At 36.7% G+C, this 131,455-nt stretch overlaps 1 protein-coding gene and 1 pseudogene across 1 annotated transcript; both read right to left on the bottom strand.

Annotated features, from left to right (window-relative positions):
* Positions 1–26,367: 26,367 nt before the first annotated feature.
* On the bottom strand, positions 26,368–104,404 carry ADAM28 (ADAM metallopeptidase domain 28). Its single transcript, XM_013061835.2, has 24 exons — positions 104,201–104,404; positions 96,859–96,962; positions 90,215–90,291; positions 88,593–88,671; positions 86,867–86,943; positions 85,073–85,262; positions 82,220–82,291; positions 81,236–81,307; positions 76,497–76,666; positions 73,646–73,730; positions 65,971–66,101; positions 64,795–64,972; positions 63,154–63,243; positions 60,465–60,660; positions 54,658–54,760; positions 52,483–52,642; positions 51,692–51,772; positions 51,308–51,386; positions 32,028–32,136; positions 30,998–31,076; positions 30,152–30,217; positions 29,365–29,427; positions 28,455–28,517; positions 26,368–27,975 (listed from the first exon to the last, which is right to left on the bottom strand). Exons 1-24 carry the CDS (start codon positions 104,247–104,249, stop codon positions 27,955–27,957), a joined length of 2,394 nt encoding a protein of 797 aa, XP_012917289.1. The 5' UTR covers positions 104,250–104,404; the 3' UTR covers positions 26,368–27,954.
* A 16,409-nt stretch (positions 104,405–120,813) lies between these two features.
* On the bottom strand, positions 120,814–123,608 carry LOC101689171 (annotated as a pseudogene).
* Between the last annotated feature and the right edge of the window lie 7,847 nt (positions 123,609–131,455).

Raw genomic sequence — 131,455 nt, 5'->3', positions numbered from 1 at the left:
TATAATCAGCAAAGCAATTGAATCAGTAATCAAAAATCTCTCAACAAACTGAAGTCCAGGATGAGATGGCATCCCAGGGAAGTTCTATCAGACATTTAAAGAAGAGCTAATACCTATTCTTCTCAAACTGTTCCAAAAACTGTAAGTGGAAGGAAAACTACCAGACTCACTCTACAGGCTTGCATTACTTTATTCCAAAACCAGACAAAACCACACTAAGAAGAATTAGAAGTCATTATCTCTAGTGAACATGAATGCAAAAATTCTCAAGAAGATGCTAGAAAATCAAATACAACAGTACATTAAAGGAATTATTTATCATTATCAAGTGGGATTTATTCCTGGGATGCAGGGGTGGTTCAACATTCACAAAGCAATCAACATGATACACCACATTAATAAAAGAAAGGATAAGAACCTTATAGTCCCCTCAATAGATACAGAAAAATTACTTGAAAAAATACAGCATCCATTCTTTTTTTTTTTTTTAAGAATTTATTTATTTATTTGAGAGAGAGAGATCACAAGTAGGCAGAGAGAGAAGAGGAAGCAGACTCCCTGATGCGCAGAGAACCTGATGTGGGACTCGATCCCAGGATCCTGGGATCATGACCTGAGCTGAAGGTGGAGGCTTAACCCGCTGAGGCACCCAGGAATGCCTACAGCGTCCATTCTTGATAAAAACCCTCAACGAAGTAGGGATAGATGGAACATATTTCAACCTCATAAATGCCACGAATGAAAAACGCACAGCTAGTATCATTCATTCTCAGTAGAAAAAAACTGAGAACATTTCCCCTATGGTGAGAAACAAGATAGGGATGTTCATTATCACCACTGTTTTTGTAATGTAGTATGGGAAGTCCTAGCCTCAGCAATCAGGCAAAGAAAAGAAGTAGGAAACATTGAAACTGATAAGGAAAAAATCATCCTTTCTCTATTCTCAGATGACATGATACTCTATGTAGAAATCCCAAAAGACTCCACCAAAAAATTACTAAGTACTCATACATGAATTTAGCAAAGCTTCAGAATATAGAACTAGTGTAAGGAAATCTGTTACACTTCTATTCACCAATAATGAAGCAGCAGAAAGAGAAATCAAGGAATCAATCCCATTTACAATTGTACCAAAAGCCATAAGATACCTAGAGTAAGCCTAACAGAGAGGTAAAAGATCTGTACTCTGAAAACTACAGAACACTTATGAAAGAAATTGAAGAGGATGCAAAGAAATAGGAAAAAATTCTATGTTCATGTATTGGAAGAACAAATATTTTGAAATGTTTATACTACCCAACACAGCCTACACATTTTATGCAATCCCTATCAAATTAGCAACAGCATTTTTTGCAGAGTTGGAACAAAAAGTCCCGAAATTTTTGTGGAACAACAAAAGACCCCAAATAATGAAAGCAATCCCAAAAAAGAAAAGCAAAGATGAAGGACCTCAATGTACGAAAGGAATCCATCAAAATCCTTGAGGAGAACACGGGCAGCAACCTCTTCGACCTCTGCCGCAGCAATATCTTCCTAGGAACAACGCAAAAGGCAAGGGAAGCAAGGGAAAAAAATGAACTACTGGGATTTCATCAAGATCAAAAGCTTTTGCACAGCAAAGGAAACAGTTAACAAAATCAAAAGACAACTGACAGAATGGGAGAAGATATTTGCAAACGAAATATCAGATAAAGGACTAGTGTCCAGAATCTATAAAGAACTTAGCAAACTCAACACCCAAAGAACAAATAATCCAATCAAGAAATGGGCAGAAGACATGAACAGACATTTCTGTAAAGAAGACATCCAGATGGCGAACAGACACATGAAAAAGTGCTCCATATCACTCGGCATCAGGGAAATACAAATCAAAACCACAATGAGATATCACCTCACACCAGTCAGAATGGCTAAAATCAACAAGTCAGGAAATGACAGATGCTGGCGAGGATGCGGAGAAAGGGGAACCCTCCTACACTGTTGGTGGGAATGCAAGCTGGTGCAGCCACTCTGGAAAAACAGCATGGAGGTTCCTCAAAATGTTGAAAATAGAACTGCCCTATGACCCAGCAATTGCACTATTGGGTATTTACCCTAAAGATACAAACGTAGTGATCCAAAGGGACACATGCACCCGAATGTTTATAGCAGCAATGTCCACAATAGCCAAACTATGGAAAGAACCTAGATGTCCATCAACAGATGAATGGATCAAGAAGATGTGGTATATATACACAATGGAATACTATGCAGCCATCAAAAGAAATGAAATCTTGCCATTTGCAACAACATGGATGGAACTAGAGCGTATCATGCTTAGCGAAATAAGTCAAGCAGAGAAAGACAACTATCATATGATCTCCCTGATATGAGGAAGTGGTGATGCAACATGGGGGCTTAAGTGGGTAGAAGAAGAATAAATGAAACAAGATGGGATTGGGAGGGAGACAAACCATAAGTGACTCTTAATCTCACAAAACAAACTGAGGGTTGCCGGGGGGAGGGGGTTTGGGAGAAGGGGGTGGTATTATGGACATTGGGGAGGGTATGTGCTTTGGTGAGTGCTGTGAAGTGTGTAAACCTGGTGATTCACAGACCTGTACCCCTGGGGATAAAAATATATGTTTATAAAAAATAAAAAATAAAAAAAAAAATAAAAAAATAATAACACAATACCATGTAAATCCCCCCAAAAAAAAAAAAAAAAAATAAAAAAAAAATAAAAATGTTAAAAAAATGAAATTTATTTGCCAAAAAAAAAAAAAAAAAGAAAAGAAAAGTGGGTGGCATCACAATTCTGGACTTCAAAATACATTATAAAGCTGTAGTCATCAAGACAATATGGTAATGCCACAAAAACAGACACATAGATCAATGGAACAGAATACAAAACCCAGAAATGGGTGTGCAACAATATGGTCAACTAATCTTCAACAAAGCAGGAAAGAATATCCAATGGGAAAAAACACAGTCCCTTCAAAACATGGTGTTGGGAAAACTGGACAACATGCAGAAAAATGACAGTGGACCACTTTCTTACACTGTACACAAAAATAAACTCAAAATGGATGAAAGACCTAAATGTGAGACCGGAAACTATCAAAATCCTAGAGGAGAACATAGGCTGAAACCTCTTTTACCTTGGCCGTATCAAATTCTTACTAGACACATCACTGGAGGAAACAGAAACAAACACAAAAATGAACTATTAGGGCTTCATTAAGATAAAAAGATTCTGTACAGGAAAGGAAACAATCAACAAAACTAAAAGGCAGCTTACAGAATGGGAGAAGATATTTGCAAATGACATATCTGATGAAGGATTAGTATTCACAATCTATAAAGAACTTAACAAACTCGACATTCAAAAAACAAATAATCTAGTTAAGAAATGGACAGAAAACATGAATAGACATTTTTCCAGAGAAGAGATCCAGATGGCTGACAGATGTATGAAAAGATGCTCAACGTCGCTAATCACCAAAGAAATACAAATCAAAACCATGATGAGATAACAAGACACACCTGCCTGAATGGCTGAAATTAACAACACAAGAAACAACTAATTTTGGCAAGGGTGCAGAGAAAGGGGAACCCTCTTGCACAGTTGATTGAATGCAAACTGGTTCAGCCATCATGAAAAACAGTACAGAGTTTCCTCAAAAAGTTAAAAATAGAAATACCCTATGATCCAGCAATTGCACTACTAGGTATTTACACAAATAATACAAAAATACATATTTAAAAGGGTCCATGCACCTCAATGTCATAGCATCATCATAAACAATTGCCAATCTATGGAGAGAGCCCAGGTGTCTATCAACTGATGCATGGATAAAGAAAAAGTGGTATAGATATACCATATAGGAATATTATTAAACCATCAAAAACAACGAAATCTTTTGATTTGTAATGATGTGGATGGAGCTAGAGTGTATTATGCTAAGTGAAATTAGTCAGGCAATCAGTCAGTCGATATGATTTCATGAATATGTGGTATTTAGGAAACAAAACAGATGTGGGAAGGGGAATAAAGAGAGAAGGAGTGAGAGGGAAGCCAAGAGACACTTAATGATAGGGAACAAACTGAGGGTTATAGGAGGGAGGTGGGTGGGGGGTGGGGGATAAGAGATGGGCATTCAGGAGGGCAGTTGTTATCATGAGCACTGGTTGTTATATGTAAGTGATAAATTACTTAGTTCTACTCCTGAAACCAATATTACACTATATATCAATAACTAAAATTTAAACAAAAAGTTGGAAGGAAAAAAAAAAAAACAAGAGAATGGGCATTCTGGTGAGAGAAAACCATGTGAGCACCACCATGGAAATGTAGAAAAACACAATACATTTGTAGAACTATAACATGTTCTCCATGACTTTAATATAATGTTAAAAGTCATGGTTAAATGACATAAAACTTATGATATATGCAGGGTCAAGTTATGTAGAGACAAATGCTAGAGACCTTAACGAAGAAGGCACACCTCTGAGAAATATTTATCTCATGAAATTGTCAGAGTTGCTAACTGATTGGATGTAGCAGCTGAGGGAGATAGAGAAATCTGGAATGAGTTCTAAGGTGCAGCTGGAGAAACTGTATGAATCTTATAGATGGCATCTTCCAATTTGGTCAGTTGATGGGAGTTGCATTTTAGTTAATCCTCCTAAAATCAAAAAAAAAAAAAAAAATCAGGAGATATATTTAGGAGATATATCTCCTGATATATCCTTCAGAGGAACAGCTCCTTGAAGATAATAGATATTCAAACATGTTCATTGAACATATACACTATGAAAGAAGTTGTCAACTGAATTATCTGGTAGGGTTATAAATGATATTTATTAGATAGTTTAATTTCAGCCTATAAATTAAAACTGTGGAAATAACACTGAAGAAATTGTTTATTTGCCGCATCTGGAGGCAATGAGGAAGGACATATATGTGTACCCTTATGAACACAATATCCAAGGAATGACTAAACATAGGACTTAATTTATGATGATAAAACTAAGAAATAATGACCAACATCCTGACCACAGAGAATTTTGTTCCCATAAAACTTACAACTTAACATTTTGGAATTTTACATAATAAACCATATTTGATGATTGGGGACGTGTGTTTAAACAGTGCCTAACTAGAAATAAAAATAGTACAGCATCATGGATAAAAATTGCAATAATCCCTTAAAAAGTAAAGATTGTTTTATATATATATATATATATATATATATATATATATGAACTTTATTTGGCCATCATAATAGATCTAAGTAGTCAGTTCAAAGACTTTAATTCCCATTTTACAGATAAAGAGTTTAAATGACTTAAGTCAAATGATCTTCAGGATCTGCAATGTATTCCCTAAGTCACTGAGGTAGAAGAGGGTTTGGTATGAGAAATAAAATAATTCAAATATTTTATTGTGGGAGAAATATATGATGGCTTCAACTGTCTCAAAGAAGAAGCCTATTCTAAAAATATGAGAGGATAGGAATTAGGTACCAGGCAAGGGATGCTTCCAGTTTTGGTGGATGAGCATGTAGCAGACCAGTCCTCCACTAGTGATATCTTAATAAGCTAAAGAGGGAAAAATAAAAAAACCCACAAAACAAAGCAAACAAACAAACAAACAAAAAAACATCTACACTAAAAATATGAGAGGAAAAGTTTGAGGTGAGAGGAGAGGACTCAGAATAATTATGGAAAACAATAGAAGGAGAGTTAAGGACAGGTTAAAAGATTGGTTGGAAGGCACATATTGCTTGAAGCACTGGGTGTGGTGCATAAACAATGAATTTTGGAACACTGAAAAAAATAAAATTAAAAAAATTAATAAAAATAGCTAAGGTTACAAATTATAGAAATAATTAGATGTACAACAGCTTCATATTACAGAATGTGTTAGGTTTTCTAGTTTTCTGAAATGGAAGTAAAGTTTGTTACCATTACCATGCTATCTCATGATAAAGTCCAAGAACTATGATACTAGTATACTTTTTGTCTTAAAGTCCTAAAATTTCTAGAATTATAGCAGAATTTATCAATATGGAGATGTAGCATGGTGCATTACCAAAGGTAATTCTAAGGGTAGTAACATGTCAATTTCAAATCTCAGAGGTTACAAACATATTGTAGTTTATTTGAAATCCAATCAGCAACAAGGGGCTCTGCTCCACACAGCCATTCAGAGACACAAGATGAAGGGGGGGGGGTCTGCCATTTTCTATATTAAGTTGCAGTGTTACTACGGAAACCAACATCCTACTGGAAGAGGGAGGAAGAGAAACAGTGGAGAATTTATGGGGCCAAACTGGAAATGATAACATCACATCCTTGGAACTCCATTGGCCAAATTCAGTCACATGGACCCATGTAGCAGTAAGGGAGGCTGGGACAAGAATCTAGCTATAAGACCCAGACAAAAGGAAAATGGGTTTGAGGAAGAACTATGCTATGCAGCTTTTACGTGTTTGTTAGATCAAAAGTCATTAGATATCAAAGATGAGTAAGACCAAAAGGTGATAGCTGAGCAGCAATGAAGTCAAAAGAAATAGAAGTGAAAAAAGCAATAGTTTTAAAACCATCTTTGGTGAACTAGCAGTTTTCTCACTTATGAAATACATGGAGTATATGAAACATATCCTTGAAATAGGTGGAAGGTAACAAGGTCATTTCATAGACAGTGAGATTTCAGGTACTATACATGGTTAAGAGATTGAAGATGCCCGGTGAGTGCAGTGAACAAAGGTTTCTTGATATTTCAGTAAAAGGAGTGAGAGAGGGTTCAGGAGAATTTGCCCATTTATTCAACAAATATTTAGAATCTTTGTGCTCCAGGCTTTGTACAAGTTCTCGAGGGATGGGAAATTGACTAGTAGAATTGTGGAGAAAATTACTCGGAACATTAACTGGAGCAACACAAAAGGGGAGAATATAGAGTTGGGTATTATATGTATATATACACATGGAAATAATATACACATATAGTATATACACATAATATATACACAAATAGCATGCACACATACATATATACATATATAATAGATGCTATTCTATTTTCATCATATATATCTATTTAAATATGATTTCCCTGATATGAGGAAGTGGAGATGCAACATGCGGGGTTAAGGGGTAGGAGAAGAATAAATGAAACAAGATGGGATTGGGAGGGAGACAAACCATAAGTGACTCTTAATCTCACAAAACAAACTGAGGGTTGCTGGAGGGAGGGGGTGGGGTTATGGACATTGGGGAGGGTATATGCTATGGTGAGTGCTATGAAGTGTATAAATCTGGCGATTCACAGACCTGTACCCCTAGGGATAAAAATATACTATATGTTTATAAAAAAAATTTTTTTAAGTAAAAAAAATATGATCTATTAAAGGGTTTTGAGAATAGCTGAAGCAACAAGAACTAGAGTAGAGGTCCAGCATCCCAGAGAGAAAGGGACGACACAGAGGGGAGCTTGGCATTTCCCTCAACATTCTCCTCCAGGCACTTGGCAATTCTTAGGTTTCAACGGACTTTAAGAAGCTGAGCAGAGGTCTCAGTAGTTTCACAAGTACTAAAGGCAAAAATTGGAATTAAGTGTCCCCCAAGAAGGAGGGGAGTCTAATAAACTCCCAAGTATTATTTGGGACCTGTGTAAGAATGCCCTGTGTTAGGAGAAGCAAACAAAAAATACTTCAGCCTTTACAGAGATTGAAAACTAGCTTCTGATCAACTTAGTCCCAGATTGTTCAAAGATGATCTACTTTGATACTAACTACCTGCCAGAAGAAAAGGTGCAGTTTGATATGTCCACTCAGTGAAATACTAGACAGCAATGAAAGGGTACCATCCGCCACATGCAGATTCATGCAAAAGTATCACCAACATATTTTGAAAAAAAGTCAGGCTCTATGATTCTACTGAAATGCATTCCCAAACATGCAAAACTCAGCTATGCTTTTAGATATCATATAATGATTTCCTTTGGGAAGAAAGAAATTTGTAAGGACCTATGACTGAGTCTTCCAGAGTAATGTTAGTGTTACATTTCTTAATAAGGGATTATTAAGGGATATATGCCTTGAGTGTATTGGGGATAGTATTCTGTGGGATATATGCTTATGCATATTATACTGCTATAAAATTTTAAAGTATGTATTTAAAAATACACAAAAATATCAACAATTAAAACGGTTTGTTGGAAGCTTTCTTAAGTTTTTTTTTTTTAACTGTTACTGCTACAGTCTTATTTATACAATAAAAGCTGCATTTGAAAAATAGGCTGTTATGAAATCTGCATTCTTTAAAAAAAAAAAACATTTCTAGGAACCACTACACAATTTAGTCTGTTATGATAAAGGTTTTCACTAAAGTAAATTATTATAAGTATATGTCACTGGAAATTTGTGTACTTCATCTGGATTTATTCCTGGAAGGAACTTAATAATTTAACCTGTCCTTAAGATTAACATCTCTATAAAACAAATAATAACTACAAGAAAGAGTTATATTAAATTCTGTCAACATTTTCCATCTGTTGAAATTCTTATAAATCATTTTGTAACTGCAGTATAAGGAAATTAAATGTGTATTTTATTTTTCTTGGAAAAGCACTTTTAACCCTGAAGCAAGGTACTAAAAGACAAGAGAAAGAGTAAGAAAAAAAAAAGACTAAAAATTCTAGCAGCTCATAATAATATTTGAGATTTGAAATTTTATAAAATCTACTATACTATTTCCATAGATAGTAATTTTTTTTATTGGATACCATGGGATGAAAACTGGAATAATTACAATAATTGGTTTATAACACATTCTTATTAGCCCACACATAACACAATTAAAATAAATGAAGGTTAAGATTTAGTTAGTTAATTATTCATTTTTAATAATTTGTCAGTACTTGAAAAACCACTACCCAAAACAAAATCTACAACCTTTAGTAATAACCTGTATGTCACTAGTATCCAACTAATGGGCACATCTGCCATGCTGCCCAATCTAAATTGAGCTTTGTCTTGAATTCTGTGTTCGTCATTACTTACCTTTTCTTTTTGTAATAATCCTACTTATTTTCAAATGGTTCTATGTACATATTGTTATATAACAAACTACCCTAAAACCTTAATGATTTAAAACAGCCATAATAATAATAATAGTGGTGCCTGAGTGGCTCAGTGGATTAAAGCCTCTGCTTCCGGCTCGGGTCATGATCCCAGGATTCTGGGATCAAGCCCCACATTAGGCTCTCTCCTCCACGGGCAGCCTGCTTCCTCCTCTCTCTCTCTGCCTGCCTCTCTGCCTACTTGTGATCAGTGTCAAATAAATAAATAAAATCTTTTAAAAAAATAATAATAACAATAGCTATTAATAATAATAATAATAGTTATTATTATTATTATTGATTATTTCACACCACTCTGTAGGTTAAGAATTTAGACAGGGTACAGTTGGTCTCTATCCCTTGATGTCTCTGGAGTTTCTGCTGAACTAACTCAAATGGTTAGGGGCTGACCAGAAGTAATCAAGTAATATCTGCCTGTCTGCCTCTCTCTCTCTCTCTCTCATTAGTTTCGCCTCTTCACAGCATGGGAGACAGCGTGCGCAGACTTCTATCATGGTGGCTTAGAATTCCAGGGGGCCAGCCCAAAAGCTGTGAGTTCTCTTAAAGGCTAGGCCTACAAACTGCTTAACATCAGTCCATTGGCCAGGCCACCAAAATACAAGAGAAAGGGAAATAGGTCTCCCTCTTGATCGAAAGAGTGTATACAATTTTGTATCACTCTTACTGTGCTACACATTTCCACACATATTCTAGAATCATTTCAAAATTACAAAAGAACTCTAGGGATTTTATTGAAACTTTACAGATCAATTTTTGGATAACTGATATGTTTAAAATATTGTTTTCCTACCTAAGGTTTCATCTATCTCTTAATTTGTTTAGTAATTATTTTATTATATCTAAAAAATATACTTTTTTTCTGTAGACATTTCCCATATCTTTTGGATTCATTGCTAATTTCTTGGCACTGTTGTAAATTACCCTATTTTAAGTATTTTAGTTACTTTTTTCATTATTTCTTGCCTTTTCTAAATGTTTATGCAGTTGTTTCAGCAACATTATTATTTCTTTTTAATTTTATTTTGTTATGTTAGTCACCATAAAACACATCATTAGTTTTTGACAGCATTAAATATACTTTTAAAATCTGGCTTTGAATGATATTGTAATGAATTTTTTTTCATTTTCTCTTTGTTACTTTTTCATATCTGCCCTCTCTCTCCTCACTTTCCGGAATGCCAATGAAGTGGATGTGATTATTTTTCTCTTTTTGTTATACTCCCACAGGGACTGAGGTTCTACGTGTTAGTGTATTTTCTTAGGATTATTTTGCCTGAATAATTTCAATGATCTGTCTTCAAATGTATGGGCTCTTTCCTCTGTTTTCTTCATTCCACTCTTCCAAAGAGCTTCTGCTCTTCATCTTTTAGGATTTTTTTTCTTTTTTAATTTCAGTTACCATATTTTTCAGTTCTAAAATTGCCATTTGTTCCTTCTTTGTGTCTTCTATTTCTTTACTGGGACTTGCTTTTATTGCTGCGAATCTATTTTTGTTTGTTTGTTTATTTGTTTCCGGCTTGTTAATAATTGCTTGTTTATGCATTTTTTAAGATGTTATTTCTTTATTTGACAGACAGAGATCTCAAGTAGGCAGAGAGGCAGGCAGAGAGAGAGGAGGAAGCAGGCTTCCTGCCGAGCAGAGAGCCCGACGCAGGGCTCCATTCCAGGACCCTGGGATCACGACCCGAGCACCAGGCAGAGGCCCCTAACCCACTGAGCCACCCAGGTGCCCCTGTTTATACATCTTTATAATGACTGTTTTAAAACATTTGTCAGATAATTCTATAATCCCTGTCATCTTAATGCTGTCATCAATACTGTGGTTTGTTTTTATATGTTTTTTTTTTGGCTTGGGGGTTTTGTTTTGTTTTGTTTATTCAGCTCAAGATATCCCTCATTCTTGGTATGATAGGTGATTTCTTATTAAAACTTGGGCTTTGGGATATTTTTTTTGTTTGTTTGTTTGTTTCTTTTTTTTTTTATTGTGTTATGTTAGTCACCATAAAATACATCATTAGTTTTTGATGCAGTGTTCCAAGATTCATTGTTTATGTACCGGACCCAGTGCTCCATGCAATAGGTGCCCTCCATAATACCCACCACCAGGCTCACATAACCCCCAACTCTCCTCTCCTCGAAAACCCTGATTGTTTTTCAGAGTCCACAGTCTCTCATGGTTCACCTTATTCTCCAATTTGCCCCAATTCACTTTTCCTTTCCTTCTCCTTATGTCTTCCCTGTTATTCCTCATGTTGCACAATTGAGTGAAATCATATAATTGACTTTCTCTTCTATCATGGTGGCTTAGAATTCCAGGGGGCCAGCCCAAAAGTGCAGATTCATGCACTTTGAAGCAACATATTACTTAAGCTTTCTGTTTTAGCTGGCTTCTTCTGATACCACCCAGACAGTGGAAGGGGGACATTGCCTCATTACCTCCTAGCGCAGGCAGAAATCTACATTCTCTACTCAGTCTTCACTGACTCCTAAAAGTCAGCCTGTTTCACTGACACCTAAAGGTCCTAGAAGTTGTGTTTTCTTTCCACCATTCAGACTTTTATTGTATTTATTACATATATTCCATATAGAGTTTTTAGTTGTATTTCATGAGGGGAATTGGGGAAAGTACCTCCATTCCATTTTCCTGATTAAATTGCTTTTAAAAGTTTTTTTTTCTATTTTATATAAGCTATTGATTTTTTTTTTAAAGATTTTGTTTATTTATTTGACACAGAGAGAAAGCACAAGCAGGGGAAGCAGTGGGCAGAGGGAGAAGCAGGTTCCCTTGCTCAGCAGGGAGCTCCATGCTGGGCTCCATCTCAGGACCTGGGAAGGCCTGTTGAATTTTTTGAAATAATGTTTTTCTACTACTTTACTATTATCCTTTTAATAGTCCAATGATCTGCTGTGATGTCATTTCTCTCATTCCTAATATTGGCAATTTCTACTTTCTTGTTACACTTGATATATTTTGGTGAACTTTTATCATTTTAATTTTTCCTTTCAAATAATCAAATTATGGCTTTGTTAATTCCTTCATTGGTTTTCTATGTGTCACTTTATTTTTCCTTATATTTACAAATTTAAATTTAATTTATTTTTTAAATTTAAATCATTAATTTTTCATTATTCAAATAAATCACTGATTTCAAACTTCTAACATAAACATTGGAAGCTGTATATTTCCTAGTCCTGTCCAACAAATTTTTATCTCTTGTATTTATCTATCCTTCAGTTAAAAATATCTCCAAATTTCAAGGCTGCTTTCATTAATTCATGAGATTTTGAATTTTGCTCCTTAATTTCCAAATATTTCAAGCTTTCCAAGATATTAAATTTTTTAAAGATTTTATTTATTTATTTAAGAAAAAGAGTGAGAGCATGAGCAGAAGAGGCAGGCAGAGGGAGTGGGAGAAGCAGATTCCCTGCTGAGCATGGAGCTAGATGCAGGGTTAGATTCCAGGATCCTGAGATCATGCCCTAAGCTAAAGGCAGATGCTTAACTGAGCCATGCAGTTGCCCCAAGAGATCACATTTTAATGCAATTTTAATATGTTTCTGCTGTGTGCTGGGAAATATTTTGTAATATTTCAACCTTTTGAAATATATGAAACACATTGATTAGCATATTATCCACCTTGGTGAAAGATCCAAGTACTCTTAAAAATGATATCTTTTCTGTGGTTATGAACATAGTATTCTTTATTAATTAGGCCACACCAGCTGTCTTGTTGATAGTGTTGTTAAATCTTCTGTAACTATACTGTTAACCTTTTTCTTGGTTATTCTATCAATGACTGTGTATTTACCTATGTCTCCCTTAATGTATATCAGTCTCTGTTTCAAATTGTATTACTAGGTGTATAACATTTGAGATGATTATGTCTTCAGGATGAATATCCCTCTTTATTTCCAGCTGTATATCCCACTGTAAAAAAAATCAACTTTTCTCAGGTATTTATAGAGCCATGTTAACTTTTTAAATAAAGAGCATTTATGTAGTGTGTCTTTTTACATTTATTTTTATCTTTAAAGTAACATTTAACATACATTTTGAAGGATATAAACTGGATTTTTCAGAATCCTTCTGGAAAGTTTTCTCTATTTGATCTTTGCAATTTATGGATTTGCTTTTCAATTCATTCCTCATGGGGCGCCTGGTTGGCTCAGCTGGGTCCTGGGATCAAGCCCCGCATAGGGATCCCTGTTTAGGGGTGGTTGCTTCTCCCTCACCCTCAACTGCCACTCCCCATGCTTGTGTTATCTCTTTTTCTCTGTCAAATAAATAAATAAATAAATAAAATCTTAAAAAAAATGTTTTGTTCCTTAATACTATTCACCATATTTTATTTTATATTTCAGCTATCACATTTTTTAATACTTAGTATTTTCTTGGTTCCTTTTTTTTTTAATTCTATTTATTTATTTGACAGACAGAGATCACAAGTAGGCAGAGAGGCAGGCGGGGTGTTGGGGGGGTGGAACAGGCTCCCCGATGAGCAGAGAGCCCGATGTAGGGCCCGATCTCAGGACCCTGAGATCATGACCTGAGCCGAAGGCAGAGGCTTTAACCCAATGAGCCACCCAGATGCCCGGCTTGGTTCCTATTTTTAAACATTTCCTTGTTCTGGTTTCATATTTGGAATATCTTCCCTTATACCATGTGTTTATTTGTAACTATTAATATTATTATGTTTAGCCCCTCTTTTCTAATATTTCTGCCTAAGTTGGAAACTGTAATCCAGTATATTGGTTTTGTTTGGAAATATTTGTGTTCCCTAATGTGCTGTTTTTGGTCTCATTTTTACATGACACAATGGTTTACACTATTAAACAATGCGTATGGAGAAGGGCAGCGCTATGTTGTCAGCTGGAAAAAGTTAGGGGGTGGGGAGTTGATAAATATTCCACCAGGTGAGAAATGGAAGATACCAGAAAACCAGTCAGTTAGTCCCACCCACAGACAGCTCTCAGGTCACATCTTCACCTTTTGCCCCCAGAAAAGCTATATTAAAAGATAAACTTCTTAGATGCTGCTTCCTTTGTGGGTTTCAAGGGGAGAGCATGAAATAGCCACAGCCAGAGATTAGTCTCATTTCCCTGGCTTTACACTGTATAGGGGTTCTTTCTTGTCCTGATTTTATTCCTGAGGCCACCAGGACTAGTCCCATTTCCTGTAGTTATGCTGCCGACACTGTGTTCGAGAGACAAAGAGACAGAGAAGTAAAATAACACATTAAACATCTCTTTTGCCCTCTCACAGACTAACCAAATTGCCTCCTATTTGTTCCAAACAACAGCCCCACACTGAAGTGTAGAAGAGAACGCACCCCGACGTGCACATTCTCCAGGGGATCCTGCACATTTTCTGAAGTTCTTCTGGGACTAAGGAAAAAGACAGCTGTACCACATCAACAATTTGTTTGAAATCACTGGATTTTGTTTTAATGTAAGGAAGATATGCATGTATTCTTTTTTCACTAAATTTACTTGGAGTTAGATGATTCCATTGAATGGGTCCTTCAAAACCTCTTTTTAGAATAAAACCCATTTGTATCTGCCTAACTTCATTTCTTCCTTTTGGCTTTTCCATTTCATGTTTTAAGAAGAAAGCAGAGGTGTAAACCAAACCCTTCATGTGCTTTTCGTTGCAAGACATTGTTGTACAAAGTTGCTGATAGGGGGTTATCTGAAGTCATTGGAGTCAATGGGAAATTCACCATCTGAATTTAGAGGACTCAAATGGAAGTTCTACAGTGGTACTATCTCCAGTTGCAACAAAATAAAGAAATGCCTGGATCAGTTCAAAAGGCTACGTCTGGCAAATAACAGTATAAAAAGTGTTTAACATCATTTATCAGTCTGAGCTTCAAATTAAAACAGTGAGATACTACTACACCTATAGGAATAGCCGGAATGCTGATAGCACCAAATGTTGGCAAGGATGTGGAACAACAGGAACTCTCATTCACTGCTGGAAAAATGCTGGGAAAGCAAAATGGTACAGTCGCTTTGAAAGGAAGTGTGATATAACAGACTTTTAACATATCCAGCAATTGTACTCCTTGATACTTACCCAAAGGAATGAAAACTTATGTTCACACCAAAACCGGAACATGTTTATGTCAGTTTTATTCATAATTGTCAAAACTTCAAAGCAAACAAGATGTACTTTAGTGAGTGGATAGACAAACAAATTGGTACACATAGAAAATAGAATTTTATTTAGTGCTAAAAAGAAATGCATGATCAAGCATGAAAAGATATGGAAGATCCTTAAATGCATATTACCAAGTGAAAAAAAAGCCTATATGAGAAAGGTTATATACTGTGAGATTCCAACTACATGACATTCTGGGAAGGGGCTAACTTTGGAGACAGTAAAGGGATCAACGATTGCTGGGGTTGGGGAGGTGAGGACTGAATCCATGGTGCAAAGAGGATTTTTAGGCAGTGAAATACATTGTATGGTATATAATGGAGGGCACATGCCATTACACATTTGTCCAACCTAGAGAATAGGTGACACTAAGAGTGATCCCTAAGACAAACGTTGAACTTTGAGTGATAATGGTGCAAAAATGTAAGTTCATGAAGTATACAAATGTACCACTCTGGTGGGAGATAGTGCCAGTGGAGCGACTGGGCATGTGAATGGAGGCCATATTTGGGAAATCTCTGTACTTTCTGTACTCAAATGCTCTATGAACCTAAAACCACTGTAGAGAATACAAACTATATTAAAAAAAAAAAAAGTTTTGTATTCTCTGACCATGGGAATGGACCACAAAGAAACAAGGGAATGACGGGTATGCATTGCAGCTGAGCAGATTATCCCAAATGCTTTGTCTTCCCCTCTAATTGCGTGCATTTTCTTCTGTATAATTGATATCTTTATACAATTTTTTGGTTTTATATATAGACAGTTAAAAGAAAAAAGATAGTCTCAAGTCTAAATATTGCTTCATTGTAATTGATTATTTACAAGCTGATTTTTCTTTCTTTTCTTTTTTTCTTTTTTTAGGATTTTATTTATTTACTTGTTAGACTGAGAGAGAGAGAGACAGCGTAAGCGAGCACAGGCAGACAGAGCAGCAGGCAGAGGCAGAGGGAGAAGCAGGCTTCCTGCTAAGCTAGGAGCACGATGTGGGACTCGATCCCAGGACACTGGGATCATGACCTGAGCTGGAGGCAGCTGCTTAACCAACTGAGCCACCCAGGCATCCCACAGCTGATTTTTCAATATTGTCTTTAACTTTAGCTTCTAATACTTAACTTTGCTTTCCTTCTATTCCAGTGAAAGCCCAAAGGTTTTATCAAGAGCACCAATGAAATATCCTATGTTCAGAATTTAATTATAATACTTTGGATAAGAAGTTGAGATTACTGAAAAACATATTTTTAAAGTTTTTAGTCCAATTGCTTTTTATTATTCTTGACACTAATTTGCATGAAAAATCAAGATCAAGATTAATAATAGTCATAAGATATAGGTTGCAAAGAGTAGCTAAAATATTCCATTAAACATTTGGTTTTTAACCAGGAGCACACAGGAGTGTTTTTTAAAGCAACCCAGTGAATAGAAGATATTTGCCAATGATATAATATAAGGAGTTAAGATCCAAAATTAAAGAATTCATACAAGTCAATGAAAAACAAACTGTCCCATTAAAAAGTGGGCAGAGGACCTGAATGGACACTTAATTCAAACAAAACATACAGATGACCAACAGACTCATGAAAAGATGTTAAATATCACTGATCTGGGGATCAGGGTAACGCTGGCTTCATAAAAAGAATCTGGAAGTTTTTCTTCTGCTTCAATTTTTTGAAACAGCTTCAGGAGAATAGGTGTTACTTTTTTGAAAGTTTGGAGAATTCCCCAGGGAATCCGTCAGGTCTTGGGCTCTTGTTTTTTGAGAGGTTTTTGGTCACCGCTTCAATCTCGTTACTAGATATAGGACTATTCAGGTTGTCAGTTTCTTCCTGGTTCAATTTTGGGAGTTTATAGTTTTCCAGGAATGCATCCATTTCATCTAGGTTGCTTAACTTATTGGCATATAACTTTTGATAATAACTTCTGGTGATTGTTTCTATTTCCTTGGTGTTAGTTGTGATCTCTCCCTTTTCATTCATAATTTTATTAATTTGAAGCTTTCTCTCTTTTCTTTTGGATTGGTGTGGCCAATGGTTTATTGGTCTTATTGATTCTTTCAAAAAACCAGCTTCTAGTTTCATTGATATGTTCTACTGTATCTCCTCATGTGTCACGGTAATGGTTTCTCAATTCATGATGCACAGCTCACTTAAAAATAACTACTCCATTACCGTGACACATGATAAAGTTAGGGGGAAAAAAAGTGGGGCAGATGCCCTGATTTGAACATATGCATTGTTCCCTGCTGGGATTTGTTTCTTACTGGGTGTGACCAGAGCATGGATTAGGCCAAGGAGCCAAGGGTCTATGTATGTGAGATACCTTGGGAGTAGCAGCATGAGAGCCCAGGAGAAAGGCAGAGACATATCCCAGATTTAATCTGAGAGCAATACCGGCATGAAAACTTCTTTCAAGATTTCAGAGGCAGAAGAGCTGTACTCCTTCTGAACCACTGACTTTTATTTATTTGGTTGGTTGGCTTTGCTCTGTTTACATGGTTTTATTATCCTTCTAGACAGTAAATGTGTGCTTATTTTATGGACACTATAAATCTAGAATCAATCCTGTTTACTTCTCATTTATTTACTTTTTTGGTTGTTTGTAGTTTGGAACGAAGCTTGGAGCTCATACTTACCATAGTTTTATATTTCCCTGGCCTCATTTAACCAATGGCTTTACAACTTCTAGAACTTTCTTGCTTTTCTGTTTTCTGGTCTTTACTGTTTCTTTTTCTTTTGTTATATGTTTCTAAATCTCTTCAATTTGTATTTGCATACGTGTGTGTATATTTAATGAAAGGTGGTACATATAAACATATAAAGGGGCTCATAAAAAAAAAAACGCTTTATTTCAGTCTAGCCTCAATAAACCCGAGAATCATGACTTCATACATGCTATTGTTGAACCTCATGTCTCCCTACAATGCCTTTGTCCCCCTTTTCTTTTTTTTTTCTTCTTCTTTTTATTTTTTTTTAAGATTGTATTTACTTATTTGACAGAAAGAGAGATCAGAAGTAGGCAGAGAGGCAGGCAGAGAGAGAGGGAAGCAGGCTCCCCACTGAGCAGAGAGCCTGACGCTGGTCATGATCCCAGGACACTGAGATAATGACCTGAGCTGAAGGCAGAGGCTTAACCCATTGAGCCAACCAGGTGTCCCTCTTTTATAGTCTTGATAAACCACCTATAGTTTAAGATTTGAATGGCACCTCTTTGAGAAACTTCTTGTACCCTCCCTTGATAAGCATTTCCTCTGCTCCCTCGTGCTGGTGTTTTAGCAACACACCTCTATTTTGGCAATTACTTTATATTGGTATTTATTGATTTTAGTCTTTAAAAGCTGTGAGTCATTGGAGAGCAGGGAGTTTAATCTTTCCATTCCCAGTGGCAACACAGTAAATGAGGGGTTTGTATATGTTTGAATTAAAGAAAAAAAAGAAAGCAACCAGGTAAGTGTAGACAGTACAATGAATAAATCCAGAATTTTGGTGGAAGAACTTTGTTAAACAAAGACTTTTTGAGGACTTTCATTTTCTAGGCTCTATGGCAATGACTAGTCACAGGAACGGGGATGAAAATCCAAAGTGATTTTCAGAAGGAGTGGGCAGTCAGGGGGCCTATTTTTCTGACTATAACATTAGATAAATTTCCATTGGAAATACTGTATAAAAGAAATTGTCAACTATGCTCAAATAAATTATGATAAAAATAAATAGTAAACTAAAAACAAACAAAAATAAATTGTAGCTGGAAATAAAATGGAATTTCTATACTTATACTGTGATATTTAATGTGCCTCTTTGTGCAAAATAGTTTTTCTGCAAGCAGTGTGGTTTTGTAGAAGGAATTAAAAACTTGGATTCAGAATAGTTGGGTTTGAGTCCCTATTCCAACACTTACCAGATGTGTGAGGTAGAGAAAAATCACTTCTTTCATTTTTGTCTTGGTTTCTCATCTGTGAAATGAGGATGATGATTCTTCCCATGGATTTGTTATAAGGACTAAGTGAAAGTGAAGTCATGTATACACACTCACACACACACACACACACACACACACACATAAATCATATCGTGTGCTACAAATGTAAACTTTTATTATTATTCTATGATATTCTCATTTTAAAAAATCATCAAATGCCCAATCAGCTGTAACTCATAGTTTCTAATAAGTTTGTGGATTCAGTGCATATTGATTTCCCCAAATCATCAATTCAGGATCATTGCACAGGGCGGCCTCAGATCGAAGACAGTGTTTGATTCAACCCAGAAGTTCTGCTTGAGATTCAGACTTAATGTAACAGGAGAAATCTAATAGAAATAAGGAGCCAAGTTCTAAAACCACTTGTAGAGGCTGAGGGGATACCACCCCAAAATGCGCCACCTTAGCATGAAGTTTATTCTGTGCTGAGGGCAACTGATAATTCCTATGAGGCTCAAGAGAAAGTTGTGCTTCTCCCTTAACTACAGAGAAAATTTTTAATTGAGGGGGGGCTCTTTCCCAGAATAAGAGTTATTAGCAGAGGTAAATTTATTTGAGTGGCCCATTTGTGTGGCAGAGCAAAGATCTAGCTACCAAACATCTGCTCTTTTTCTTAACACCCTGTGAAGTGCATTCTTTTCTCTGATGTCTCACATCCCTTTCTCCTTGTTTCAGACTGAAATTTATACCTCATTTTGCCTGACTGTCTTTGCAATTTCCTGTGTTGGATTCCATGTACATATGCTATTAAATCTGATTTTCTCATGTTAATCTGTCTCATGTCCATTTGACTCTTAGTCCAGCTGGAAGGACCCTTGAAGGGTATTGGAATTCTTGATCCCTGACACATTTCAGAGGAAAAATAAAAAAATACAAGAAAAATGCAGTCTCATCAATGAAATATGTACATATAATTTGTAATTTTTCTCAGGTTCCTACTCAAAGCTGTGTGAAGCAGTGGTCCACACAGAGAGGGCCTCACTTCTGACAAATCCAAGGACAGAGTCATCCTTTTAGACAATGGGTGTCTCTTTTTGTTGTTGTTTTTGTTTTGTATTTTCATACTGCCTTTACGTGTTTCCTAGAAAACCCTCTTTGGAAACCGGCAAGTCAAGAATTGTTAATTCCATTGCATGGATGAGGAAATTTAAAGATGTCCAAAGAGTTGAAATTACTTGCTAAGTCTAAAAAGCCAGCTATTGGTAGAGTTAGGGGTCTGTCTCTGCTTTTATCCCTTTATGTTTTCTACTTTCCTCATATAATATTACTTTAGAAAAAAATTCCTTATTCTCTCCTGTACATTTCTATTGAATTTTCTCTTGATTTCCCAGGTTTCCCATCTGATACTTCAGCTCTCCACTGAATCTGCTCAGTTCCACCATTAGCATGTGGAGTTAAAGGAGTCTCTGCCTAGAATTGACTTCTGTAGACTCCATTCCAATTATAGCTACATGTCCCAAGAGACACACAAATCTCTGTGAGCTATTTCACAGAATTTAGAAAGCCAAATTGGTGACACACATTGACTGACAGGGGAAAAATGCTATGTGCTGAGTCACAACAGTTGGCCTGTAATTCAGGAGTTTTTGCTATGAAAAATACAATAATCTTTGCAATTCAGAGGCTGAGACTATTTTTCCTCAAGAGTTACTAGGACATCAGGAGACCATTATCTACAGTCAGAGTCTCACCACTACATTTTTCACTTAGATATATTCCTGAACTTCCTTGCTACTTTCCCCAACAGGATTGAACACCATGGATTTCAACACTGAACTGATCAGAGGGTTGATAAGGCTAAGAAAGCAACTTCAGATACGGTTCTTTGCTAAAATGAAGATAGAAATAACTCTAATTTAAAACAAGGTTCTAAAATGCTAGGAATAAAGTAGATAAAATTATCAGCTTAAAAATATGTTCACCATCAAAGAAGTATAGTGAAACAAAGGGTCAAAAGCATTATTTGTCTGGAGAATGAGCAAGGATAAAAGCAATCTTAATGTGAATGAGTATGTGGAGCCACAGGTATTATCTGGAACTGTTTCAAACAGAAAATAAACATAGTAAAATGGTAATAGGCTATTCAACCCTAAAAAAAGTGAAATTTTTATCCATTCTACAACATCATGAACCTTGGAAACAATATGTTATATGAAATAAGCCAATTACATAACAGAAAAGATATTATATGATCTCATTTACATCAAGTGCCGAGAATAGGCAAGTGTATATGGACAGAAGGTTAAATAGAGGTTGTCAGGGGCTGGGGCAGGACATAATGAAAAGATATTTAATGGGGACAAAATTTCTGGTTAGGGTGATAAACAAGTTCTGAAAATGCATAGTAATGATGGTTGTATAGCATTATGATCGTACTTAATGCCACTAAACTTTAAACTTGAAAATGGTTAAGATGGTAGTTTTTTGTTATGTATATTTCCCCAAAAAACACACCACAGTCACAAATAACCAGATTTTTAAAAAATTTTTATTGTGTTATGTTGATCACCAGAAAATACATCATTATTTTTTTAAATTAACATATAATGTATTATTTGCCCCAGGGTGCAGGTCTGTGAATCAGCAGGCTTACACACTTCACAGCACTCACCATAGCACATACCTTTCCCAGTTTCCATAACCCAGCCACTTTATCCCCACTCCCCAGCAACCCTCAGTTTGTTTTGTGAGATTTAAGAATCTCTTATGGTTTGTCTCCCTGATCCCATCTTGTAAATAACCAGATTTTTTTTAATAACCAGATATTTTTTAAAAAGATATTTATTTATTTATTTTTCAGAGACAGAGAGCATGCACAGGCAGGGGGGAGTGGCAGGCAGAGGGAGAGGCAAGGAATCTGCAGAGCAAGGAGCTTAGCCTGGGACTCCATCCCAGGACCCTGCGATCATAATTTGAGCCAAAGGCAGATGCTTAACTGACTGAGCCACCCAGAAGTCCCAACCAAATTTTAAAAATAAGTAAAGGATCTCAATAGACATATTTTCCAAAGAAGACATTTAAACGTCTATATCTGTTGGTATATGAAAAAGTGCTCAACTTCACTAATCATCAGAGAAACACAAATCAAAACACAATGAAATAGCACTTCACACCTGTTAGGATGGTTATTATAAAAAAAGACCAGAGATGACAAGAGTTTAGGGACGGTGTTGAGAAAGGGAACACTTGTGCTCTGTTGGTGGGAATTTAAAGTGATACAGTCACTACGGAAAATGGCTTGGAAATCCTTCAAAAATTAAAAATTGAATTACCATCTGACCCAGCAATTCCACTTCTGGGTATTTATTCAAAGTAATTGAAATCAGAGTCTGGAAGAATTATCTGTAATCCCATATACATTGTAGCACTATTCACAATCCCCAAAATGTAGAAACAATGGAAATGTCATTTATATTTGACAGATTTTTTTAATAAGATTTATTTATTTTGGAGAGAGAGAGAGAAAGTGTGTGTGTGTGTGTGTGTGTGTGTGTGTGTGTGTGTGCACCATGGGGGTTGGGGACAGAGGGAAAGAATCTTCAAGCAGGCTCTCCTCTCAGTGCGGAGGCCCATGTGGGGCTGATCTCAAGACATTTGGATGGTGACCTGAACTGAAATCAAGGGTCAGATGCTTAAACTGACTGAATCATCCAGGCACCCTTGGATGATGGATTTTTAAAAATGTGATGTATATCCACATAATGAAGTGTTACTCAATCTTAAAGAAGGAGGAATATCCTGTCATACATAACAACTTGTGTGAACTTGCAAGACATTGTGCTAAATGAAATAAGCCAGTCACAGAAGGACAGATATTGCATGAATCCATCTATATAAGTATCTGAAGTAAGCCAACTCACAGAAGCAAAGCACAGAATTTGAACTGGTTTCCAGGGGCTAGGAAGGAGAAGGGCAGTGTTGCTAATCAATGGACATAAAATTTCAGTTATGCAAGATAAACAAACTCTGGAGATCTGCTATACAACATTGTGTTTATAGGTAACAATGTTGCATTTATACTTTAAAACCTGTTAGGAGGTACATTTCAAGTCAAGTGTTCTCACCATAATAGTTTTTTTTTTTAATTTATAAAAAAAAAGTTTGGATTTCAACATTAGGTATGAGAAAGAAAAGAGTTAAATTTCATCAAGAAGATGCCGTCACAATAAATAACATACCATTATTTTCTTCTGCTTGGGGATTTAGCTCCTATTACAGTCTTACTTAATTAGCATGATAATAATAGTAATATTTTACTACTGATGTGCCACAAAGCAGACGGCCTGGGGCTAGTTGCTAAGCAGTGTCTAAAGTTGTCATTGGCAAGGGAAGATCTTTTTCTGGAAGGAGCAGAAAAGACAAGGCAAATTCAGGAGCAGATATGCCAGGACGGTTGCAGGTTTTGTTGGTGGAGGCCATCGCATGATGAATCAGGAAGGCCTGAAGAGGTAGATCTCAGTATCACCAACAAGGTATTCCACTCCTGATGTGACCTTGGTAGACAATTTTAGCTTAAAAGAAAAGAGAAGCTTGGGCAGAGAAGAATATGCAAGGTTTACTCATGGCACAAGCTATTTGTAAATTACACTCGGAATGCTAGTTGTACTGAAGCTCTTTAGCTGAAGAGATAGATTCTGTCATCAAAGATAAAAAATGTAAGAATATCACAGGTCAGGATACAACTTTTTTTTTTTAAGATTTTATTTATTTGATAGAGAGAGATCGAAGTAGGCAAAGAGACAGGTGGGGGGGTGGTAAGCAGGTTCCCCATTGAGCAGAGAGTCCGATGTGGGGCTTGATCCCAGGACCCTGAGATCATGACCTAAGCTGAAGGCAGAGGCTCAACCCACTGAGCCACCCAGGCACCCCAGGATACAACTTTTAAAACACAAGGGTGAGTCACCTAGAAAATAGAAACACATCACCTATGAAAATAATTGTGTCTGTGAAAAACGGGGAGCATAATGTTCAAGCAGCTGAGGAAGAATGCACTTTTGAAAAATAGTTACTTTGAGAAGCACTGGTGAAGTTTAGACAGAAGTTGCTTTGCTAATTAAATTTTAAAAGTAAAATTCTGTAAACAAAAGGCAAAAATAGTTAATTAGCTGGCCTTTATAAAACAGAAGTGAGATAAGAAAGAAGAGATTCTTATTAAGCAAATATGAGGAATAATTATAAAATTCCTTAAAATTAGCAAAAAGGAGCATTTGAAGTATAAAAGATAAAATAAGTCTAAAAGATACACTTCAGGAATTCTTCAAAAAGACCAAGGAAACAGGCAAATGGGTGTGAGAGAAAACACGATATATGAGAAGACTGGATATCAGAAATCTCAAGCAGATAACTGAGACTTTTAGAAAAAGAAAGGATGCATGAAAGAATATAAAGAGAGAAAAAGGAAAAAAGTTTTGAAATGATGGAATTCCTGTTAAAGATAGTGGTTAATTCTACCTAACCCTATCTGAAATATTCAAAATATTTGATCTCTACTCCTTTATAGTGGTTATCTATTACTGCATAACAAATTTTCCCAAATCATAGCAGCTTAAAAGAACATGTATTTAGTTTCTCAGTTTTTGTAGAATCTGGTCAAATCTTAGCTGAGTCTTCTGCTTCAGTTTCCCTCATGAAGTAGCAATTGAAGCCCAAGTGTGTTGGAAGCTGCTTCCCAGGTCATTCAGTGGTTGTTGGCAGAAATAGTACCTTGAGTGTTGTTGGGCTGAGAGGCTCAGGTCTTTGTGGCTGTCACCCAGAGGCCACCCTCGATTCCTTACCATATCGGTGTCATTATTACTCACATAAATCATATAGCCCCACCCTTTCCACAATTTCTGATTACAGATAAAACTTGCTTTCTTTTCCAGTCAGACTTCACACAACTTTGTCATTTCATGCAAAGTTAAAAGCATTTTCAAATGTCATAAAAAGCAGTAACATGGTGAGGTGTCAAGGAATATGTACAGAAATCGTATGGCATACAACTCATAGAGTACCTGAATAAGACCATAAGTTAATCTATTATTCTAAAGCAGAGAAAGTAAAAATAATTAATTTTTAGAGCAGGCTTGGTGGCATATCTGAGGTACTTAAATATCATATTGTGGAATTCCTACAAAGTGGGTAAGTGGCGGATCTAATTTGGAAACAAGACTGTGAAATCAACGTCTTTGCTTTAAATTGTCTAAATTGTTCTACAGTTCAACTCAGTAGGAGACTCTGTAGGGTTTGGGTTCAAAGTCTTAGGATAAGAGAATCATTTCCCCATCATTGTACTCCAGTTGTCTGTCCTTATACGGAGCTGTGCAGCCTCCACATCAGACACCTAGTACCATCATTTCAAAATTTACAGAAACATTCTTCTTAATAGCCTATGTTTTATTTCTAGCTCGGGTCATGTGGCTAGTTGAAGATTCATAGGTTAAAGATTTCCATTTTACCAATATTAAAAATGAGACAGGGACAGAAATTAAAACAAAAACCATGGAACAAAGGATAGGTTTTTTATAAGAAAAATTGTGGTCTCATGGGAAATAGCCCTATTTCTGGGCTAGTGCAAGGTCGTCCAAAACCTAACCTCATAAATAAAGCTAGAGTTTTTAATGTGCTCTCGAGTAAACTCCCATGTGGAAAGAAAGACTGCTATAATAGGAGAGATTTGGCAGATGGACCCTGGGTGTGCTGGAGATTGAGCTTATACAGAAATTCACACTGAAAGGGGAAAAGAACTTCTTGTGGATAAGTTTCTCCAAGGAGGAGTGCCTAGGTGGCTCAGTGGGTTAAAACCTCTGCCTTCGGCTCAGGTCATGATCTCAACGTCCTGGGATCGAGTCCCAGATCAGGCTCTCTATTCAGCAGGGAGCCTGCTTCCCTTTCTCTGCCTGCCTCTCTGCCTACTTGTGATCTCTGTCTGTCAAATAAATAAATTAAACCAGGTCCATGGTGTAAACGGGTAAAGCAGGCCAAGTATAAAAAACAAACCTAAATCATGGTGCTGATGAAGTGGCCTTATAATTGCACACAAGGAAATCACATGCCCTAATCATGGAAGCAGCAACTTTATTAGTTGAGATGATTTCTGTAGCAAATAAGAAAATCCAACTCGAAATGGCTTGAACAATAAGGATATTTTATTGACCAAATAATAGGAAATCCCAGCAAAAAGTAGGGTAACACCCATAGTTATTAATCTATCAATTCAGTGACATCATTAAGAGATCAGGTTTTATTCTTTTTATCTCTTTGATCTATTTTATTCAGTATCTCAGCCTTGACCTCAAAATCACAACATGGTTGCAACACTACGAGAGAGGTTATTCAGATCCCAACATCCAGAAGAAGGGGCAGGATATCTTTTGTGAAAATTTCTCAATATATCTCTTCTCTTGCCTCATTGGCAAAAAAAAAAAAAAAAAAAAAAAAAAGAAAGAAAAAAAAAGAAGAAAAAGAAAAAGAAAGAAGGGAAGGAAGAAAGAAAGAAAGAAATGTGGGGTTGGGGGAAGTAAGGAAAATAAGATTATTACAATTGACTTAAAATGATAGAGATTTATCCTAGAGATGAAATCAGGATCACCTTTTCTAAAATATCTACAACTGAATAAAACTGGGGTTCTGAAAACAAGGAGGAAGAAGGTTATTTGGAAGGCAACCAACAATGTTTATTCCAACATCAGTCAACTAAGTTAATGGTTGCTATGGGCGATGTGATTCCAGGGCTGCCAGATCATTTGATTACTTTTACAAAGCTGGATGTTTATGCAAGATCTCCCAATTTTAAAATATTGGCAATCAACAAACATTTAAATTCAAAACATTTAAAAATACTTTATGACCAAAATCATCCCTGCCAAATAAAATCAATCTGTAGTCCAGATATGTCCTGCAAGCTACCAGTTGTCAACATCTGGTTTATGCTATTAGTTTATGTAATTAGAACTTTCTCTACTTAGAAAGTGAAGTTCACTTTAAGCTTGCCAGTAGCTGAATTATACAAATTTTTATTTGTATTTGTATTTATTTGTATTTATTAATTAAAATTAAAATTTTAGTTAATAAAGTTTTATTCACTTGAAGCAAACTTCATATAACTCAGCTAATAAAGATTGCAAAAGATAATGTAGGAAAAAGATGTTATATAAATCAGAGGTTGTTTATGTAATTTTGTTCTTACAGTTCTAATTTGACAGGTTTATGGTTAAAACAGTCAAGATGCTGCTAGTCATTTAATGATGAATGTAAAATTTTGTTCCATCCCTCCCAGGTTCCTGTGATTTCCTGGGGACTTTTTCATTTGCTTGCTTTAATTAGAAGGTAAATTATTTCTGACTAAATGAGAAAATCAAGATGTTCAAAATACCTGAGGAAATATTAGTCAACATCACAATAAGAAAAGGGGGGGGAGGTTAAGAAAGTCACCTAATTAGAGATTTTAGATGTACAGCTGTTTGTTTAGAGTCCTCTCCTCTCCCATGAGTATGGAAGAGAGAAATGGTGAATTCACACAAAGATTCTCAAGACCATGTCTCTCTTGAAAATGTTTGTTGAGTTGCCTCAAAGCACAACATGTATCAAGAAATGTTAACATCCTTGAGTTATCAAGAGCTAATAATAAGGAGAAAGCATCTTTCTCTTCCACCCGGATTATCCAGTCTTCCAGGTTGATCATCACCCCACCCCTCCCTGCTTAGCTGCTGCTTCAGACGTTTGGATTGGAACCCTGAAAAAGACAAAGTTCTTAAGCCATCTACGTAATTCTAAAATGTTAGATATTCTATAACTTGGAACTATTAGGAAATTAAAATAAATTCTTTGTAGTCACACTTCCTATTTCACAGATCATTGGATATGCCACAGTGAAGGAGTGCAAACATGGGAAGGCAGAGAAAGAACTGGAGAAAAATCGCATTAGGATCCAAATATCCATCTGAATAATGGACGTAATATGGAGAAGGTGAGGGATCAGGAGAAGAGTGGTGAGACACTGGGCCATCATCTGATGGGATATGTCCTCTATCTAGCTAAAAACTTTCCATCTTCTTCCTCTTGGTTTTGACCACACTAGGAAGGTAGACATGTCTTAGCTCCCATCCTATGATGATATAGATACTCTTCTTAGTGAACATCTTCTAGGAAGATGAACTTCTCTCCTTGTCAGTAGGAGTGTGACAAGATTACATTTTCCTGCAGATCTCTTACCTTAGGTGTTGACATTATTTTGTCTTTAAAAACAGTAGAGGGAAGTACCTTCGTGGCATTATGCTATATGAGAGACAAAAATAATACTAAGTCATTAGAAATGTTATTCTTTCCCAATCCTAGGCATATTTATTTCCTTATTTACGTTATCTCTTACCTCCCCATCACTCTAGTTCCAATTTTGACCACTTAGCCAGGGGATCTTTCTCTTACTTTAACTACTATGAGTCCATTCATTTTCCCCTTTACCACATTCTTTTCATTAGTTATCACTTGCTTTGGCACAAAAAAATATGTGAAAGATTAAGCTCTCTATACACATATGACTGGTTTTCACCCTAAAAATGTAAACATTCTTGAAAAAATGACTTTAATTTTAGTTCTTTCTCATCTATCGGTAATAGAGTACCAAGTAGGAACATGTTCAGTAATTACTTGAGTGAATGAATTTTACCTTTTACTTCTTAAGTGCCTAACTTTTGTTCCAGGTTTGCCTACATATGGTCTGTTTTTTGTACCCCAACTTCTATACAAAACTGTAGCTAATATAGGCCTTATATAATAAAGTCCCCTTTCTAGATACTTACTTTGGAGAATATAATAATAAAATTTTATATTCTCCAAAGTAAGTATCTAGAAAGGAGACTGTTTACCTCCTAGAGCAAAACTATTTATCATTTTTTGATGAGGAGATAATGGTAGAACTATTTTTAATAATAAAAAATTAATATCCATATTAATTTATAGATAGAAAGTAGGCCTTGCTTTCTCAGATATACTTGTGTGCTACAGTAGCTCAGGTTGACCTAGAGAGTGTGTCTCCTGAGAAGGAATCTGTAGATTTAGAGACACTACCCACATGGGGCCCAAAAGACATTTAAAAAATCATCAGTGACTTCCTGGTACTTACAAGGAAAGAAGTTGACACAGATGTAGGAATCGGTGGTGGTGGAAAATCTGGCTTTGTAATTAGCTAATGAAAAGGTAAAATAAAATTAATTCAAAGATGTGCTTAATGGAAAGGCTTAAATCATTTTCAGAAAGGAAGAACTCATGCTCCTACCCATGAAAATAGTTTAAATCTGTAAGTTCAAGTGTTTTCATTTAGGTGTGTGTATGTATGTATATGTGTATATATATATATTTTTTTTTTCTTTTTTCCCCCCAGAAATTCAAGAAGTAAGGCCATTCAGACATAAGCCAGTGCCAACAGATGGATGATGAAGATGCCACTCTAGGGAGCAGATTGGTTCTCTTCTTATAACAAGTTACCAGCACATTGGGGAGGGTATGGCAGGAGCTGTGCTATGGCAAGAGCTATGTATTAACCCCTGGGGCTAATAATACATTATATGTTTATAAAAAATTTAAAAATTATAAAAACAATAAAATAGCAAAAAAAAAAAAAAAGAAAGAAAAATTACCAGCATTGTGGACCCAGTAATTGAGATTAAGGGGTTAAATATAGGAATATAATCTCACATTTTGCATTTCAAAAGTTTTGTGGGAAAATCTATATTTTATATTAATACAAAAATTTTAACATTCTTCTAAGGAAATAAATGGGCATCATGGGTCATGTCTCTTAATAGTATTTCCTTGAGATTAATTTGGAAGTGATACTTTTTTTTTGTTTTTTTTTTTTTAACTCTGACCTTCTAATTGGAAGGAATACTTAAGAGAAAGTGTTAACTCACAAAAGAAGCTGGAGGCTCATTACCCTCTACTGGCAGATCAGGTGATTGGAGCTTCATCTGACTCATCTAATAAACAAACAAAAAACAGACAGACAGACAAAATTTTTAAACGAAATGATAAGTTCCCTAAGTTTAACTTCCAAATAACCAGTACTTTCATGGGAGATGAGAACTTAGATCATACCAAGAGAGGGATGGGAAATCATAGCGGTCCAGCTCTTGCATTCTGCTATACCCAGAGCTGTCAGAGACAGGTACATTTCCATCAAAAATATCATTGCCATTGCCAATGACATTAGCAATAACCGACCTCTGCTAAAATTTCTAAACTTCCAGGACATAGCCAGGGCCTTGAGGGTTATACATATTACATGTTTTGTCATACAAATAAACACATTATTATCTTTATTGGGACATTTGCAAAAGGAAAAAGAAATCCACTTAGAGTCAGAAAGAAAGAGAGAGAGAACAGAGAAGAGACAGGAGGGAGGGGGACAGAGAGGGGAAAAGAGATGCTGGAGGAGCTGGGGAGGGAAGGAGAGAAAGAAAGAGAGAGAAAGACAGCTGGGGTCTGCTCTCCTGTTCTATTTTCTCTGCGGTTGTGAACCTCAACAAAGCAGCCTCTGAATTTTAGGAAGACTTTTTCGCACTTAAAAAAAAAAGGCAAAGGAAAATTTTCTAAATGTGTAGTTAGAGAGCCCCAAATTCTTGCTACATACTAACTAGCGGACTGGATTTGTAAAACACTGCTGAGTAGGAGTGACAGATAAGTAGGTGGTCAGGACAAGATGATGAAAGAATCACAAACTGGGGCACGAGGCAAGCACACGACAAACTATGGTTCACCTCTTGGGGCTGAACATCCTTCACCGTCTGTGGGTTCCTCTTCTGTCTGCGAGGCCTGTTGCAAGTAGTCGACAATGGCCTGTGTGTGAAAGTATACCATTTAAATGGACTTAACAGTTTCTTCACCATGGGGAGGACACTCAAAAGAAGTTTGCCAATTTTCTTTGCCCATTGAGTCATCTTTGGACATTGACTGGACTTTCTTCTGCTCTCTAGAACATTCTTAAGGCCTCCTTGTCCTGGAATTCATAATCACCACCACTAATTTTTCTCTAGATTCTCTAAAGAGCATTATTATTATTATTATTAATTTATTTCCTAATAATGATGGTGTTGAATCAGTGTTTATCTAAACTATTATGTCATTTAATTAATGATTTACTTTATTAATTCAATATTTAGGAAACTCATTATATATGAATAAGGCAGTCTTTATAAAAGGTTAGAAAGATACTGTAGTGTCAAGACCATGTTTGAAAGACTAATCAATGTAGGTGCAAATCAAGATTCCATCAGTTTAGGTGTAAGATTTGGAACATATTTGTTAACCTCTCTGAGCCTTTGTTTTCACTTAAGAAAAAGTGTGAAGTGCTTGATTTTATAAGACTGTTCTAAGGATTAATATACAATACCTTTTATGTATAAAATGGAAATAATAGTTACTACCTCACAACATTCTTGTGAAGATTAGAGATAATGAATGTAAAAAGACTCGGCATAGCCCTTGTCATAAAGATAATGACCAATAAATGCTACATAGTATATTCTTATAATGGGTATAAAACCTTTATTGAGAGTTATTATAATTTGTATTATTTATAAATACAGTGATTAACATAAAAACAATAAATGTATTGCTGTGAACGATTTCTCAGTAAAACTGATACCAAGCCTCTGGTCCAAGAAAAATATACCTGTACTTATTTTTTAGTATTTGAAGTAAACCACTTAAATTTGAGAATTTGGGCCCTATCCTTGAATTTAAATAAATTAGAGGTCCAAAAGTTCCCAAAGCAAGATAGAAGGCTACCTCTGGACTTCCTTCTGCTTTCTTCTGGTACTTTGGTGCCAGATTACTATAGCAACCACCACCGATATGACAGCCATAGGAAACAGCACCCCAACCACAATGGAGAAGTCTGCAACAAAGAGAACCCAGACCTGATAAGGGTATGAGAAATTCACAAATATGCATCTGTCTGGTCCTTATTTCTTCATTTATCACAAACTCCATCTACCCTTTCCTCCACAGAACAGATTCCCTGGAAAATCAGTCAGAGTCGGTAAAATGAAACTGCATTTTGATCATGAATGTTGTAGTATTATGTAGATAGGGGAAGCAAAGGGGAAATCCATATAAAATATTGGATATGAAGTAGGTAAAGCAGCATGCTACTGAGAATCCTTAGAAGGGAGGATGTTAGTTGTTATGCCCCAATAATGGGTCCGTGATTAAAGGAGCGAGACTGATATAAAGCGAAGGTCAAAAACAAAGCTTTATTTCGCACCAAGCATCAAGAATCTAACTGAAGTTCTGGACTCACCTCTTACAAGAGAGGGCGACCCTTCTCTGTTTCACAGACTAGCTTTTAAGGGCAAAGGCCATGCGGTCGGGCCTGGCCACGCACAGGTGGCCAGTGAGATTGTAACACACACAGGAAACTCCACAATGATACTAGGTGACCAATTGAATTACAATTTACCCTAGTAGACATTTGAACCAGCCTATTACACCCTGATTGGGATTGGAGCCAAAACGGCTCCCAAAGGGCGGGGGCCCATACTCCTTGGTAGCTAGGGAGATAGTATGCATCACCCCCACTGATCGGAAGTCTCCACCTGGCCTGACCTACCCTCGTATCTGGGCTTTGTTACCTGGAGCTGGTTTCTGGGACTTGTTTTTAAGTAAATCCCCTGGGGGAACGGGAGCAGGGACAGTTTGACTTTAATGAAAGCTTCTTGCTAAATAGGTCCTCACATTTGTAACAACTGGAAAGTGTTGGGGCTGGGAGATTAGAGAGAATAGGAAGTGAGGGGGATGGAAGAAAAGGATTGAAACATTTTTTAAAATTCAGCATTGGCATCAAACAAAGAAAAAGAAACTGAAGACTTGAGATCATATCCCTGTCAGCAGCAAATGAGGAGTGGAGACCTGAAGAAGAGAAGTGATCGAGGCACAGGTGAATGTCTTACTCATGTTTGCTCCGTCTCGAAATTATTGCAGACAGAAAAGAAATTACATCACCCTGTGAACTGCAGAGCAGATCGAACAAATTTCCTGGATGTATATGGCATTTTCCCTTCTAACTGCTAATTGAAGTAATGACTGTAACTTCCAAATATTAATTTCTCTTACAAAATCTGAAACTTTAGAGACAAGGAGGTTTACGTTTGAAGAGCAATGAGAACGACCGCTTTCTTAGTAGAGATCAGCAAGGCAATAATAAGATTAATTTTGGTAATTTATAAGAGATGCAGTTATAGTGTAATAGAAAGTATATAGGTTTGAGGGCAGATTACAGAGTCATGTGAAATCCTACCAAAAGAAAAAAAAAAAGATTAATTTGGTATAAATGCAAGAAAAGCTCCCAAGTGGGAACATGCATACATGCAGATAGAGGCAGATATGTCAGAAGTAGAATTCTAAGATAATGGCAAATATCTAAACTTTCCACCCCTCCATAACAATTCCTATCTAAAAGCCAAAAGAAATAAAATTCTGAGGTATTTCGGTTGAATATAGCATAGATAGATTCAGAGTGGGAAAAAAATGTACTGGCGATAACCTCAGAACTGTAACTATTTTCAGAGGAGCAACATGGTATCAGAGGAAATAAAAAGGTAATTGACTGGATTTCACAAACTCCCCTACTCTGAAAGTACAAGGTCTGCAGAGAAAGGTGGAGTATAAGACAGATGGGAAATATTACGATAGGAAGAAGGTATGCACTTGGACATGGAAATAATTGAAGAGAAAGTAATGCTCTTCTGTTTCTGGTCTGGGAAATTCGGATCAACTCTCCCACTAAAATAAACTAAGACATTTTTGTTCTACCCCTCCCACCCCTCCCCCCACAAAAAGACAAGGAGAAACTAATTTGGAAAGATTAGTGAGAGGACAGGAATGTAGAAAGACAGAAAGGAAAATGATCCTGGATGCAAGTTCAGAAATGCAGGAAGGAATGAAAAATAAATAAACCAAGTATGAACCCTAATGTAAACTGTGGCCTTTGGGTGACAATCAAGTGTCAATGCAGGTTCATTTGTGACAATGCACCACCCTGGTGGTGGGAGATGTTGATAGTGAGGGAGGCTCTCTGTACTGGGGAGGAGAGGACAGAAGACATGTGGAGATTCTCTGTACTTTCTGCTCAGTTTTGCTGTGAACCCAAAAGTCCTCTAAAAACAAATATCTATTAAAATAAATAAATAAATAAAATGAACATTTTTATGATGACCACTTAAATAATGTAAAATAAATGTATAATTTCCAAATTAATAAAAAGAAAAATGGAATGATTAAAATCCTCAGTAAGCCCATAAGAAAGGAAGGAAGAAGAGAAAGAACATAGAATAAGTTCCTCGGGCTCCTGGGTGACTCAGTCAGTTAAGTGCCTTCAGCTCAGGTCATGATCTCAAGGTCCTGGGATTGAGCCCCGCATTGGGCTCCTTGCTCAGCAGGAAGCCTACTTCTCCCTTTCCCTCTGTCTCTCCTCCTGCTTAAGCTTTCTGTCAAATAAATAAATAAAATCTTAAAAAAAAAAAAAAACTGGGCAGAATAAATAAAAACAATAGGATATGATTGTAGATTACACCCAAGAGTATCTGTAATTACCTTTAATTTAAACGGCGTAAACACCCTGGTTTTTAAAAAAAAAAAAAAAAGATTGTATGACTAAAATTTAAAAAATATATGTATGCCATATATATATATATATACATATATATATATATATCCTTGCTTTTTAAAAATAAGATATATGCAAAACATTGAGCTTCAGAAAGAATGAAAATAGAAGTATGGGAAAATATTATAATGATGCAAAGGAGACCAACAGAAATTTGGTACAGATATTTTCGTCTCCAGGAACGAAAGACTTTAAAAAACAAGCAGACTGGAGCTATACACAAGCATGGTGTTGTCATTAGAGTGCTGAGTCAAAGACATAACAATTCTAAACTTTTATGTAATAATAGCGTGGTCATAAAGTATTTAAGCACGGTAGAACCAGAAGTAATAGCCAAATTCATAGTTATAGTGAGGGATTTTAATGCTCCTGGCTCAGTACAAACAAAATACCAGTAGGGTTTAATATGTACACATAGTGAACAAACTTGGCATAACAAATATAGAAAACACTTCACATAACAACTGTAGAATACATATTTCTGTGTACACAGACAATATTTACAAATACAGGTATATGCTGAACCATAAAGCAAGTTTCAACAAATTTCAACATATTCTTAACACAGTAGTTTCTCTGATCTTTATGTAATTACATTAAGTATTAATTTAGCAATGACTGGAAAATCTGCATATGCCTGTATGTTAAAAAATATACATCTAGGCATGCCTGAGTGGCTCAGCCAGCTAATCATCTGCCTTCAGCTCAGGTCATGATCCTAGGGTCCTGGGATTAAGCCCCATGCAGGGCTCCCTGCTCTCAAATTCCCAGCAGGGAATTTGTTTTTCTCTCTGCTCCTCCCCTCTGCTTGCTGCTCTCTCTCTCTCAAATAAGTAAATCTTTAAAAAAATATATACATCTAGGGGTGCCTGTGTGGCTCAGTGGGTTAAGCATCTGTCTTTAGCTCAGGGGCCTGGGGTGGAGCCCTGCATCTGGCTCTCTGCTCAGCAGGGAGCCTGCTTCCTCCTCTCTCTGCCTGTCTCTGCCTACTTGTGAGCTCTTTCTCTGTCAAATAAATAAATAAAATCTTTAAAATATATATGTGTGTATATATATGTATACATCTAAACATTTAAAAAGCCAAAGAAGGAAGCAAATGGAAAATAGAATATATTTTGAATCAAATGATAATGAAAATATCATTTACCAAATGGGTTACAAACAAGAGTTCTTAGAGGAAAATATATAAATTTATAATCCTAAAAAATATTATTATAATCTTAAAAAAGTATTTAAAAAGAAGGCTGAAAATTAATGAGCCAAATAGCCCTTTCAAAAATTGTTTTAAGATAAAATAAACTTAAGAAAAGGGAATTGAATAGCATAAATTAAAGTATAAATGAAATAGCAAACAAATGTAAAAAAAGAAAGCCAAGCAAATCCTCAAAAAATACAAATTTAAAAATTCTGTTTGGAAGATATAAAAAGAGAAAAAGCAATTCTACATATCCTATTGATAAAAACATAAGTGAATATTATGAGCAATTTTAGAAAAAAAATTAAATTTAGATGAAGCATAAAAATGTCTAAGAAACCATAATATACCAAAACTTATATAAGAAGAAATTAAAAAGCTGAAGGGTCTTATAACTACTGAAGAAATGGAATCTTCCATTTTTATACAAACTCTTCCAGAGAATATAAACAAATGAACACACTTCAATTTATTTTCTATGATTAACATAACCCTAATACTCAAATTGAGGAAGAAATCACAGGCCAATATCACTCATGGACATACAATAAGAGCAAATTGCATCCATCAGTATATGGAAGAGATACTGTTTCTACATTGAGTTTATCCAAAGATTGCAAAGTTAAATAAATATTCAATTTTTTTTATTTTGCAATATTAACAAAGTAAAGAGTTAAAAACCTTAACCAATAAAAAGAAAAGGTATTTGATTTAATTCTTAACAAACCAGGTTTAGAAGTGAACTTCCTTAATCTCATGAATAATATCTAAATATGTACAGAATACCTTCACATATCAGGGCAAAACACAGTCTTTGAGATTGAGAAAGAAACAAAGAAGCTAGTTATTACCATTTCTATTCTGCATTGTGGGTGGGGGTACTATTTAGTGAAGGAAAACAAGTACAAGAAATTAAAATCATGAAAATTAGAATGAAATTAAACAATCATTTCCTGAAACAATATGACTGAATATGTAGGAAATCTAAAGGATTGATAGATAAATTACAAGATTTTTTTTTTAAAGATTTTATTTATTTGTTTGACAGAGAGAGATGGCGAGAGCAGGAACATAAGCAGGGGGAGTGGGAGAGGGAAAGCAGGCTTCCTGCTGAGCAGGGAGCCCAATGTGGGGTTCAATCCCAGGGGATCATGACCTGAGCCAAAGGCAGAAGCTTAACGACTGAGTAACCCAGGCACCCCAGTTACTAGAATTATTAAGAGAGGTTAGCATATGTGCTAGACATAAAAATAAATATACAAAATTGGTTGAATTTCTATATTCTACTAAGAGTTGAAAATAATTTTTCAAAAGACATCACTTAAAATATACAATGAAATTTAAATTCCTATAAACAAATTTAACAAAATAAATGCAAAATTTCTATGGTGAAAACCACTAAGCATTAGTTGCCAAAATTAAGAAAGACTAAATAAATGGATAGATATTTCATGTCAATGATTAGGAAATCAATATTTATCTTATTTTATTTATTTATTTTTAAGCTTTTATCTATTTGTCAGAGAGAGAGAGCACAAGAAGGGGGAACAGCAGGCAGGGGGAGAAGCAATCTCTTGGCTGAGCAAGGAGCCTGATGTAGAGCTCAATCCCAGGACCCTGAGATCATGACCTGAGCGGAAGGCAGAGGCTTAACCAACTGAGCCACCAAGGCATCCTTTTTTTTTTTTTTTAAAGATTTTATCTTAAAAAGATAAAACATATCTATAAAAGATAAAAAGATGTTTTATCTACAAAAGATAAAAAGAGAGAGGGAAATCAATATTTTTTTAAAAAGATATATTTATTTGACAAAGAGAGCAGGCAGGGGGAGGAGCAGAGGGAGAGACAGAGAGAGAAAGAATCTCAAGCAGACTCTGTGAATAGTGCAGAGCCCAACACAGGACTCCATCTCACGACCCTGAGATCATGACCTGAGCTGAAATCAAGTTAAACGCTTCACTACCTAAGACACCCAGATGCCCCAGGAATTCAATTTTTTTTTTTATATATGTTCATTCTCACAAGTAGATCATAGATGCGATTTATGTTAAAATGTCAGTCCCCACAAGAATTATGTGTATAAGTTGAGAATCTAATTATAAGATAAACATAAAAGTACAAAAAACCAAGTCATTCTTAAAGAAGAACAAAATTAAAGGACAGCCTATATCAAAACTGTTTTAAAGACACAGTTAAAACAAGTGTCATACTGGCACAAAGGACATTCAAATAGGACCACAAGAAAAGAACAGATATCCCAAAAAGACACATGTGCAAACATTTGCTGTATCAGGTAAGTGGCCCTGGAGAGCATTTGGGAAGGATGATCTATTGTATGAATGATGATGTGACAACTGGGCATCTATCTGGGATGAAAATGAAATTAAACATTTGCATCATAGACAAAAGACTTTCAGATAGATTATAGACTTAAATTTGAAAAACTAATATAATAATGCTTTTTAGAAGACAATATACAGATGTATATTCATAACTTCAGGGCAGGGAATATTTCCTTAGGAAAGGACACACAAAAGAAAAAAAAATCAAGAAAATGATTAAAAAATTGACTACATGGAATTTAGAATCTTCCATTAATCACATGGCACCACAAAGAGAGTGAGAAAACACAGGAAGGAAGTTCTTTCAACATGTGTAACTGAAAATAGCTTATATCAAAAATATATTAAAACATATATAAGTTAATGAAGGGGCGGGGGAAAAACTCAATAGAAATACAAACAAAAGGAATTGAACAAATGCTTCACAGAAAAGAAAATCCAAGTGGCCCCCAAATAAGGAAAGATTACTTTATTATAATTATTATTAGCAATATTAGATATAAAAAGTAAATTAAGGAACACCTGGGTGGCTCCAGTGGGTTAAGCATCTGCCTTCAGCTCAGGTCATGATCCATGGTCCTGGGATCAAATCCCACATCAGGCTCCCTGCTCAGCGGGGAGCCTGCTCCTCTGCCTGCTGCTGCTCCTACCTCCTCTTGTGCTCTTGCTTTCTCTTTCTCTAGGTCTCTTTCTGGTAAACAAATAAATAAAATCTTTTTTAAAAAGAATGCAAATTAAACCCCCAGTGTGCTACCACTACTGACCTACCAGAAGGAATAAAATTTGCTGTCTCCAAGTGTCAAATGGCTGAAAGGTTGTATAGCCATAGGAACTGGTATTCACTGCTGCTAGGAGTGTGAATTTGTACAGCCAGTCTGGAAACAGTTTGTTTCCAATAACATATATTCCATAACATATTCCATAACAGTATGATCTAGTTAAATTAGAGTTGAATGACAATATCTATAGAAACTTTTTCTCAAAATTGCCCTGAAAAATCTATAAAAGCAGTTAAAAAAAGGAAAATGTCATATATATAATACAAAACCGTAATAAAATATTACACCAAAACATGACAAAATTGTGATATTATGCACAATAGCAAAAATAAACTAATTCTAGCTATAAATAGGAATATGGATAATCTTGAAAACATGATATGGAGGAAAGAAGACTATGAGTACCAATAATTTATATATTTTATATGTAATATATATGTTATACACATACATACATATACATACACACACATATAGTTTAAAGACAGAGCATACTGCTTAAGAATGTTTATTTGGAAAGGAAGACCATGAAGAAAAGTAACAAAATGTTTATAATAAAAGACACATTAATGATTAACCCTTAGAGAGAGAGAGGACATTAGGACACGAGTGGAGCCAAGGGATAAGATGCCTGGGCTGCTAGCTATGCTCTGTTTTTTGGCCCAGACTGTAGTGTATGAATGCTTATATGCTCATTTTATAACTATAAAACTATAACTATAACTATATATATATAGTATATGCATATATACTACACACACATATATGTATATATATTATAAATGTAAACAAATAATACATGTAATATATCTATTTATATGTTTTTCTGTATAAATTTTAGAAAAAAGATGGTTTTAATCAAGGAAGCTTGCAAGCCCATGGTTATGCATGGCATACTAAAGAGCAGGGAACTTAACCTTATATGTGCCACAGATCATTTTGGAAATCTGAGAAAGCCTATAAACCCTTTCTCTGAATGTTTTTAAATTCATTAATAAATGATTAGGACTAAAAAAAAGCCAATTATGTTAAGATATAGTTGTCAAATTTTATAAATTTATTGATGATATAGATACATATATGCTTCTTTTTTAAACCCTAAATTACAAGACCCAACAATGGATTAATAGCCACCAAAATCTCAAACTAGAAACATATATATAGGATATTGAGGGATTTATGTAGCAACTGCAATGTGATGTAAAGATGTGTAATTTCTATTGGTGACACAGCCATGATAACTAATGTCACTGTGGTTTGTTTTCTTACATCTCTGTTAATTGTAGAACATTCTAAATTTTAGATAGAGTTTAATGAAAATAGAAATGTACTTTTTCTCATCCAGGTTTTGATTAGAAGCCTGGATTTCATGAAGAGTATGCATTGCAATCTGCCCGTTTGGTGACAGGACACCCTCCTACATTAGAGGATTTTTCCCAGCCTGGTGGAGGCTTTCCTGGATGACTGGGTGAGAAGTAGTGCCAGAAATGGAATCACACTACCCACAGTGTTCCACAACCAAAAGCAATCCTGATGGATGAAGTTGAATTCGACACAGGATTTTAATGACTAGAATAAGTGATTAAGAGGAAAAGCGTCCCCTATCTGTATCTTGAACAACTCCAATCACCTCCTTGATTCCCTCGAGATATAAATTTGATGTCACATAATGCATATTTCCATCACCAGTCCTTTGATTTAAAGTTTACAATAAACACTTTAACAATTTGCAATGGAATAGATTCTTCTTTATTGGATGTTAAGTAATTAAGGGAGAAAAAGCATAAAAAATATTAAAAGATTAGATTAGGTTTAAAGTACTATGTGGATATAGAATAGATATAGAATATATGCTTTCGGGGGAGGAGTCAAGATGGCGGAGAAGTAGCAGGCCGAGACTGCTTCAGCTAGCCGGAGATCAGCTAGATAGCTTATCTAAAGATTGCAAACACCTGAAAATCCATCGGCAGATCGAAGAGAAGAAGAACAGCAATTCTGGAAACAGAAAACAACCACTTTCTGAAAGGTAGGACCGGCGGAGAAGTGAATCCAAAGCGACGGGAAGATAGACCCCGGGGGGAGGGGCCGGCTCCCGGCAAGCGGCGGAGCAACCGCGCACAAAATCAGGACTTTTAAAAGTCTGTTCCGCTGAGGGACATCGCTCCAGAGGCTAAACCGGGGCGAAGCCCACGCGGGGTCAGCGTGGACTCAGGTCCCGCAGGGTCACAGAAGGATCGGGGGTGTCTGAGTGTCGCAGAGCTTGTGGGTATTGGAACGGGAAAGCTGGCTACAGAGACAGAGCCGACAGTAAGCTCGCAGCTCGGGGTGACCTTGAACCAGTCGCAGGCTTGGTGAGCTCGGAGCGCGGCCGGAGGTCAGGCAGACGGGAGTAACTGGGCGCTGTTCTCTGAGCGCGCACTGAGGAGTGCGGCCCTGGGCTCTTGGATCCTCCGGGCCGGAGACCAGGAGGCCGCCATTTGTATTCCCGTCCTCCGGAACTCTACGGAAAGCACTTAGGGAACAAAAGCTCCTGAAAGCAAACCCAAGCGGATTACTCACCCCGGCCCCGGGTAAGGGCGGTGTAATTCCGCCTGGGGCAAAGACACTTGAGAATCACTACAACAGGCCCCTCCCCCAGAAGATCAACAAGAAATCCAGCCGAGACCAAGTTCACCTACCAAAGAGTGCAGTTTCAATACCAAGGAGAGCAGCAGAATTCTAGAGGAGGAGAAAGCAAAGCACGGAACTCATGGCTTTTGCCCTGTGATTTTTTTTTTAGTCTTGCGGTTAATTTAATTTTTTTCTTTTTCATTTTTTGTTTTTTTTTCTCGCCTTCGGGTAAAAATTATTTTTTAACTGTTACCTTTTTCTTTTTTAACGATTTTTTACGAGTTTATCTAATACATATATTTTTTCTTTTTTATATTTTTCTTAGGTGTTTTCTTTTTTTTTTAAATTCTTTTCTTTTTTTTTTCTTTTTTTTCTTTCTTCCTTTTTGAACCTCTTTTTATCCCCTTTCTCCCCCCTCACGATTTGGGATCTCTTCTAATTTAGTTAAAGCATATTTTCCTGGGGTTGTTGCCACCCTTTTAGTATTTTACTTGCCCCCTCATATACTCTTCTCTGGACAAAATGACAAGACGGAAAAATGCAACACAAAAAAAAAGAACAAGAGGCAGTACCGAAGGCTAGGGACCTAATCAATACAGACATTGGTAATATGTCAGATCTAGACTTCAGAATGACAATTCTCAAGGTTCTAGCCGGGCTCAAAAAAGGCATGGAAGATATTAGAGAAACCCTCTCGAGAGATATAAAAGCCCTTTCTGGAGAAATAAAAGAACTAAAATCTAACCAAGTTGAAATCAAAAAAGCTATTAATGAGGTGCAATCAAAAATGGAGGCTCTCACTGCTAGGATAAATGAGGCAGAAGAAAGAATTAGTGATATAGAAGACCAAATGACAGAGAATAAAGAAGCTGAGCAAAAGAGGGACAAACAGCTACTGGACCACGAGGGGAGAATTCGAGAGATAAGTGACACCATAAGACGAAACAACATTAGAATAATTGGGATTCCAGAAGAAGAAGAAAGAGAGAGGGGAGCAGAAGGTATACTAGAGAGAATTATTGGGGAGAATTTCCCCAATATGGCAAAGGGAACGAGCATCAAAATTCAGGAGGTTCAGAGAACACCCCTCAAAATCAATAAGAATAGGCCCACACCCCGTCACCTAATAGTAAAATTTACAAGTCTCAGTGACAAAGAGAAAATCCTGAAAGCAGCTCGGGAAAAGAAGTCTGTAACATACAATGGTAAAAATATTAGATTGGCAGCTGACTTATCCACAGAGACCTGGCAGGCCAGAAAGAGCTGGCATGATATTTTCAGAGCACTAAACGAGAAAAACATGCAGCCCAGAATACTATATCCAGCTAGGCTATCATTGAAAATAGAAGGAGAGATTAAAAGCTTTCAGGACAAACAACAACTGAAAGAATTTGCAAACACCAAACCAGCTCTACAGGAAATCTTGAAAGGGGTCCTCTAAACAAAGAGAAAGCCTACAAGTGGTAGATCAGAAAGGAACAGAGACCATATACAGTAACAGTCACCTTATAGGCAAAACAATGGCACTAAATTCATATCTCTCAATAGTTACCCTGAATGTTAATGGGCTAAATGCCCCTGTCAAAAGACAAAGGGTATCAGAATGGATAAAAAAACAAAACCCATCTATATGTTGCCTCCAAGAAACTCATTTTAAGCCCGAAGAAACCTCCAGATTTAAAGTGAGGGGGTGGAAAAGAATTTACCATGCTAATGGACATCAGAAGAAAGCAGGAGTGGCAATCCTTATATCAGATCAATTAGATTTTAAGCCAAAGACTATAATAAGAGATGAGGAAGGACACTATATCATACTCAAAGGGTCTGTCCAACAGAAGATTTAACAATTTTAAATATCTATGCCCCCAACGTGGGAGCAGCCAACTATATAAACCAATTAATAACAAAATCAAACACATCAACAGTAATACAATAATAGTAGGGGACTTTAACACTCCCCTCACTGAAATGGACAGATCATCCAAGCAAAAGATCAGCAAGGAAATAAAGGCCTTAAACGACACACTGGACCAGATGGACATTACAGATATATTCAGAACATTTCATCCCAAAGCAACAGAATACACATTCTTCTCTAGTGCACATGGAACATTCTCCAGAATAGATCACATCCTGGGTCCTAAATCAGGACTCAACCGGTATCAAAAGATTGGGATCATTCCCTGCATATTTTCAGACCACAATGCTCGAAAGCTAGAACTCAACCACAAAAGGAAGTTGGAAAAGAACCAAAATACATGGAGACTAAACAGCATCCTTCTAAAGAATGAATGGGTCAACCGGGAAATTAAAGAAGAATTGAAAAAAATCATGGAAACAAATGATAATGAAAATACAACGGTTCAAAATCTGTGGGACACAACAACGGCAGTCCTGAGAGGAAAATATATAGCGGTACAAGCCTTTCTCAAGAAACAAGAAAGGTCTCAGGTACACAATCTAACCCTACACCTAAAGGAGCTGGAGAAAGAACAAGAAAGAAACCCTAAGCCTAGCAGGAGAAAGAAATCATAAAGATCAGAGCAGAAATCAATGAAATAGAAACCAAAAAAACAATAGAACAAATCAACGAAAGTAGGAGCTGGTTCTTTGAAAGAATTAATAAAATTGATAAACCCCTGGCCAGACTTATCAAAAAGAAAAGAGAAAGGACCCAAATAAATAAAATCATGAATGAAAGAGGAGAGATCACAACTAACACCAAAGAAATACAAACTATTATAAGAACATACTATGAGAAACTCTACGGCAATAAATTTGACAATCTGGAAGAAATGGATGCATTCCTAGAAACATATAAACTACCACAACTGAACCAGGAAGAAATAGAAAGCCTGAACAGACCCATAACCAGTAAGGACATTGAAACAGTCATTAAAAATCTCCAAACAAACAAAAGCCCAGGGCCAGATGGCTTCCCGGGGGAATTCTACCAAACATTTAAAGAAGAACTAATTCCTATTCTCCTAAAACTGTTCCAAAAAATAGAAATGGAAGGAAAACTTCCAATCTCATTTTATGAGGCCAGCATCACCTTGATCCCCAAACCAGACAAGGATCCCACCAAAAAAGAGAGCTATAGACCAATATCCTTGATGAACACAGATGCGAAAATACTCAACAAAATACTAGCCAATAGGATTCAACAGTACATTAAAAAGATTATTCACCACGACCAAGTGGGATTTATTCCAGGGCTGCAAGGTTGGTTCAACATCCGCAAATCAGTCAATGTGATACAACACATCAATAAAAGTAAGAACAAGAACCATATGATACTCTCAATAGATGCTGAAAAAGCATTTGACAAACTACAGCACCCCTTCCTGATCAAAGCTCTTCAAAGTGTAGGGATAGAGGGCACATACCTCAATATCATCAAAGCCATCTATGAAAAACCCACCGCAAATATCATTCTCAATGGAGAAAAACTGAAAGCTTTTCCACTAAGGTCAGGAACAAGGCAGGGATGTCCATTATCACCACTGCTATTCAGCATAGTACTAGAGGTCCTAGCCTCAGCAATCAGACAACAAAAGGAAATTAAAGGCATCCAAATAGGCAAAGAAGTCAAATTATCACTCTTCGCGGATGATATGATACTATATGTGGAAAATCCAAAAGACTCCACTCCAAAACTGCTAGAACTTATACAGGAATTCAGTAAAGTGTCAGGATATAAAATCAATGCACAGAAATCAGTTGCATTTCTCTACACCAACAGCAAGACAGAAGAAAGGGAAATTAAGGAGTCAATCCCATTTACAATTGCACCCAAAACCATAAGATACCTAGGAATAAACCTAACCAAAGACACACAGAATCTATACTCAGAAAACTATAAAGTACTCATGAAAGAAATTGAGGAAGACACAAAGAAATGGAAAAATGTTCCATGCTCCTGGATTGGAAGAATAAATATTGTGAAAATGTCTATGCTACCTAAAGCAATCTACACATTTAATGCAATTCCTATCAAAGTACCATCCATCTTTTTCAAAGAAATGGAACAAATAATGCTAAAATTTATATGGAACCAGAAAAGACCTCGAATAACTAAAGGGATATTGAAAAAGAAAGCCAACGTTGGTGGCATCACAATCCCGGACTTCAAGCTCTATTACAAAGCTGTCATCATCAAGACAGCATGGTACTGGCACAAAAACAGACCCATAGATCAATGGAACAGAATAGAGAGCCCAGAAATAGACTCTCAACTCTATGGTCAACTAGTCTTCGACAAAGCAGGAAAGAATGTCCAATGGAAAAAAGACAGCCTCTTCAATAAATGGTGCTGGGAAAATTGGACAGCCACATGCAGAAAAATGAAATTGGACCATTTCCTTACACCACACACAAAAATAGACTCAAAATGGATGAAGGACCTCAATGTGCGAAAGGAATCCATCAAAATCCTTGAGGAGAACACAGGCAGCAACCTCTTCGACCTCAGCCGCAGCAACATCTTCCTAGGAACAACGCCAAAGGCAAGGGAAGCAAGGGCAAAAATGAACTATTGGGATTTCATCAAGATCAAAAGCTTTTGCACAGCAAAGGAAACAGTTAACAAAATCAAAAGACAACTGACAGAATGGGAGAAGATATTTGCAAACGACATATCAGATAAAGGACTAGTGTCCAGAATCTATAAAGAACTTAGCAAACTCAACACCCAAAGAACAAATAATCCAATCAAGAAATGGGCAGAGGACATGAGCAGACATTTCTGCAAAGAAGACATCCAGATGGCCAACAGACACATGAAAAAGTGCTCCATATCACTCGGCATCAGGGAAATACAAATCAAAACCACAATGCGATATCACCTCACACCAGTCAGAATGGCTAAAATCAACAAGTCAGGAAATGACAGATGCTGGCGAGGATGCGGAGAAAGGGGAACCCTCCTACACTGTTGGTGGGAATGCAAGCTGGTGCACCTCTCTGGAAAACAGCATTGATGTTCCTCAAAATTTTGAAAATAGAACTGCCCTATGACCCAGCAATTGCACTATTGGGCATTTACCCTAAAGATACAAACGTAGTGATCCAAAGGGGCACGTGTACTCGAATGTTTATAGCAGCAATGTCCACAATAGCCAAACTATGGAAAGAACCTAGATGTCCATCAACAGATGAATGGATCAAGAAGATGTGGTATATATACACAATGGAATACTATGCAGCCATCAAAAGAAATGAAATCTTGCCATTTGCGACAATATGGATGGAACTAGAGCGTATCATGCTTAGCGAAATAAGTCAATGGGAGAAAGACAAGTATCATATGATCTCCCTGATATGAGGAAGTGGTGATGCAACATGGGGGCTTAAGTGGGTACGAGAAGAATAAATGAAAGAAGATGGGATTGGGAGGGAGACAAACCATAAGTGACTCTTAATCTCACAAAACAAACTGAGGGTTGTTGGGGGGAGGGGGTTTGGGAGAAGGGGGTGGTATTATGGACATTGGGGAGGGTATGTGTTTTGGTGAGTGCTGTGAAGTGTGTAAACCTGGTGATTCACAGACCTGTACCCCTGGGGATAAAAATATATGTTTATAAAAAATAAAAAATTATGTTAAAAAAAAAGAATATATGCTCTCAAAAAAAGTTATAAGGAACACAGAAAAGAAATTAAAAAAAAATGTTATAAAGAATCAATGTAAATTTAGGGTGGCATCTGCTTAGTACTCTCAATAAAATGAAAATAAATCTATTTAAAGAAGATGCAAAATAAGAGAAGACAACAAAGTGGTATGGAAGATGTTTAAAGAAACACAAAAATGCCATTTACCATTTTAGAATGTCATTATAACTAATAAATAGGAGTGTTGACATTGTGAACAATTCACTCTATGATACACAAAATAAGTTTGAAAGACTTTCCCCAAAATTACAGGGGATAGAGAATGACAAAAAAGGATAACAGGAAGGTCACACAGTTAAGATGTTTGATAAGATAATTTATATTTCTGAATTAGAAAACAGGGAAGTGTTGAGTTGAGACAGTACAGACAAAAGGTTGATATCCAGGATCTATAAAGAACTCAAGTTCAACACACACAAAACAGATAATCATATCAAAAAATGGACACTTCTCCAATGAAGACATACAAATGGCTCTCAGACACATGAAAATATGTTCATCATCACGAGCCATCAGGGAGATTCAAATTAAAACCACATTGAGATACCACCTTACACCAGTTAGAATGGCCAAAATTAGCAAGACAGGAAACAACGTGTGTTGGAGAGGATATGGAGAAAGGGGAACCCTCTTACACTGGTGGTGGGAATGCAAGTTGGTGCAGCCTCTTTGGAGAACAGTGTGGAGATTCCTCAAGAAATTAAAAATAGAGCTTCCCTATGACCCTGCCATTGCACTACTGGGTATTTACCCCAAAGACACAGATGCAGTGAAAAGAAGGGCCATCTGTACCCCAATGCTTATAGCAGCAATGGCCACGGTCACCAGACTGTGGAAAGAACCAAGATGCCCTTCAATGGATGAATGGATAAGGAAGATGTGGTCTGTATACACTATGGAGTATTATGCCTCTATGAGAAAGAATGAATATCCAACTTTTGTATCAACATGGATGGAACTGGAAGAGATTATTCTGAGTGAAATAAGTCAAGCAGAGAGAGTCAATCAATTATCATATGGTTTCACTTATTTGTGGAGCATAACAAATAACATGGAGGACATGGGGAGATGGAAAGGAGAAGGGAGTTGAGGGAAATTGGAAGGGGAGATGAACCATGAAAGACTATGGACTCTGAAAAACAACCTGAGGGTTTTGAAGGGGCGGGGGGGTGGAAGGTTGGGGAAGTCAGGTGGTGGGTTTTAAGGAGGGCATGTATTGCATGGAGCACTGAGTGTGGTGCAAAAGCAATGAATTCTCTTATGCTGAAAAGAAATTTTAAAAAGATTTAAAAATAAATAAATACCTGAAAAGAAAAAAAAAGAAATCAAGGAAATGGAACAGAATCCGTTTTCAAATCTGTAATAACAGAAACATTCCTTGTACTGAATACAGAATCAAGCCCTCAATTTGAAAGCCTTCACTGGGTAACAATCAAAATAATTAAAAGCAAACAACACCCAGGCATGGCAAAATGGTATTTTCATTAAGTAGCAATTCTAAAAACATTTAAGGGAAACCAAACTAATGATTTTTAAAGGGTTATTTCACAACAACAAGAAGCAAAATCAGGGTAGCCTCAGTTTTTGAACATTAAATATCAGGATCCACTTCTCGAGAGAGTCATGAAATTAAAACTCTGAGTCAAAAAAATCTAGTCCAATCCAACCTATTCATGTTTTCTATTTAGCAAAGGAAATAAATTCTTGTAAATGCAACATAGAAAGTTTCATGCAAGAAGAAAGAAGAAATGACTAATAGAAGTGATTTACCAAATCAAGAGATAAATAAAATAGAATTTACGAAGAGGTAAGCCATAGTTTAAAAGCATTTTTAGTGAGTGTTGAAACCATTAAAGAATTTTCTAATTAAAGATTGATGTTTCTGTGTCTATTACCCTACCATATCCAAATATCAGAGGACACATCCTAAATAGAATATGTGCATATATGTGCCTGTCTATATACATGTAATAACATATTTAATATTTAAATATATACATAATAAAATCATAGAGCACTAGAAAAAACTCATAAAGAATTTTCAGGAATTTCAGAAAGTAAGTAAAGGGATATGGTCAGACAGAAACATTAAATTATAATCCAATGTCAGAAGTAAATGCTATTCTTTCTTGGGAAGTCTAGCAAAGAACCAAGAATTTTTTATTATTATTGGCATATAATGTAATATTCGTTTCAGGGGTACATGTCTGTAATTCACCAGTCTTACATAATACACAGAGTTCACCACAACACATACCCTCCCACAAGTCCATCACATTTAAAAAAAAAAAAAGGTGTTGTATTGAAGTGTTGAATCACCATACTGTACACCTGAAATCAATAGTATGCTATATATTATCTAACTGGAATTAAAATAAAATCTTAAAAACAAAAACCAAACAAACAAAAAATAGCCCAGGGGAGCCTGAGTTGCTCAGTCAGTTAAGCGTCTGACTCTTGATTTTGGCTTTGGTCATGATCTCAGGATTGTAAAACTGAGCCCTGCCTCAAGCCCGCATTCAGCATAGAGTCTGATTGAAATTCTCTACATTTCCCTCTGCCCCTCCCCCATCTAAAAAAAAAATAAATAATATATATTTTTAAAAATAGTCCAAACATCAGAAGCAAGTACTATTCTTTCTTGGGAAGCCAACAGAGAATCTGAACTGGAGACAGATGGTTTGGTCAGGTGTGTCTCCATCTACATCCCCATCCACATCCCTTGTGTACATAGAACAAGAGCGAGGACAAAGACCCAAGAACTGCTATCTAGAAGCAAGGGGATGCAAGGGCCTGAGAAGCAGAACAGAGGCTAACTGCAGATACCCACAGGAGATGAAACAGAAGAGAGGATCAAGGAAAGAGTGCGGAGAGAAAGTAGTTCTCTCAGGATATAAATGCTATGAGGAGCTCTTGTCTGGTCAAAGTACTCCTCACCATAGTGACTGGGGATGAGGATCCCCACCCTGGCTGCTTTCCGCCCTGAGGGCATGGAGGGAGGTCTTTCTACTGATAGAGCTCACTGCCGGATCTCCCATCTGGAGAAGTATTGGTTGGTATAACAAGCACACAAACATGCAAAAAAACCCCTTGAAAACCGATTGAAGTCAACCTATCTCACCTTCAACTAAGGCCCCATACCCTGAAGAGAAAAGGCAAATAAGAGACAGGGTGAAAAAGAAATCAAACTCAAAAGACATAGAGATGAGGGGCGCCTGGGTGGTTCAGTGGGTTAAGCCTCTGCCTTTGGCTCAGGTCATGATCTCAGGGTTCTGGGATTGAACCCCGCATCGGGCTCTCTGCTCAGCAGGGAGCCTGCTGCCTCCTCTCTCTCCCTCTGCTTGCCTCTCTGCCTACTTGCGATCTCTGTCTGTCAAATAAATAAAATCTTTAAAAAATAAAAAAAGAAATAGAGATGATTCAAAGAACAGAACTGAACCTACAAAAATAATCTAAGCTGTGTTCTTAGAGAGTTCTATGAGGATATTATATCTATACATTAAGTCAAAGTTGCTACAAAAATAGAACAATCATAAAAGAAGAAAATTTGGGAAATTAAAATAAAGATTGCAAATATAAAATTTGAAGAAATTTTTTGTATGTATAGTAAAAGCATAAGGATGTGGAAAATATGCTTCAAAAACAAAAAACTATTAGAGAACTTGAAGATTAATATTGCAGATTCAATATTTATGGAATGAACAAGAATTCCAAGAGGATAGAGAAAAGGCAATGAAATCTAATGTAATATGAAATAAAAGCTTAGAAGAGCAATTTTTTCAGGCTAGACAGGTAATGTTACCTACGGAAGACCACTGAAGAGTCATCACAATCAGGAGGGGCCCATCCTTCTTTACACTGACACTGGAGATCATGGTCACACACCTGGAGAAGACAAGATCTTACTAGTTTCCACACTGGGCTGACTGACCACCAACCCAGGGGCCCTATTCATCAGAAGCTAACCCTTACTCTGTAGCCTTTCAGCTATCTACATAATGTATGAATCCATCGTAGGGATGTCAATACCAAGTTCTTAGAAGAAATTCTTTTCACTGAACCAAACTACTGAGCATTAAGGCAAACTTAATAATTTTAATTTAATGCTGAAACATTACTTCAGCATCATCAAAACTGATCTAAAATTACAAAAGATTCAGCAAGATTGGGGAAGCATTGTCAAAACTTACAGCATGTCCTTTGCACTTGGAGGAGCAATTGGTTGATTTGTAGGCTCTTTCAATATCTACACATTCTGCATTAATGCAAACCTGAAAGTGATGTGAAAAGCAACAAGCTGACATCAATATCTAATGGCTTCAGCTCTGCAAATTGCTGACTCTTTGGAATTTAGTCTTCTATTATTAGCCATGATTGTTGCCCTTTTATTAGGGAAATCACAACATTCTTTTGGAAATAAGAAGATGAAGCTAGATAATTTGTGTTAAAAAATTTTTGGAAAGTCCTCTAAAGAATATTTCCTTACTTCACTTTATTACTCCTGAGTCATTCCCTTAATCCACCTCTTCAGTCCATGCCTGAGACTGATACTTATCACTGAGCTAAGCATTGCATATGATACAAAGCACCCATTCCAAACAAAAATATTATGGAGAACATGTTAATATCACATCATCTTCAATATTGCAGTACCTATCATTTATGTAAAAATAAATAGTATTGTTATTATTCTCTTAATTATTATTTTCAAGGGAGTTACCATTTATTGAGAACCTACTGATTTGGGGCAATACAATTTACCAAGTTTTAATAAGCCAGTACTTAAGCACATAATAGTTACCTATAAAACAATATTGAAGGGATGAGTGGACACATGCATAAATGAGTGGTGCTAAGTATTGCTTTGAAAACTGTGCCCCATAAAACATAAAGAGTCCTTGAGAAGCAAACAAACAAAACAAAACAAAACAAAAAACAAGACAAAAGAACACTTTGATTAAAAGCTACATTTTCAACTTACCTTCTTGTTTCCACACTTGGTTCCATTGGCTACCATGGCTACTTCTTGACTGCTGTCTTCAGGTTCAAATGTTTTACATGTCAGGAAAGTTATAATATGTCCTCTCCAAGGCAAAGTATCTGACCCACCTTGACAGAACAACTTCCCACACATGGCATCACTGAGGAAAAGTCAAATTTGTTGCAGTTGAAATACCAGGATCCTAACTGCAGTTCTCTGCAGTTCTAAATCACCTCCCAGGCCATCAATATTTAACTCATCATATTCTCTCTTTATGTGAAATTTCCCTTTATTCTTCTGTAATAGAGGCACCAAACATTAACAAGGCACATTGTTGCTTAAAAGCAAAACCCACATTTCTCAGATTCCTAGGCAGCTAATTTTGGTCAATTGCCTAAGTTCTGGCCAATGGGGAGGAAGCAGAATCTTATGTGTAAATTCTTGAAGGGGGTATTACATGAAGGAGTATGTCCTGCTCCTTACTTTTTTCTCTTTTTGTCTCATTGGAATGCAATGGCTGCCACTGCAGAAGCCATGACAGACCAAGAGAAACACCTGGAAATGAAGGTCATGTTTGAGCTATAAAGAGGAAAGACTTTTAACATCATGGAGGACACGTGGATATTTCTATTTTGTTTCAACTAAAGTTACTTTATTTTCATGAATTGCAGCATATTAAGTCTCCCAACTATAGCTGTGTCTACATAAGGCTGAGCCTTGGGTGACACTCGAAGACATCATTTGGGGTTCCTGAAAGAACTGTCTCCTTGCAAATAATGATGAAACAGCTCAGCACTTAGTAAAGCCATTCATTCACTGCCGGTGAAAAAAGTCAGATCCAATAAAATTGGAGTCAATCACTTTATGCAGAATTCTGAGGAAGTCTGTGAAAAACTACTCTGAGAGGTACAGAATAAGATTCTCCTGATATTTCTGGCAACTGTTAGCAAATATGACAGAGGAGTAGAGAAAGGCACACATTCTCTCCAAACTTGAAGAGGCATTTTTCTTGAGTCTCTTAGGTAGAGCTTTTATAAGGAGGGCCTAGAGCACAGAGAATTTCAGGTCCTCTCTCCACTACAACCGATGACTATTCAGAAGTGACTAGGAGGTCAGCCTGTGGAAAGAATGATATGTTTGTGCCTCTAGTTGGAGGAATGATCCAGGGATCATACAGTCATTCAGGACAATGTGTGCACCTGCTACAGAGAGAAGGGGAACCACCTTACTCTCTTTCCTGCTCGCTGCCGCTTGGACTACATATTGGTTCCCAGAAAACATATGCATTGCTTTTTACAAAATTATTTTCCCTTTTGAATCTTCCCTGATTTCTTATAAAGGAGAGACCATGGAATATTTTTATCTTTTAGGCTCAGACTCTCCAAAGGAAGACTCTCTGTCTGAAATATAGCTTGGTAATATTTATCATCTGGAGAAATCACTGTTTAACAGAAAAACTTTGAGAAAAATTAATCTTGTTCAGTTTCTTATTCCACATTATTTAGTATGTGTGAAATTTGGAGAAGATACTCAGTTTAATCCATTATAATTTGAATTTTACAAGTCATCTTGAAATTATAGAATCAAAAAAAACCTTATCCAAAGATCTCAAGTCCATTGCTTATGATATTGAAGAAATTTATTTTACAGAATATCAATACAAAAAGGAAAACAAATTCTCCAGATGAATTGTCCATCTTTTCTCTTACTGTGTTTTTTCTTAGATAATGCCATGGCAACCTTAAATAAAACCAAATGAGCATTGTATTGGTTTTTCCTCTGAGTAGATAAATATTTACACTCCTAGAACCATAATGAAACACCTAGATGGAAAAGCTCCTAAGTTATATTGGAAAATCCATGTATAGACTTCCAGACATGCCCATTCACTGCTGCACATTCCATCCACATATTCCCTTTATTTCAAAACGACTGTACGTGTCATCCAAAGCACCCATCATGAGGCACTGGAAAAAAGAATTCTTTCTTATTTGTATTTTAACTTAGTGCCTAGTCTAAAACACAGCACATAATCATCACCCAGTGAATGCTTATCAAATGAATGATGTCCAAATTAACTTTTGCTTTAACTGGAATAAATCAGAACATGTGTCTGGAAGTGAATGATTTCTCTAGTCTATGCGGCAGGAAGGTTCAAACAACAAGGCCACTTACGTTGATTTGCAGGGAATGGGTGTGTCATCCACTTTGCGACAGTACCCATACTTTGACCCACCTTCATTCCTGCTGTAACACGATTTGTCTGCAACATTGGTCCCTTGAACCAGGCATGGTCAGTAGGGACATATTAGAAAAGAAAAGAGATAAGATATTCAATGCCCCAAATGATTAATGAAATATAAAATTGATGAAATATATAGCATGAGAATTACTTTTCTGGCATAATCCTATTGACCATTGTCAGAAATAAAGGTTGGAATAGTTTTGTTATTAAGAAAGCTAGCTAGAATTTAAAATACTCTTTTAGGGGCATCTGGGTGGCTCAGTTGGTTAAGCATCAGACTCTTGATTTCAGTTCAGGTCATAATCTCAGGATTGGGAGATCGAGCCCTGGGACAGGCTCCACCCCTCAGCTTGGAGTCTGCTTAAGATTCTCTCCCTCTCCCTCTTCGTTTTCCTCGTCCCCCTCACACACACTCTCTCTAAATAAATAAAATATTTTAAAAAAATAAAATAAGCCTTCAAAATTTTAAGTTTTGAATAATGACTATCTAAATATTTAGAAATGTGGTTGATTTGCTGAAGATTAAAAAAAATCTAAATATGAAGACTGAGCTAGGAGAGCCACAATCATTATATTAACAGCCCACAAGAAGACATTGGGAAGCTCTTTTGATAATACTTGCTACTGTCACAATTACTTGCTATGCTTAGTCAAATTTCTGCTTTGTGCAGGCACAGCAATAGGCATCACATACTTAATGGCTCATGCAATCTTCTTTATATCCCTATCAGATGAGCAGTAGAATACAGTGGTTAAGAGCTCAGAAGCTAAATCACAGCTATGTGACTCTGGCCGACTGCCTTAACCTCTCGGTTTATCTATAAGCTGGAATCATTTTAAATAAATTTCACGTTCCAAATTCCAAGATGATAAAAAAAGTTTCATTATCATATTTTCTACATGAAAAATGTGAATAGTTAGGCATGAATGATAAGGAAAAAGCATGCTCCTAATCCCAAACTTCAGAGTTATTGCTGCTAATATTGTGGAAAGCATCATTCATACACCCAGTACCACACTGCCTCCCAAATAACAAGTATACTTGTCCATTCCCCTGGCACTAAATATTGAGCAGTATCGTGGCTATAAAAGTTGCATTTCGTAAATACTCTATAATTTATTTGACTAATGCTTATTCTTTGACTTTGAGATGTTTCACAATTATCCATTATCAATTTTAAAAGTGTTGGGTGATGGTGGTTCACAGACCTGTACCCCTAGGGCTAATAATACATTATATGTTAATTAAAATAAAATACTTAGGGGAAGGCAAAAAAAAAAAAAGGTGTTAGGTGAAAATCCTTTGTGAAAAAATATTCCTAAAAACACTTGCTGGGGGAAGCAGTGCATTTTCTTTTTAGGTTTTACATACATTTTTCCAATTCATCCTGGAAAGACTGTGTTAAGTCATGTTTTTACTGGAGTGCGTAAAAGTAGGTGCTTTGCCACATCTTCACTGACACTGAGCATTAAATATATTAAAGTTTTGCCAATCTGACAGGTGTTGAAGTAATCAACTTTTCAATTGTATTTCCTACTCTATTTGCATTTCCTCACACATCAATGTGTCAGTACTTCATACTTCTTGCTAGTGAGTTAAAATGATTTAAATGTTTTTTAGACATTTGTATTTCTTTATGACAAATTACCTGTTAATGCCTTGTTCACATTTCCAATATTTGGAACTACAAAGGGTTTATAGAAATGATTTGAAATTGAAGAGGGTGATCTCCTTCCTTATATATGTTATTAGACTTTTAAAACCTTGAAGATTAATTTGAAATAAATTTGTGATCCCTTATAGGTCACATAATTTGAAACTTATTTATTTGTTTGCTTGTTTATTTATTTATTTATTTTTCAGCATAAGAGAATGCATTTTTTATGCACCACACCCAGTCTCCATGCAATACATACCCTCCATAATACCCACCACCTGGTTACCCCAACCTCCCACCCACCCCCCCCTTCAAAACCCTCAGATTGTTTTTCAGAGTCCATAGTCTCTCCCGGTTCATCTCCCCTTCCAATTTCCCTCAACTCCCTTCTCCTTTCCATCTCCCCATGTCCTCCATGTTATTTGTTATGCTCCACAAATAAGTGAAACCATATGATAATTGACTCTCTCTGCCTCACTTATTTCACTCAGCATAATCTCTTCCAGTTCCATCCATGTTGATACAAAAGTTGGATATTCATTCTTTCTCATAGAGGCATAATACTCCATAGTGTATACAGACCACATCTTCCTTATCCATTCATCCATTGAAGGGCATCTTGGTTCTTTCCACAGTCTGGTGACCGTGGCCATTGCTGCTATAAGCATTGGGGTACAGATGGCCCTTCTTTTCACTGCATCTGTGTCTTTGGGGTAAATACCCAGTAGTGCAATGGCAGGGTCATAGGGAAGCTCTATTTTTAATTTCTTGAGGAATCTCCACACTGTTCTCCAAAGAGGCTGCACCAACTTGCATTCCCACCACCAGTGTAAGAGGATTCCCCTTTCTCCACATCCTCTCCAACACATGTTGTTTCCTGTCTTGCTAATTTTGGCCATTCTAACTGGTGTAAGGTGGTATCTCAATGTGGTTTTAATTTGAATCTCCCTGATGGCTCGTGATGATGAACATATTTTCATGTGTCTGAGAGCCATTTGTATGTCTTCATTGGAGAAGTGTCCATTTTTTGATATGATTATCTGTTTTGTGTGTGTTGAATTTGAGTTCTTTATAGATCCTGGATATCAACCTTTTGTCTGTACTGTCATTTGTAAATATCTTCTCCCATTCCATGGGTTGCCTTTTTGTTTTGCTGACTGTTTCCTTTGCTGTGCAGAAGCTTTTGATCTTGATGAAGTCCCAAAAGTTCATTTTCGCTTTTGTTTCCTTTACCTTTGGAACTTTTTAAAAGCTAATTTGAATCTCTGATCTTTTATATGGGCAACCTTTAAATGTGTGATTTAAAATATCTTCCCTATTCCAGTATCAGATGAATATGTTCAACATTAATTCAATAATTTTGAACATTTATGAAAGTCAGACAATGTGCTCGAACACACTGGGAAGGCCGTAATGAACAAAACACATAGTGTCTATGTACTGGAAAATCTACAGATTTGCAGGGGTGACAGATGGTGAAGGGTCAGGCAAAAGGAGAAGGCAATTGTATTTACTGCAGTGATTTATTACTTGATAATAAAGGAAAGCTCAGAACTTCAACTCTGTGCAGGGAATTTTTTCTTTCCATAGATTTCTGCTGTATACAAAGTCAGTCAAGAAAGCACAAAATCTTTCTTTAACCCACAAAGCCATCTCTGTTTCCAGCTGTAACTTAGCATGTGAGGCTGCATGATCCGTAAGTGGGAGGGTTGCAGAGGCCAGACTTCTGCCCGCTGGTGCACCTGCCCACACACAAATGGTATCAAGCTTTGCTCCTCAGATTGTGTCTCAGCCCACCCTTGCCTGATACAAAGGATTTATTTTTATTCAGAAATTTTTCTAAATTCTAATCCATGATTTTTTCTCAGGTTTCTTTTTTACTGGGTATACTGTGAAACAGTATTTTGTTATTTCCTTTATCTTGCTTTATGTATATTTTCTAGAATTGTGGAAGGTTCCTGGTATGTGCTAGCCCTCATTGAGAACTTTTAGGAATATATATTTTCCCCTTTAAAACGTCCCTTCAGTCATTTAAGGACAAATCTGAAAGTGTAGCTGAAGAGGGTACGAAAATTACAGATACGTGCACCATGGACATCATGTCCAGGAAGTCCAAAGAACTGGTAGTTCTTAAATTGCCTTTCTGATCAAGCTTGTTCAGTACAATTTGTTGTAGTTTACAGTTTGGGAGATTGTTAAGTTTTATTTTAAATTCCTTTTTTATGGTATAATCAGAGATTATGGTTTCTAAAACTCTAGTAATATGGGCAAAATAAGCATTCAAGAGATTTCACTTTTCTAAATTGCTCATCTGCATTCCCACAGTCCTTTTGTCCTCCCCTGTCCCTTACGCTCTGCTCATCTCCCAACACTCCTGCCATCCCTACACACACACAGACACATGGACACACACAGAGAGACATACACAGACACACACAGAGACTTCTAAGGATGTACTTATCTGAAAAGGATTTTGATTAGGGTTGCCAGATAAAGTACATGATACCCAGTTAAATTTGGGGGTTTTTTGGTTAATTTTTTATTGAAATTTCAGTAGTTAACATACAGTGTAGTATTAGTTTCAGGTGTATAATACTCAAAATTCCATAAAAAAGAGTCTGTTTTTTTGGTTTGCCTTTCTCTTCCCTTCATTGGTTTTGTTTCTTAAATTCCACATAGAAGTGAAATCATGTGGTAGGTCTTTCTCTGACTGACTTATTCTCCTTAACATATTACACTCTAGCTCCATCCATATCATTGCAGATGACAAGATTCATTCTTTTTATGGCTGAGCAATAATCACATATATATACATACACACATATATGCATATACACAAGTATTTACGTATATATAATATAAACATACATATATACATTTATATATAGATATTAATATGTCACAACCATATTGTTGTTATTGTAGATAATACCACTATAAACACCAGAGTTCATGTATTCTTTTGAATTAGTATTTTTGTATTCTTATGGTATATACCTAGTAGTGCAATTGTTGGATCGTCGGGTAGTTCTATTTGTTACTTTTTGAGGAACCTCCATACTGTTTTCCAGAGTGGCCACACCAGTTTGCATTCCCACCAACAGTGCAAGAGAGTTCCTCTTTTTCTACATCCTCACCAGCACTTGTCCTTTCTTGTGTTGCTAATTTTAGCAATCCTGATAGGTGTGAGGTGGTATCTCATTGTAATTTTGATTTGTATTTCCCTGGTAATGAGTGATGTTGAGCATCATTTCATGTGTTTGCTGGCTATCTGGGTGTCTTCTTTGGAAAATGTCTGTTCATGTCTTCTGCCCATTTTATAACTGGATGATTTGTTTTGGAAATGTTAAATTTTATAAATTCTTTATATATTTTGAAAACTAACTCTTTATCAGATATGTCATTTGCAAATACCTTCTCCCATTCCATAGATCTCCTTTTAGTTTTCTTTATTGTTTCTTTCACTGTATGGAAACTTTTTATTTTGATGAAGTTCCAATAGTTTATTTTTCTTTTGTTTCCCTTGCCTCAGGAGACATGTCTAGAAAGAAGTTGCTCTGGCCAGTGTCAAAGAGGTTACTGCCTGTGTTCTCCTCTGGGATTTTTATGGTTTCAAGTCTCACATATAGGTCTTTCATCCATTTTTAATTTATTTTTGTGTATATGTTAGAAAGTGGTCCATCTTCATTCTTCTGCATGTTGCTCTCCAGTTTTCCCAACACCATTTGTTGGAGACCTTCTCCCATTGGATATTCTTTCCTGCTTTACCCAGTTAAATTTGAATTTCAGATAAAGTTTTCTTAATATAAGCTTACCTCAAATATTTCATGAGACATACTGATACTAAAAAAAAATTGTTAATCTGGAATTCAAAGTCAAATTAACTGGCCCATCCTTGTTTGTATTTCTTGAAATGCACTTATCCAGGATTTTGAGCTCTAACGCAGTTTCTAAGAAAGAAGATTGAGACAGAATACTACTTTGGCCATGATTAAACACTGTCACCTGTTACAGCATCATTTTTCTTTTCATGTGCATAGAGGCAGGAATGCCCGCAACACTGGGACTTGTCCTCTTACCTGGTCCCCACAGCTCAGTGCACTGCTCCTGCAGCGTGGGGCACATCCCCATCAAGCAGTAGCCCTCCCCGTTTTGGCAGGGGAAGCCATTGACTCGGAATCTATCATCAGGGCAAATACCAGATTTACCATCACACATTTCTGGCAGATCACACTCATCTTTTGCTGGTCGGCACACTGCCCCAGGCTTCTTAAACTGCAGGGAAATAAAAATGAAGAAAAGGCTTTGCTTTCCCACACGACTTACTTGAATATCTTAAGCTAACGTAAATAATATTTTTTCTTTGGCCTTTTTTTGGCAAGGTAGTTAGAGGCATCCTTCTATTTTAGCTTAAATCTTCATTGCATAAACTAAAGACATCTCCTATTATATCATTTCTATTGACTTCTGCCAATGGCCTGAGTCTTTAAGTAATCAATATTTCTGAATTTATAGTGCAAGCACTACACAAATATCAAGGAGAAAGGTACAGAAGAAAACCAAACCTCATCTTAGTTGCAAAGAAGGGATTTATTTTTTCCTTTGTTGAATACATTTTTGTCAAGATTTTCAAGGAGATTTATATCTGCAACTTAAGAGATTTATTGGCCAAGTGAATCTTCTGTATTAAGGCAGGTAAGTTTATAAGCACCAGATCAGTGTGCCCTGAGACTTTCCCAGGTATCATGTTTCCTAATCCTTAACTCCTTTTGTTGTATGCTCAAATATGTCTTTTCAACTCACTTCTTCCTATGAAATGATTTCTTATGGGAGAGAAACAACTGAATGTGAATTTGAATTATTCTTTATTTGATGTATTTTTGTTTGATGTATTAATTCCACTGCAAATCTTGCTCTTACTGCCTAAGGAAAAACTTAGTCAAACAAATTCTGCCATTTATGCAGATCTGAAGATTCCTGTGTGAACACTGCGAAGCATATCTTTCCCTAGATGAGGTGAACAAACATGCTCCTCTATCATCAGAGAACTTTCAGTATCTTTACATAATAACAGAGTGGAATCCAAAATTTAATTAGATCATACACAACCCTCCAAACTCAAATCTTGCTGCCCGGCCAGATGAGCTTTCTTACCAGCTCTCACATGAGCATGGTTATACTTCCTGTTCCATCTTTATTCTTTCCCTCAGTCTCATCATTTAGGAATTTTTCCTCCTTCTGTTTACTTATTTAAAATCTGCGCTTGGGGCGCCTGGATGGCTTAGTGGGTTAAAGCCTCTGCCTTCAGCTCAGGTCATGATCTCAAGGTCCTGGGATGGAGCCCCGCTTCAGGCTCTCTGCTCAGCAGGGAGCCTACCTCCTCCTCTCTCTCTCCCTGCCTCTCCGCCTACTTGTGATCTCTGTCTGTCAAATAAATAAATAAAATCTTAAAATAAAATATGCGCTTGACTTTAAGACTAGTGACAGCCTCATCTTCCATGAAGCCTCCTCTAATGTCTTCAGGGCACATGGTTGCCTTTCCTTCCTACTCATGATGGGAAGATCCCTGAATTTAGATTTGGAAGATACAGATTTGAATCTTGGCTCTATCAGAGGCTAGCTTTATGACTTAGAAAAGGGACTTTATTTCTCTGAAAATCCATTTCCCCATCTAATATTTCCTTTACAGAGTCATTATGAAACTTAGGTGAAAATATAAAGTGGAAAACATTACACAAAGGGCAAATATCCTTATAATGTCTACCTGGGCATTTGATCCTTACTATATTTTCATCTGTTTCAGGTATGTATATCATTACCCTAAAGAAATAGCATGTTCTTTGAAGTCAAAGACTATCTTTTTTTTTTTTTTTATCTCCCACAATCTCCAACAAATAGCACTTAATCAACACTTGCTGAATAAGACTTAAATTCCCAAATTTTCTTCCTTTTGGACTTTTTATTTCTTTCATCTCCTTCTGACATCAAAAATAAAAAAAATCCTAAATCCTACCTATAATCTGGTATGTCATCTGTCCACACATTCCTTCTGCAAACAGGTCTTGAACATTTAAAATGTATGAAACTCTGTGCTAGGTGAGAATGAATCAGTCCCTTACCCTCAGAAATCAGTCTAACTAAGAAAATAGACACATAAACAAATAATCATAATAGAGAAATCTATGCAATGATAGAATGTGAAATTCTACATTTGTACCTGAAAGGAAAGTCAACAAGCCTCACAGAGAAAATGACACAGAATGCTCACTTTATATTTAAGAAATTCACCCTGAAGTGACATCAAAGTCTGAAGATAGGGAAGACCCCACATTATTAAAACAAAACAAAACAAAACAAAAAAACAAAACTTTTCCACTTAACCCATTATTAAAGGAATATGCAACCAGTTATGAGGTTTGGTGCAAGAAGGCTCTGTGACATCGGAAGCAGAGGCAGGTAGGAGTCCCAGCATTGGGTTTGGAAAAGGTCATATTTGGAGTTTGACTTTCAGTGGCTCTCTTACTTCACACATTTCCTATTCTGAGCTTTTGTTCCTTCAAAAGCAAAATGAGATAATAATATCTAATTCAAAAGGTTCTTGGGGGATCAAAGAGCCCATGTTTGTAAACACTCATATGTAGGCAGCATTATTTTATAGACAAAAAGCTAGTGCTTTGCTATTTTATTTAACATAATCACTGAGATTTTTAATGTAGAAAAATAAACAGTAATTATAATTATTAAAATAGAATAAAATAATAATCTTACCTGGCATTTTTCACAGCATTCTCCTAATGCACATTGAAAACTTGCTTTGATTTTACAACTTTTAGCGTCGCAACAAATGTTGGTACATTCCTAAGAAATACCAGAGACAAAGGCAAATGCCAGATTGGGTCTCAATATTTTGCTCTTGTTTCACCACAATTCATAGTATAATTTTTTCATCACACAGACCCTACTGTGATATGGTCTAAAGATAATTTCCAGGAAAATAAAATATTGAACAAAATTCAACATTAGAAAAACAGATTTTAAAACCACTGGTGACTTGTCACATATCTGAATTCTACTGACACCTTTTTAAATTTGAGTACCTCCTCTAGATCACTCAGCCTCCCATAGGATACTGAAAATGATCTATTTTTGGTAAACTATGAAAGAAAACAAAAGGAAAATGTTAGTTTTTAAAAATAAAACTTATCTAAATAGTTAAAAACACAATTAGTTGAGCTCATTGGTTTTGTACCTACTCAGCAGTAGATTTAATCTCTAAGATGTACTAAAAACCTAAATGTATAGTTCTTTATGCAACTTTGACATTTAATTCAACTCTGCATTAAGCAATGGACTTTGTCTTGCTCTCCTCACCTTGTTTCTGAGAAATCAGGTATCTGCATGAGACTTTGGGGAAGCTCTCCCCTCAGAAACTTCCTCTTATAGTTGTTTATGTTACCTAAGAGAGTTACAACTTTTTAGGAGTAAAACTCTTGCCCTTTTTTCAAATAGGAACATCCTCTTGGAAAGATTCCTCTTTTCTCATAGAATGAATGCATTTGTGGTCAAATTTTGAAATTACAGAAGATCTGACCCCTTGAGGCCTTGACAGGTCACTCATATTAAATATTAATAAAATGGGGGCAAAGGTCCCATTTGGAAGCCTGGTGGCCCTACGAATAGGGTAGGATCAGACAAGGACTCCTAATGGTAAAAACTCTGAAGTCACAAAGAGGAAAAACTAAATCTCAGTGCAAGACAGCTTTGCGACTGCCAAATCAAACACCTGAGTCTACATCCTGGCCTCTCTCTCTACCATCTCTGTGACCTTGGGTGAGCTATTTACACTCTCCAAGAGCTATTGAGGTGCCACGTCTAAAGTAACCGCTCAGTAGGTCATAGCCACATAAGAAAAGTGAAGTTATTTCTGCCAGAAAGAGAGGAACGAGGATACAAATCCCAGTTGTTGAGTGGTTCTTTTTTTTTTTTTTTTAAGATTTTATTTATTTATTTGATAGACAGAAATACAAGTAGGCAGAGAGGCAGGCAGAGAGATAGGGGGAAGCAGGCTTCCCACTGAGCAGGAAGCCTGATGCGGGGCTCGATCCCAGGACCCCGAGATCATGACCCGAGCCGAAGGCAGAGGTTTTAACTGAGCCACCCAGGTGCCCCTGTTGAGTGGTTCTTAAAAATCAGGAAATGGAGACAGAACCCCAAGAAAGAAATTAGGAAGGTCTGTTAAGCAATGCAGTAGTCATTGTTAGAAAGGCTGGCCTGACAAATGTCTAACAGATGAACATATGTAAATTATTAAAAAATGTACAACTTCAGAATAATAATATAGTTTTATAGTTTATAGTCTTAGCAATTGAAAAACAAATTAGACCATCTTAGAAAGTTCTTCGGTGGTACCTCAGGAGTCCCACAGTCACAGTCCTCTCCCATTTCTACCAGCTGATTCCCACAGATTGGGATGGATATAACCTCTGTAGGCAATGGAGCATTGAAAAGGCAATTTGATAATTTATCTTCAAAGAACTTCTCATAGCTGACACGGCTGCAGGAACTGAAGTCTGTAGGTATATAGAAGCTACGAAGATAAGGAAAGAGAAAATGGAACACAGTCATGCTGAGCATGAAGGGAGCAATATCACACATTGGGGATGATGCACCCAAAACCTCCCCTAAAAGATTAAACCCAATCCACCACCCAACTGCTAAATCATGAGCTCTTTTGTGTGCCTGAATTAGCCCTCCAGGATGGACACAAACACCTCGAGCTTAATAAAAAAAAAAAAATCAATTCTTAAAGTGTAGCACCCAGGCTGCTGTTTTAAAAAACAAAGATGCTCTGACTATTCCAGAGAATCTTAATCAACCTTAGGTCATTTTGGCTGCAAAGTCCTATAGGTAGTAAAGTCATACTTATTTATGTGTCTAAGAATTTACTTTCCTTCAGAGGAATTACTTTTGGCAGAATTTCTTCATTTCACAAACAAAGATGAGGTTTAAAAATGCAATAGTATCTGGGAGAGATAACAAATATATGTGACTGGCATTCCACCTTTTGGAGAAGGGTCTGGAAGACTAGCCCTAGGTTGAGTGAGCTGGGACAGGGAAATAGAAGAGAGGAAATACATATATAAAAGGTATTTGGGGATTTTTAAAGATAAAATTCCCTGGAAACTTTGCTTAGGCAAGACAGGGATGTATAATGTCTTTATCCTCCTGCAAGGATGCTCTTCTTTAATTAGCTTTTTGTCCTAGAACCACCCAGTCTGAATTCAATGAAAATTTGATATATACTAACGATTTTCTGAAACCAAGTCTTGTGTAGGTAAGATGAAGTTAAAAATGTCAATCATGTCAACAGCAAAGACATAATATGTTTAAATGATGTCTTAGTTAATGAAAAATATTGCATATAGAAGGATAAAGTGGTTTGGTATAGATATGCATTCATGATTATACTATTCAATATTTAAAAGCTTGAATGTGTGGCTGAAGAAGACATGAAAGATATAGCACAGATACAGCCCAGAGTGAACCAAAACCAGGGACAGAATGCATCTTCCCAGAGAGCCTCACCTTAGTGCTCTGTCCATCACACATATTGTAGAAGGGCACTTGCAAACATAGGAGTCATGAAACATTCCAAAGTTATGACCCATTTCATGGGCCATGGTCCCTGCTACTCTAAGCATGTTGTCACTGTGGTCCTAAGGGCAAGAATAGGGAAACAGATCCTCTGGTTTTCAAACTAAATTACCACTCGGGGTATAATTAGTTTTACTAACTGGGGCAGAGAGACTGACTTTACCTTCAGCTTTTCACTACTCACCATCTCTCTTCCTCCCCTCCCCTTCTCCTTCTCTCCTTTATTTTCCTCCTACCTCTGTCTGTCTCTCTCTCTCTCACCCTCCCTCACTCTCCCTCTCGCTCGCTCGCTCTCTCTCACACACACGCAACTTTGGTACTGATTGCACAACACAGGGCTCATTGTTTGCTCTTTATTCTTTTAAATGGGGAATATTTATAATGAGAAACATTTCTGTGGTTTCCTGCCATGAAAGATAGTGGCAAAATGTCTTCAACGATGATAAGGAATCAGAATTTTTAAAAAACTAATCTATCTGCCACTCCCACTGGCTTGTTTTTAATACCTTCTAATTTGACTGAAGGCCTTTGATATGTTTGGCTAATGGGCATCTGAAAATGTTAACCCAGGACTTTAGTACCATTGGTATCTTTTTTCAGTTCTGGTACCACCAAGACATCAGTCCCTTCTACACATGTCCCATTGCATGAAGTCCAGCTAGTCACCAACTTCATTCCCAGAGTATTTCTGATTAGAAGTGTCACACTGGGGGCTCCAGGTTTTTCCAGGAGCGATAAAACAGCACTACAGAATCACCACAGGCTGTAATTTCCCAGAGGGGAGACAAGAATCTGCCAGTTACACCCACCAGAATCCTGATTTCCTTATCTACTTCAATCTGAAGAAGCAAATAAAGAGATCCATACAGTACAGTGCAAGACTGGTAAACAAGGAACAACTGTGTAAGATAGGAAGTGAATACTTACAATTCATAATATTGAGTCATTCTGTCAAGATGAACCTGGTAAACCTTCCTATTTAGTAAGATGGAGTTACTCAAGGAGGAACAAAAACAAACCAAAAAAATTAAGAAAAATGGAAATAGGCTTAGACTTTCCACATTGCCTTATGAGGTCCTTAAATTTATGGTATCTTCCTTTAAAAAATTATTTTCATAACTTCAATGCTTCTTTCCTTTGGAATGAACACCAAAAGGCAGATTTCTTTTCCAATTTTATGGTAAGCTCTTTCAATTTAGAAAATATGTATTTTACTTCTTCTATTCACCTTATAAAGCTTATCACAAACTCAAACTCATAGGATATATTGGAGATATATATATATCACCCTTCCACCTCAGATGTGCAGAGCTGGGAAGAACATTATTCTTGCACTAAACAAAAGGACTAGACAGAAAAACTTAATTATAATTTTCCTTGATTCTATCAGTCAATTCTGGTTGCAGGACATCCACAGATCTGAAAACTAAGAAGAGACAGGCCCTCCCAAGTACAGATTTGACATGAGAACTGGATTATCTCCAGCAAGGCAAAGAGGAGGACATGTCAGGTACCTGCAACTGGGGATGCAATTCATCTGAGTTCTTAAATGAATTGCTAAAGGCCTAGTATGGGCCACTGTAAGAGTATAGAATCAGCAGGACCTCAGAAACAAGGGTGCTTTGCACATACTTACAGACATTTCTCGAGAGACCTCCTCTCTATAGCTCATGATAAACATTGGGAGCTAGGTAGTAGAACAGAAAGAACTTCTTTTGGTGGAATGGGCCATGAGGAGTGAAGTAGCAGTTGCTGCAGGAAAAGAGCATAAGCCATATCCAGATCTTTCTCCTTCAAGGAACAGAAGCCTAAAGCCACTGGGAAGAGAAATAGTAATCTCTGATAACCTAGGGTAGAACTGAAGATTCAATATGGCTAGAGAATTGGTTTAATCTCTCTCTCAAACACACACACACACACACACACACACACACACACCCTCTACTCTTGAAACAGGAAGACAAAAATCTTGAGCCCAGAAGCCCATATTGATATTAATTGAGATTTTCTCCCACTGAAGGTAAGTCAGGAAATTTTTCCTCAAAAGACCTGCAAAAGATAGAAAGGAGAGTTTTGCTGCCATGGGAAGGATAGGCAGGTCCCTAAGAAAGTTTTTCCTCTGAGACCTATGACCTGCCTAAGACTAATACCGGATAAAATCGAAAGAGAAACCCTTACCCCTGCTCCTCACCACCAGATTATAGCAGGCTGGAAAGAGTGTCACTCCCCAACTTATAATAAATAAAACATTTGGCAAAGTAAGATTCATAATTTATAGAACTCATCCACAGCTCAGGGCACAAGGCAACAAACAAACCTGAAATCCAAGGAAAGGTAGGCTAACATCTGCAGCGAAAGTCAGGGCACGAATATTTGTTTACACTACCAGATACCAGATACTACCAGATGCCAGTAATAACTCATACTAAAATCTAAAACAAAAACAACACAAAACAAAACACAAAAAAAAAACCCTAAAACTGATAAAGGCAGAGTGTGTACAGTACAGAAAGAAAATATACAAAATAGGGAGCTTCAGACATAGGGGAATTCCAACCTACTCACTGTCTTTTCTCCACATGGACCTCATCAAGTGAAACTATGGGAAAGTTTACCCAACAGCAGCAGAAAAGGCAGGAACCCCCTCCAGGATCATTCTCCTCTATGCCACAGAACAAACATGACTGTTTAGGGTGAAAGGAGGGTCTCCCTTGCCTTACTCTAGTCCTACCTCTAAACCTAGTTAAAGGGCTTTAAGCTTCTGAGAGAAATGGTGGAAAATCTTGTCCCACCTAGAGCACTGGTGAAGTCTCAAAGCAACTCTAAAAAAGGAACAGGAAGGGAAACACACACACACACACACACACACACACACACAGCCTCTACCCTTGGAAGGAAGGGGAAGGAAGGGCATGAATACATGCTGGGCAGTGTCATGAGAGGTCTCCACCACCTGGCAATGGAACAGGAGCACTGTAAGGACTACCCCAGACACTAAGGGACATGAGACTGAGATTTAATAAGAACAAAGGAGAATGTCCTCTTCCCACCAGAAGCCTACTAAGGGCTTAAAGAAACTTTGGGGAATCCAGTAAAGACCTAAAGATGAATGTGAAACACACACTCAGAAAAACCCTCTGGAAAACCAGCCCTCACTCTAACCACAAAATAATGTGAGAATAACTCAAAGCCTATGATGTACTGAGAGTAGTCTCAGCAACAACAACAAAATCCCAAACCCAACTCAATTCCTGCTAGATTGATTCAAATCCTCATGCAAGAGACCTAGCCGAAGGAAAGAAATGATCATTTCCAAGCCAACACACACACACACACAAACACACACACACACACCTTGGACTAATGTCTTTCTCAGGGTGTCTGACTTTCAACAAAAAATAGTAAGGTGTCCAAGAAAACAAAAAATAAAAACAGAAAGAAAAGCAATACCCTGCCAATCAACAGATCCAGATTCATATCTTCTGACCCAGATGTTAGAATGACCACACAATACTTTAAAATAACTATGATTAATTGGTTAAAAGCTCCAGGGGAAAAGATGAATAGAACACAAGTCTGGGTGAGTAATTTCGGCAGAGCTGAACATCATAAGAAAGACTGAAATGGAAATGCTAGAAATGAAAAAGACAATAACAGAGATGAATGATGTCTTCAATAGGCTCAACAGTAGATTTGGAATAGCTGAGGAAATAATCACTGGTTTTAATAGTTCAACAAAAATTACTCAAATGGAAACACAAAGTGCAAAAAGAATAAAAAACAAACAAACAAACAGCAGAACAGAGCATAGAAGTTTTGAGGGGCAATATAGAATGGTCACAGATATATATAACTGGTATCCCTAGAAAAAAAAAAGGGACAGAATGAAATAGAAGAAATATGTGAACAAGTAATGGCCCAGAATTTTCCAAAATTCATCACGATACAAGCCCCAGACCCAAGAAATTCAGAGAACACTAAGTGGGATAAATTACCCATTTCTCCCCAAACTCCCACTTAGTTATATCACAATTATAATCAAATTGAAGAAAATTAAAAAGAAAAGAGAAATATTAAAGTAGAAAAAAAAGGCACATTTTAGAGCAACAAAGATAGAGTTTACAGCACACTTTTCATCAGGAACCCTGCAATTCAGCAGACAGTGAAATGAAATAATTAGAAGTTCTAAAAGTAAAACATTATTAACTCAAAATTACAAACCCAGTGAAAATACATGCAAAAGTAAAAGAGAGAGAGAGTTATCTGAAGCAACTAAAAGAATTCATTGACTGTAGACCTGTATTACAGGAAATATTTTTTTTAAATATTTTTTAAAAATCTCTTGGAAGAAAAAAATATATATAAATACCAGATAGAAACCTGTAACTATACAAAGAAATGGAGAGCACTGGGAATGTGATAAAGGTGAATGTAGGTAGAGATAAGATAAGCATACTAATATTTTTTTCTTATTTTAAATTGCATTGAGAGATGACTAAGAAAAATTAGTAGCAATATATTGTGTATTTTTAATACATGTAAAGTAAAGCACATGATAACAATAGCATAAGAAATGGAAAGGAGTATTTAGAGGAATATTCCTATAATATTCTTATACTACATGTGAAGCAGCTGAAGAATATTCCTTTTTTTAAAAAATTTTACTTAATTTTTTAGAGAGAGAGACTGTGTGTGCAGGGAGGAGGGCCAGGGAAGAGGAAGAGAGAGTCTTAAGCAGACGACTCCACACTGAGCATGGAGCCCAATGTAGGGCTCAATCTCACAACACTTAGAACATGACCTGAGCAGTCTGATGAGGCAGCTGAGGTCATGAGACACTCTGAGACCAAAGATGCTTAACTGCCAACACCACCCAGGCATCCTGAGGACAAGAGTAAAAATGTAAATGTAAATGTAAAAACAGACAAGCAGAGGTATATAATAAACCAGGGCAGCCATTAAATAAAAAAGAGAGATAACAGTTAAAAGCTAATAATGGAAATAAATAAAATTATTTTAAAGAAATCTTCAATCCCTAAAGAGGGCAGAAAAAAAATAGAAAAGATGGAATTGCAAAGATCTAGCAAGATGGAAGCTTTTAGTTCAACAATATCAATAATTATATTACATATAAATGATTTAAACACACTAAATAAAATACAGAAATTGTCAGATTAGATAAAAAGTAAAACATGAGTTTATACTGTCTACCTAAGACCTTTAAACATAGAGAAAAATATATGCAAAAAATAAAAGTAAGGAAAAGGTTGTATCAAGCAAACTTTAGCCACAAATGTCAGAGTAACTATAATCATATCAGACAAGGTAGGCTTCAGAACAGGAATATTTCAGGAAAAAAGAGGAACATGAAATAGTAAACGGATTAATTCTCCAAAAGATTTGACAACTCTATTTGTGTATTTACTTAACAACAGAGCTTCAAAATACATGAAGTGAAAACTTACAGATTTAAAAGAATAGACAAATCTACAATTATACTTGGATATTAACCAGTCTCTCTACATAAATGATTCAAAAGAACTGAACAACACTGTAAGTTAACTTGACATTATTGATAATTAAAGAACGCTCTATCCAATAACGGCAGAAGACATTCTTTTTCAAGTTCATATGCAGTATTGACCAAGAATAAACCTCAAAAAGTTTAAAAATACCAAAATTCTACTAAGTATGTTCCTAGACTATCATGGATTGAATTGTGGCACCCCAACACACACACTCCAATTCATATGTTGAAGCCTTAACCACCAATGTGACTGTCTTTGGAGATAGGATTTCTAAGGAGATAATTAAGGTTAAATGAGACTATACTCCTGGGGCCTTAATCCAACAGGAGTAAAAAGGAAGGGATATGTGCCAGAAGAAAAGCCACATTGAGGATACAGCAAGAAGGTGGGCATCTGCAAGCCAATGGGGAAGACCTCAAGTGAAACTAAACCTAACCTACCAACATCTGGATCTTGAGTTTTTAGCCTCCAAAACTCTGGGAAAACACATTTGTATTGTTTAAGCCATACACTCTGGGATATTTTTTAATAACAGCCTTAGCAAATGGATACACAGATCAGAACCAAATGAAACTAAATATACACTTCTAAATAATACATGAATCAAAAAGGAGGTCAGAAGAAATTAGTGAATTTTTTTAACAATGAAAATGAAAACATGCATATCTAAATATGATGGGTTCAGCTAAAGCAGTGCATGGCAGGAAATTTATGCATTAAATGTTTATATCGAATGGATAAGGAAGATGTGGTCCACATACACTATGGAGTATTATGCCTCCATCAGAAAGGATGAATACCCAACTTTTGTAGCAACATGGACGGGACTGGAAGAGATTATGCTGAGTGAAATAAGTCAAGCAGAGAAAGTCAATTATTATATGGTTTCACTTATTTGTGGAGCATAACAAATAGCATGGAGGATATGGGGAGATAGAAAGGGGAAGGGAGTTGGGAGAAATTGGAAGGGGAGGTGAACCATGAGAGACTATGGACTCTGAAAAACAATCTGAGGGTTTTGAAGGGGCGGGGGGATGGGAGGTTGGGGTACTGGGTGGTGGGTATTATAGAAGGCACGGATTGCATGGAGCACTGGGTGTGGTAAAAAAATAATGAATACTGTTATGCTGAAAATAAATAAATTTAATTAAAAATAAAGAAAGAAAAGAAGTCTCGAATGATCTAAAATTCTTCCTTATGTAATAGGAAAAAAAAAGGACAAATTAAATGCAGAGAAAGCAAAAGAAATTCTATAATCAGGACAAGAGCAGAAATCAATGAAACTGAAAGCAGGAAAGCCCAGAGCATCAATAAAGCAAAAGCAGTTTTTTAGGAATGAATAAAATTAATAAACTCAGTGAGACTGACCATGAGAAAAAGATGTAAATTACTAATATCGTGAACAAGAGAGGACATCACTACAGATATAAAAATTATACAGATTTTTAAAAAACAATATTATAGGAATATCATCAACAAATTTATGCCAACTTAAATAAAATGGACACTTTTCTTAAAGACACAAATTATCAAGTCTCACTCAAGAAAAGGTAAATAACCTGTATCAGTAGTAGTCCTGTATCTACAGGACTTCTCTACCTACAGAAGAAATTATACTTGTAGTTAAAAACCTTCCCATAAAGAAAATACCAGACCCATATGGTTTTACTGATGAGTTTTACCAAATATTTTAGGAAGGAATGATGCCAATTTTACTAAGACATTTTAAAAAATCGAGGGGTTGGGAATATATTATTTTATGTGGCCAGATATGCCCTAATAACAAAACCTGAAAACACATAACAGGAAAAGACAACTACAGACTAATATCCCTCATGGTTATATAGAATATAGAAATCCTCGAGGTATGTTAGCTTGTTGAATCCAGGAAGATACGAAAAAGATAATGCATTATGACCTTGCTGGGTTTATAATGGATACGCAAGACTATTTCAACATTTGAATTTCAGTCCATGTTAGTTACCATATCAACAACAACAACAAAAACTACATGATCCAGAAAAAAGAGCAATTGTCACACTTGAACTGTAGAACCAACAATTTATCTTCAAACAAACCTGAACGATGCCAACAGAATGATAAGGAGAGCACATTGTAGACATGAAAGCAAGGCCCACAGTTGTTCCAGAAAGTTTTGTTGCTCTGCAAGAAAGAAAAAAAAATTATATAACAACCTACGATTCTCAACTATATGTTCTATAGACAATCCAGAACTCTAAATTGTTAACAGAGAAACTCACATTGTGAATAATAACTTAAATATTTCCTTCAGGTTTTGACTTTGCATTAGGTTTTTTTTCCTGTATGCGATGGTTGTCATATCACCTAACTACAAGCACCTGGATATAATCATTTTTAATATTTTATATATGTATATCTTATTTTTATATTATTATTATCACATATGCTTTGTTTTAATTTATATTTTTCTCTCATATATTTTTATACCCATTTACTTTTGTTCTCTTTAAGCACTGTTTTAGCTATAGTGGGATTTGGAATTTGGACCCATTCTGAACATACTTGTGTTACAGAAGCATTTATGTTATTGAAATATTTGTTACTGAAAAGGAATTTGAACCACTTGCATTTATTTGCATAGACAGTTGGTTTTGTCTTTCATACTTTTATTTTTATTTTTTAGTTTCATTTTGTTTTTCTTACAATTCATAATAATTCCATGTGCTGCCTTTGTTATTATCCTGCTATCTGTTCAACATCCTAGCCCTGATTTGTCTGTAATAATTTGCAAAGAATGCAATTATTTAAAAAATTCCCGGGGCGCCTGGGTGGCTCAGTGGGTTAAAGCCTCTGCCTTCGGCTCAGGTTATGATCCCACGGTCCTGGGATCGAGTCCTGCATCGGAGACTGCCTGCTTCCCCTTCTCTCTCTGCTTGCCTCTCTGCCTATTTGTGATCTCTCTGTCAAGTAAATAAATAAAATCTTTAAAAAATTCCCTTAGTAGAGGCATTTAAATTAAAAGTTGAACTTATATTTTCCCAGTTATCATCCTCAAGAATGGGGACTATTGATTTTGCTATACAAAATAAGGAAAATTAGAGAACTTTTTCCCACTTTACATTTCCTCTGGAAAATTTTCACATATGTTATTTTGAAATGGTATTTTGCATTGTACATGATATTTTAAAGATTCGTGGCATTTATATCCTCTTTAAAAATTATATTATAAAATTATTGATACTTAAGTCTGCATTTATGTAGGTTTAATACTCAGTACCAGCTCATTTAGAATAAGTAAAATCTTCTCCCATTTTGTAGTTAGCTATTTTGGTTCCTGTTTTCAGTGGTTCTTACCTGGTTATGCCTAGGTATAGACATATACCTTTTGTTAGTTTATCATGTAAAGGCTAGAATTTTCAATTTAAGAACTTTCAGTGAAAGGACAGTTATTTCCTTCCATTGTAACTTTTTAGTGCCTTTATTTTGTTTATTCTAGTCTAATCAGGAAATCTACTCTTGATATTGGATTGCCACTTAATGCCCTCTTTAATGTCCATTATCCAGTTACCCCATGTCCTACCTAACTACCCTCTAGTAACCCCCAATTTGTTCTCTATACATAAGAGCCTCTTATGATATGCCTCCCTCTGTTTTCATCTTATTTTACTTTTCTTCCCTTTCCCCTATGTTCATCTATTTTGTTTCTTAAATTCCACATATGAGTGAAATCATATGGTATTTGTCTTTCTCTGACTGACTTATTTTGCTTAGCATAATACTTTCTAGTTTTATCCACATCATTGCAAATGGCAAGATTTCATTCTTTCTGATGGCTGAGTAATATTCCACTATGTGTGTATACCACATCTTCTTTATCCATTCACCTGTCAATAGACATATGGGCTCTTTCCATATTTTGGCTATTATGGATATTGTTGTTAAAAACATTCAGGTGCAGGTGCCCCATTGAATCGCTATTTTTTATCCTTTGGATAAATACCTAGTAGACACTGTGATTTCTAAGTTTCAATCATGGAAGTCTTGAAGCTTTCTCTTGGTCCTCTTAGAATGCTTCTTCTGAGGGAAAATTAGTCCCCTTGCAAGATACCCAGAACCCTGAGCCTGCCATGCTGGAGGCAGTCAAAGGAAGCCACATGAAAGCGGTAGATGCAGAGATGACCAACCAGGCCCTGTGCCCCAACTATACCAGGCAGGAAACAACACACTCAAGAACATAAGAAGACTTATTTTAAGTCAGGAAGTTGTAGGCTGATATGTGTAGTAGATAATCAACACAGAGTATTAATTAATTCTTAATTCCTTTAACAACTCCTGTTTTGTTAGGAAGTAAAACTTGAATACTTTTAAGTCACTTCTTGCTGCTTCCTTCTATCTGATTCCAGCTGCAAATTACCCAGCAGAATTTTTTCCAGTTCTTTTGAGGCATACCCTCCGCAGTCTTGTCTAAATTATAGTCACCAGATTTACTTCCTGTTTTTTTTTTTTTAATTAGTCATTTCAGCAGGAGGGTAGAGGTATGGGATTAGAATATAATATGCCATTTTCTTTCAATCCTAGAAGTTTGTCCTGACTAGTGCTTAAAGCTAATCAGGTCTTTTAAAACATTGAATCGAAATTTCTCTTGTCATTATCTAAACCTATCTTTCCTTTCTGTATACCTAATCAAAACAGACAAAATTCTAATGAATCATTGCCAAATTGTTAGCTTTTCTTTAAAGATGGAAAAAAAAGAAATACTTGTAACAAAGGTAAGAGCATATTCACCATCAGAGTCAAATTATTTTAAAACTTTTAACTCCCTTTCCCTAAGAAGGAAGCCACTTCCTCTTACCCTGCCTCCTGAGATACCACTTGCTTTGCCAAGTCTTTGGAAAGTTTCTATGCTAAATACCATTTAACATACAAAGGAGGAAAATCTATACATACGTGATTAATTGTGCAATATCATGACGCTTTCTTCTTCGGAGGACACTTCCCCTCCATTTAGAAAAATTTTCCAAGGTGAAGCTTGCATTTGGACTTATCTTTATTTTATCCCCCTCATTCCAGATTTCCATACCAACTAAGGCCACGTGAGTATCGAGCTTTTTATAAAGCTGTTCAAAGAGAGTACATGTCAAAGGAATTTGTAATGGTGATAATATCTTCCAATATTTTCAGTGTACTTTAGATTTTTGAACGTATTAACAGCAACACTGTAAACACTTTCTTTCCAAACATACTTGTATAATGGAAGTTACCACCTCTTTTATTAAGGCAGACACCCTTAGATATTTCAGGTCTGAAAACTCCTCTCTCTCTTTTTTTTTTGGAGGAAAGTTCCTATAGAAACAAAGTTCTCTTGCTTGCAATCTCAAGAAACATATAATTTTCTGTTAGTAGTTTATTACTATGACTTCAACTTAAGTGTATCTACTCAAATGCTTTTTAATGTTCTCAGAGTGATAACATTTCAAAATTAGCAAGGTTGACCCAGTGCTGGTTTGGACACTGATTATAAAAAAAAAAAAAAAAAAAAGATGTTATGAAAAAGTCCTTCACCTATGAGTCACAAATAAGTAAGTGATCCTCTAATTCTTAAACCTAGACTGAACCAAATAATCTATAATGCACATGGATAATCTCCAGAAATAATGAATTAATCTTATAAGTCAATATGTTTACTTTAAAAACAAAAGTTTAAATTTCTACTATAGTTTACAAAACTGAACAATGTTGGTCAGATGAACTTCCAGTCATTAGATGAATGAGTTCTGGGGATCTAACATATAGCTTACTGGTGATAGTTAATAATATCATCTTAATTATTTTAACATTGGTGAGAATAATATTCAAACGTTCTCATCACAAAAAAGCAACGGCAACTATGTGATGTGATGGAGGTGTTAGCTAACCCATGATGGAAATTATTTTGCATGTAAATATATCAAATCAATATACTGGACCCCTTAAATTCACACAATTTATAGGCCAATTATATCCCAATAAACCTAGAAAAAAAGCTGCACAGTGACAGGTTTTCTCATGGGCCAACTTCCTGCTGAGAAACACAGACATAGCTTTAAGTAGTTTGGAAAACAATAAAAGCATTGAGGAATGCAATTATCATCGAAAGAAAAGTCAGAATCTAACTAGAATAAAACCCTCCCTTTGATGATATCCTCAACTTCCCTCTTTTGTTCTTGCTTTATTTGACCAATCTGACAAAACTCCAACCCTGGTTAAAACAATTCCTTCCTCGGTCTCTCCTCATCATGCCCTGGAACCCAGGAGAAAGCACACTATGCTGACCACTTTCACTTGGAAGCCATGACTACTAACCTCAAGTGGTGGTTACCAGTCTCGGCAAACCTGCTGCATTTCCAAAATCCACTTATTACAAGAGGCTTCTGCACATTTTTTTCCATGCTCGCTCTTCTCTTTTAGAAATTGTGACACTTTCTAGTAAAACCTCACTTCAAGTAGCTGCCCCTGCTTCCAAATTCACTCAGAGTATAGAAGCAACCAAAAGAGAACATCCACAAGCTCCCACCACTGTCTGCCTACTATGTATTTATTTATTTATTACATGAATGAATGCTGTGAGCCCAAGGCCACCTTCTCCACTCATGCACTAGATCTCCAGTCTATTCCCAGGTCAAGGAGATTATTCCAGCAATTCTTCCATCTTCCTTGCAGTTCTATGCTTAACCTTCCACAGAATCGTTCCCATCAGCATGGGAATGACCAGATGAGATGACCTATCAGGGCGGGGGGGACAATTTTTATGACCCCCATCCCTATCACTTATTCCCCATTTCTCTGATCCCACTTATAGCAAGAGTTCTGAAGGGAATTTTCTGTGTTGTCTCTAATTCTACTTCTTATTCTCACTGGACTCACTCTAATCACACTTGTACTCTTACAGTCTTACAGAAACTTGCATCATCCAGGTGACCAAAAACTTCTATCTTGTTAAATTCCATGGCCAATCCTCAGTCCTCAGAAGCACCTAACATCATTGATTGTTCTCTGTCAGTTTCTCCTACCTCTGATATTTCCTCAAAGAAGCACTTCAAGGACCTATTCTCAGTCTCTGTCCTACTTATTTAGACCCACTCCTTCAGTTATCTTGTAACAGGATTGGAAAGCTTCTTCTGTAAAGGTCCACAGAAAATGCTTCAGACTTTGAGTCTGTGTGGTCTCTGTCCTATCTACTCACCACCACTGGCACTGTAACTTTAAAACAGCCACAGACAATGTATAAACAAATGGGTGTGGCTATGTTTCATTAAAACTGCTTTTAAAAAGGCAGCAAGCCAGATCTGGCCACAAGCTACACTTTGCTGATCCATGTCGTATGCCATCTGTATGTGTTAAACCCTTATGGATTTATATCTCCACCCAGACCTTGCCCCTGAACCCCATCAATCTTGTATATCTAGCATTTTCACCTGGAAATTTTTTTTTTTTTGCATCCATGAATCTTCTCTTCTATTTTAATGATCCAAAATTTTATAATGTCATAACCCGACACATGTTACTAGGTGCTGGACATGAAGAAGACATTGTCAGTATGTCTACCGCTCATCTTAGGAAAACTTCTTAGTATTGTTTCTCTGATTTTTGAAATGTAAAGTCTCTAATATTTTCATTTCTTAAATATAAAAATGTAACATGAAACATGTACACATTTAAAAAAATTAGTCATAGAACACTTTTAATAAAAATCAACAATCCACTGTCATTGTCACCCCCACTAAGAAACAATAATATTTTCATTGAGATATAATTGACATATAACATTATATTAGTTTTAAGTATACAACATAATGAAATATTTATACAAAAAGAAATGTCAAAGTGAATGTGTTCAAAATGGAAATCCTCATTTTCCATCTGAGTCACTATCCCCCACCATGTTACCCATTCTTAATGTTGCTCAGGTCCAAATCCTTGATGTCACTTGTTCTCCTTTCCTTATACTTTTCACCTCTCATCTACCTCATCTACCCTGACGACTCAATCCAGAGATCAGCTATTCTCAATAGATCCACTACCACTGCTTTTTCTCAAGCCACCATCATCTCCTGCCCTGAATTAGGGAATAACTCCCCTATCTGGTCTTATTTCTGCCAGTGGCTTTCCTTCAGTTTGTTTCCAACACAATCGCCAAGATGATCTTTTAAGAATACACATCCGAACATGTTATACCTCAGCTCAGGCTCTCCAATGTCGTCCTTGCCTGTGAAGAATAATAAAGTCCTTACACAGTCCTACCAGGACTACAGGTTCTGGCCACTACTCCCTGTCTGATGTCATCAACTTCCACCCTCCCACCCTTACTACATGCCAGCCACAATAGCCAACCCACTGTTACTCAAATATGACAATCGAGGTTCTGTCCTTAGAACCTCACTCTGCCTTGCACACCCTCTCTTAGAGTCAGACTCTTACCTACATTCCTTTCCCTACTCAGATGTCACCTTGGACACCTTGGACTTGAGCTTTCCTATTTAACATACCACCCAAGACGAACCTCTCTTTTTTTTTTTTTTAATACCACTTTATTTTTTTTAGCACTTATAATCCCCATCCTACATACTCTTTATGTGGGGTGTTTATGTTCATCTTGAACAAGAATGTAAACTCCTTGAAGGGACATTTGTCAGTTTTTTGTCTCACTCTATTTCTGTCACCTAGAAAAGTTCCTGTCACAAAGGTGTTCAATAAATATTGCCAGTTCTTGGGGTTCTTTAAGAAGAGTCAGAATGATCTTTGTGGTGAGAAGACAAGATGCAGATGATGCTGGTCATTGAATCCACCTTCATTTTATCTCTATCCTTAGAGAATTTGCAGGCTACCACAAAGTGACTCACCGTGTAAGTAGGCAGACTAACGGTATATCCAACTAACAAGGCACTAACAATTAAGGTTTAAACAGAAGAGATACAGAAATCATTTTTTAAAGATTTTGTTAATTAGATGACAAAATCATCTTTACAGACCAAAATCAACATCTTTCCAATTGAAATGGACTTTGAAATCCAAAAAATCCAAGTTCAAATCTTAGCTCTACCATTTCCTAACTTTGTAATTTTAGGCAAATTACTTTGCTTCCCAAAATCTAATTATTTAGTTATAAATTAGGTTTAGAAATATATAAATTATATATATATAATATATAAATACATATAATATATAATAATATATAAATTATATATAATATAATATATATAATATATAAATTAGGTTTAGTACATCATCTCACTGAATCTTCAAAACAACTCTCTCAGATTCAGTGAGATGATGTACTGAAAGATACTACTGTGCCAGAGTTTGGTTGATTTTGTTTGTTTTCCCATGTTCTCCCATAGATTGGCTTTCTGTTGGGAATTGCTGGTCTGTGATGTCTCCCCAGGCTTTAAAAAAAACAAAAAAGCAATTCAAACAAAATGACCTCTTTCTTAGATCTTCATCAACCTGAGAATAGTGTGGCAGGTAAGGGAGAAACATCTCTATCATGTAATATTAATATTTAATTAAATAGCAAAATTTCAAGAGCCAATCAGCAGTATTATTAATCTGGGAGTATTGACTTTCTTTCCCTGCTTCACAAGCATTCATAGATCCACCCAATGACACCGCCTCACAAATTATTAAATTCCACTTGAAGTATACCATACCATGTTGACATAATTGGCCATTTCAAACACCCTCTTTCTTATTTCCTCTGGATCTTGGTTGTACTTTTTAAACTGAAAAAACAAAAACAAAAACACAAAAAAGCCAACTATGACAAAATATGGGCACTGTCAGAAATGAATATAATTGGAAGGTAAAAAAAAAAGGCAACTTCAGTTTATTTTACTTCTCAGTGGTTATAATTAACAATCAGTTATAAAAATTAACAGTTAAAAGGTAGAAGCAAAATGCTACCTTTGACTAAATTAACGTACTTTCAGAGTAGAGATGATGTTTTACCCCTGAAATAGTAGCTCAGTAAAGCTCTAAGGAATTATTAAATATATTTCCATTTAAATTCTATGGTTTCATAAGCTGTGCAGAATTGGTGCAAGCAACAGCTTATTCATATATATACATATATATATGAATGACAAATGGTAAGTGCATGTAGTATAATGAGAGGCCAAGCTTTAGGGCCTGAACAAATTAACTTATTCATATTATCATAAAGCAAAGTTTTCCCTTTTAAGGTCATACATATGAACCTTAGATTTCCAAAATTTGAAAATGCATTCTTGTAAAATAATATAAACAACAAATATTATCCCCCAAAAATATTTTCCAGAAGATTCCGTTCATCAGTCTTATACATTTACCATTTCCTGATGAAGATAAATTCTAACTTTCCAGTGATTTAGCTGCTTAATAAAAGACAAAAAGAGAAATGAATTTAACTGGAAACTAAATTTGGAGACAATAATAGAAGATAAAATGCGAAAAATTCACTTTATGCATAGGTATACATTTCTAAGAAGAAAAAATCCTGTCTAATTATATGTCAAATTTCCTAAGATCAGAACAATTCATAAAGAAGAAAAGCTCATATTCATGATTTATCAAAACTGATCTGTATATTTAATATTTCCCATAATAAATACATGTAGAAGGGGATTTTGAAAGACACATTTATCTGTTATAATTACCTCACTATTATCCAGGACCAAATAATACTCTACGTATTTCTTATGTTCCAGACCCTTCTGGTCTTTTGATTTCTGTAATAAATACAAAAAAGAAAATCACTAAAACAGCATCATTCTCCTTGAGAGTCATTCTTTTATTTGAAAAGTGTAATTTTGGAAAAGATTGGTTGATATCTGGCAATAAAAGAAAACATTACCATTTTAACTCTTAACAAGCAGAATTAACTATAGACAAGGCTCAGTGTATCAGAGCTAGAGGGACATGAGCAACATTCTAGTCTGACTCTTTCATTTTGGCAGAACTTAAACTAATAGGTGTGCTTGAACTAAAACCAAAAGCTTTCAGGATGCCTGAATGTTTCATGGGTTAAGCCTCTGCCTTCAGTTCAGGTCATGATCTCAGGGTCCTGGGATGGAGCCCCGCAAAAGCCTCTCTGCTCAGCAGAGAGGTACTGGCTGCCTCTCTGCCTACTTGTGATCTCTCGCTGTCTGTTGAATGAATAAAATATTTAAAAAAAAAAAAAAAAGCTTTCAGATTTTTTGAACAATGGGTTTTCTCCGCTATGCTGCCCTGAAATAGAAAAACTCTGACTTCGGCAACCTCTTAGTGTTTTCTAGTTGTAGTTGTTGGTAGTGGTGGTGGTGGGTTTAAGCGGCCTTTATCCCTCTCCTAGTGAGCACCCCCTTCCTCAGCAATGGTGCAATGCCCAGACCCATCATGGCACCCAGTCTGCTCTTTTCTCCTCAGGCAGAGCTGGATCTCTTTCCCACATTCCAAGCTTCCCTATTTTCTGTTCCTTTTTCTCCACAAAACAAAACAAGACAATAACAACAACAAGAAAAGATATATTTCCTAGTGGATTATTCCATTGAAAAGTAGCAGATACATTATTCATACTAAATAATAAACTATCAAAGTTTACTATGTTGCATATCTGGAAGGGCTTGTCTTTTTTTTTTTTTTAATTTTATTTACTTATTTGCAAGACAGAGAAAGATAGCATGAGTGGTGGGAGGGGTAGAGGGAGAGGAAAAGAAAGAATCTCAAGTTGACTCCATGCTGGGCATGGAGCCTGACTCAGGGCTCAATCCCACGACCCTGAGAAACCAAGTCTGATGCTTACCAGACTGAGCCACCCAGGCACACAGAAGGGGTTGTCTTTTAACAGAGCAGTAAGCTTCCATTAGCAAGAACACATTACTGAAAGTAGACTTCAGGTGTAGTCCTCTAGGTAAACACTTCCTTCCCAGTCTCGGAGCAGTGTATTCACTAGCACTTACTGGACACCAGGGGTGCTAAGAATAAGGCAATGAAACATTCTTGGTCCGTGGCCTTAAGGAGCTCCCACTAGGCAAATAAGCATGAGTGAATCAGGTGGTGATTAGTGCTGTGAAGAGGAGTACATGGAGTCATGTGATACTGAGTACCAAGGTAGTTTTATAAGAATAGGTGGTCAGGGAAAGTTATAAGGGTTTGGTCATGCAGCAGACATATTAATGAGAATATTCTCATTAATGTTCTCATCAGGCAAGAGAAGATAAATTGGAAGATAACTCCAGCAGAGAAAAGAAATGAACAAAAAGATTGTGAAGTGAATTGATATTGGCATGTTTAAAGCACAGAAAAATTGTCTGTGTTTGTCAGAACATAATGGGGGAAGTTGTCCGTAGTAAAGGAGTTGAAGGAAAGGAGACTACAGAGGGAAGTGGGGCCCTAAGCTTACAGGGATTTGCAATTCACTGTCATCCCTCCTCTGTTTGACCTCCATATATTAGAGGCCCTCATAAAATCTCAGCCATGGGTCCCATTCTTTATCTACACATTCTTCCTCAGTAATCTCATCCTGTGTTATGCCTTCTTTAAATAGGAACTCTGCACTAATTGCCATCAAATGAGTATCTCCAGCCTTGGCCTCTCTTCTAAAGGCCAGACTGTTACAATTAATACCTATTTCACGCATCCATTCAAATGTCTAATACCATAAACCTAATGTGGTCAAAATAAAACTACTGATTCCCAAACCTCAAACAAAACCAGCTTCTCCCTCATTCTCCCCAGCTCAGTTAACAGCACTACCATTCATCATTTGCTCAGGCCCAAATCTAGAATTTATCCTTGATTATTTTATCCTTCATCCCTAGGAGTGAGTTCTTAGTGGGATCCTGGTATCATATCACTGGTGGAATTTAAATCCACAGCAAACTGAACCCAAAAGAGATATTCTTTTGTTAAGACAAATTCTGCCCAGTGCTTGTGGATGGTGAAAACATTTAGAAGAGATGACTGGATATAAAGCATCCCGTGAAGAAAATGAAAGCAATTATGGCAATGACTCCCTATGGTTTCAAACAAGCCATATTCATTTTTCTTCTGTGACTGGAAGCTGAACTCATATATCTAAGAATATCCTCAGTTCCTCTGCACATATCCTGCCTTTATTTTTGCTCACTGTTACATCCCAAGCACCTATGGAAGTACTTCAAGAAAGAAAACTATTGAATGGATTCATTCATAAAGACAGCAGGATATTTTATGTGAAAGTAATAATACTTCATACCTTTGTTGTATGTTATGGTATTGTCAAAGTTGCCTGTTCCCAGAGAGCAAGCATTATATTTATATTTCTTTTTAACCTTGGCACATTGTTGTTAATAATAGTTAATGCACAAATACTTATTAAATAAATCATCAATGTACCACAAGGTTTTAGTGTCTCTATGGCCTACTATAATACTAGTAATTCAACCAAGACTATAAAGTTTCTGTTAATTGTAACTACTAAGACTGGAACCCAGGAGAGCCAGGACAGGATACATGAAAGCACTGCAAATAAAATATGAAAGTATGCATACCACCAGACTGGTGGCAGGTAGAACCATACTCTGCCGAGATCCGTGTGCCCGTAGTATGTCATCTGTCCCACAGGTGCTATTAGTCTTTTCCTCTGGATCATAACTGTAGAGTGCATGTTTCTGTCCATCCTGATTTGTAGGGCTTAAAGGTTCAATGAAGTATTTTTGATCTCCCTGACTGAAGTAGCCCCTGAAAAACATGAAAATCCTGACTGACTTCTTAAAAAATATTCCTGCTTTTGGGTGCTATAGACTTACAGACTTTAAAGAATTTCCAATACCAAATAATTTCAAGTTCATGGCAGTAGAATATAGTGTAACTTTGCAGCTAAAGATACACTTAGAGATGATCTAAACTTAGTTTTTCTCTGAGAAATCAGATTTCTTGGGGAGAAGTGACTACTATAATGTTACATAGCTAACTTATGTCAGTGCTGACGCTAGAATGGAAATTTCCTCATTCTCACCCAGTGTTCTTCCAATCTAATACCTCATCCGCTCTAAAGGTGCACTGAAAATGAAGACCTTGGGGTCTTATAAATAAGACTTAGGATTCTGGGTCTATAACTTCTTAGATGTGATACCATGGGAAAAATACATAAACCCACACTGCCATAGTTTCTGGAGACCTCTATAACATGAGAATAATACCTACCTAATAGAATGGTTATAAAGATTGAAGGACATCATACGTAAAGCACATGATCAACAAATATTACCAGATTTTCTCAGTTATCTCTGCTGAAACTCCAAATTAAGATACATTTAACCAACAGTGAGGGGCACCCATTATTCATTAGCCCTTGGATTAAGGGCAGAAAATCAGAGAAAAAAGTCATGGTTTCTCCTTTTGCGGAGCTTATAGTACAATGAGGAAGATGGATGTGGATCAAATAGTCACATTTGACCCCAAAACAATATAATTAGATGATATATATGAAGTATTCATAATTATAGATAACTGCTAGGATAAAAAAGCATAAAAGTATATAATCAGAGACTGGTTAAGTGTATACAGAGCTAGAAGACAAGGATGCATATGAGATCCTTTATGGTCTGCATAAAGGATCATGGTAGTTTGGACTAGGAAGTAGCAGTAGAGAAAGAATAGAGTGAATAATCCCAGTGAATATTTAGCACATCTAATCAGTAGGGCTTGAAAATGGATCAAAAATGGATAGCTGAGAGGCAAGATCTCATCAAGGAATCTAGGTTTCTGAATTGGGCATGTGGTTAGTTGATTATATCATTCACTGAAATAACAAACACTGGAAAGACATGAAATTTGGGAGAAAAACATTATTGATGTGGGGTTTATTAAGATTGAGATTTCATTAATCTATACAAATATGGAAGAGATATGGATATATGGAAGACAAAATTAGATGGTCAAGTCTGGGCATCAGAAGAAATACCTCACTGTAGACAGATGCCTGGGGAGTTATTAATATACAGAAGAAAAGCTGGGCATGGATAGCACAAGCCGAAGAGAGAGTTTAAAGAGGAAAGGTGGAGAAGAGCACCCATTCCTTTAAGAGTTGGACTCAAAAACTGTATTTTGAAAATAAGCAAACAAACAAACAAACACACTTCTATAAGCAATTCAGATGTGTGAATTTAGAAACCACTATCAAGAGAAACTCTGTTTCCTTTAAATTTCAAAATCTTTGAACCCTTAGGATTTATATTTAACTACAGGATAATTCATTCTATTTGAGATTCCTCAGGTTTATTAAAAACACACACACTCACCCCATTACCACAGGTATACACGAACCATTTATGAAGCCTTACCTTAGTCCCCTACATGTGCTGATGCTAGCATCTGAAACTTTTTCATTAATGATGTGTCCTTGGTAATAACAGTCATCCTAAAGAAAAGAAAAAGGGAGATTTGTAAGAGAATGTACATGTTTCTTAGAGACACTGCTAAATTTGAATTTGAAAGCTTGAAACGAGATCTATGTTTTCAAATAATTTTATGCTGAACAATAGTCAACTTAGAGATGTAAATAAAAGGTTAAGAAGTTTTTTATGGTTAAAATCTTTAATATTTGGTTAATTTATCCAATGCTTAAAGGACATTTACTAATTAAATATTGGTATTGCAGAAAAAGGATAATGGGTGAATGCAGTCTGGAAGAAACAAACTTATAGATAGAAGTTTAAAATATGAGCCTCCAAAATATCAGACATTCATTCTTTCCCTTGGCTGATTACTCATCGTTTTCTTCTTTCTTTATTTCTTTCTTTTTATTATCTTCATGGAAGTCATCCCTTTCTTCCTTTTCTGTAGCCACTGTATAGTTAGCCACCATATAGTGCATCATTAGTTTTTGATGTAGTGTTCAACGATTCATTAGTTGCTTGTAACACCCAGTGCTCATCACATGTGCCCTCCTTAATACCCATCATCCAGTTACCCCATCTCTCCAACCCCCCCCTTTCTGTAACCCTCAGTTTGGTTCCTGGAGTCCAGAGTCTCTCGTGGTTTTTCTCCCTCTCTGATTCCTTCCCATTCAGTGTTCCCTTCCTTCCCTGTGGTCCTCCCCACTATTCCTTATGTTGCACATATGAGTAAAATTATATGATATGAGTCGATAAAGAAGATGTGGTCCATATATACAATGGAGTATTACTCAGCCATCAGAAAAGATGAATACCCACCATTTGCATCAATATGAATGGAGCTGGAGAAGATGATGCTAAGTGAAATTAGTCGAGTAGAGAAAGACAATTATCATATGATTTCACTCATCTGTGGATCATTATTTTTTTTCTAACACCTACAAGCTCTTTCAAATGAATGAGTTATCAGGATTATATTTTATGTCTTAATTTATTCAAAGAGTTTCAGCAGAATAGTGTGACATCCCCTTCTCCATCTGGAGAAAAATGTCCAATCCCAGAATTTTTCCATGTGGATGTACTTTAATCAAGCACACCTTTCTGCTTTGAGACAGATGAGGTATTGACATAAATACCGGTGCCATCACTATGAAGAGAATGCCCGAAGGCCTGCCAATAGAAAAATGGAACTCAGAAATATGGCAATGATAAAATACTCCTCACATGACTTCACACAGCCACCTTCTAAATAAGAGTCAAGAGTAAAAAATATTTAAGGAAAACAGAATTCTATAATTCTGTTATTGAGGAAATAGTCTTGAGTTGGAGACACTATATAATCTAGAGATTATATAGTGCTGACTAAGAACACTAGAAGTATTCAATTCTTCACTCTTCTAATGAAAATGAAAAGCTCCTTCCACTCTCTTATAGGGAGCCCCTGAAGGGAAGCCCACATAACCAAGGGGTTACCATGGTTGTCAAGGAATGACTTTGTTCTTGTCAAAATGTATAAATATTAAGGGGTGTATTAAGAAATTACTACTTCTGGAAAAAGCACCAACATTGTAAATGCTGTTTCATTTTCACTATTTGTCTGGCAATGACACTCACTGCCCTTGGGTGTACCGGTCACACCCCAAATGACAGTGATTCTAGGATACTCTTTTACCATTATTTGTGGGTTTGTGGTGACCTCCTCTCCAGTGGAATTATAATGTGTTTCCATGTAACCTGGTGCAAGGAGATCCCTGGAGGAAAAAAAAAAGAAAAAATTTCATGGTTACTCATGCTAATTGAAAAGTGCCTTGGTCAAAGTGAAAGCTTCCACTGGTAGTCTAGGAAAGTTTTTAACTCCTGAGCTCCTTCTACTAAGCCCTCAAGCAGAGTCCAAGCACGAAGAGGATGCTTACAATGCAAAGACTGAGGGAGCTGAGTCTTTGGCATTCCTGAGTAGTGTGGACATTCCTAAGTAGTGTGGAACAGTGTCTGCTAGAAAGCAGACACTTTGATACTTCTCTGAGGGGTGACTTGAGGAAGGAATGGGACTGAGAAGGGTAGAGTTGACTTAAAAAAATGACTGAAAAAAGAGCGTTCCTCATCAGTTTGTGATAACTACATTTTCACCCATTCCTTTTCAGTTCCCAGGGACTGCTAAGAACTGTAACAGTGGCAAGTTTCGCGGTCAATGACTTGCCTTTGGTAGGTAGGGCCCTTCTGGTATTTTCACTGAGCTTCTCAGAATTCTTTCAATTACCTGACAGCACATAGGAATCTGGATATTCCTTTTAAAGAGGCAGGGCAAGGAGGAAAGGAAGTAACTAGGATATGTTAAATGTTATCTCTGTGCCAGCCACTGAGTTAGACACCTTACATGGATCATTTGTTTAATCATTTCTGCAGTCTGATAAGGTAAGTATGACTTGCTTCATTTTTCAGATAAGATGACACAGTTCGAGGGGCAAAAGATCATATCTAAGTCTGCCTAAAGTCCACACCTGTACTATTTCTATTCTACCACACCATTTCCAAAGTCCAGGCAGTTGTGATTTTTGCAAATGGCAATAGTTTATTTGAGGAAAAACAATCTTGCTGTACTATATAGAATGGTTTAGGGATTGAAAGAGCTTGAAAGCACAGAATTAGGGGAGAAAACTACTTTTGAAGTCGTTGAGATATAGGATCATCAAGATCTGAGTCAGAATCGAGGCAGTGAAACTTGAAAGAAATGTTGAATGTAACTGACCTGAATGCGGACAATGAAAGAACAAGAGGACGATATAACGCATGAGAAAGTGGGACGGTCAGTGTGTAGCTGGATGGGAGGAGCACTGGTGCGGGCATCAGGAGAGCCCAGTCTGGCTTTACCACTGACTTGTTCTTTAGTCCTTGAATTTATTTAATTATACATGTTTGGTTTTTTTTTTCCCTGATGGAAATAGTTACAAATTGTTTTAAATCTTAATCTTTGAGTATTAGAATAATAAACTACAATAATGTAGGGTAAGATTTAAAAATCTGCTTTTTCACAGAATTTGATACAATTTTATCTCATGCATTATATTTTATTACTGGAAGGGTCCAAACACTAGTAAACTGTTATTTTACTCAATGTGTTTCCACTACTTTGATAGAAACAAATATTCACCAACACCTGCCCCCAGGCCAGTTGAGAGAAAAAAACTTATTAGCAGAGGTTTTCGAGAGCCTTAAGCAGAAAAAGCCTCAATTAGCACATTTTCCACATACTAACTTGCTGTCGGTAAGGATAATATCAGAAATAAAAACACTTACTTGTTTTTTTTCAAGTAAAGCACTGCAATTTTCCCATTAACTGTAATTTTATACTTCAATTCAGTTTCAAATTTTTCCTGCAAAAATGCACAAACATTTACTGGTCATTATAAACACACACAAATATTCATTCAGCTGTGTTCATCTTTTTAATCATTGGAAAACAATGCCTACTTTCTTTTTTTAAATTTTATATTATAAAATTATATATATAATATATATTATTTAAACATATATATAAATTATATATAAACATATATAAATTATATATAAATATATAAAACATTATATAAACATATATATATTATATAAACATATAATGTATTATTAGTCCCAGGGTACAGGTCTGTGAATCACCAGGTTTACACACTTCACAGCACACTTTACACACTTCACCATAGCACATACCTTCCCCAATGTCCATAACCCCACCACCCTCTCCCTACCCCCCTACCCCCGTCAACCATCAGTTTGTTTTGTGACATTAAGAGTCTTTTATGGTTTGTCTCCCTCTCAATCCCATATTGTTTTATTTATCCTTTTCCTACCCCCCAAACCCCTCACGTTGCCTCTCTACTTCTTCATATCAGAGAGATCATATGATATTTGTCTTTCTCTGGTTGACTTATTTTGCTAAGCATAATACTCTCTAGTTCCATCCATGTCGTCGCAAATGGCAAGATTTCATTTCTTTTCATAGTATTCCATTGTGTATATATACCACATCTTCTTTATCCATTCATCTCTTTCTTTAATGGTAGTCTATATAGTTTATATACCAAATGTCTGCTTCTAGCCTCTTTTAACAAATCAAACAACTCTGCAACCAGAATAGACAAATTATCTGAGAACTTTCTATCCATCCATCCATCCACCCATCTATTTTATAAATATTACCTGAGTGTTAGTTATATGCATGATTCTACTCAGTTCTAGAAATTCAACTCTAAGCAAGAAAAATTGACCCCTACTGTCAGAAAGCTTATAATCCTGTGGAAAGACAATAAAAGTGATTTATGTTGTACGATAAAGGATAACATCTAACATCTTAAGGTCTGTAAAGGCTTTCTTGAGGAAGTACCAGGCAAGCTGAGTTATGAATTAGCCAGGTGAAGCAGGGTGGGAACTTATTTGAGAAGAAGGAATAGTATGTCCACAGACCCAAAGACCTCAAAGACTCCTACTGATGATTTTTGGTCTGATGGTATTCTCATGGCTAACTGGAGGTCAGAATGTGGACAAAACAACAGGTGTATGTATTCAAAAATCAGAGAGAAATTAAGATCTCAAGACTTCAGAAAGAGAAAATATCACCTCAAGAAAGCCTCATGTGGAAAAGGAGAACCGTTTCAAGATTTAGATATACAAAAAGAGATACAGAAGACTGTATGTTAGGGAAGATGCTATTGAGTACTAAATTCTAATTTTGTTCTATAAAACAGAATTATTAACCATGGTTACACTCAAAATCTAAAAATTCACTGGGGAGTGCCACAACATTGTTATTAAAGAGATCTAAGTATGGCTGACCAAATATGATGGAGTGCTATTTCCTCTGCTGGGCTGCACCTAAGGCCAAGCTTCTCCTCTCTTCTCCCTCTCCTAGCCAGAGCAGCACCTGAGCTCAGCAAGGGAATATAGTGCATTAGACACTTCAGGTCAGGAGGATTGTGCAGGGATGCACCATCTCCAAGGTCAGTTGGAATGGCCCCCATTCCCTTTAAATGGTTAGTTATTAGAGTCCTCTCTGATGTCAAAAGCTCCTGGGTATAAGTATCCTATACTGCAGATCTAGATGAGGAGAGGCTGCTGTAACTCACCTTACTGAAGAATAACAGCAGCTGGGGGGAAAAAAAGGCCTGAGGTTTGAAAATCAGTTATGGGGAATCATTGTAACCATTTATCACTTAGATTTAAGAAAGGCCAGATGGAATTAAAATATTAGGAGGGTAGCAGATATAATTTTCTTCCCAGAAAAGCCTTCCTGATAACTATTTTGTGTTAGCAATGGATTTTAGTGGACTTTCACCTAAAATGTTATTTGGAGATTATTTTAGAAAAGATTATTGCTTTTGGACTGGAAGTTTTAGCCAACACTGGCATAGATTATAGATGAAAGGAAACAACAAGGAAGAAAACAAGTCTTTATGAAAGAGGTTGCACTGGGTGATGTGATAACCTCATGTCCCTAGTAGAAGTCCATGGTAGAGAGAAATGCCTGCTAAAACAAAAACAAAAACAAAAACAAAAACAAAAACAAAACAAAACAAAAAACTATCCTCCTTGTGTGCAACCTGAGTCCTGAACTATGAATGAGGAGAGGAAAGATGCACTTTGATTTGGAGAGTACCCACTAGAAGGCAATGATTTGGAGCCCAAAGAGTAAGGTTAGCTGGTCACAGGGACATAAAAATAAACGTCCTCCAGGAAAAATGCCATGGATAAGGTTGAATGGGTGGACTGGGAAGACCACTATCTGGGATGTTCCCAGGATGGAAGAGAGGGTGTAGAGTCAAGATGATGCCCATAGGCACACAACAAATAGTAAATCACACCCTAGAAGTCCCAGGAAGGCTTAATGGCAATAGTACAACTGTTGTCATAACATACAGTAAGCTGAGGCCTCCAGGAACCCTGGCAGACCTAGCTTAGGCCTGAAATTGTTCCTAGTGTAAGGGAGGCATTGTGTTGCCAGATATTCTATTTGGGGCACTGGCCAGCAGCATGGCAGTTTTGGCCTCTAAGGAGGTGTGTGTGCTCTGGAGGCAGAATCCTGGGAAAATAGGGATTACCTTTGAAGTTAAGTTCACAACATCAGGGACCTTGATTAAGTACTTGGCAAATTTATGGACCACGTAGTCCAGTATTATCTATGCAGTTATGGACAATGTACTAATTCATTCATTTAACCATTTGTCCATTTACTTATTTATGCAACAAATACTTAGTTTTCCTTGTGCCATGCATATAAAATATAATTAAAAATACGATAATGAATATGGAATTCATGTTTCTACTCTGGCCTTGAATGTCCACTCCAGAAAATGTTTCAAAGGATCATTTCATTCTAGCTCAAATCTTAAGTAATTGGGCCAGGTGCGATGAAGTCAGAAGGATGAGGCCAGGCTCTTGGAATAGCAAAGTAAAGCTAGTGCTTCTGTTCTCTGGACCAGTAGAGGGCACAGTTGCATAATAATAAGTACACATGTCCTCCACATCTCCACTGCCTTGAAGAGTGAATAATCTAGACTAACTAGATCTATGTTACATCTATGGGATGCAGAGATCCCTTCAGTCACATGCATTCCAAAGTCTAGATGTTTCAAGAAATTGCTAATCAATTCCTTGCACAAGGAAGACCAATAGTCTCAACTGAAAAGCCTCGAGGATAACTTCTAAGAACTTGGCTTCTATCTAATAGGACAGTGTTCTTATTGGTCATAAGCTGTACCTGAACAAAAAGAGAAGATTCTATGTCAAAAGAATGTGCCTTCTGTGTGGCAGATAAGGATTACCTGGCTTCTCTAACCTATGTTTATGAGACAAGTGTGATGTGATACAATTCAGTCACCCTGACAGAGCAGAACTGAAATACCAGACATGAAGCAACATGGGACTTTACATGCATAACCAAAATGGTGGCTGGAATCAGAGACTACAAAGGCTTAGCCCTAGATGATCAGAGGGAAGTGACAAAAGACACATGGTGTGACTGTCGCATAAAATACAGGACATCAGTTAAATCTGAATTCCACACAAAGTGAATAATTTTCTAAATATAAGCCTACAATATTTGAGATTACTTACACTAAAAAAAAAAAAGCATTCATTGTTTATCTGACATTCAAATTTAACTGAATATCCTGTATTTTTACTTGCTAAATCTGGTTGTTCTGCACACAGTAGAATCTATAGCAGGAGCTGTAAGAATGGAAACTAAACATCTGTGACCAGCGTAAGGAGGTGAAATTCTGAAATACCAGAACATGGAAACCACTGCCTGGGAAAAGCAGATCGATGCTTTTGGAATGTTTCTTTAGTCAGGAATTACTTTTAATGGTTTGATCACATTCTTGCTGTGGGGTACTTCAAAGGCATCAAGTAGCCCCTGAGAACATCAATGCCGTTTGAATGCTAAAAGGCAAACATGTCTGAGTTACACATATTTGTGAGATGGCTGAAATCACTCAGTGCTTCCCCCTTTCCATTCTTCATGGCTAATATGTTACCTTCTACTGTCTACAACTGAAGGCAGCAAGGAGAAGTTTGCAAATATATTACACAAAACTCTAAAAATAAAAATGGAATTAAAGCATGAAAGTCATTTAGGCATATTCCAATCTCTATGGAATTTGGTGTAATGGTTTTATTTCTTTCAAAAGATAAAATTGACACGTTTTGTAGGATTTTTTTGAACCAAAAGGCATTTATGGAATACTTTTCATAGGACGGGGTGAAAGATGAGGGTGAAGGGGGGGAAGAGGCATGTTAAAGACGCAGAAAATACTTTTTTCTTTTTTTTTTTTTAAATTGTGCTTGGCCATTTTAAATCAGAAGAGAAGATTAAACTTACACTCACAGACATGCAGAACATGCACACACACACACACACACTCACACACACACACACACACACACATACACACACACTATAGTAAAATCAATATTAAAAGAAAATCAAGAGCCAAATGGTGTAACACTGACCTTTCCTGAAGCATGGACTATTCTGTGTTGACTTCACAAAGAATGTAAGATGGACTGGGCATTACATAAACGGAGAACAAGTTATGTAGGGGAAAAAATTCCTAAAGGGCAGATAGGTAGCAATAAGTATATTCTTAAGAAAGGTCTTGAGAATACCAAAGCTGACTAAAATGGAGGTTTTATCAAGAAGCAGAAAGAAGACAAAATGGTTTAGTAAACCATAGCATCAAGCAAAAGAGCCAAGATGATGAGTCCTAAGAAGTGAAGTTTGGTGAGTTACGTAGGTAGTGCCATAATATAATTTTGAGCAGGGACTTAATAATTGTATTCTGCTTTGCTTTTCAGTAAGTTTTCTCAGAATAGTCATATAAGATAAGCATGGCTATTATTATCTCAGTTTAAAGACACAGAATTTGAAGTTCACTTACATCTAAATTTATACAGAGAAAATTAACAATGTTAAGATGTTGAGCATAAACAAGGCTTTTCAGTTCAGGTCCTTTACCCTTCCACTATGGATTGGGAAAACCTAAAGCTCATACAACCAGTTAATCGAGTTGTGCACTAGACAAATAATGTGTTTGGGATAAATATCAAGCACAATGCATCAACTACATCTATGAGATACCAGTACTACTGTGTAGAATAGTAGAGTAAAGTAGAGTAACTATTCTACTATATAGAATAGTAACTACCAGTAATTCTTGTACTAAAGGGGGATGAAAAACTATTCTAGTTTTTCATCAAATTAAGTTGTTCAAAAGCTTAAATTTGTTTTAGAAGGAAATCACTTTATACCTATGATAAAAACACTACATGTGTATTCAAATTTTCCTCAAAATATTCAGTGACAAAATGTATCTGGCATTTAAAAATTTTTTTTATTTACTTATTTGTTAGAGAGAGAGCGCGTACAAGCAGAGGGAATGGCAGGCAGAGGAAGAGGGAGAAAGAAGCAGGCTCCGCACTGAGCAGAGAGCCCAACACGGGGCTTGATCCCAGGTCCTGGGACCTGAGCCAAAGATGGATGGTTAACCAACTGAGCCACCTAGGTGTTCTGATATTGATATTTTTAAGAGAATGCTAGAAAACATTTAAAGGGACCATACTGATAAGGAATCCAATGCATAAAGATCCCATTCAAATTTAACAGAAACATTTTGTTGGAAGAAATGTTTTGATAAACAGGGTCTACTATGGGTTCTGCTATTATAAATGTTTGCTTTAGAAGAAATCATATTTTAGGAACCTTACCCAGTGGTGGGGGGTATGTACTCCCAGGGAGTGGCATCTCAAAATATTTCTTCAAGTTATTATCTATGTCTCATTTATCTATATTTTTCCTGGCTCTCAGCAGAAAACTTTTGGGTGCAGGTATTTAGAAAATTGCTGAATGAATCACTGTGTTTTAGCTTTTATCATTTGATTAAGAATGTGTTTTTTCATTAAGTAATAAGAACCATACAAATTTTAATAAATTTCTCTTTAGAAAAGACAAAGGTAAATTTTATGTTTAACCATAGTAATTCATTCTAGCTTAATTTTCATCTACAATATTTTGTTTTCTACTTTAATATTTATGGTTTTGTTTGTATGTGTGTACATAGACACATAGATGATCAATCAATAATAGATAAAATAAGTTGTATCTAATATCTTTGGAAGAGTCACAAATTACCATAAAAGTATTCAAGTTTACTTTTTGTGTGACCATGGGCAGTTTATTTCAGTTGTCAGAATCCTCATCTTCAAAATGAGACTGATAATAGAATACTGTGTTATTGTGAAGATTAATAAAAATAAGGTCAAACAACAAATGCAAATAAATGTATATAATTAAATATGTATATATATGTTATAGTTATATATCTATGTGTATAGCATATGTAAAATATGTATGTATGTTTTTTCAAGATTCTTCATTAAGTCAAAAGCTGTACCTGTTGCTCTGCCTCCTTGACTTCTCTTTTATGTACTGAATGGAGTCTTCTGGGATAAACTACTTCATAGTTCTTTACTCCAGGGAGTTCCTTGATAGCATTTACTGAGGGGGAAGAAAGTAAGAGAAGATTTAGCAGAGCAGAACAAATAAACAAGATGGTTGGAAATAATCAGCCTTATTGCATTTCTGATGGATAATGTTATATAGAGAGGTTTAACTGAGTTACGTCAGAGAATTATTTAAGTTTAGAGATAGACAAAATCAGAAGTCCACACTACCTTTCAAATCTTGAACCTATTTTCCCGCTAAAAGTGTTTCTCTATTTGGTAAAAATATTTCTTTGGGATTTTTTTCATCTCTATTTGCTACCTTGAATCCTCTATACAGGAATATAGCAAAGAGTACAGGCAAAAAGCTAGTACAGCAAGGCAAAAGCCAAACTAATCTTCTAAGATACTAATCAATGTTGGCATAATTGTGTAGAAGTACTCTGAAAACTACATTGTTACAAAAATGAAATAACTAATGCATGCCATTTCTGACTCTCATACTTTTCTTATATTTTCCAATTGTAATGAATGAAACTAAGACAGTAAGAAAAGCTCCAATATAAGCTCCATAGAATGCTTGGCTTTTGTAATACAGATAAACTTTCATTTTTGCATACAAAGCATGAAAAAATGAAAATTAGATAAGTAAAATTTAAAACACTTTTACTGGTCTGGAAGGAAAATTTTTGAGCCTGCAGTCATATTGAAAGAGAACTGAATAGTTATCTCATCCAACCTTCTATCTATATTTTGAATTGTTGTTACAAGTTATTTTTTTTTAATTTTATTTTTTGAGAGAGAGAGAGAGAGTATGCAGGCACACACGAGCAAGCAAGGAGGGGCAGAGGAAGAGGAGGAGAGAGAATCCCAAGCAGATTCAAAGCTCAGCACAAGACAACTCGGGGCTCCATCTCAAGACCCTGAGATCATGTTCTGAGCCAAAATAAAAAATCAGATGCTTAACCAACTGAGCCACATAGGCGCCCCTCCACAAGCTATTTTTCAGAGGAATTCAGAGTTTTCCCAATGCTAACACTTAATTTTCTATTTTCTCTTTTATTTGTTCACTTGATCAGTCCTTGCTCTGGGTAGAGTAATGGATAAGGAAATGTCAATAAACCAGTTCTTTGGTTTTTCAAGGGGCTACTGGTCTACCCAGAATATAGATGCAGTAGGAACTAAACTGTGGCCCCAGTCTCGCAATTGACTAACACTACGGACTGGAAAGGCTTTAGTTCTGTCTTTTGACTAGCGTGCTCTCTAAAGATAATCCCAGCTCATTAAATTACTCAACCCTAAATTTTATAGTAATATAAATTTGCTATTATTGTTGATCTTTTCACAAATACAAGTGAGTATTTCTTTTGTTAGTCATCTTGGATGACTTGTACATTTATCCCAATGATGCTCCAGAGAATATTTATTTTAAAAACTAAAGCAGAATCTTTTAAAAAAAACTGTAGTTTTGTCAATTTTTTTCTTATCATTTTAGGATGGCTAAATGCACTTGACCTCTCAAGAGCTATTTACTTCTAACTTCGAAGAACAGGAAAAGTAATGAGCTAAAAACTCATTGGGTCAAAAATGAACAATTAAAGGGATGGAATGATTTCTCTTTCACTGGCTCAATATTTACTTTTTTAACATTTAAATTCAATTTAATTAACATACAATGTATTATTAGTTTCAGAGATAGAATTTAGTGATTCATCTGTTGCATATAATACCCAGTGCTCATTCCTCAAGTATCCTCCTTAATGGTCATCACCCTCTACCCCATCCCACCACCAACCTGCCCTTCTGCAACCCTCAGTTTGTTTCCTATAATAAGAGTTTTCTGTGGTAGTGATGCCTGGTTGGCACAGCCGGTTAGGCATCTGCCTTCTGACTCACATCATGATCTCAGGGTCCTGGGATTGAGCCCCACATCAGGATCCCTGCTTGGTGGGCACCTGCTTCTTCTCTATCTGCCATTCCCCTCGCTTGTGCTCTCTCTCTCAAATAAATAATTTTTTTATCATTTGTCTCCCTCTCTGTTTTCATCTTATTTTTCCTTTCCTTCCCCTATGTTCATGTTTTGTTTCTTAAATTTCACATATGAGTGCAATCATATATTTTTCTTTCTCTGATTGACTTATTTCACTTAGCATAATGCGCTCTAGTTCCATCTATATGGTTGCAAAGGGCAAGATTTCATTCTTTTTGATGACTGAGTAATATTCTTGTGTGTGTGTGTGTGTGTGTGTGTGTGTGTATGCATGTGTCTCAAGATTTACTCTTAAAACATTTCAAAATACCTTAAAGCTATGGATTCAATCCTAGAATACTTAAAACTTGGCTTTGGTTCTAATTTATTAACTGTTTGAACAGACACAGCAGATTAAATGATCTTTAAGAACAGTTCAAGCAGTCTATGATTTTATGCAAATAAATACAGGATTCCTCATAATCTTCTTGAAGAAGTGATGATCATTTGGATAAATTTTTAAGTGGGTGTGATAAAATAAGTCTTATTACATAGTCAAGACTTCAAAAAGTACATAAGTTACCTCAATGACTTCTTGTTTTTAAAGAGATAATTACTGGGCATTTTTCTTTCTATTTAATTAGTTTTTGGTAAAGGAAAATAATAAAATTGTTTTATAAAAAATTATAACAAATTCAAAAATCTAGAGTTATATTACCAATCATTTTATTAACATCGAGTTGAAATGTTTATAATTATTATACTTATTTCAAAATAATAAGATGTCACAAGGTAAGAAAATTACTCTTGCCAGAAATGAACTGATGGTGTTGACACAATTCCCTGGAGCTTCTTGTAAACCCATAGTACCAAATAAGCATACCATAAGGCAACCACATGCTCTCTAATGTATTGTGTCCAATCAATGCAATTAGTCCCATTAATATAGAGTTCATAAAGCCATATATTCACCAATGTTGCGACCAGAGTAACTCTTCTAAAAGTCCTATATAAAAAGTGGTTTCATCCAATACACACACTATTCTGAGAGTAAATATTAGTCCAAGTTACCCTGAGGTCATAAAATAATAGCTAATTATAATTGATTCTTTTATAAAAGCAAAAAATGATAGCCCACACAATTTTCCCATTCAGAAGTGGTGAGGGAAAGAGGCCAATCCAACCACTACAGGTTTTCTTTTCTTTTTTTTTAAATTGATTTATTTATTTTCAGAAAAACAGTATTCATTATTTTTCACCACACCCAGTGCTCCATGCAACCCGTGCCCTCTAGAATACCCACCACCTCGTACCCCAACCTCTCACCCCCCCGCCACTTCAAACCCCTCAGATTGTTTTTCAGAGTCCATATTCTCTCATTATTCACTTCCCCTTCCAATTTACCCCAACTCCCTTCTCCTCTCTAACATCTCTGGTCCTCCATGATATTTGTTATGCTCCACAGATAAGTGAAACCATATGATAATTGACTCTCTCTGCTTGACTTATTTCACTCAGCATAATCTCTTCCAGTCCCATCCATGTTGCTACAAAAGTTGGGTATTCATCCTTTCTGATGGAGACATAATCCTCCATAGTGTATATGGACCACATCTTCCTTATCCATTCATCCGTTGAAGGGCATCTTGGTTCTTTCCATAGTTTGGCGACCGTGGCCATTGCTGCTATAAACATTGGGGTACAGATGGCCCTTCTTTGCACAACATCTGTATCTTTGGGGTAAATACCCAGGAGTGCAATGGCAGGGTCATAGGGAAGTTCTATTTTTAATTTCTTGAGGAATCTCCACACTGTTCTCCAAAGTGGCTGCACCAACTTGCATTCCCACCAACAGTGCAAGAGGGTTCCCCTTTCTCCACATCCTCTCCAACACATGTTGTTTTCTGTTTTGTTAATTTTGGCCATTCTAACTGGTGTAAGGTGATATCTCAATGTGGTTTTAATTTGAATCTCCCCACTGCAGGTTTTCTTAATATGCAACTCATCTAATGAGGTACATATTGACTAACATAATATAACATAATAATAATTATATATATACACACTCATCTCCATGATTCTAGTTAGTATCTAAATCTTAATGTTTTATGAAATCAGAAATTACGAATTGACTTAAATAAGGAGCCAAGTATGTAAATTAGTGGAGAAATTTATTCCCAACTCTTTGATGCTGAGCACTTCCCAATGACAAACAAAATTAATCAACAAATGAACCAGAGTATTTTTTTTAAAAGCCTCTGGGACCTTCTCCTTTTCTTCAGTTGAAACCAACAGACCTTCAGCTCTTCTCAAACTCTTGCAACAGAGTACATTGTCTAAGAGAAACAGATAGAATTTCTTTTAATGGCTCCAATTTTTATGAAACCAAGAAAGCCCATGAAAGAACGAGACTTGAATTATAACAAATTAGACAGCCGTTAGAAAAATGGACAGACCTAAATATTGTTTGGCTCATTCATCCTTAAGGTGGATGGAAATGAGACAGCCTCCTCCCAGCTGAATAACATCAGGCTAATTATCTTGAAGCCTGTGGAATAAACACAACTAACTGCCATCCAGGGATTAAACAAATCTGAAATGTAACACAATATGTTTCTACTAATTCATGTTAATACTTGCTTTCTCTCTCCCACAGAACTCACATGTTGGATTACTTCTGACAAGAAAAACTAGATCAAGAAAAATAAAACTATTATTTTGGCTTGGGTTAGATAATTATTTTACTGTTTATTAGTTTTTAAAAAGTTAAAACGCATTGACAAGATTAATACAACAGGCCCTGGTGTGGGTTGCTACTTTATTTTTTAATAAGTTTGGGGCAGTTTTGGAGTTTAGCTATAATGCATAATATTGACATTTTCATTTTTGTTCAGATCTGTTCCAAACTCTTTAGAGAGTGTCTTTCCAGACAAAACACATGACATTCAGACCTGGATCAGAGTTTATTCAATATTGACCTCAGATCTGGGCTTCTCTGTACCCCCCTCAAACTATCTGGTACTTTTAAATTTAGTATTGTAAAAGTGAGTGCAAACATTGAGGGAAAACACATCCCGATTAAGTCTATCATTTTGGCTAATAAGATTAAATTATAAATACTTCTAAGGGTCATCTAGTCACCTTATAAAGACAAGAAAGGATGGCTAATTTGAAACAAAATAATTTCAAAAAGTACTATATCCCCTAGATATCCTGCTGGAATATCTTGAAGACCTTTCTCTCTTGTCATTTCCCTTATATTCTCCCTTAAACAACTGTCACTTCCCTTTAACTATTTGGGGTTTTTTTTCCTATGATGAAATTCTATTAATTATTTCTCTCAGGGGATTGTGAAGGACATACAAACAGCTGACCTACTTATGTTTCACTCTTTCATTTCATGTATACAGAAACTGAGCACAAGTCATGATCTGAGTTGCATATTTTTTTCTTTGGATGATGGGGGCAGATAAACAAAAAGGAAGAGAAATGCAAATTCCTTTATTTTTTTACATTCTGACTGGGAAATAAATCCATGTGGTAATAATATCAACGAGAATAATACCAAGAAGATAGTTGAAAATACAAGATGGAAGGTAGAGAGTGGGGTGACTCTCTGTTCAAGGTGGAAGATAAGGGATAATTGCCTATATGAACCCCTATTCTCACAAAAGACACTGCAGAACCTCTGTTCCCACCACTAAGCCCTTGAAGATCTACAGCTTGAGGCATGATTTCTAAGGAAGATGCCTCTTGGTGCCATGTTGTGAATGCAAAGAGAGGGGGAAATGAGCTCATATACTCTTTTTTTCCCAAGATTTTATTTATTTATTTGACAGAGAGAGAGAGAGCACAAAAGAGCACAAGCAAGGGGAGGGGGAAAAGGAGGAATAGTCTCCCCACCATGCAAGGAGCCCCATGCAGAATGCTGGGATCATGATCTGAGCCAAAGGCAGACACTTAACAGACTGAGCCACCCAGGTGCCCCCTTAAAGCCTAATTTTACTGAAAAAGCTGTCACGTGGGTGGACTCTAGGGTTATCTATGTGATTTTGTTAATAGAGCCTGCTTGATCTTTATGCTGTTGGATAAAGTAGGTCCCAAACAACTCTTATATTCCAACTAAGTAAAGGATCCCAAAGAATTTTTAGGGATAACACTTTTGGAGAATGTAAGGAAAGAAGATTTCTATTAAGTTTGACTCACAAAGCGGAAATTTTGAGTCAATAACTTAAATGCCTAGTACAGTTCTATATTTAATTGATCTTAAGTAAAAATTTCATAAGTCTGGAAAACAAATCAGGAACCAGGAGTGGGGAAAATCACTTTTACCCACAAAGTGTTGAGTGAGTGCAAGGGTGAGGAGAATCTTTCCCTCCCTAGCCTGGTACTTGTTGACAGTCTGCTCCCATTACTAAGTCCCAGCAAGCATTCTAAAACCAAAGAGAAGGTTTGTTATTCCCAGGCACTGAAGCTGATGTGGTGACTTAACTAAGCTCTAGAAATAGAAATAAACTAAGGAAATGTTGCCCAATCTAATCTAACCAAAATCTAATTGGTAGATTTTTCAGAAATGGAGAGATATGCTAGAATTGATTTATTATTGAAAAGTAAAATTCCTCTAGTTTGAATTCTTAAATTCAAAATGGAAGTAAATTATCAGCTTAAGCTTAGCAGCACAATTGTTTTAACCAAGTAATAGCACAATGCTTTATAGTTATCGAATCAGTCAATTATTTATTTCTAACTGACATATTTATTATCACCAGTTATGGAAGGACAAAACAAAAAAATGTACACCCAAAAGGAATAAGACCAGCCAAACTGGTCCGGATAATAACAGCAGATACTTCTGAGAGGCTTCTGCACCAATAGCTAGTCAAATCCACTGCATCTCTACTGCTTTAAAAATGATAAGGTGGTTTACACACTTCACAGCACACCCCTGGGGATAAAAATAAATGTTTATAAAAAAATAAATAAATAAATAAATAAATAAAAAGAAAATGATAAGGTGGGATTTGAGGAATTTCACGTTTTGACTCGAAGATCATATTTACTATTTAAATTAAATTATATGAAGTTTCCCCTTTGATATCTATGTATTCTCAGATCAGACATATCGATTCAAGGCATCTCCTTGCCTCTCCTTTACGTGGAAAGTTTATATCAGTCACACTCCCCCCAAAACAACAGATCCAAACCAGCCCAACTGGTTAGTAAAATTGGCTTAAAAATAAATAAATAAAACTATTGAGAGACGATGAAAAGCAAGCAGTTCACTGACATATTTACCAGAACCTGAAAAGGAATCAGACACTTACCTGGAACTGGAGAAAGGAGGAAAGTGGTGGTCAGAAGCCCCAGCCACATACTGGGGGAGCTCAGGGGCGCAGCACCTGTCCTTCACACTCTGAGAGCACTGCTCGGTCTCTCCCAGCCTCCGCTCAAGTGAGACAGAATGAAACTCCTGGGTTCATTCTTGTCTGCTTTCAGGAAGTGTTTACTAAAGGTGTTGCACAACCTTGGAGCTGTGGTCCTGTGACAATGGCACCCGTGGGCAAAAATTCCGGCCGCCTGCAGGCTTTAGGACTCCTCCTCCTGTTTCTCTTTCCGGCTTCCCCATATTCCCCACTCAGAGGTAGTATGTTTCCAGTATATTACTATAGCCCAATAAGCTACCTTGATTGACATAACTGACTTTGATGAACCTTGGTAAATATGTGTATTTATTATGTACATTATAAATATATGTAAATATTTATATATGTGTTTGCTATGTTAGCAACAAGTTGTTACAAATGTTCTTCTTCCCTCACATACATATGCTGTCAATAAAACAATTTCTAATCCAATCCAGTTATTACATAAAATTCTTTTCGGTTATCTCGTATTCTATTCTCACACAATGGTGCACCAGGGAGCTTGAACTATTCTGAAATAAGAATGTGTGACAATACAAGCTCAAGGCTTATCAGATCCCCAAGGGCATTTGTATCATTACTAACAACCAGGAGTTAGGGAAAGCCTTCAAGTCTCAAAGGATGTAATTTACAGAAAAGCTGTAGGAGCTGTCATTGGTCATAGTGAGGCTAAGCCGACATGTCCAAATATCACACTGTGTAACAAGTTAAATAGCTACGGTTGAGTTGCTTTACTAAGTTCCAGATCCTTTATACTTATTATCATATTAATTGTTATGATACTTCTGTATGATAAATGCCATTTTACTCCTATTTTGTAGGTTAAAATACTAGGATTTAAAAAGATAAAGGATTCAAAAGATTAAGACTCAGTTATCCTTCCTTTATATAGTAAATAAGATTAAGCAGTTTGCCCAAGCTCATATATCTTGTAAGTGGCAGGAGTGGAATTTGAGTTCAGTATTGTGTGAGCTCTTAGTCACACATTCTAATAGCTGACTTATAAATCCAGTCTTACTTCTACTGAGAAATCATCATATATATACACACACACATACACACGTGTGTGTATATATTAAATACAAGTACTATTCCTATGAAATACAAGTTCCTGAGATTATGACTAACACCAATTCTTGGTCCACTAGAATTAATACTAAATACTAAAATTATTAGTTATTCTATGGATTCCAAAGGATATTTTTGTAATACAGTGATTTTGATTTTTTCAAAATATCATACAGCATCAACTAACAACCACAAGGCAAAGTTTAAATCTAGTTACTGAGCCTTTCAGCCAAAAGATTAGGAATATCACACATTTCTTTTCTTTTAATCGAAGTTCCACTGCTTTTTCTTCTTCAGAGAACAAAAAGCTTATACCTACTTTTTGATTGTCACATGATTTCCCCCATTAATTCTATGCACATTCACTAGTACATATTACATCTAAGACCCTGAAATCACAGTTGAAAATAGTCATTCTCTTTGAGATGCTTATAATCTGGTGAGGGAGATAGGCAAGGACAGTTACCATGAAGACGTGCAAAGTGAGTGCTCCCTGTATATCACGAGACACTACCCATAGGGCTAGGAAAGATTTAGGCATGAAGTCAGAGGTAGTATGTTTCCAGTATATTACTATAGCCCTAGCCAGGTAAGGAAAGCTTTCTCGAGACAGTAACAATAAGGTCAATGAAATATTAACTATGAGAAAAAGTGAGGACATTATGTCATAGCATACTAGTTTATGGTAAATACTTTAATATTGTTGGAGCAAAGAGAGCCTGAAATAATGGGAAAAGATCTTATGTCTGGTTTTGTCACTGTGCAAGTGCTCACAATATTGACTCCATATTTGGCCCTCCATCTTGTTCATGTTCATGGGATGACCTCCCTTGGTGCTACATGTTCTAGATCCGTTGGAGGTTAATGTGTGCCCTGATTGAAAATGCAGGGAGGCTTGTTCTGGTATTCCCTAAAGTTGTTTACATAAGTGGTAGAGATAATTTTGATTCCCCCTTACGCCTTTGCCCAATGACACCACAAGCTCCATTAAGTGTTAGCGATCAAGTAACTGGATACAGATTCTTTGACCTCACTGCATGCCTTCTGCATATCTTTTCACTTTATAAAATCTGTAGACAAAGGTTTGGACTTTATGGGGAATAGCTAGGTCACTGTCTGGATTGCTCACCACAGATTCCCCCATCAGTAAGTTACTCTGTGTAAACTGTATGGAGTATCCTGGTTTGTTTTTTGGTCTTCAAGTGTGTTATTGGCTTGGATGATACTCTAGTATCCCTCCTCCATCTTCTCACAATTGGCAAGCCAGTCAGGAGATTTAAAAAAAAAAAAAAATCAAGCTTGGGTTAAGGGGCCCTGCCCCAGGGAAAACCCATTGTCTGTCGGGGAAATCCCAAGCTGGACAGCCACCTTCATGTGGGGAGACTTGGGGAGGTTTTTTGAGCACTTTACACCAGTACATGAGTAAAAGGATGCCCTGAAAATGCCCAATGTATTATTAGACATCCTATCAGAAATGGTGGGGGAAAGGAAATGGAAGAGGGAAAGTGAACAAATTATTTCGGCAGTTGTTCGGCCATTGTTCTGTGCATTACAAGACACCAGAGAGATGGAATCATAAGAGATAGCACTTTGAGCACTACCACCCTTTCTCTTTGCTTATAACAAGTAGTAAAAGTTTCTTTGCTTTCAATACTCCCTTGGGAAGTGTTTGATTTAATGCACTCCAAGCAATTAATCGTTTGAGTTCAGTTACAAATTTGGAGACTTAGATGGGACCTCTGACCTGACCCCTTTAAATTCCCCCAGCTCCCAGCAAGTAATGTAGTGGGCAGCAGCCACTCACCTGATCCAGCTCATCTGTGTTGCTGGACAACCTATGGGAGGGGTGCATCAGAGAATCCCTCTTGACTCCTTGTCGGGTCTGTGCACCTCAACTAGCTGAACAAGCTTAGTGGCCACTCCAGACATTTTAAGCAGAGAGTCCTTTCAGAGAATTGAGTGGCTATTACTCTACAAATCAGCTTTAGGGCTCTGCCTCTATCTCAAGCAGCAGGAAAAAGGAACTGTCTGGGGAAGTATTTTAAGAGATAACCCCCTCTGAAAAAAATCGAGAGAGAGAAAGCTCCCTTTGATAAATGCACTGGTAGATTGAATATATCTGTTCAAGTAGAGCCTAGTAATTCCCAGATGAAGGAAGTCAAAAGCAAGTTTTAAGATTACACCGAGGATGATTTTAACACTCAGAAGGCCTAAATGAGGTACTTTTAAAAAATACCTAATAAATGTATATATACAGATAACCAACTTGAGAAAGCTAGCTAGTAGACTAAACAACCTGAGTGGGATGCATACTCTGATTGTGTCTAAAAACACTTTTAGAAGTATCTAAAAACGTGACAGGATAAAATAGAGCCAAATGCGTAGGTCAACCTATAATGTCATTTGGGTTGCAACCCAATTCCTTGAGGGATTGAAAGCAACTGTCCTTACCTTGCAAATCCTTGCAAAAACTAGAAATTGAGGCCCCAGAAACAAGCCAAGTATTTTCAACATTTCTGGGAACTCTTATTTAGTTCATTCCCATTCCTAAGATTGAAAATTTTAAAAAAGGGATATAGAAGTCTTTTAAGAAAAGTACCTCAAAATCGAGCCACAGCTTCCATGAGGTTATTTATCAAGGATAAATACAAATCTTCACTATAAGGCTTTTTATTTTATTATGTCTGTCTGTATGTGATATTTTCTCCCTCTGAATGGTATTGCCTTAATTAATTTGTAAAAGAGCTCTATTTCAATGGTTAAAAGGCAAGCAATTGTAAGAATTGAGCATCCTAAAACTAAAAACAAACAAACAAACAAACCCAGAAATTAAGCCAAATGTTTTTCAAATTCATGTGATCATGTGAGAAATATTCAGTATTAAAGCTAGTTTAAGTTTGTTGGTTTAGTTAAAATAAGCATGCCTTTTAGAGTTACAAACATCAAATACAATACAGATAATCAATTTTTGTTCTACATGAATTTATTAGTTAAATTCCTGCTGTATCTATTGCAATTTGTCAGCAAAAATGACTTAACATTATAGTTGATTTTGTCTGTTTCATGAAGCTTTCATGAGTAATCAGTAGGAACAGTAGGTTGAATAGATAAAAATGGTTTGTAGGTAAGTTTCTAAATAGCTTTCAAAATTTCTGGTAACCTAAATCTTTAAAGTTTGTCTAGGTTAAAAATTTAGTTGAGGGGCACCTGGGTGGCTCAGTGGGTTAAAGCCTCTGCCTTTGGCTCAGGTCATGATCACAGGGTCCTGGGATCGAGCCCCGCATTGGGCTCTCTGCTCGGCAGGGAGCCTGCTTCCTCCTCTCTGTCTCTCTCTGCCTTCCTCTCTGCCTACTTGTGATCTCTATCTATAAAATAAAATAAATAAAATCTTTAAAAAAAACCTTTCTATAAAAAAAAAATTGGCTTAATTGTCTTTAAAAAAAAATTTAGTTGAATTCATTGGATATCTAAGTCTTTTCCAAATAAGATAAAATACTGAAACATTGATTACTAACCATACATTTATCTACTTATGTCTGATTAAAAATAAAGTAAATTTGAGCCTTTTAGTAAACATATTTTATGCTTTATTGAAAAATGGTACCATGGAAAAACACATTTCTAGAGATTATGAAATATATTCATAAATTTGCCAATCCAGAGAATTCAGGTGAAATAGAAAGTTCACACTTGCTTACTAACTTAGTTTTCACTGAAATGTGAGTTTTTTAAACATGAAGAATTCTAATAAATGTCATTAAGACTACTAGAAACAATAAGAGAAACAACTCTATATATAAGGAAAGGAAGGTATGTGTTTTTATAAGAAATGTATAAAGAATGAGAATACATTTTTGTTGAAGGAAAAGAAAAGTAAATTTGTCCTAAAATGAACTTGTTTGCTTGAGAGGGAAGACAGAACAAAATCTGAATGAAAGAGAAAGCTGTAGAAAGTTTATTAGAAAAGACTCTTTGGAAGAGAATTTTTATGCATAATGAAGAATGACTAAGATTGGAATGAATGAGTTTTAATATCAGAAGTATGGCATAAGATTGAAATTTATTTTTTCTCTCTGTTAAGATGACAAAGATTTTTTTGTTTTTTTTGTTTGTTTCTTGTTTTATTGTTGGTCTGCACTTGATAGAAAATTGTAAACAAAAATGTTTTTTATCTCCCCATAAAAAAACAAAGTTTCATTTGTTTGTCTTTACTGGCTCTTTAATTACTTAGGAAACCTAAATCTTTTCAATATTAAAACAGTCAAGTTTTGCGGACAACTATGTAAACTTCTGTATTTTCCTTTAGAATCTCTTATTGCCACCTTGGTTAAACAGATAATTAAGTTTTAAGTTTTGTAATGACCTGTAATCCTATTTAGGCATATGCTTTAAAAACCTCTTGATAATTTTAACAAAATTCCAGTTCTAAATGAAGTTGTTTTGACTAATTAGGGTTGTTTATTTGATATGTTAAGTTATATTGGAAGTACTGTCAGAAAGGGGAGGATAAATCTTTTTAGGTTATATTGCATGAGTGAATGGAACAACTCTTCTAGAAATTAATGAAATTCCTGAAGTTTCGGGTGCCTGGGTGGCTCAGTTGGTTAGGTGGCTGCCTTCAGCTCAGGTCATGATCTCAGGGTCCTGGAATCGAGACCCACATGGGGCTCTTTGCTCAGCAGGGAGCTTGCTTGTCCCCTGCCCCACCTGCCTCTCTGCCTACTTGTGATCTCTGTCTGTCAAATAAATAAAAATAAAATCTTAAAAAAAAAAAGAAATTCCTGAAGTTTCATATGTCATGCTATAACTTCATTATATGTAATTTTAATTATTGATACTGAACTCTCATCAGATCTTTAACCATGGTCATTTTTGAGTCTTGTTTACAGTTATTGTTCTGCTGTTCTAACAAATGTGTTTTATCTTCAAAGAGATTTATGGGGAGGACTTTTGATGAATGAATCTTTCTTATACACTTAAGATCACAAAACTAAGTTGAGTGAGAATTTCCAAAACTAAAGGAAAAACTTCATTCAAACAGATCAAGAATTAGTAACATGGGACTGAATTAATCAAAAAAGATAATTATAGTTTTTCTGACTCCTATGTAAAACATTGCTGAGTCTTATACATGCTCTAGTAGATTAAAAAACAACAACAACAAAAATTTATCATTTTCTCCCAACCTGATCCTTCCAGAATTCAGAAACTCTCAGTGAGTATTCTTTTCTCAGGGCAATTACAGTTATTGCATAAGTTCAACAAGAATCTGTTCTCCTTATAAAACCATGGGACACCATGGGACACACTGGTTATATTATCAAGGCTTTGCCTGGAATGTCATATTTGAGAAAGACATATAGACTGAGATATGAGTAGACAGTTTTGAGAAACTAAAGTTGACTTCATGCAGCCAATGAAGCCCCTTGGAAAAACTGGCCTGGTACCTCTTTAATAGCATTCCTGGGGGACTTCACAACCAACTACTGAAGGTCACTTTGTGACAGGCTCAGGAACCTCAAGATATTTTGGGGATCTCAAGGAAAGATAAAGTAATCCAAATCTATAGGTACTGCAGCCAAGTCTGATGGCAAATATTTGACTTAGACCTTAGCCTTGAAGTAATGACATTTGTGTTATAGGAGACTCAGAAGAAGAAGAGAGAGAAAAGGAAGCAGAAGATTTATTTGAGTAAATCATAGATGAACACTTCTCTTATCTGTGGAAGGAAATAGACATTGAAATCCAAGAGTCAAAGAGAACTTCCATCAAAATCAACAAAAGTCCACGAACACCAAACATATCATAGTCAAACTTGTAAAATACACAGATAAGGAAAGAATCCTGAAAGCAGAAAGGGGAAAAAAAGTCTTTAGACTACAAGGGAAGATAAACAAGATTCACAGCAGATCTGCTACGGAAACTTGGTGGGTCAGAAGAAAGTGGCATGATAAATTCAGTGTGCTGGATGGAAAAATATGCAGCCAAGAATACTTTATCCAGCAAATCTGTCATTCAGAATAGGAGAGAGAGAGTTTCTCAGAAAAACAAACAAACAAAAAAAAAAAAACAAAAAACTAAAGGAGTCCTGACCACCAAACCAGCCCTACAAGAAATATTATAGGACTCTTTGAGTGGGAAGGAAAGACCAAAAGCAACAAAAATTAGAAAGGAACAGATAAAATCTCCAGAAACACCAATTTTATAGGTAACACAATGGCACTAAATTCGATCTATCAATAATCACTCTGAATTGAAATGAACTAAATGATCCAATCAAAAGACATAAAGTATTACAATGTATATTAAAAAAAAAAGACCCATGTATATGCTGCCTACAAAAGACTCATTTTACACCTCAAGTCACCTGCAGACTAAAAGTAAGGGAATACAGGGTCACCTGGGTGGTCCAGTGGGTTAAAGCCTCTGCCTTCAGCTCAGGTCATGATCCCAGGGTCCTGGGATTGAACCCTGCACTGGGCTCTCTGGTCACTAGGGAGCCTGCTCCCTACCCACCCCCCCGACTACTTGTGATCTCTGTCTGTCAAATAAATAATTTTTTTTTAAAGTAAGGGAATACAGAACCATTTCTCATGTCAATAGAAGTCAAAAGAAAGCTGGAACAGCCATACTTATATCAGACAGCTTGATTTTAAACCTACTATAATGTAACAAGAAATGAAGAAGGGCATTATATAATAATTCAGGGGTCTATCCAAGAAGAAGTTCTAACAATTACAAATGTTTATGTCCCCAACTTGGGAGTACCCAAATATATAAATCAATTAATAACCAAAATAAAGAAACTCACTGATAATAATACAGTAATAGTAGGTGACTTTAACACCGCACTTACAGTACTGGATGGATGTTTCTATACCCATCCACAAAGCTTCCAAAATAATGGGTCTACAAAGGATGAGGGCTCAACCTAGTGCTAGACACTATAATTAGTTGCAAGGCAGTTTCACTATGCCAATCCCAATCCAGATGTCCCCAGCTTTGCACAACTGATGTCCCTCTCTGTTGCCTCAGGAAGCCTCTCCCTGTCATGGCCCACTATTTGTGCTGAAATTCACAACTACTCCACTGCTGCATCCTCATACACAGGAACTTATTAATAACATTAAAAAGATATCTTTTGCTGATGCCTTCACTAGGTAGCTCATCTTTTAACCAGGTCTCCGGGGGAACTCCAGTCCTAAGTTTTTTTTCTCTTATATGTATAATGACCTCATATTGATGTTTATATTGCTGCTATGGCATAAGGATGCAAGTCACCTCCCAGTAATTGTCTGTAGGGTCATCATGGAAGAATGGCACAAAATCCACCCAATCCCGCCCATCAGTAAATTACATGAATAGAATTCTCTGTCAACTGAATGACGTCTCCTGATTCTTTTTTTTTTTTTTTATCTCAAAGAGCTTTCTCAGTTTGAAGGATGCTTTACTGTCCCTCCTTTCCAACATATCTGTAAAATGTCTACTTTGTTTTCTATTCTACACAAACTTCTTTAGTTAAATATTGCCTAAGAAAGAGGATGATAGCAAGGTGATCCATTTTTTTACTTTATTTATTTATTTATTTATAGCATGCACGATGTGGGGGAAGAGCAGAAGGAGAACAGACTCCCAGCTGAGTGTGCAGCCCACTCAGGTATGGATCTCATGACCCTGCAATCACAACCTGAGCTGAAACCAAAAGTTTTTAAAATCAAAACCAAAACACAACCTACTGAGCCACCCAGACATCCCTACAAGATGACCTATTTTTAACCATCTCACTAAAAATAATGGGCTATGAAATCTGATTAGATGCAGTAAGAGTGCTGCACTAGTACTGCTTTGTACCAGTGTTCCAAATTGTGTAGTTCCCATATATTATAATTTATGGGAACTCAGGAAAACCTCTTTCCTTTAATATATGTCTTATACCATTTGAAGTGCATTGTACTTAGTGTCACTGATTCTTATAAAAACTTCTCAGTGTAGATATCATCAACTCCAAGTTCCATCTGAGGAAACTGAGGCCCAGAGGTGTTTAGGCAGTTGTCTCAGGGATGCCAGCAGTGTGTAGCTTCTGATGATTGTTTGGTGGTGCCATTTACATACAGGGTTTGCCCAGATCCTAGCTCCATCCCACAGGGGACACAGCTCACTGGGTAATAATTGTTAGAAAGAGAAAAACCTTCAGAGGTGCTAACTGGGGAGAGATTGACAGTAAAAGACTTCTCTAGTACCAAGCAGAAAACATAATGAGGATTACTATCTCAAGGAGGAACTGGTCTTGAGCACTGCCTTTTTACTTGTAATTTGTCTTTGTGAGGTGTTTCTTAGAGCAGAGAATCTATATCAAGTTATGATCCCTTCTATTTCTTTCTAGTGCACATCTCAAGAAAGTGTTGGATAAAAACAGATACAGAAAAATGGAGAAGGGAGGTATTCAAAGCTTAAAATACTTTATTTTTATGGTAGATGGCCTCTTCCTCTTAGGAGTGGATAGTCCTAAAACTTTGGAGAAGGGAGATGAGAAAAAAAGACCAAATTATGGATAGTTTCCTAAGACTCATACAATGGATCTGATTAAATAAATAAACATAATTATTTTGCTCTGTTCTCTGTAAACATATTTCATCAAGGGCTTCAAAATATCCTCAGAAATAATTCCTTAGAACCACCAAATTCTATGGATGAGAGATCATTCTACGTGAGGCTGGTTATTACTGAAGCACCAGGAAGACCTCATTGTAACTGTTTCACCCCCAGGACCATAATGAATCCAATACCACTTATTCTATTACCTAAGGGCAGAAAATGAATTGCACATGTGGAAGATTATGTCTTTTCTCACTTCATCCCACTCTTCTCAGTATCCTTTCTGCTTTCCAATTTAATTGTTTCAAAGACTGTCATGTAGAAAGAAGAACGAATGGTGTCAGTACTGGAACTGAGAGAAAAAGATAATTCAGTCACCACCAATGTGGCCCCACTTAGGCCAAGGATGCAAGGTCCTCTTAAGGGGAAGAGAGAAGCCTTACTGGGTGATTAGAACATGCCAGGCTCTTTTTTTTTTTTTTTTAAAGATTTTATTTATTTATTTGAGAGAGAGACAGTGAGAGAGAACATGAGCGAGGAGAAGGTCAGAGGGAGAAGCAGACTCCCCGTGGAGCTGGGAGCCTGATGTGGGACTCGATCCCGGGACTCCAGGATCATGACCTGAGCCGAAGGCAGCCGTCCAACCAACTGAGCCACCCAGGTGCCCCCATGCCAGGCTCTTTACATGAGCATGAACCCTTTACCACCACCTTGAGAAAGAAATAGCATTGAAATATCAAAGATAGTTGAACTTTTCTAAGCATGTGTGAAAAATCTTGGTATCGTTGGAAATAGGATCATTAATATAAGTTTTTATTCAATTAAAAGTTTTTATTCAATTAAAACCTTTTTAAACTGCTGTGCTATTACAATTGCTTCTGGAACAGACACAGGCATACCATCCTTCAGACCAAAGATAAACTATAAGGTGACGGAATTCTGAGGCACTGCCTCCACTGTTTACCCTGTACCCAGAAATGAACTGCATAGAGTTGACACTGAGTCAATGGCTGTCAATGGAAGTCAATGGCTTCCAGTGATGCCAATAAAGGGTGTGTGGAAGGGCCTGAGAAGCTCAGGGTTTGACATGCTGGATACATTCTTCTCTCTGCTCTATATACACATTGTACATATGTTGATATTTTATCTAATCACATCTCTTACCTCTACTTGGGGTAACAGAGCAAACAAATAATACAGAGTTTGAAAGTAATCTGCAAGAGAAGAGAGACTTGTCAAATTCAACATTTTCACATATTTTCTTATATATTTTAAACAAAGAATTCCTCCACTGAGAATCACTCTATGAAAATTGTCTAAAATATAAAATGGGTTTTATACATTAAGAAATTAATCACATTATTTATAAAGGAAAAAGTTAAAACTAAATATCTCCCAAATAAGGAGATGGCTCTTCAATCTACTACATACCTATTGAGTGAAATATTAAACCATTATTTAAAATTATCTGTGCAGTGAATTTTAATATTAGGGGCAATCTCTACATTATAATATTAGAGCAAAGGGAAAGCAATAGACTTACAAGCAAAATGGTCAAATTTTTTTTAAAAAGTTTACAAACCTATTCAGAAGGAAACACAAAAACAGAAAAAAAAATCAAAATATTTGGAGAAGCCCTTCTGTATTTGCTGGAAAGTTGAGGGTTTTTACCTCCTTTCTTTCTGTATTTCTTGATTTTTAAGTAGTGGTCAGTATTTTTTTGTAATTTAAAAATTATATAATGAATACCAAAAAATCAAAATATTATCCAAAATTATTGATGGGTCTTAAATTGAGCTCTCCTTTAGGATATATTCAGTCACCATTGTATCCCCAAAACCCAATATAGTGCTTTAAAAATAGTAGCCACTAAATATGGGTTTGCATGCTGAATTAATGGTTGGAGGAGGATCACGCTTAAAAAACAAAACAAAACAAAACAAAAAAAAAAAAAAACACAAGCATATCTCTGAACCACAAACCATGAACAGCTGAGTTTTAGAATAAAGGGGCAAGAAATAGCTTGCAGTCTTTTAAAACCAAAACCACCTCAAAGCCTTCGGGCTTCCTATTCTAACCTATCATATTCCTACCTGTGGTAAGTAGATAGTGTGACACAAATGAAAGAAAGCTATTTGATTTCAAGCTTAGTAAATACATTTTTACATAAGAAAGCCAAGAGATTTTGTTATCACCTTTCAGGTACTATATTTACCTAAGAGTCTAGTTTCTTGCTTAGGTCTTAATATTATAATCAGCCTATAACCTGCTGGCACTGAATTATTAGCTCTGTGTTTAAGGCCTGCTACATTCCATTAGGTTCTTTGTACAGATATATCTCCTTTTGCAGATACGTTTATTTACATTTATTGCACTTTACACATGAAGGTCTGTGCCAACCTTGCGTCCACCAAACCTACTGGTGCCATTTTTCCAACAGCACTTGCTTACTTCCTGCCTCTTCGTTATGGTTCAGTAATTTTTGCAGTATTTCAAAATTTCTCACTATTACATTTGTCATGGTACCTGTGATCAGTGATTATGACTGGCTGAAAGCTCAAATGATGGTTAGCATTTTTTAACAGTAAAATATTTTTTAGTGAAGGTCTGTACATCATTTTTTCTAGACATACCACCATTATACACTTTATAGACTAGAGTACAGTGTAAAACATCATTGTCATATTCACTGAAAAACCAGCAAATTTGTTTGACTCACTTTACTGCAATATTCCCTTCATGACAGTATTCTGAACTCAACCCTCAGGATCTTCAAGGTACGCCTACAATGAGAAGTGTCTTTCCTCTGCATCATGCCAGATCTAAATCAAAAGGCAGTAGATAATCAGCAGAGATTTATCGGATCCAATCAAACTGATTCACAGTTTGCATAATCTAATGTACTTAATAAGCAGACAAGGGCTTATGATTACAAAGGACAAGGAGAGCACTTTATCCTCTAGAGAACGAGGATAGATATTGTCCATCTTTGTAACTGATCCTTGAATTTCTGTGTCCCATTGCTGACCCACACTCTCCCCAGCCCTGCATCTGGTATAAGAATGGAAATTAAGATCTAGCATTATGTGTTCCTTGACATCTGGGGAAAAACAAGGGGGTCTGCATTGGTCTAAACATGAGTTTCCCTTTCTACCCTATTTCCATGGGTCAGGGCCCCTAGTTAAGGGGCCTAGTTACAGGACCAGGCCGAGTCCCTGCTTATCTCCTGAATAACAGGCTTCAGTTCCTTGCCAACTTAAAGAAGAACTACTCAAGCCAATGATATGCTTCCATGGAAACGGGGGGAGCATATCATCTTCTTGATACTACCAAGCCTATATCTCATAGACCTTGGTTCACTCTGTTCCAAAGTGCAACTTTTGGGTGTTTGTGTGTAGCATTCATGGCATGGGGAACCTCCAACCCTGGGCTGTGAGTATATGTGACATAAGCTGTTGTTGATCTCATCTGTCCAGTATAGGGGGTTGCATGTTGAGCCATCCCTGTAACTAGGACAGGCATCATTCCTTCATCAGTGTGGTAAATAGTAGGCATTAAGCACCCCAACACAGACACCTCCAGGAACAGTTACATGTCCTTGGCCATGAGAAGTATTCTGTTTATATCTGCTTTGATTCATTAGTTTTTATTTCACAGTTAAACTCCCTCAGAGAAATCTTATTAATTCCTCTTCTTTATAATAGGGATAGAGAGAGTTTACTTATGTTTACTCCTGGTCTGCCTACATATGAAAATCCAGTGTGATTAAAAAATCTTCACCATCTCTATTAAACTCAATTCCATCCATTGCAGACTTTCAGGCTGAACAGGACCTGGTGTCTCATACTCTGCATTCACTCCTCTGTCCCTTCTGATTTCTGATCTCATCTTCTTGTTTGCTCTAACCTAGCCACACTGGGTTATTTCATATTCCTTGACTATGTCAGGCATACGCCTGCCTCAGCACTTGCTTTGACTGCCACTTCTTCCTGAAATGTGCTTCCCTCAGATAACTACCTGAATGATAACCTAGTTCAAATATTTTGTCTAACATCACCTTCTCCATGAAAGGTAACTCGATTGTAATTTCCATTTTTCTCTTCTTTACCACAACCTATCCTCTTGCTGTTTTATTTTTTTTTTCCATTGCAATTATCAAACACTAGCACTCTACAGAATGCATTTGTATTTTTACAGTCTGTCTTTTGCCCAGTTGGTCCTTAAGTTCCATAAAGGCATGCATTTGTTCTATAAGGTAGCCCCTGCACTTATAAGTATGTATGTTTCAGAGTAAGAGCCCAGTAAATATTTGTGAATATTTGTTAAATGAGTATATTTAAATTAAGGATTTTTTAAAAGTTTTTGTAGGAAGAGTTCTTTCATTTATTAACATAGAATTCTGATATATATTTGTAATTTTAGAAAAGTTTTCAGTAACCCATTTGAGCCTCCTAATACACTATTAGCAGGAAATCCATCATATTTCTTTTTTGCACCAATTCCTCCAAATAAGTTTTACAGTTTTATATAGTTGAAAGTATGGCACGCCCTTCCAAGATATTAGGCATAGAATGAGGACTGGATTCTGACTGGTCTGTTACTGCAATTTTATTTTTACTGAACTGAAACTGGTCCATACGGTAGAAGTACTTTTACAGGCCTTGGACCCTCCCTAGGCAATGATGGTGCCCCCAAATAGGGCACTAAGTTTCTTAATTCATGTTGACTTAGCTACTGTTCACACTGGTTAATTTATTCCAGAGTAGTTTAGATCTAAAGGGATAAGAGTTCTATACTGCTTCAAACTTACTCTTCTCAATTTAATGTATATCTTTGTTTAAAGCCCAGTTTTCCAGCTTACACTCCTTTTATAGAATTTTTAAAATTTCTTTTATTATTATGTTCAATTAGCCAGTGAACAGTACATTGTTAGTTTTTTATGAGGTGTTCAACGTTTCATTAGTTGTGGCTTAGATTCTCCTTTCCCACATGTTATTTAATTCAGAGGACTGAAACGTTCCTTGAGTTGCCTCACACAATTGTAGAGGCTGGCAAGTCCACAATCTGAGAGTACGCTGGCCAGCTGGAGAGCCAGAGGAGCTGATGTTAGTTCAAGTCTTGAGTCTGAAAGCAGTCTACTGACAAAATGCCCTTTCTCTCAGTCCTCTGTTGCTCTTTTTTTTTTTTTTCAGTGAAGGCTTTTAACAAATCAGATGAGGCCCACACATATTATGGTGGGTAATCTGCTTCAGTTAAATCTATTGATTTGAGTGCTAATCTCACCTAAAAAATGCCTTCACAGAAATAGAATATTGTTTGACCAATTATCTGGGTACTATGGCCTAGCCAAGTTGACACATACAACTAATCATCACAGGGCATATAGATTGGGATTCGACTATTTCTTTCTAGGAAACCCAGAGCTCTTTATTTAAATTGTCACTTTCACCACATAGATCTATTGATACCAGATGGGTATTGCAACTTTTTGACCATCAAAAAAGAAAGAGGGAAAAAAAAGACCTTGTTATATACTAAGCCACTAATAAATGTGTGCTGTGCATTTGCACACCAGAGAAGGTCCTCCAAGTGATCTTTTGTAGGACAAAGATCGGTTTCTCTGGATTAGAAATCCTGAAGATGTGACAGGTAAATAAAAATAAACTATAAACACCTAGAATTGAAATCAAGATGCTGATTGCAATTCCTGAATGAATGTTTTTGGGTAGGTTCTCAGACCCAAATGTTCATCTTTTCACCAAGTGGGATCATGTAAGCCAGGACAAACAAAACCCCTGAGGCTAATGGTGGTGTTCTTACTTTCAGACAAACTAGATGGAAGAACATTGTTTGGCAAGAGTAACACTCAACCAATTTATCTATGTATAACTAAGTCAGTTTACAAACTCCGTCCCTGTGTCACATCCTTCTGGGTTCATAGGAAGTCCTCATTAAGTCTGTTAGGACTAAAACAGAGGATAAGTTTAGCAATCCTTTCTGATTTCTCTCTCAACTTAACCAACCAAAGTTGTTACCCCATGGTCTTATCAATGTGTGATCCTTTACACAGTATATATATGAAAGAAAACCAGCAAATTATTTATATATTCAATTAATTTTGAATCAAGTAGATGGAGATCTGCTTAACAGCTCAAGAATACAGTTATATCTGAAAGTGGCTTAAGAAAAGAGAAGGTAAATGTAACAAAATGTCAAGGAGCTGAGAGAAAAGTGCTTGAAGAAAGTAAAATTTGGAATATAACATATATGGTGGTGGTTAAATTTTTTGTGTCAACTTGGCTGCCATAATGCCCACATATTTGGTCAAATATTCTGGCTGTTTCTATGAAGGTGTTTTTGATGAGGTTTACATTTAAATCAGCAGACTTATTTATTTATGTACTGATTTTATTTAATAGAGAGAGAGAGTGCGCGTGCATAAGTAGGCCTAGGGGCAGGCAGAGGGAAAGGGAGAAGCAGGCTACCAGGCTGAGCAGAAAGCCCCATGCAAGGCTCCATCCCAGAACCCTGAGACCATAACCTGTGCTGAAGGTAGCTGCTTAACTGACTGAACGACCCAGGCACCCATAAATCAGTAGAATTTTTTAAAAAGCACTTTATTGAGATATGATTGACCTGTGAAAAGCTGTACATATTTAGTGTATACAAGTTATGAATTTGGATATAAGTATACACATGTGAAATCATCACCATAATTAAGGCCTTCGACATATCTAACTCCTCCTAAAATTTCCTCCCACCCCCTTTATTAGTAGTAGTATTGTTTTTTGGCTTGTTTTGTTTTGTTTTGTTTTGTTTTTTCCCAACGAGTTTATTTGGACGGGGAGGCTCTACATCCTAAAGAAGGTGTTGGGACTCTTGGTGGTGAAACATGACTGGTGCTGGCCGTGCAGGATTCAGTGGGGCCCCGGAAACTTGATCTTGGAGTCGTGGAACCTCTTGACTGCTGCTATGCGGCCCTTGCTGGCTGGAAAGTCCTCCACTTTCCGGATCTGGATGGAGTGCGCCCCGGGTGCGGTGCAGGACATCCAAGTTTGGGTAGCACTGCCTGACGGCCCCTGCAGTGGGCCGTTCCGGGCGCCCCCGGTCCATGCGTGGGTGCCCTGAGGGAGTCATAGCGCAGCCAGATGAGCTTCTTTGCCTGCAAGAGGGACTTCTGGCATATCTGTCCACAGTACACAATTTCCCCTGAAGACTTCATATTCTTCAGCTGAGACACAAAGTACCAGAAGCAGGACTTGGCGACAACATGAGGAGGTGCAAAGATTCCCGTTCGATGGGGAGGAGGAGTGCGGCATTTGGGTGGAGCAGGCAGCACCCCACCACTTTGTACTTTTGCCCTGTGCTCCAGGCCTTCAGGACTCACTCTCCACTCTCACCTCCACCCAAGAAAGTCCCCCTTGTTATTATTATCATCATTATTGTTATTATTATTTTATGTGGTAAGAACACAACGTAAGATCTAGCCTTTTAGTAAACTTTAAGTATACAATACAGTATTGTTAGTTGTGGGCACTGTTCTGTATAGTAGATTTCTAAAATTTATTTACCTTACATAATTTAAACTTGGCATCCTTTGGCCATCTACCCTTTGTTTTCCCTCCCCTCACTCTAGTACCAACATTCTACTCTCTGCTTCTGTAAGTCTGACTATTTTAGATTCTACATGTAAATAAATTATATTGTATTTGTCTTTCTGTGTCTAAATTATTTTACTTAACCTTTTCCAGGTCCATCCATGTTGTCATAAATAGCAGGATTTCCTTCTATTTTTATTAGGCTGATAATTACTATATTATATGAATATACAAAATTTTCTTTGCCCATTCATCCATCAGTGGACATTTAGGTTGTCTCCATACATTGGCTATTATGAATAAGGTTTCAATGAACATGAGAGTACAGATGTCCCAAGATTCGGATTTTGATTCCTTCAAATAAATGCCTAGAAGGAGTGGGATTGCTGGGATTGCTGGAGAGTTCTCTTTTTAATTTTCTGAGGAACCTCCATACCGTTTTCCTTAGTGGCTGCACCAGTTTACATTCCCACAGCTGCTGTACAGTCCACATATTCACTAGTACTTATTATCTCTTGTCTATTTTATGATAGTCATTCTAACAAATGTGGGGTGATATCATGTTGTCCTTTGGATTTGCATTTCTTAATGAATAGTGATGTTGAGCATGTTTTCATGTACTTGTTGGCCATTTCTTTAGAAAATGTCTACTCAGGCCCTTTGCCCATTTTAATTATATGGTGTGGTTTTTGCTACTGAGTTGTATGAGTCCCTTATGTGCTTTGGCTATTAACCCCTTATATGATTTGTAATCATTTTCTCCCATTCTGTAGGTTGTCTTTTTTGTGGTGTTGTTGTTAAAAGAGGTAAAGAGAGAGAAAGAATGGAGGGGCAGGGGGAGAATCATAAGAGAATATATTGGGGCTTAATCTCACAACCCTGAGATCTTGACCTGAGCTGAAATCAAGAGTTGGATGCTTAATGAACTGAGCCACCCAGGTGTCTCCTGCAGGTTTTATTTTGTTGAGGGGAGTCATCAAAATGATGCTGATGAAATTTGTAAATTCTTCTACAGTGGTCTGTATTTTAAGAGGTCTCACCGCCCCCTTCTTTTGCTTTAGTCTCTGTGGGCAGTGTTTTTGTTATATTCTGGGTTGTTTATACTTCAAAGACAAGAAAAGATTTACAACTTTAAAAGGCAGAGAAACAATTCTAGCTTTCTCCTATGAGTTTTGGGGTAATTACTGTTTCAAAGACAAAAGGATGCACCTGCCCACCAGTCTTAAAAGTTTATGAAGAGGCCCTAACTGGGGTCAGTCATACGTACTATGCAGGTGTTCTCCACACCACATCACTATCTCAAGGCTATGTACTTGGAGCAGTCTATGGAATCAGGAAAGGCAAGTGTAACCCATATTCTAAGGACCAGGGAGAGGGTTAGGAGCCTCCAAGTGTCTGGGTTCAGCTCACAGGTGAATCAGTGGCCACAATGATGAGGAGAACAAAAGCAAGAGAAATGTAGCTTAAATTAAATCTCCCTGCAGATTACAGCCCACTGACAGATACTGAAACATGCATAATGTAACTTTCCTCAAGGAACTTGTGGCTGCCTTAGTGCCTTAGATTGATTATATTGAACTCCTCTCCCTGAGTAAGGGTTCTAAATATGCCTTGGTTTGTATGGATACTGTATGTAACCCAACTTAAGCTTTCCCTATTAATGTGCAAACCAGACTGCCACCATTAGGTCGTTAAAATAATGAAATAAAACCTATAGATACCCTCATGGACAAGGCAGTCCTTAGGAAAGACATTTCCAAAAGTCATGGCAGGCCAGAATGAGCAAAAGAACATGACATTGAATGGTGGTTTCATCTCCCATATTAACCACAGCAAAAGCGTTGGTAGGAAAGAAAAATGGAAAGTTAAAGCAATAGATTAAACTATTAACATGTAAAACCACCTTGGCCAGGTAGACTGCAGTACTGTCATAGGCTTTAATACATTTGAGTGATCAACAAGTAGGTCCTTCTCCCATATACCCGACAGAGGACCCATGCCAAGGCATCCAATACCGTGAAAGTATGGAAGTCCTGGGAAACACCCATTTTCCTTATTCTCACCCTGGATCAACATATTATACTACTGAGAGCACACTGGAATTTACAATGGGACATCTTGCTGCGATGGGTGAGTTACTTCACACCTAAGGCGAAGGGGAACTACTCAATCTCCACTAGGATCTCATTGTCCTTCTTCAAGATGGACCTATTTAAATATTATACCTGAAATGGAGCATGCACCATGGAAAGAGGGGAGAAAGGTGGGGGTCCTGGTCTCGCATATCCCACCCCAGTCCATCTCTTTATGCCAGATGATGCTGCCTCTTCCATCTAACACGTATGGTATGTAAAACCAGGTTAGGTTCCTAAAACTACCAACCTCCCTCTTTCCAAGGTTAGATGGACACAATTTTCCACTTGTACAATAATTTGGCAGCTATCTTTGTCTTCTCAATTGGCCTAAGGATGGTATAGCACAAATTGAATCCTTTGCTAAATTCTCCAAGCGAGCCTTAGCTGATAGCCAACAAAACCTGTCTTTAAAGAACACCAAAATGTCTCTCATGAGAAAAGCTGTCTTTCAAAATGAAGACCCTAAAACATTATTACTCCCTTTCAAGAAAACATCTGTACCATAATCCAGACAGAATGTTGTGTGTTCATACCTCATGAATCTGCTATTGTATCCTTTTTATTAAGTCACACAAGGACATAAGTTAACACCCTGAGTGATACAACCCTCAGTTTAGGGGACTTGATAAAGCAATAGTCCAGGTCTTGGGGCTCTGAATGGAAAAAGTTGTCGCTGATTTTGGGAATTGTAGTCTAATCTGTTTCCCCTGGCATGTGCCTGATTTGTGGCTATAGCAACTGTCTCCTGTGCAGCCAGGTAGCCATCAAAAGAGACACTTCTATGTGAGTGAAACCCCTTGTTGACCACTCAGGGTCCATGACAGAAGATGAGGGCATGTGAGATTGTAAGAGCTGCTTGCAAGAGGTGGAGTGTTGGGGAAAGTCATTGAAAAGATGACTTTCAAGATTTTGGGGGGAGGTGCAAAGATCCATTTGTCCTGCTGTTACCCCAGAGAAGACTTATATGCAAGTTCCCTTTGCTTCTTAAAACTGTCACCACCTACCAAAATGGAGGGGGCTGCCTCTTTCTTTGGTCTCTTCCTGCCCTCCATGTTCAGGAACCTCTTTCGGATTAGACCCAGGAAGCTCCTGAGGTTACAAACCAATAATGTTGATTGTTTATTTTGTTATGCAGCAGTTTTTAGTTTGTTGTAGTCTAACTTATTATTTTTGCTTTTGTTGATGGTGCTTTTGGTGTCACATCCAAAAATCATCACCAGGACCAATGTTAATGAGGTTGCTCCTATGTTTTCTTCTAGAAGTTTTATGGTTTTAGGTCTTATACATGTCTTTAATCCTTTTTGAATTAATTTTTTGTTTCTGGTGTAAGATAAGGGTTCAACTTCATTCTTCTGCATGTCATTATCCACTTTTCCCAACACTATTGAAGAAGATAAGCTTTTCCCATTGAGTATTCTTTGTTCTTTTGCCAAATAGTAGTTGACCACTTATGTGAGGACTTATAACTGGATTACACTGGAGTTACTGATTATAAGTAGTTACACGTATAGATACATCTGAAAAGGGGCTCCTGGGTGGCTCAGTCAATTAAGCATCTGACTCTTGATTTCAGTTCAGGTCATGATCTCAATATCGTGAGATCGAGCCTCACATCTGATTCCTACATTCAGTGCAGTGTCTGGTTGAGATTGCCTCTCTCTCTCCTTCTGACCTCCCCCCTGCTCTTTCTCTCTCTAAACAAAGGAAGCAAGGAATAAAATCTTTAAAAAAAGAAACATTTTAAAAAATTGGCAAATATTAAAGAAGTATATACACTCTGAAAAGTATTTTCTCTAAGAAGAAAAGAAAGTAACCTGCTCTAGGTGAGGGACTTGAGGACCACATTGGATGTTGGGATTCATAAATCTGCAGTGCAGTTCCATCAAATTGTGTACCAGGAAACACCAGAACTAGAAGGATATCTTTCCATCCAAGCTGAATATAGATAAAATAACCATCTTGGAGTAGATGAAAATATGTGAAGAATTAAGGCAATAGAATGTTACTCTCAAGTTTAAGAAGCAAGCATGGATGTTAAAATAACTTTATGAAAAGTATATAAAACAATTTAGGAGGCGTATGTTGCCCTCCAAAATGTATTTCTTTTAAATTTCTGTATAACAGGAAGAGAAAGGGATGAGAGGAACAATACTTAAACATGCAAAGAGAGCTGCCTGTAATGAGACAAAAGTGTAAGATGGCATTATGAGCATAGGGACCTAATCTTTCTGTTCCAGACACTCCAAGTCTCCAGTAGATCTGCATAACACAGTGTAGCTTGGATATCCTGCAGGGCAGTTGCTGCACTGCTGCTGGTCACACTGTTGGCAATTACTTAAGAGCTAAGGCAGTTAATGACGTCTCCTTTTTAGTCTATGAGAGCTAATATGCCCGAAATTTTTGTGCTTTCCCTCAAATTGGCTTGGAACATAACATTACAATTTTAGAAAATTCATCTACACAGTCATTTTCCAGAGCACATGGCTTAATCCTAGCAGATCGGGCCAGAATGGGCTCTACGTCCCTTCACATAGACATAGACAAAATTAGGTATGTATACTCATCAATTAGTATACATGTGTTAGTGTGTTGAGAGGAAGAATTATAGATAATTAGATAGCTACATCGCTCGATGATTGCTAGCCAGCCAGATATCATACATATGATAGATAATAAACAGATGATGATAGATGGATGATTAGATATAGAAGTCTGTATATAATATATAAGTTACCAATATCATGAACTTACTGATAATTTTTATTTTCTTTATGTATTTGTGATTTCTTCAAATTTTCTAAAATGAATATTATTATTTTATAAAATAAGTAAGAAATCAAAACTTTTAAAAATTTTTCAAAGCTGAAGAATTTTAGAGTGATGAACAGGTCAAGAATAAGCTATTTCTGGAAATGGCATAAGAAGAGAGATGATAAGTGCAATTGAATGTCCAGAAACTGAGAGGTAAGTTATGGTTTTTGAATAATTGTGGGATAATGGCAGAAACTAGGCTTTAAAAAAGGAAAACCGTTAAATGTGTGCCAAATTCTAGGTGAATATGGAGAAATAGTTTGGAGGCTATGCAAATGTGGAGAGCTGCGTGACTACAAGGAAAAAGATATCCTTGCAGCATGTAGAATAGAGCATGCAAACGACAGTGGGAAACTTACAGAATCTAACCACTGCTTTCTCCACTCCTAGAAAGTGACAGAATGAGGATTGTCTACAGAAAAGCTACAGATATATTCTATCCTTGGAGTAACGGAATGAGGTGAAGAGATGTTAAAAGTGCTACAGGTTTTATAAACGATGAAACTCATTCTGGAAGCCTGCCTGGAAGACAGAGCAGCGGCAAGGTGACAAGTTAGCCTAGGAAGAATGAGAAATTTTTAAAGTAGAGACTAAAATTTACCAAAGTAGCTTCCATTTGCAAACATAACCAAGCATGCCAGGACTTGAAAGAAAAAAATATAATTCTAGGAGAAAAGATGCAATTGTAGGAGGAAAAACAAGGAGAATGCAGAAATGGGAGATGAAAGTTTTCATGTACCTATGTTGTCTTGAACTATCTTCCTGTGTCACAGGAACTTCCCAAAGCAATCTCAAATATCTTAAAGCATGCATTTCCTAATGAATCATTGCCAAAGATGCTTGATATACCTTAGCTGCTGGGTACACACCTTAGAACATGTTTACTGTAGAAAAGGTATTTATCAGGAATAGCGATACCTTGTGAATGACACCAGAGCAGTAGAATAAATAAAATGAAACATGAACCACGAACCACAGAATCCAAGGAGCTCTATGAGGTTCTACATTGTTATTGCTTGTTCCTAGGAAATACGCTAAGTGGCAGGGAGTAAGGAAATTTATAGCAGAAAAGCTGATTAGGTGAATCACTGATCTGCAGATGAAAACTGTCTATGTGCATAAACAAGTCATAAGGAAATTACTGGCCCAAAGACCTAAGGAAATATATCTTCAGTTTACCTGTCAAAACTTTGTAAATAGCCCCCAAATGGTCTTACTCATATTCTCGATCTTCTTGATTAATACTTTGCTATTTATTTTAGTAAACAACCTTTATTAAAGTGAGAACAAGTGAGGGTCTGTTTTCAGTAAATGTTAGAATCAGTCATGAAGCTACAATATTTCAAATCCTTGTACAGGAGTAGAAATAGCCTGATAGAAAGTAGCGGTCTAAAGACATAAGCAACAGTTCTAGTGATTGCTAACAACCTGGCTACAGGGCTGAGGGCTGAGAGAGAAAGAAACCAGTGAGGAAATGAGGAGAGGACATTAGACTTTAGAACTAACAAAGGGTAAAAGGGACGGGAAGTCTGGGGTTGCTAGCTGAAGCAAAGTTAGCTGGTAATGTGTGTGGTGAGAAGCTAATTGGAAATTACTGGAGGAGAGGGAGAAAATAGAACCAAGAAAGGGAAAAGCTGAGTTGTGAAAATCAAACCTGCTTTCCACAGCACACCTTGTTAACCCCAACAGAGGTGCCGCTGAATGTATCAGGGATCTGAGCTACTGAACAATAGTTCGGTGGGAAGACTCTTTAGGAAGTCTTTGAGCCAAACCCACTTATTTTCCTAAGAAAGCTGAGGTCAGTGAGGCCAAGTTACTTGAAAAAAAAAAAAAAATCCCACCATCGGTTAATGCCAAAAAAGGAAATAAACTCAGTTTTCGTACAAGCAAGAGCTTTTATTTTCCCTCAAATCTCTGCTCCAGTTAAAGCATTTTTCAGTTGTTATTTAGGCAGAAGAGGACCAGGGCCAGGGAATGAGATCTGTCAGCAAAGACGGAGAGAAGTTGGCATCCCCTAACAGTGAGATAAATAAAGGATTCCAAGGCCTGGTGTTTAGAGGTAAAGCTTGTGTAAAAAGGTGCATTAGACAATTCAGAAACTCATATTACAAAACAAATTTCTCCAAAGCCATCTGTTCCCACCAGTTGTGTATGGAAGAAAGGGACAGGGCTTGCCGTATTTCATGTAAAAGGGTGTGGTCTGTACCAGATTACAAAGTGAGTCATGACTAATTTATACTTCTCTTTATCATTTCTTGTTAAAGCTGATATTAGAGGGGCACCTGGGTGGCTGTTGTTTAAGTGCCTGACTTCAGCTTAGGTCATGATCTCGGGGTCCTGGGATTGAGCCCCTGCATCCAGCTCCTCACTCAGCAGGAAGCCTGCTTGTTCCTGTGTCCCTCCCCCTGCTTGCACTCTCTTCTTCTCTCTCTCAAATAAATAAATATTTTTTTAAAAAAAAAACCTTCACATCAGAGTGAATTGTGTCCTGCTCACTGTCTCTTCCGAAGACCCTATGTACTGTACATACTAATCAGGGTTCTATTTTCCTTACTGTTTCTCTAGCATGTTTCAGTCCGCTAATATTTACTTCTGATAAAATTCAGATGGCACAAAAGAAATGAAATCTTGCCATTTGCGACAACATGGATGGAACTAGAGCGTATCATGCTTAGCGAAATAAGTCAAGTGGAGAAAGACAACTATCATATGATCTCCCTGATATGAGGAAGTGGTGATGCAACATGGGGGCTTAAGTGGGTACGAGAAGAATAAATGAAAGAAGATGGGATTGGGAGGGAGACAAACCATAAGTGACTCTTAATCTCACAAAACAAACTGAGGGTTGCTGGGGGGAGGGGTTTTGGGAGAAGGGGGTGGTATTATGGACATTGGGGAGGGTATGTGTTTTGGTGAGTGCTGTGAAGTGTGTAAACCTGGTGATTCACAGACCTGTACCCCTGGGGATAAAAATATATGTTTATAAAAAATAAAAAAATAAAAAAATTCAGATGGCATTTTGAGATTAGAGATAGAGACTCAGGACACATCTGCGTAGATATTTTGAATTTAGGCTACCCACAAACTTGAGTTTTATCCTGTTTCACCTAATAATCTGTGTTATCACCCCTGGGTTCTGGCTAGCCTGTTTTTTGAAGATTTTATTCATTATTTATTTATTTATTTATTTATTTATTTATTTAGAAGAGACAGAGAGAGCATGAGTGGGGGAAGGGGCAGAGGGAGAGAGAGAATCTCAAGCAGATTCTGTGCTGAGTGCAGAGCCTGGTGCAGGGCTCAATCCTATGAACCTGAGATCCTGTCCTGAGCCCAAATCAAGAGCTGGAATCTTTTTTTTTTTTTTAAGATTTTATTTATTTATTTGGCAGACAGAGATCACAAGTAGGCAGAGAGTCAGGCAGAGAGAGAGGGGGAGAGAGGCAGAGAGAGCAGAGAGCCCAATGCGGGGCTCGATCCTAGAACCCTGGGATCACTACCTGAGTCGAAGACAGAGGCTTTAACCACTGAGCCACCCAGGCGCCCCAAGAGCTGGATTCTTAATCAGTTGAGCCACACAGGTGGCTAGCCCATTCTTGAAATGAAAATCTTCACTTGTCCATAACGGGTATTTGATGAATTGGAGCAAAAGCTTTTATTCAGTTGCACATATCTATTTTAGAAAAATTAGCAAGTAACAATGCACATAAAAGCATGAATTTAGCCTTTAATGAGATATTTCAATAACAATCTATAATACTAAGTAGAAATATAGAGCTTTGCTAGGTTTTTCAATATTCTCTGTGAAAATCTTTTCAGATATTAAGAGCTGTTACCCTTCACATTTCTGGGATTTGCCTGGGTTAGGCAGTTCTGGCTTGGAATCTTTCATACAATTGAAGTGTGACAGTGGCTGGGGCTTGAAACATCTGAGGGATCATTTTCTCATGTCTGGAGGTTAGCACTGGCTGTTGCCTGGGACCCAAGCCAGACATCGGCTGTACCACACACAGAAGGTATTCCTACAGGGATTGGACATTCCTCACAGCACTGCCTCTAAGACCTGGGTGGAAGTTGTATTTACAACCTCACCTGGGTCTGAAAAGTAAGAAAATAACACATACTTAGGTGATTTAACACCTGTGATCCCACACCATACAAAGGGTGAGTGAATGCAAAGTGCTACTTCCCTGTATGCTGGATTGGAATTTCCCAGGAGCTGAGAAAACCTGAGAATCCTTCTAATACTTTCATCCTACACCCCAGGTGACCTTACTTCTTGTCCCACCTGGGACCTGGGACAAGCCTCCATTTACTCCTGTTGTCTTGGCCTGACTATTGGAATTACCACTTTTCATTGTCAGTATAGTCTAATTTGGATGGTAAATTCTATAGTAATATAGTATATGGTAAATTCTATAGTAACGCATTTATCCCCAAACACCCGATTGGATATTTGCAAGACTTTCTATTCAATTGTAGTTCTTGGTATGTTCATCACCCTCCTCTCAATTTCTATTACTATGCCTGGACTTTTGTAAAGTTCCATTGTGTAAATGTAGCTTTTCTAAGCCTAAGCTTTCTCTCCTATAGAATATTTTGCATTTCTTACTTAATCTGTTCTTTCTAAATCATGACTTCTGTCTTTCTTTGTAGTCTTCATGAATTTTTCTTCCCTTTAGCCACCCCAGCTCTTCACAGTAATTTTGCTGGTGTGACTACCTATAGAATCAATCTGCCTCATACCAGCATTTGTGTTAATCCTAAATAGTATAGGATGTAAGATGTAAGGTGTCGTCTCTATTCCTCTCCAGTAAAACTTATTCATAGGAATTTTGCCCCTTCTAGACTCGGGAATAAATGGTGTAGTCATACCTACTAGATTTCTATAATATTTTCTGAGTCCCTCTTGCTGTCTAGACCTTTGTATCTCCAGAAAAACATTCTAGATG

The sequence above is a fragment of the Mustela putorius genome, unplaced genomic scaffold, assembly GCF_011764305.1.
Source record: "Mustela putorius furo isolate JIRA1106 unplaced genomic scaffold, ASM1176430v1.1 tig00003937_pilon_pilon_pilon, whole genome shotgun sequence".
Lineage (NCBI taxonomy): Eukaryota > Metazoa > Chordata > Mammalia > Carnivora > Mustelidae > Mustela > Mustela putorius.
Note: the sequence above shows the minus strand (reverse complement) of the source record. Positions and strands in the feature narration are given on the sequence as shown.

Bases quoted from the DNA above. Each gene is read 5' to 3' on its own strand.
- ADAM28 (XM_013061835.2), bottom strand. From the start codon at position 104,249: ATGTGGCTGGGGCTTCTGACCACCACTTTCCTCCTTTCTCCAGTTCCA. The intron at 66,102-73,645 runs GTTTGTTTGAAG...TCTTGCCCTTAG, and splicing joins ATTCTGTTGGCATCGTTCAG to GACCACAGTGACAACATGCT. The intron at 64,973-65,970 runs GTGAGGCTCTCT...TTATCTTCGTAG, and splicing joins GTGATGGACAGAGCACTAAG to CTTCTATATACCTACAGACT.